The sequence below is a fragment of the Durio zibethinus genome, chromosome 27 (assembly GCF_047325235.1).
Source record: "Durio zibethinus cultivar Kanyao isolate XHJ-2024 chromosome 27, ASM4732523v1, whole genome shotgun sequence".
NCBI lineage: Eukaryota > Viridiplantae > Streptophyta > Magnoliopsida > Malvales > Malvaceae > Durio > Durio zibethinus.
Window position 1 is genome coordinate 2,710,077 of NC_143188.1, and position 144,179 is coordinate 2,854,255.

General features: G+C 30.3%; 6 protein-coding genes and 5 pseudogenes across 14 annotated transcripts in view; 5 read left to right on the top strand and 6 right to left on the bottom strand.

The window, feature by feature from the left end:
• LOC111279334 (putative E3 ubiquitin-protein ligase XBAT35) overlaps positions 1 to 971 on the bottom strand; it is a 2,506-nt gene extending 1,535 nt beyond the window's left edge. The window contains exons 1-3 of one of the 6 annotated variants that reach the window (XR_016334727.1): positions 503 to 699; positions 298 to 399; positions 14 to 53 (exon numbers count right to left, since the gene is read on the bottom strand). Coding sequence is in view for 4 of the 6 variants with exons in the window: in XM_089756475.1 (XP_089612601.1) it covers positions 298 to 352 (55 nt within the window). In the remaining 2 variants the exon portion in view is untranslated. Of the gene's footprint in view, positions 1 to 13; positions 54 to 297; positions 400 to 502; positions 700 to 857 lie in introns of those variants that run through there. The other 5 variants (XM_089756477.1, XM_089756475.1, XM_089756478.1 and 2 more) reach the window with 5 other exon arrangements.
• An 8,529-nt stretch (positions 972 to 9,500) lies between these two features.
• On the top strand, positions 9,501 to 13,154 carry LOC111279335 (uncharacterized; annotated as a pseudogene).
• Positions 13,155 to 16,256: 3,102 nt separating this feature from the next.
• Positions 16,257 to 17,131, top strand: LOC111279336 (uncharacterized; annotated as a pseudogene).
• A 296-nt stretch (positions 17,132 to 17,427) lies between these two features.
• Positions 17,428 to 21,641, bottom strand: LOC111279260 (pre-mRNA-splicing factor SLU7). The gene is made up of 9 exons (XM_022866236.2): positions 21,443 to 21,641; positions 21,053 to 21,329; positions 19,827 to 20,240; positions 19,564 to 19,699; positions 19,162 to 19,461; positions 18,368 to 18,584; positions 17,996 to 18,096; positions 17,841 to 17,909; positions 17,428 to 17,731 (listed from the first exon to the last, which is right to left on the bottom strand). The coding sequence occupies exons 1-9, from the start codon at positions 21,456 to 21,458 to the stop codon at positions 17,654 to 17,656; spliced, it is 1,608 nt and encodes a 535-aa protein (XP_022721971.2). The 5' UTR covers positions 21,459 to 21,641; the 3' UTR covers positions 17,428 to 17,653.
• Positions 21,642 to 22,487: 846 nt separating this feature from the next.
• On the top strand, positions 22,488 to 26,643 carry LOC111279212 (malate dehydrogenase). Its single transcript, XM_022866157.2, has 7 exons — positions 22,488 to 22,624; positions 23,217 to 23,375; positions 23,499 to 23,674; positions 24,206 to 24,483; positions 24,579 to 24,714; positions 24,787 to 24,898; positions 26,257 to 26,643. The coding sequence occupies exons 1-7, from the start codon at positions 22,582 to 22,584 to the stop codon at positions 26,349 to 26,351; spliced, it is 999 nt and encodes a 332-aa protein (XP_022721892.1). The 5' UTR covers positions 22,488 to 22,581; the 3' UTR covers positions 26,352 to 26,643.
• Positions 26,644 to 29,496: 2,853 nt separating this feature from the next.
• On the bottom strand, positions 29,497 to 31,428 carry LOC111279213 (transcription factor MYB15-like). Its single transcript, XM_022866158.2, has 3 exons — positions 31,174 to 31,428; positions 30,876 to 31,005; positions 29,497 to 30,589 (listed from the first exon to the last, which is right to left on the bottom strand). The coding sequence occupies exons 1-3, from the start codon at positions 31,304 to 31,306 to the stop codon at positions 30,010 to 30,012; spliced, it is 843 nt and encodes a 280-aa protein (XP_022721893.2). The 5' UTR covers positions 31,307 to 31,428; the 3' UTR covers positions 29,497 to 30,009.
• A 37,788-nt stretch (positions 31,429 to 69,216) lies between these two features.
• On the top strand, positions 69,217 to 72,274 carry LOC111279178 (actin-depolymerizing factor-like). Its single transcript, XM_022866077.2, has 3 exons — positions 69,217 to 69,459; positions 70,355 to 70,620; positions 71,837 to 72,274. Exons 1-3 carry the CDS (start codon positions 69,445 to 69,447, stop codon positions 71,985 to 71,987), a joined length of 432 nt encoding a protein of 143 aa, XP_022721812.1. The 5' UTR covers positions 69,217 to 69,444; the 3' UTR covers positions 71,988 to 72,274.
• A 151-nt stretch (positions 72,275 to 72,425) lies between these two features.
• On the top strand, positions 72,426 to 77,887 carry LOC111279177 (cryptochrome-1-like). 2 transcript variants are annotated; one of them, XM_089756600.1, is made up of 4 exons: positions 72,426 to 74,814; positions 74,963 to 75,184; positions 75,259 to 75,971; positions 76,489 to 77,887. In XM_089756600.1, the coding sequence occupies exons 1-4, from the start codon at positions 74,505 to 74,507 to the stop codon at positions 76,987 to 76,989; spliced, it is 1,746 nt and encodes a 581-aa protein (XP_089612726.1). In that variant the 5' UTR covers positions 72,426 to 74,504; the 3' UTR covers positions 76,990 to 77,887. The 2 variants fall into 2 exon arrangements, with proteins under 2 accessions (XP_089612726.1, XP_089612727.1); XM_089756601.1 differs by having other exon boundaries at positions 75,265 to 75,971.
• Positions 77,888 to 79,541: 1,654 nt separating this feature from the next.
• On the bottom strand, positions 79,542 to 81,761 carry LOC149510837 (low affinity inorganic phosphate transporter 1 pseudogene; annotated as a pseudogene). The gene is made up of 2 exons (XR_016334810.1): positions 81,611 to 81,761; positions 79,542 to 81,305 (listed from the first exon to the last, which is right to left on the bottom strand). The product of XR_016334810.1 is annotated as a low affinity inorganic phosphate transporter 1 pseudogene (transcript).
• Positions 81,762 to 92,158: 10,397 nt separating this feature from the next.
• LOC111279835 (inorganic phosphate transporter 1-4 pseudogene) lies at positions 92,159 to 95,625 on the bottom strand (annotated as a pseudogene). The gene is made up of 2 exons (XR_016334594.1): positions 95,486 to 95,625; positions 92,159 to 94,025 (listed from the first exon to the last, which is right to left on the bottom strand). The product of XR_016334594.1 is annotated as an inorganic phosphate transporter 1-4 pseudogene (transcript).
• Positions 95,308 to 107,095, bottom strand: LOC111279337 (inorganic phosphate transporter 1-4 pseudogene; annotated as a pseudogene).
• Positions 107,096 to 144,179: the final 37,084 nt, after the last annotated feature.

A 144,179-nucleotide genomic window follows, 5' to 3' on the forward strand; every position in this document is an offset into this window, starting at 1 on the left:
AACAAATACTTACTGGTAGTGTCCAAGCATCAAAGCTAATAACCAGTTTTCACCTAATTATTGGAAATTGGAAAGGCAGTCAAAAGGGGAAGAGAAACCTAGTTAGAAAGACTAAAGTGGAGGCTAGAGTATGGTGAGGCTGCAATTTAGAGTCCCAGTGATTTCCAGAATCAAACAGCTTTAGTTTTATCTTGTTGCATGCAACTTCAGTCAAATTCAGGGTGTCTTTTATATACTTGTAAATATATAACTGATAATTATCATGCTTACACCTAACTATTCCAGGCTTACACCTACCTGTCGGGAGTTGTACATACTTTGTCTCTGCCTCTCGCATCTTGAGACTAAGCATGAAGATAAAATCAATCAAAATATGGAGACTAAGAAATCAATCTGTGTCTTCAAAAAAAAAAAAAAAAGAAAAAAGAAATCAATCTGATTTCAAATTCGAAATCATAGCCAGAAAAGATTGAGAACTAGAAAATTTGGCAAGAGAAATTACTGCTGGAGTTATCAAGAATTGCCACTGAAGGATCAGGCTGGCTAAGCTTTGGCTCCTCCAAATTAGCTTTCCTCAATGCAATAAACCGTACGTGGTTGGGCATCCTGTTAATTAACCAATTACCCAAATAAGTGGTAGAACATCATTTAAGGAGAAGAAAGGTTTAACAATATGAAACAGAAGCAAAATAAAACTACTAAAATGATAAATTATTTCAAAGTATTATTTAATTGTTCACAATTGGGTTGATGTAATATTAGAAACAAGCTAATCCTAGAAAGGTTAAGAATCTATCATACCAAAGCGCCCCCCCCCCCCCCCCCCCCCCCGCAAAGAAATCCTGGTTTGAGCTTACCAACAAATCTCTATAAGATATCCCATTACCAACAACAACAACAACACACTAAGCTTTATATCCCATACTTTGGGGTCGGCTGTATGGAAAACCAAAAGAGAATCAAGTTAGATTATAGTTTGAATCTTATTGCACCACTCATTTCTATCAACAACCACCTTTTTATTTAACTCTTTAACCATCATGTCATTTTTTATTAGTTGTATCCGTATCTTTCGTGATTTATCTCTAGATATTTTGATCTCTCCTAGATCTAAAGACTCAATTCTCTTAACCGATGCACAGTTAAGCTTACGTTTCACATGTCCAAACCATCACAAATGGTCCTCTCTCATTTTCTCTTCAATTTAGACTACTCCTAATTTTTTTCGAATCTCTTCATTTTTTATTTTGTCTCTTTTAGACTTACCACACATCCATCTAAGAATCATCATCTCCGCTACATTCATTTTCTTCTCATGTTGTTTCTTAACAACCCAACACTCAATTCCATATGGTAATGCATGCCTTACAGTTATTTTATACAACTTTGCTTTTAACTTTAAAGACATGTTGCAATCACACAAAACACCTGAAGTACTTCACCACCTCGCTCATCCTACTTGAATCCTATGTGGACATCTACTTCTATCTCACCATCGCTCTGAATAATTGATCCCAAATATTGAAACTGGCTACTCTTTAGTACTCCCTCACTATCCAACTTAAATACACTAGTACCTACTTCCTTGTGACTACTAAACTTGCATTCCATATGTTAAGTTTTAGATCTACTCAATTTAAAACCTTGAGACTCCAATGTACTCCTTCATAATTCTAATTTCGTATTAAGAGCATCACAAGTTTTAGCAACTAAGACTATATCATCAACAAACAACATACACCATGGCACCTTACCTTGGATATGTCTAGTGAGTTTGTCCATAACTAATGTAAAAAAAATTATTAAATTTCATATACAAAATTATAAATTAATATATAACACAATCAAAATATAATATTTAATTTTAATTAATTTTCGTCTAACTTATACAAAAAAATTTATCAAAAATTTTCATCTAAAAATCTCTATATATATCATATTAAATTATTAATCCCTTAATTTTTTTAATTATAAATCTTCAATCCCTCTAATTAGATTTTATCTAAAAAAATTTCAAAAATTAAAAATTTTAAAACTTATATTTTAATAAAATTTTCAAACTTATATTTTTTATTTTTTAGTTTTTAATCTTAATAAGAGTAATAGATCATAAAATGCTAAATTTATTAAGTAACTTAAACTTTTTGATACACTAATTGATATAATTTTTTTATCACAAATAACTTTCAATAATTATATAATAAATACAATCTTCAATAATTACACAAAAATAACAAGAATTAATGTAATAACAAAAGAATTGATAACAGTATAAATATCAAAACAACAAATAAAATATTAAAATTCATATACAAAATTATAAATTAATATATAGCACAATCAAAATATAATATTTAATTTTAATTATTTTTCATCTAATTTATACAAAAAAATTTATCAAAAATTTTCATCTAAAATCTATATATATATATATATATATATATATTATATTAAATTATTAATCTCTTTTTTTCTAATTATAAATTTTCAAAACCTCTAATTAAATTTTATCTAAAAAATTTTCAAAAATTAATTACAAAATTAAATAAAAAATTCAACCCCTACCCCCCAACGCCCCACCACACCTAATCCCTCCCCACGTGCCCCAATATCCCTCAATTTGTTTAATTCTAACATACCTATCTAGAAATGTAGCTTGCTCTCTTCTATTCATCTTTTTTGTGCTTCCAGAGCTTGGCTTTTTAGAATTTTCTTCTTTTCTCTTTTTTTTTTCATCTTTTATTTTCTCTCGCATCTCTTCATCATTATCACTTGCTTAGTACTTACGGAATACCTCGTTCGTCTCTTTCAAACTCTCACAATAGACATCATTTTACAAAAATTTTGTAAAAAAAGAAGAAGGTAATTTAACTTTCTTTTCTTACCTTATTTGATATTGAATATTGATTGAAAACTTGAGGCTGATTTGAATTTGGGTGTCGAAGTGCCGATTGAATAGTTGAAACTTGAAATAATTCGTCTATTTTCTAGCTCATTTTTAGATTAATTTTGATGCTAAATATATGAGATTCTGAATTTTATTTTTTGTTTTTGCTTTTACTTTAACTTTTGCAGGCTTATTTTTTTATTCTGTAGAGTTGAAATTTTGTTTTTTTCTTAAACTATTAGATCCATGAGTAGAAAAATGGAATAACGGCAATAACGGACCGTTATTGCTGCTATTTCCCATTACGCCTTTATTTTACGGTCGTTATGCTCCGTTTTTGCTGTAAATGAATTTTTCAATCGCATTTTGTCCAATAGCGATAGCGGGTGGTGGCGCTACTGTAATTTTACGATTGCTATTCTGCTATTAAATTGCTATTTGAATCCTTGCCTTAGTGAGCATGGAAGCGTAGTTTCTCTAACTTGCATGTATTTGTATGTGCGAGAAAATGTAAGTTTTGTAAGCAAGCTAAGTTAAATAAAATGAAGTTTATCTCCATCATTGTCTTAACATCTACATAATTCAATTCATATTTGGTCGCCACTGCATCTAACATAATTTAAATTACCAAAGGCCGCAGCATGTAGTCATCGATTCATGGGAGAGAGTGGCAAGAAATAAGATCTTAGCGCATTATATCAAAAATGTCATTCAAAAAGTGATTTAGAGCTTAGTTCAAAATAATAATAATAATAATAATAATAATCATAATAATATTCATTAGATCTGATGTGAGGTTGCTTAACTCCATAAAAGATTATTTAAAAACTAATTTAGAGCTTAGCTCAATAAAAATGGCATCTAACAGATACGATGCAACTTCAGTAAAATGTGATTCCAAGCTTAGTTCAGTAAAAAACTATTGGGCCAAAAGCAATAAACACAATAGCGTAAAAGCAATATATCGTAATAAACCCATAGCAATAGATAACGATCAATAATAAAAAAATGTAAAAAAAAATAAAGTACACCAAGATTTACATGAAAATCTAATGTAGAGAAAAAAAATCATGGACCACCAGAAAAATCTCACTATTAAATAATAGATATACAAAATTTTTCTCTAGCTAAAACTAGAGCTAATCAACAACTAGAGAAACAATTTGAGAAACTCACTAAATAGGTGCTTAACAAATATATCCTAGATTTCTTCCTAGAGAGATTCAAACCTGATCTTCACCATTCAGAATGTAGAACTTTGAATCATAAATCTGTTGACAAAGTTTTAGCTTAATCAGACCACGAATTGACATCTGTTAAACCAACTCTCTTTTTTCTTTTTTCTCTCTATTTTTTTTGGCTTTTCTTCTTTCTCTTCTTGGTTTACGACACCACCTTAAAACAATCCCACCTCTTTTTATTAAGTAGTTAGGGCTCTATGTAAAAAGAAAGACCAAGACCCATGGCCTTTGATTGGTCCAAAACTAATTACATGAGGCTGGACCTTATTTTTCTAACAATCTCCCCTTCTAGCCCCATTAGAAAAAGATTCATCACCATAGCAATTTTATTTGGAACTTTTCTTAGCCAAGAAACTCATTCTGATCAAGTTACTATAGAGCTCAAGCTTTTCTATGAGAAATATCTTAGTCAATATATATGTTGCATTCTTATCAGTATAAACTTTCTTAAACAGCATCCGCTATTCCTCAATCATTGAACGTAACCAGTGATATCTAACATCAATGTGCTTCATTTTAGCATGAAACATGACATTCGTACGTAAAGCTAAAGCACTCTGACTATCACAAAATATCACATATTCTTTCTGATTCAACCCTAATTCAAAAAGAAAATATTTCATCCAAAGTATTTCTTTATTTGCTTCGGTTGCTGCAATCTTAACCTTTGTAGTTGATAAAACAACACACTTTTGTAACATAGACTGCTAAGATACATCTCTTCCTGCAAAAGTAAACAAATACCTTAAAGTAGATTTCCTACCTTCAAGATCACCTACCATGTCAGCATCAGTAAACCCTTTTAGAATTGGTTGTGAAACTCCATAACTCAAGCACATTTTTTAGGTTCCCTTCAAATATCTAAAAATCTATTTCACTATTTTCCAACGAACTTTTTCTAGATTAGAAAGAAATCTGCTCATTGCACCAATTGTATGAGCAATGTCAGGCCATGTATAAACCATAAGATACATTAAAAAATCAACTGTAAAAGAATAAAGAATACTAGATATAGCTAGTTGCTCTTCCTTAAACACCAAACAAGATTTCTTACTCAGATGAAAATGGATGGCAAGTGGACTGCTAATTGATTTAGCATGTTGCATATTGAATCTATTAAGTACTCGTTCAACATATTTTTCCTGTGACAACTACAACTTTTTAGCTCTCCTATCCCGAATAATATCTATATTGAGAATCTATTTTGGTGGACCTAAATTTTTTATGTCAAATGACTTAGATAATTGTTCTTTCAGCCCGCAAACCATACCAGCATTTTGTCCCACAATTAATATATTATCAACATATAATAAGAGAATAATGAAGTTACCATCAAAAATTTTTTTTGACATACACACAAGGATTCGCTGCCATTCTTTTATAACTGTGACTCACTATAAAAGAATCAAACTTCTTGTACCACTGTTACGGAGCTTGTTTCAAGCCATACAAATTTTTTCATGTAAATATCCTCTTACAAGTCACCATGCAAGAATGCAATTTTAACATCAAGTTACTCAAGCTCAAGATTTAAACTAGTTGCTAATCTTAACACCACTCGAATGAAACTCATCTTCACAATTGGAGAGAAGATCTCAGCAAAATCAATGTCTAGTTTTTTAAAAAAATATTTCACCACCAATCGAACTTTGTACCTCACTAGCTTATCACCATTTTTTTTCAACTTGAATACCCATTTATTTTTCAATGACTTCTTTCCTTTCGAAAGTTTAACAAGATCATAAGTATCATTTTTTCGTAATGACTCTATCTCTTTTTTCATTACTTTTAACCAGTGCTCTCGATCCAGAGTAGCTTGTACATCTTGAAAGCTCTCTAGCTCCCTTTCACTGGTAACTAAAATAATATTTCACCATCAATCGAGCTTTGTACCTCACTAGCTTATCACCATTTTTTTCAACTTGAATACCCATTTATTTTTCAACGACTTCTTCCATTTCGAAAGTTTAACAAGATCATAAGTATCATTTTTTCGTAATGACTCTATCTCTTCTTTTATTACTTTTAACCAGTGCTCTCGATCCAGAGTAACTTGTACATCTTGAAAGCTCTCTAGCTCCCTCTCACTGGTAACTAAAATAAAATTTGAACTTATATACCTGGTAGATTGTCTGTATTCTCTAATAGATCTCTTAGGCTAAGACATTACATCATTTGATGCTGAAAGTAGCTCTCCCTGCTCAACACTTTCAGGTAGAGAAGATTGCTTCTTTTACTCAAAACTGATTACATCTGGCTCATCACTAATTATGGCTGGCTCATTTATATCCTTAAGTTCTGTTTCTTGCTCATTTTCACCATTTATGGCTTTTTTCTGTGGAACCTTTATCGATATTGAAACATCACATGTAACAGTAACTTGTGTAGTTTTCTTATTTTTCTCAAGGTTTACTACGATTTCTTTTTCATGAAAGATCACATCTTTGCTTTTGATTGTCTTTCTCTTCATTGGATCTCATACCTTGTAACCAAATTTCTCATCACCATATTCTACAAACACAGATTGTGTGGCTTTACTGTCAAGCTTTGACCTCTACTCTTTTAGCACATACATAAATGCTTTACACCTGAAAACTTTCAAATGAGAGTATGAAGTATCTTTCTCTGTCTATATTTTTTTTAGAATGTCAAAGCCCAAAGGAATTGATGGTGATCTATTAAGCAAATAACAAGCTATGTTGACTGCTTCACCTCATAATGACTTTAGTAATTTTGCCATCCTTAACATATATCTGACCTTTTTCATAATGGTGTAGTTCATCCTTTCAGCTGTACCATTATGCTACGGTGTTCTAGGTTTTGTCATCTCATGCCTGATCCCATGCTTTGAACAATATTCTTTAAAGTTTTTGGATGTGTATTCCCCACCATTATCAATCCAAATATACTTCAAGGGCAACCCTATCATCCTTTCAACCATGGCATGAAATTTTTAAAAATACCGTAATACTTAGTTTTTGTATTTCAACATATACACACAAGTCTTACATGAAGCATCATTAATAAAAGTAACAAAATATTTGCTATCACCTAATGACTCAACCTTAACGGGACCACATACATCAGAATAAATCAATTTCATTCTATTTTTTTCTCTGAGAACTCTTATGAAAAGAAACCCTACAATATTTATCAAACAAACAATAATCATATGAATTGAGAGACATACCTTTAGTTAAGAAAATAAAAGACTGCCTTGCTAAAATCTGTAACTCCTTCTTGCTCATGTGTGCCAGCCTTTTGTGTCACAAGTTTGCTAAAGCATCATCCTCAACGGTATTTACGTGGTTGCCATTTAATTGCATCTATGTCTTATACATTGTGCAACATAATTTTTCCCTTATAATTACCATAGATCTTTTAAGAAGTTTTCACTATCCATTCGTTTGTCAACTCTCATATCCTTCCTTATCAAGGACATTAATAGCAAACAAGTTTATTTTCATATCCAGAATATGTCTGACATCCCTTAAAATCAACATGCAACATGTATTAGTTTGTACAATAATATCACTAATCTCAATAATCTGTGACATACTTTTGTTTCTCATCTTGGTGCAATCAAAGTCTCTTACTTTATAAGTTGTAAACAACTCTCTCTTAGGAACACAATGATATGCCGCTCATATGTCAATTATCCACTCAACGCCAAGATCACTAACATGATTATAATTACCATGTGTACAAATTCAAGTAACTGAATCATTATTTGAATTCACTACTGCAACATTGTCATCCTCTGAACTCTTACCTTTCTCATCTTTTAGCTCTTGCTTCAAGATTTTACACTGTCATTTTATATGACCTACCTTACCACAATGAAAACACTTTACTTTATCTTTGTATTTGGATCTATCTTTAAACTTACTATTACCTTTTGAGTTCTAACCTCTGTCGATGTTTTTACTCTTGTTTTCTGTGACCAGAGCTCGATTCCCAAGGTCTACATCTTTTTATCTTACTTCTTCATTAAGCATATTATCCTTTACCATTTCCAATGTCACCTTATAATCAAGAGCTGAATTAAGAACAATCATAACTAGAGTATTCCAGCTATCTGGCAATGAACCCAAAAGAAACAACGCTTTCATTTCATCATCTATCTTAAGCTCCATAATAGTCATCCGATTGAATATATCTTAAAAATTACTCAAGTACTCTATAATTGATCGTCAATCCATGTACTATAAAGTTGCAAGCTTTTTAACAAACATAACTTTATTTATACATATTTTTCTCTCATACAATGCTATCAATTTTTTTCAAATAATGTAGGCATTTGCCTCTTGCGCTTCATGATGGAACACGTTGATATCAACCAATTTTTTTATTATAGCCAGCGTCTTTCTGCCTAACTGCTTTCAGCTTTCATCTTTCATATCTGCTAGTTTAGTTGAATCACTCAATATTGGCTCATACAAATCTTTGTAGTATAAATTATCTTCCATCATAAGCTTGCAAAGTGAATAATTTAATACTATCAATTTTATCATGAAAACTTGTATCACCTTTTATGATCTCAAACAAAATTTACTTTTATCTTGGGCTGCTTCTATATCGTTATCTAAAAAATAATCCTCTTTTTGATACCACTTGTTAGGTGAAAAGTAATAAACACAATAACACAGAAATAATACATCATAATAAATCCACAGCAATAGATAATAATCAATAACAAAAAAACATAGAAAAAATAAAACACACCAAGATTTACGTGAAAAACCCTCCAGTGTAGAGAAAAAAAATCACGAACCACTAGAAAAATCTCCACTATCAAATAATGGATATACAAAGTTTTTCTCTAGTTAAAACTAGAGCTAATCAACAACTAGAGAGACAATTGGAGAAATCTCACAAAATAAGTGACTTAACAAATACACCATGGATTTGTTCCTAGAGAACTTGAAACCCAATATTTACCGTTCAGAATGTAGAACTCTGAATTATAAACCCGTTAACAACGTTTCAGCTCAATCGGACCATAGATTGACTTCCGTTCAACCAACTCTCCCTTCTCCTTCTTCTCTATATTTTTCCTGACTTTTTTTCTTTCTCTTTTTGGTTTGCGACACGACTTAAAACAAACCATCTCTTTTTATTAAGTAGCTAGGGTTATGTGTAAAAAAAAAAGACCAAGGCTCATGGCTTTTGATTGATCCAAAACCAATTACATGGGGCTAAACCCTATTTTGCTAACAAAAACAAACTACTTCACCGAACCATACCATTCGCCACATCCAAACCTTTTTCTCATCTTACTTCCTCTTTAAATAATATCCCCGACACTCCTTTCTTCTAATGATTCAGTCATTGAAATTCATGGCTGCCTCTTCTTTATTCTCTCTTAGCATATGCTTTCTTTTCCTCTTTCATGGATGCTTTCCTCACATAGAGCAAGGCAGCAAGCAGCCTACCAAACTACCAAGCTCGTGAATGCCAAATCAAACACTTACAAGCTCCAGAACCAAAAGACAGGATCAAATGAGAGGCCGGTTTCCTCGAGCCCTGGGACCAAGATGATGAACAATTGCGGTGTCTCGGTGTTGTTGCCCATCGCCATACAATTCATAGCGAAAGCCTTCTGATGCCTTCATTAGCCTCATTAGCCAACGTTCATAAGCTAGTCTATGCGGTTCAAGGCTCGTATATAGTAATCAGACTATTTACATTGGGACCATGCTCAAACTTCTTGGTTTTAAGTTCTAACACGTTAATCGTTTCATTTTGCTTTGAATTGTTATCACTATGCAGGAAAGGCAATTGTTGGAACGATTTTCCCAAGTTGTGCTGATAAGCAGAAAGCTGAATCACAGTCCCAATGTGAGCAGCAAAAGGACCGGCATCATCAGAAGTTTGGAGTCTTTCATCGAGTCCAGGCAGCGGGAGTAGCCGACTGGGATTACAGTGCCGGTGAATCTGATTTCGTTTTAGTCGCAATCGTCGCCTAACCAAAACAAACACTCAAGGTAATAACCGATTAAAACTACAACCATATTCTTGTTGAGATATTGGTAATTAATTTTTGTTAATATTTTTGGGATTCAGAGATTTGGTCTTGCTGACAATCCTTGAGGGCAGGCTAGCCAGCAGGAAAGGCAGAGCAGTGATATATGTTTGCTATGCAATTCAGATGAAGAGATGGTGGCTGCATCTTTTGGCATTGACCCCAAGCTTGCAAAGAAGCTGCAAAATGGAAACGATAGTAGGGGAACCACTGTACGAGTCAAGCATCCGCATGATGTGGACTGGAGGCAGTTTCAAGAAGAAGAGGAAGAACAGGAAACAGAACTAGGAAAGCAAAGGAAACCACATGGCTTGGAGGAAAGTTTCTGCTCGATGAAGCTAAAGCCCCCAACCCATCCTTTGTTTGCTGAAGCTATTCACTGCCATGGTCGATAATTGACCACAACAGCCTCAACCTACCAATTCTCAAGTTATCCTTCTTAGCGCTGTGACAGGAGTCATCAACAAGGTAACAAAAGAAAATTTCAAGATGTTAGCTGTGCAAATTTTCTTCCTCAATTACCATTTTGTATGCAAAATTTACTAATGATACATTTCTTAGCTAATTAACATGTGCAGAAAACAATTCGTGCGTCTGATTTGATCGTCAACGCATCGATCATAGTCAACATCACCAAAGGCAGTGGCAGGCTCCAAATCATGGGAGAGAGTGGAGAGATGGTATTCGACAAACGGGTTGAGAAGGGTCAGATTATAACCATACCAAAGAACTTGTCAGCTGCGAAGAAAGCAGGCAGCCAAGGATTAGAGTTTGTTGGTTTCATCAAAAACGCTAAACCACCTAAAAATATTAGCAGCATTAGCCCTATTGCCAGACATGTCTCAGCTATTCGGACCATACCGGAGATTGCGCTGAGGTATTCATATGAAATCTCTAAGAGGCAAGGAAGTTGACGCATATATATTAGGATTCATATATATGGTATGCTGTTGTGCTTATATCTCGCGCTCCAAAAAAAAAAAACAATTAGGTTGAGTAAAATGCATCAAGACCTTTTGGTGATATTTCAAGATTCATGATCTTTAAAAATATTTTTAATTCATTTATTTTATCAATTATTCATTAAAATTTTAACGAAATAAATCATGTCAATGCCATTCAAACGTTCATGCAGCACAATTTTCAACCCAAAAATCAAATGGACCAATCTTGTTTGAAACATGGACATTCACATTAACAGAAGTGATAAATTCAGTCATATTTGAATGACAATCGAATTTGGAATGTTTTTAAAAAGTTATGGATAAAAAAATTATACAAAAATTATGAATCTATGGTGCAATTTACTCGTATACTCAATTTAATTAATTAATTATAAATAAGAACCTGACCAAGGAACTTTGGATTGTATTCTAATTGGTGATAACTCGGCTTTAGATAGTTCTTTGGCTTGCATTTTTTGAGAGTCGGGGCTTTGTTATAGACTTTGTTATGTATGGACTTTGGAGTTCTGTTCTTTTCGTTAGGAATGGGATTTTATTGTCTTATTTTAGCCAAAGCAAGCACTAATAAAAGATGAGAAAAGGGAAAACCCATTAATACATTCTCCATAAGAAACAAGAAAATTAATTACAATCACAAGAAAATTAGCAGGAGAGGTCAGCGTCAGAGTCAGAGCAGAGATAGAAGCCAAGGCCGAAGCCGCAGAGGCCAGGAACAGGAACAGGAACAGGAAGGAACCAGTGGAAACGGTATCTTAAATGGCTTTGAGAAGCAGCTCCTGGAAGAGGTTGTCGGCATTGACTCCAAGCTAGTAAGGAAGTTGCAGAATCAAAAAGATAACAAGGGAGCCATTGTCAAAGCTCAGCGTGACTTTAAGGTTGTAAGCCCGTAAAGAGAAGAGGAAGAACAGACTCAACAAGAAAGTGAAGAGGAGGAAGAAGAAGAGCAGGAACAAGAACAAGAGAGAGGACAAAGAAACAAGGAAGAAGGGGAAGGAGAGGAGAAAGTTCCAACGGGTTAGAGGAAACATTCTGCACTATGAACCTAAAACACCAGATTGATAATCCATCACTTGCTGATATATTCAACCCAGGAGCGTCGAGCCGGACGCATCACCACCGTCAACAGCTATTACCTCCCTATCCTGCAATTCCTCCAACTAAGTGCTGAGAAAGGAGTCCTTTGCAGGGTAAGAAAAATTATACTATATTGCATACTAAATTCTGGGTTTCCATGCTTTTATAAGATTAATGATTGGTTGTCCAAAATGAATGTACAGAATGCTCTCTACGCTCCTCACTGGAACGTCAATGCACACAGAATTGTTTACATTACTAGAGGCAATGGCCGGATTCAAATTGTCAATTTGTCAGAGAAAATGGGGAGACTGTATTCGATGAGCAGGTTGAAGAGGGCCAGATGATAGTTGTACCCCAAAACTTTGCAGTGTTGAAGAAAGCAGGCAATCAAGGATTGGAATGGATTGCATTCAAGACTAACGCTAACGCCAAGATCAACCAGATTGCTGGTCGTGCATCGGCTATTCGAGCCATGCCACTAGATTTGTTGATGAATTTATGATATCTCCAGGGAGGAAGCAAGGAGATTTTAGGACAGTAGGAAGGAGGTATCTGTTTTTAGCCCCGGTTCTAGGTACCAGATTGCTGGTCGTGTATCGGCTATTCGAGCCATGCCACTAGATGTGTTGATGAATTTATGATATCTCCAGGGAGGAAGCAAGGAGATTTTAGGACAGTAGGAAGGAGGTATCTGTGTTTAGCCCCGGTTCTAGGTCACAGCATCAAAGGGATTAAGCTCCAGGAAGGCTACCCCGCAATTGGATGTTTTTAGGTTTAAAGTTTAAAGTATGGAATAAAATGCCCAAGTGGGCGTGAATTCAACACTGGAACAATTCCATACCTTGTTTTTGTGTGTCGGAAAATAATACTAGTGTTATCCATGACCAAGTCAATAAAACCAAAGAAGCAATTTCAATGACAACATTATTCCAATTTGTTAGTATTTATTAGACTCGTAAATTCATGTATTAATATATTATAAAATATTAATAATTATATATTCATATTATGTTTTATATGATTTTTACAAAAATTTTAATTTATATTATTTTTTATGTTTTTATTTATATTATTATCGTTTTAAATTATCAGATATAATATTTATTATCATTCAAATGTTTTTCTCAAAGCAAAAGATTTTCTATCAAACGACAAAATCAAATACAGTAAAAAAAACTTAATCCACCCATGAGCTGTAGAAGCTAATGCTTATAATTTTCGACTAATTAAATGGATGAAAAGAACAGAAGAATTGAAAAAGGTTTGGTTTATTTGATATTATTTTTATTATCTTTTTCACTTTTAAAAATAAAAAGAAGTAAATGAGGCATATTTTCTTTTTTTTTTTCGCCAAAAAAGGTGCCTCAAGTTACAAAAATATTAGTTTTCTTGATAATTTAGAAACTAAAAGTTTTATTTTCATGAATAACATTCGAATACACAAAATATATGGTTTTACTCTCATATAAAAAATTTTATCAAAATTTGTGTTATATTCAATTAATTTTATTTTTAATGAAATAAAATTTTCTTTTTGGCATTTTCATTTATTTTATAGCAATTTTTAAAGAAACAAATAATAAAAACAATTACTATTTTTCAGAACAAAAAAAATAAATAACAGTCTAAACTCAAATTTGGACCACTACTTAGTCCACTGAATTGCTTCTTGAAACCCAGCCCACATCCGCCCCATGGATTTACAATAGAAAGTACTGAAGGATCACTGGGCTTTGGCCTTGAAAATTTGTGACATTTTTTTTTTCTGATAATATATAATTGCAAGAACATGTTTCTTCAACAACTGTCATATAAGATAAAATTCTACAAAATCATGTTCCAAACCAAACAAACCCTAAATTGTTTTTCCTATTGATAATTAAGAGAGAGAAGAATTAAGTGTCTAATTTTATTTTCTTTTGTGATGGTAAATATTTAAGGTTTTTCTTTATATTTTAGATTAATGTTCAAAATGTCAATTATTATTATTATTTATAAAAAAAATATCACAATTTGAGAAGAAATGAAAGAATTGTAAATATTAAAATTTGAATGTTAATTATTTTTTAAAAAAATAATTGTATAAATTAATTGAATTAATTAAAAAAAACTTGTCCCTCTTAGGTATATTATTAGATTAATTTAAAAAGATAAGAATTTAAAAATGAAGGATCACATAATCTTAAAAGTAATTTTCAAAAAAAAAAAAAAACCAGTTAGTTTTCAATGGAGAGAGGATTAAGAAGAGATATATTTCCAATCCTAGAAGGAAAGGATGGAAATTGAAATCTAGATAGATACTTAAGCTTTAGGAATCTATAACAATTGTAAGATTTTTCTATGAGCTGTAAAGCAAAGCTTGAAAGAGAAAACTATTTGCCATCTTTACTAGTTGGAAAGGCAACTCCAAGCTCCCTTACCATTTAAAAAAAAAAAAAAAAGTTGTGGAAAACCAAAGAGGGCCCCCCAAAAAAAATGAAATTATAACAGCAGACATCACACATGGCTTGGACCAGGAAGGTCTTTATCAATGAAAAGGGGTTGAGCCTCGAACCTCCGAGTGCTCAACTTCTATAATATTGGCTCTTCCTTTAATAAACAGTTGACCTTAGAGGGTTCACCATAGAATTTTGGATGCCATAATTACATATCAGTGGAAAACATATGTTGCTTGAACGCAGGCTGCTTGAGTACAAGCACAAAACTGAACCTAAGAGGAGCTAACCTACAATGTATATTTTGGATTTGGATCAATGGTCATCAAGGAGGGTGCTTATCTAATCCACCAAAATGTCCTAGGAAACTATACGTAAAACTCATGTAGAGAGCTAATACATCGACAAACTTGTTAACAAAGTGTTGAACTTTTATTTTCAGTTATCATGTACTAAATTTAATAGTTTCTAGCATAAAAAATCACGAGCCCAAGCAAAATACCTGGCTTTGTCTTGTCCATTTCCTTGTCTAATTGTGAATTATTGGCTTTGTGCTATTAACAAATAACAAGCTACCACAGCAAGGCATGGCAGTTGGTAGCAGATGGGGGGCTATCTGTTGATTGGATTAATGGCTTACAACAGCATTAGTGGTTGTAAAAAAAAAAAAGAAGAGTGGTTAGTGGTAATAACTTTTTAAATCCTCTGATAAAACAATCTTGCCTTTTTTCTACCATGACTTTAGAAAACGTTTTCCAATAATTATCAAATCAAACAAGGTATCATGTTGCTTCCAGCAGCGGAAAACTTCAGAAATTGGATCAATTAGTAGTTCAACTTTTCTATAACTCTCTGTACATTTCAATAGAACCCAACTTCGAATGATAAAATCGTATCTGATAAACTATCAGCTAGGAAAAAGAATTTCTTTTTAACTATTATTAACATGATAACATCCATATATCCAACTTCATACCTTGATTGTGTAAAATTGCAAGATATTTGTGAATTATGGACAAGGGTTGGGGTAAACAACTCTTTAGGCTTTTTTTTAACATAAAAGAAATCAGGAATAAAGATAAAAGATTGTAAGTATTAAGATTTGAATTTTAAATTTATTGAATGATATCAATAATTATATGAACTAACTGAATTAAATTCAAATTATCTTTCTGGCTTTTAGTTTTGACTACTTATGAATTTCCAATACTTTTTAAACAATCTAGGAGATTCTAATCTCTTACTCTTGTAATTAATCAAACTCTAACCTTGTAATCAATAGCCGGTAATATGCAGTCATGATCCTTTTACTCCAGGGAAACTGAGCCCACAAACCATCATAATTTATGGTGGGATTCCTCTAAACAAGTAAAGAATTAGTGCGATTTTAAAAGATATTGACTTCAACCTACATTCACATAAACTTAGGACCCAAGATTGATCCCCCAAGTCTGGCCTCCAAATTTGCCGAAAGTTAAAAGACTGCTTGACCAAGAAAATACATCCATTTTCTATGCCATTGCAAAGAAACCTATCCCAACTCAATTTCTTTGGCTCCCACATTTGAAAAGTGGTAGTCCAGCAAATATAAAGCAAAAGAAAGGACATTTCATGTCACCTAATTGAGAGAAAAATTATATATAGAAGAAAGGGGAATCAAAGCGTCTTCCATATAACATTGATTGCCTGAGCCAAAGTCTTCATTATAAATCTTCTTCATTTTCAAAAAACTGTGTCAGCATCCGCTATAATTGCTGTACAAAACCTAACAATCGGATGCCTCCCTTGAACCTGGCAAAGAAGCTGAAGCCAGCCAGAAAGGCCTGGAAGAACTTCACAAACAAACTGAAATCAAAACTGCACAACTTCAACGTCTCAAATTTCATCAAAGCAGCAACTCATCGCCTCCTTGAGTTCTGCTCGTTCCGTCTCTTTGAACCCTTCAAGAAACGCTTTCAAAGTATACCTCCAATCGCCCTCACCGGTATAACTACAACAACCTCGACCATTACCAACACTACCAGAGCCAGCTTCACAAGAACCGTAAAGTTATATATATAGACCAGCTCTATCCAGAGCCCATGTCAATGCAAGCAAAGCGTGTCGAACCACAGGCGGAGACAAGCAGACGAAATGAAGGGGATGACCACAAGGTTTTGCAAAGAAAAGGCAAAGAAAAAGTAGAAGAGAGTAGTATTTATAGAATTGAAGATGCATGCAAGGCTATTGTCGCAAAATCACCCCATCTAAGGGGGGTTGATGAAAGAGCAGATGAGTTTATACACAAGTTTCATGAAGACAGGAAGCTTGAGAAGGAAAGAAGTGATCTTGATTTCCAGGAGATGCTGGCCCGAAGTGCTTGATATCCATTTTCACTCCTTTTCAACTTTCAGATTGAAACTTTGCAGGTTTTGGTTACTGATTCTTTCTTTTTTTTTTCCCTCCTTTCATAGAATAAGTTTCTGATTTATCGTAAAGGGCTTTTATCTTTGTATAGATAGGATTCAAATTTTGTGAATATTGTGTTCCTTTTCTTTCCTACATATAAAGTGGATTGTCTGATTTCTTTTTACTCTTTTCACTTTTTGGGATTATACAATGAATATTTTGGTTATGCATTTGCTGATAAATAAATGGAACTTCATCTTTGTTTTTTTTTTCCTTCAGCATTCAGTAACATTTACCTTTAATAAGCTTAAGTTGTGCTTCATTCCCCTCCAAATTGCAAAAATGAAAAAGCAAAAAAGTAATTTATTTATTTATTTTTTGGCTGAAAATAAACTCTCTTTTCTTTCTCCTTCTTTTCTCTTTACATTACATACAAATTCCACGAAAGATCCTGCACGGCCGAAGAACGGAAAATCTAACTATTTGTCATTGAAACCTAATATAATACTTTTTACTGTATTATACAAACAAAACATAACACATGATTGTTATCACAACTCAATAACATAATCATAAAGCTGAAAACATCATCCATATTATTAGTTCTACATTTATAAACATATCTCAGTTGGCTTTCAATTTAAGAAGTCCTTCATGGGGTCATCATGGTGTATCTTTTTCATCCGATATGCCTCCATTTCCTCAGCCGTAACCTACAAAAGACATCATATGATTTAGTAATATGAGAAAATAACCCTACAAATGTTAATTGAAAGAGGCACCAAACATCTAGAGAATTTAGCTTGATAATTAGACCATTACCTCGTCATTCCATTTGACATTATACTTGCGCTTTCTTTCATCTTTCTGCTCTCTCCTCCTCTCATCCTCCTGTCAGACAAAACATGCATAAAAACATGCACAAATTTCTTTTTGGTACACAACGGGAAAGAAATAACATCATACACCATATTTACCTTCTTAAGAGCCTCAGTGAGAAGTTTTTCATCAAGAACCAGGTCCTCAGGAACCTCTGTTCCCCAAGTAGCAAGTTTCTTCTCTGCAGGAGCAGGGACATCTGCAATCAAGTTGGCAATCCAATCAGAATACAGATACAAGGATTAAAAACGAGGAAAGTGATAAACTCAGAGCGAAAATCATGGTACTAAAAACAGCACATTCTTTAAAGTTCAGGGATGCAAAATAGAAGCTAGCGTCACCATCCGGGCTTCTATTGGATGAATTTATGTGAACCAAAATTACTTGCAACAATAATATGAAATTAAAGATCATCACTAGATGAATGAGTCTGACTTGAAGCATCCATGCAAACACTAGGAAGAACCCACCTTCGGAGGACACTTTACGAGCAATATTAGCCTTCATCAAGTCTGTTGCTGCTTCTGCAGCCTCAATCCCGGCTGCACCAGTACAGTAACTATTCCGAATTGTTTGCTTACAACATTTGTAGCCCCATTGGTGATCCTTCCACCATGAACCCCAAACACTTGTGTGGTTATTGATGAAAATATCTTCTTCATACTTGCTTTTTGGAAGGGATGTTTCCTACAGAAAAAGTTCGAAGAGAGAAGAGAAAATATAGAACTGTTAGAAAGCACTATTTAAATAAAGAGCTTATTTAAAATCAAATCATAAATTAGAACTAAAGTATTCTCATATAACTTGATAAACCCAGAAAGAAACACTTAATAGACTTCATTAGAGCTGAGAAGATTATTTCAGACAAGTCAGAAACAAAATTCTATGACTTTAAACAAGGAAAGATGCAAAAACCAGACCAAGAAGACACGTATTTCCAATATTTTCCTGAAATCTCTCACTTTTAAATGTCCTTAACCACTCAATACAGTTTTCATCTGCTGGCCTACATCGTATCATTACCAAGTGCATGATGAAATCATTAAACTTTTAGCAAGAAGTGCAAAAGACCAAAACCATTGACACCAAATGGTTAATGTAGATATTGTGAATTTTTTCCCTGACAGAGTAGAGGAAAGATGAGGCAACCAATGTCTACGTATATGAAGAGATAGAAATGTACAAGAAATACTTACAAATAAAGCAACAGAAGGGGAAAACCAAAAGCTAACTAGAATATGTAGAAAGTTAATTTTTTGCGTACCATTCCCTTTATAACTCTGCCAGCACGATCATATTCCACTTGCCTCTCACTTTGTCCCAAGAGAAGCTCCATTGGTATCTCTTCTTCAGTTGCTGCATTGCCATATTTTTCCATAATGGTATCTTTGGTCTTTGATTTCAACTTCTCTTTGATGACCTTATAATTCCTGAAGAGGAGTTCGGCTTGAGATGGAGCAGCCTGCATATGAATATCTTGACCTTTATCAAATGCTTCCCATGCATGAATATTGAGCTGCTTGAACTCCAAAGCTTGCCCACTCATTCTATATTGATTATCACCCTGTAAAGTAACAAATAAAAAAGTTAGAATTGCATAATTTAATTAACTTTAAGGCATATAAATAAGAAAGAAATTAGGGATAAAATTTTGCAAGACACTTACTTCATAGAACTTTTCATTAGGGTCAGCATCAGGAAGAGGATCTTCACGCATAGATCGAGTTTTGGGATCATAATAAGCAGAATTGACATCAAGGTTCAAAAGATATTTTGCTGTGTCTTCCCGAATACGCAAATTCCTAAAAGATAAAGGCAAATATGAAGTAAGAATTATTTTTTATATTGCAGAGAAGAAACTTTGTTCCTAAAAAACCAACATAAGTTAAAAAAAAAATTTACAGCTAAGGGTTGGTATAATGGATGTACCTGACAGTACCAGTGCTCCCTCCACCAGTGGTACGAACACGCTTCTCAACCTTAGCAAAGTCCATTTGTTTGCTCTCATCAACCTTAGCTTCATCAACCTTCAAAGCATCATCTTCGTCATCCTCCTCACTAACCTCTCCCTCCCCATTGTTTTTACTATTTTTCTCTTCCAACTTTTTCAGCTGCTGTCCTTTCAGATACTTCCTTCTAGCCTCATCCCTTGCCTCATACCTTTCAATGACACGAGCATATGTGGATGCATCATAACCATTCCATCGATCCCGCTTGCCATCATAATCCAGTTCAAAGGTCTCTATCTTTTCATCAGGTGCAATGTGCATGTTTGTCCATTTTGCCCCCTTTTTACGAGGTCTCTCCATGCATGACTTTGCATCATGTGTCATGGCTCCACAGCTACAATAAGCAATAAAAAGAATAAATCAATTATGAATTATGGCATAATCAGAGGTTGAAGTACAAGGGCACACGTAAAATAAACTAGTAAGGTCATCTAAACTACTTTTTTTCCCATATAACAATTATAGAGGGTATAAGCCACAGCGTTAAACTCTGACTTTCAACTTGGTCAATTAATAAGCTTCCTCCAATGATGCATGGCTAAAATTCAACCCTTTGTGTTTGAAAGAAAATATAGAAATTTCTATCTAGTTAAGACAACCCAGCTAGCGCCTGTTGTGGCAGCAAAAAGTCATATCACTGGAGTCTACCCCAATTCAGTTAGCTATAAACATGTCTAAATAAATTTCATCTCAGCAACTCAACAAACTTATTACTAATAAATAGATTCACACATGAGAAATTACATACTAGGAAACTAAAACATGTATTTGAAGGCTTCCAAATCTATAGTTAACGCGAAGCTACTAAATGTGCCAGTTTAAAAACATGAACCTGTTCTAGTAAAGTTAACTGGAAGCTTCAAAGAAACAATAAGAGGCACCACATTAGCAATAAGTCACACTGCACCAGATTTGAACCTATAGTTTTAGGTTCATTAGCCAAGAATCCATCGCTGTTAATCAGAATTACAATTCCTTTTCTACCCCAAATGACTAAAATTGATCAAACTGTAATAAAGAAAGAATTTTCATGTATGCTTCGGTTAAAACCTTAAAACCACATTAACACACAAAACAAGGCATCGATAGATAGGGGAACAAGTATGGAGTATCCATAAAAGAACAAGAAAGAGAAGATTCACTTACTTTTCGCAGGCTCCTTTTCGATATTTATCAGCCTGAAATATCTTTGCACCTCTATCGTACCAAGATTTGGTGTAATTGGGATCCGATTTCCATTTCCTTTGATGCTTTAAACTTGGTCTCTCGGCATTAAGATACCAAGGCGCTGAAGACATATACTGAGGAATGTGAGGGTTAATTTCTTTTCCATCCTCATCGACTTCAGCCGGAGCAAGCCCCGCTTTTCGAGCTTCTTCTAATTCAAGCTGTTTCCGGTGATCCTCCCTTGATTTAAATGCCACTGAAATTCCCAAATAATTATCAGATCAAATTTATAAGTAAAGGTCTCCTTTTTTTTATGGTATCGAAAGAAACAGAAAGGAGAAACTGGGGGAGAGGGAATAAAGAACGTACCTGATGCAGTAGCCATTGTTGAATCAAGAAAATCTTAGCAGAAATTAGGGATTTGGGGATGAAATTACAACAATTCAATCAGGCAAGTGTTGTAGATATGGCACCCACGGAAACCCTAATAGAAAAAAACAAAAAGAAAAAAAAAAAGGTTGTGAATTTGCTGGTTTAGGGGTTTCTCTTTCTGATATAGAAATTTATTATTTTATTGGATGCCCTCATTATTTGTTTATAACTTTTAAATAAACCGACATATGTTGCCAAAAAATAAAAATAAACCTAGGCACGTAAAATTTTTTTTTGAGAAATTAAAAAATATAGAAAATGTTAGAATAGATTAAAAATAAAAAAAAATTTAGTAAATGCAGTTTTACTTGTTTCATTCATCTAACAAATAAATAAAAAATTTTACAAAGATATAAAATTATATATAAATTTTATCAAATAATTTATAAAAATAAGTTAAATTAACTATTATTTATTAACAAATAATAACAGAATTCAGGGGCTTTAATATAGAAGCTTCCAAGCCTTGTTTGGGCCCTGGTATGGCCCATAATTTGATGCCGAATTTTCATACTGGGCTTGGCTATTGAAAAGTAAGCCTGGTTTTTAAGATTGCCTGGCGTTAGTAATTCTAGGAGCAATTGCATCCAAAGCCCTTCAAACTTTATTATTTGTAGTACCATCACCAACATAAAAATCTTCAAAAATATGTGGCCGACAGGCAGAGTATTTGACATTTGTGGCAATAATTTCGTTGGGTCTGTTCTGTTTGTACAATTTGAGCTTCAGTTTAAAAATTAAAAAAAAAAATTGTTTAAATCAGTGAGCTGACCTTCCATCAAACATGACACTCGTCGTCACGTGGCCCACTTCCCTCACGTATCTGGGCTCCACAAGCGCATCTAGACGACATATATTCTTTTAGCTTCAAAACGACGACGTCTGCAATGTCAAAACTTAAAAACGCCCCTTGTCTTATCATCATTTTCCTTCGCAACATCGCTTCCTTGGCCATAAATATCTCCGATTCCTAACATTTGGTGCTCCTTCGTGCTACGACTCGAAGTCTTCAGCTTACTTTCTCTACTGAACTCTTTCCAAACGACATCGTCTCTGTTACTCCTCGATCTCCATCAATGGCAAAAGAACCAGTTCGCGTCCTCGTTACTGGAGCTGCAGGTACTGTTGTAATCCACCAATCAGATCCTTTACTTAACATTTCTTTGCTCGAATCTAACCTCCAGATCTAGTGATTTTTATTGGATGAATCCCATCTCTGTTTTCAGATCTAGTTAATCATGATCTAGACTTCAATTGTTTTATTTCGAATATTTGGATTGGACTGATAGCTGTTTGGATTAGAAATAATTGGTTTAGATTTTGGATTTTGGTGAAAATTTAGTCTGCCATTGATCTAAGCTTTGTAGCCTAACAAGTAATTGTGGAAGTTTATATGATAAATGATGGAGGATGTGCTTTGAAATTTTGAAGATTTTTTAATTTCATACTAGTTTGAAAAATGAATATATTGAGTTGCTAAGATCACAAATAAATAAATAAATAATAAAAGTATATTTGACGTGCTCGTTAATGAAACATTCTTTTTTACTGGTGCGTGAAAATAAAGTAATATGCTATGTTTGGATTGACATTAAAAAGTTTGCACTCGGAAATTGAATTGAATTTGCCAAGAGAGGCTCAGACTTATTATTTTCTTTTTTGTTTTCCAAAATGATTTACTGAAAATTTGTTGTTGTTGTTGTGTTTGCAGGACAAATTGGTTATGCTCTTGTACCCATGATTGCTAGGGGAGTCATGTTGGGTGCTGACCAGCCTGTGATCCTTCATATGCTTGATATCCCACCTGCAGCAGAGGCTTTGAATGGAGTCAAAATGGAGTTGGTGGATGCTGCCTTCCCTCTTCTAAAAGGTATACATGTGCATTATAGCATGGTTTAAGTTTTGAATGATGTTGTGGATTCTACATTTTAAATTTGTTTGAGTATGATGTATGGTTATTGGATCTAACCAGAATTTTTTTTTCTTTTTTCAGGTGTTGTTGCTACAACTGATGTTGTTGAGGCATGCACTGGAGTAAACATTGCAATCATGGTTGGTGGTTTCCCAAGGAAGGAAGGAATGGAAAGGAAAGATGTTATGTCAAAGAATGTGTCAATTTACAAGTCCCAGGCTTCTGCCTTGGAGCAGCATGCATCTCCTAACTGCAAGGTGAGAAAAATATGTTTCAACATGAAAGTTCTGGCATTTTCATCACCTCACCTGTGAAATGAAAATTTTCAATTTTTACTTTTTTTGCTTTTTTTACTTTTCTTGGATGAAATATATGAATATTGTTAAAAAATGCAGTTTTTTTCCCACCAATATAGATGGGAGCAATATGATTTGTTCAAATTCTGAAGCTTTATTTTCTTGTAGCCTTTAAAGCATTAGTATTCTATATTCTGTGAATTGTTATTGATTTGGAATGAGTGGACAATCAAACGTTTTTGTAACATCTTAAAAGTTGTTTTAAATGCAGTAATTTGTATTTTATCCCTTATTCAATGATATTTTTACTGTCATGAGACCTTATAAGTTCCTCAGTGGCCCTCAAAAGTTGCTAAGTATATATATTAAGCTTTCATGTAATATTTGGACCTTATCTGCATTCAGGGTCCGCTCAAGTTATTAAGTTTATAGATTAAGATTTGATGAACCTTTTGACCTTTTCTGCGTACATGTACTTTCTGTTTCATTCAGGTCCTGGTTGTTGCTAACCCTGCCAACACCAATGCATTGATCTTGAAGGAATTTGCACCTTCAATCCCTGCACAGAACATTACCTGTTTGACGAGGCTGGATCATAACAGGGCGTTAGGTCAAATCTCAGAGAGACTAAATGTCCAAGTTTGTGATGTTAAAAATGTGATTATTTGGGGTAATCATTCATCAACTCAGTATCCCGATGTCAATCATGCAACTGTTAAGACTCCATCTGGTGAAAAGCCTGTTCGTGAACTCGTAAAAGATGATGGATGGTAAAGAAAATAGTTGCATAAATGATTATATAATGAAATAGGTTTATTTGAACCGAGATTTGAAGCTTTGTGTTGATATTATTCACTCATTAAAGGTTGAATGGAGAATTCATAACCACCGTCCAACAACGTGGTGCTGCAATTATCAAAGCTAGGAAACTCTCAAGTGCACTATCTGCTGCTAGTGCTGCTTGTGATCATATTCGTGATTGGGTCCTTGGAACTCCAGAGGTTGGCTTCTTCTTTTTAATGATATTTAATATGGTCACAATCTGATTTTGCTTCATTTCAATGCACCTGCAGGGCACATGGGTTTCCATGGGTGTTTACTCTGATGGTTCATACAATGTACCAGCTGGGCTCATTTATTCCTTCCCAGTAACTTGTTGCAATGGAGAATGGACAATTGTCCAAGGTAAGATAGAGTAAAATATGATCCGATTATGTTGTGCAAAGTGTTTGTTGTCTTATGTTAACATGTTTAACCAATAATAGTAACTAGATATTGATGCTTTTAATCATTTTCACAATGTGTGTGTTTGGGAATCTGACTATTTAGATGAAAATTTTTAAAATCAAAGCAGGAGTCGCCACTAGTATTTTTTAGAAGGTGTGATTGGCCACCTAAACTTTATCTTTTTAACAAAACCAAAAACAGATTTATGGATTATCAAAAAGACAATTTTGATTTTTGAAATCAAAGGTGGGTTCAGGAGTTCAATTACACATAAAAAAAAGGCTTAGCACTCTCACAGCTCCTGTTTAAAAATGGTACCTATTAGTTGCATGCTATCCTTATATTTTGAGAGAGATGGTCCTAGCTTTAATATTTTAAAAAACTTTTCTTAAATTTCATCTATTTTTACAAAATCTCGTTTTTTTTGTTTTTTAAAGTGCAACTCATTTTACTTTTGGATTAATAAGGAAACCTTTAGTATCGAAATTTTTTCTTGACTGCCTTATATTTAGGTAGATGTTTTTAAGATTCTACCTAAATATAGGAGAGTTAAGAAAATGTTTCGATACTAAAGGTTTCTATCTTAATCCAAAAATAAAATGAGTTGCATTTTCAAAGAAGAAAAAAAATGAGATTTTGTAAAAATAAATGAAATTCAAGAAATTTTCTTTAAATATTAAAGCTAGGACCATCTCAAAATTCAATGATAGCATGCAACTAATTGGTATGTTTTTAAACGGGCGTTGTGGTGTTGCTAATCTTTGCTCAGGCATAACCAAACTCCTGAATCCACCTTTGATTTCAAAGACCAAAATTGTCTTTTTGATAATCTTTAAATCCATTTTTCGTTTTATTAAAAAATAAACTTTATAGGTGGCTAGGCACACTTAACAAAACAAAAGGTTGGTGGCGACTCTCATTGTTTTTGAGATTTTTAAATTTTTTTGTCAAAGCGGTTGGGTTCTCAAACTCACACATTGCAACAATCATCTAACTCACTTCCTCTGTACCTCCCTTCTAATCCAACACCTTCTGAACCCTAAATGAGAATAAAAAGCTGTTTTCCTTTTCTGAATTTTTTAAAAACATATGTCATCACTACACTTGTTACTGAATTGCTGTCCTTTGTATTTGAAATCTTGTTGTAGTTATATGCATTAATCTCTGCTTCAATTTCCTTAGGAAGTTTGAAGAAGTTTTGGTACCATTGTATATCAGCAGTTTCTCTCTCTTGCTCATTTGCAAGCTTTTTCCTTGAAGATTATTTTGATTACAATATTTTAATTACTCTTTTTTTCTGTTCTTTTATGTCTCAGGGCTGGCAATTGATGAATTCTCTAGGAAGAAGTTGGACCTGACCGGAGCAGAGCTCAGTGAGGAGAAGGAATTGGCATACTCCTGCCTGTCATGAATACATTTACCATTTCTGTAATGTGTTTGAAAGGGGAGTGGTTTGCCTTGTTAGGGGTAGCTGCAGTTTCGAATAAAATCATTGTTAGATGAACTGTTAATGATGGGGAAGCTGCCTCCCTGGTTCTTACATTATTGCACCTGTCACTTGGTATGGGGATTTTGGATTTTTATTACTAGTCCTGGGTTTTAGCGTCAATTTTAAAAGGGATAAGAAAGACTGTTGTGTTCGATATGGAATTTATGTTTTCGTATATGTTTAATGTTCAAATATCTGTCTTTGTGTTTTCGTAGACTGCTGTGAACATTTGGTTTTTCTTTTATAGCAAATGCCAACGAGGGAAAATATGCTTGGATGCGTCTTTTTGAGGGATAAAGACACATTTTGAGGAGAGCTAAGCTTGCTAGTTTTCAACCAGGTGAGTTATGATAAGAACCCTTTTTGTAGTTTTCATAGGTAAGAAAAGTTGCAAGATGCTGAGCTGTGGAACCAAGATTTCATGAGTACCTCTGGCTGAGAAATTAAGGATGAATGAGGGCATAATTAGGCTCTTTGCTGTTATACCAATGATACTTTGGCATTGTTAAAACACATATTTGTTACAAATATTTTATCTCATTGCATAATTGTTTTTAAAAGAATTAGAAACAAATTAATTTCAAGGTATTTATTTTCTTTTTAATAGGTCATGATATATACAACGAAAGACAGTAAAATTTTCCTTCTTTATCTTTTTGCAAATTTTTTTAGGTTCATGGGAGAACATAGCTCTTACAAAAAGGAAAAAAAAGAAGAATATCTAGTTTGAAATTAAGATATTTATATACTTATAAAACTTTTTGGGCCACTAGACCAATAAGTGGGGCGTCTTTTTATCAGTCCACTCGTGTACCAAGACTGACCTCAACTTCTCAATACTTTCTATATATCTTGGCACCACGCAATGTTTCAGAGAAAATAATATTATCCATAACTTTTTATCTTCTGTTTTTATTAATTTTTTTAATTTCAAAAAATATATATGTTTCAATACAAAAACAAACAAAATATTTTAATATTATAAAAATTAAATATATAATATTTTATAAAGATAAACTACATGATTCTATTTTTATATAAACTAATTATGTTATAATTGGTATTTCATTTGAAGGACTATAATTTTTACATTTTAAATCAATTATGACATTATTTTTTAGCTTTTACTTTTGTTTTATAGCATTTTTCATTAAGCAAATAACAAAAAAGCAAGTAGCAAAACATGTACCAAACAAAGCTCTTTAATTTTTCCATTTTCTGTCAAATTCATTGCATAATTCTTTTGACAAAATCAAAGGAAGATATTGTCTTGAGATTGTTTCTTTTCTTTTCTTAATTAATAGATAACACAACAAGAGATAATAATTAATATTCTATTTTTTTTAACTATGTCATCTACATGTATTGTTAAAATGGTTTTATATCTTAAAGTTTGAATTTTTTGTAAGTTTATATTCAAATTTAACCTCACTCATAATCATATTGAATTTTAAATATTATTTTAATTATAATATCATAATATCTAATATTACTATATTAATAAGACTTGACCGTAAGTTCCCAAAACTTTCTCTGTTAGCAATATCGAGAAACTTTAAAAAGGTCCATATATAAAGTTTCAAGAGTTGTACGATCATGCAAACGTCACTTCTATCTTCTCTTTCATTGTGTATGCCATTAAGCATAAGTTAATGCAGATACACGTTTTTGGCAAGTAAGAATCTATGGTTTTTACCAAAGAAGTCAATATGATCATAAAATCACTAAAGCTTTTCCCTATCTCACGTCAATAGCGAGCACTAATTGTGGGAAAATGCATTGATCCTAGCTAGAGTAAGTAAAGACGAAAAAACATTTTTGTACCAAATAGAAAACAATTACTTTTTCCATGAAGATGACAGATGAATTATTGACCAAAAAAAAAAAAAAGAATCAAGCCAAGCATCACCTTCTAATCTTGAGAAAAATCAAACTATGGGTAAAGAATCATTAATTTCGGTAATGACTTCGGTTGAGAAAGTTGCAGATGAACAAATCATGTGTCTAAGTTTTGAGTACTCCAAACGGAATACCACTTATTGACTAGACTTTTCTTTTTTTTTTTTTTTTTATGACTTGAGTGGGCTTGCTACTTCATCACAAAGACTAATAAAATTGATAAAGCATATAATCTTTCATGGTCATTAGAAAGAAAAAAAAAAAGATATAGGGTTTTGCCAATACCTTGAATGCCTGGGGGGCCAAAATAATAAGCCCTACGGTAATGTCTCAAATTTCTACACGATTTTATTGATTGATTAACAGGAAAGGAGGCAGGTGGCAAGATGAAATTTTGAATTTCGATGGTAATATTGGTGCAATCCACTAATTTTGTCATGAACATTTAGCGACAAAATCATCGTTTATCGGTAAATTTTGGTATTTAGTGACAGAATCTTGTCACAAATTTCGTCACTAAAAATATAGTTCTGTTTTAATTAAACCGTTCACAATCCGTCTGTAATACTGACTTTTAACAACGAAAAACTTTAGTCCATAATTTTTCATCTCTGAAAAGCAATTTTCTTGTAGTGTGCCGTAGTTTAACATGGACTCTGGGAGAGGGTGGATTATTCTCAGAAACTCCTCTTCTTCTTTGAAAGGCAAAATGCTTCCAGTGTCTTATCCAAATCACTTTTCTTTTTAAAGGCCTTATCCGAATCACATTTCTTTTGATTGTGTTTGTTCCCTTCTTTGTTTCTTGAATTCATCCACATCCATCCCGACAACTAGTTCCTGGTTATGGACATGGAAACAGCTACCTAATGGGAATTAAGGTATCAACATTTCAATATTGAGTAGAAAATTTTTTTTCTAATCATATTTTTTGAACAAAAGATATGCTCCAATCATTGCATAAATGCTTGTGGAGGAGAAAGTTTTAAACCCCTTAGAAGTAAAAGAACCCAAAATTTTAAGTTAACGAGTTTTTGAATATTCAATGTGTATGTATATTAATTGAAGTGGGATGAATTTTCACATGTAAACTTCAATAACATATTTGTGTGATTCACATTGGAGCAGCTGAAAGTTAGAACTTTGTTTATCTTTTATAGATTACTTGTGAAAATCAAACATGCATGTGTGGACCATTCCGGTTACTTTGACCAAATTGAATAATGTCAAATATTCATTATACAATCAATAAAAGATCAACATTATTATAAGCACATAAATTTAGATTTGTAAATACAGGAACAGATCATTTACTATATAACTAAATTAGAAGTTTTCGACATCATCATCAGTCTAATTTCATCATTTCAATGAGCCTCAACTAGTTAATATTTGAAGCATCTACTTCAACAACATCCCAAAGTCTTGCTTTGAATTCCTAAACAGAACTGTTAATTTTTGTGCCAATCTTTTCTCTTCATCTTTTATTCTCCTATTTGGCCCTTCACCACCAAGTCTCCAAGGGGATAAGATAATTTTCCTTTTTGAATGACACTCTTTCTTGGTCACTGAGGCGATTCTAACTTTTGGACTGGGGACAGGTTTTTGTCCATACCTTGGATAAGTACTGCCCGCCTTTTAGTCAAAAAAGGAAAAAGTAAATACTACTCTAATTAAAGAATCATTAGAATTCTGTAATTAATTCTTGTTCACCTCCGGCTTTAATGAACAGGTTGTACCAGAACTCCATCGCATCATCAAGATTTTGACTATATCCATAGTCAGGCTCCATGACATGATCCATTGAACTTGAAGGGACTTGAGATTGAAATTCTTCGGAGACTCCTCCAAAATTTACTGGTGCACTAGAATTATCCGAAGACAGTGCATCTGACCAGAAACTTTCATCAATTTCAGGAAAATATTCCCAGGAGTACTCCATGTTTTCAGCCTTCATAGCCGTGTTGTTCACTTCCCGATCAGTTGTAGCTGTGGTGACATCTGTAATGGAAGAAACTTTACTTGATGATGGCTGAGGCCACATCGGGGTCTGCCCTGGAATGGAACTTGAGTTTCCAGGTTCTGATTGGATTGTGCTGATATTATCGGACGACTCACATTTGATTTTGGGTTTGGACTTGGGGTTTTGTTTGGTGACTGGTTTAATCTGGTATTGTTTAAGTCTCTTCTTCAAGTGAGTATGCCACACATTTTTTAGCTCATTGTCTGTCCTTCCGGGTAATTTTGCTGCAATTGCGGACCACCTGAAAGTTTACAAGAAAATATAAGGATACTATTTTCCCATACTTTCCTTTAAAACAAGCAATTAATCAGAAAAAAGATACTTTTATTGTTTTCGGCCCACTTGTAGTCCTTAGTACTCAAAACCAACCCACAGAAAGAGACAACAACTTGTCCCCACAAATGACCAATTTATTTCATATACTTTTTTTGTTCTCTTAAGCAGGTCTGATCCAAATTCCATCCTTTTTCCAATGGACAGAGTACAACTTCCTTTCCAAAATATATATTAATGGTTTTGATTTATACCTATTCCCTAACATTTCATGCAGCTTGATGATAGTTTCCTCTTCTTCCAAAGTAAAGTTTCCTCTCTTGATATCAGGCCTTAAGTAGTTTACCCATCGCAGTCTGCAACTCTTCCCGCATCTTAGAAGACCTAAACGGAAAACAAGTTGAAGAAAAAAAAAATTATCAGACAAAACCATGATAATGCACAGTCACCAAAACATTCCACGAAAACCAGTTTTTGGCAATCTATTTTGATCTTTATGGCCTAAACATGTAATGGAAAAGAAACCCCAAAGATTAGATGTTTGGAAATTACCAGCTTTCTTCGGTAACGCACGCCAATTTGCATGGCCATATTTTTGAATGTAGGAGATTAAAATCTGATCTTCTTCAAGAGTCCATGGACCCTTTTTCAATCCTATCTCATCACAACAAGGAGCTCTCACCATTTTTTTTCTTTCTGTGTTAATTGAATAAACACAGGGTTTTACAATCTGTACTTTGAAGATCAATTGCCGGACACCCAATTTTCTCTTTCTCTTTCCAATGAAGCCTTCAGCTTAAGGTATTGTTGGCCTCCTGGTGGGCTATTTATATTCACAAATTGCTTGAAAAAGTCCAAGACATGGAAAGCAAAGCATCTATATTCAAAAGCTAGAGGGCAATTTCCAGGAAAAAGGATTTTCCTATCTGTCTTTCTCTCTCACACAGCCACAATCCAAAAGTAATTTTTTTATCAGCAAAATTTTGAACAGTTACTGCATAGATTTCTCAATTTGTCGTGTAACGGATAATAAGTAAAAAAATTGGAAGAACAGAACTGACACAAATGTATTAATCAGTCAAAAATTTATGCATTAATCCAATTAAATATGAGTAATTTTAATTATATAATAATTAAGCACCGTGAGCTAATGACGTTTTTACAAGAAATTGAAGCAGACAAAGTTAAACAGAGCTACGACGTTGACATTTCCTTCTTGTTTTTCTCATATATTAAAAAAAAAATATTAGAACTATGAGTTGCACATGGACAGCTTTTTTTAATTAATTTTTTTGGTCAAATTTATCAAACTAAAAAATTTGCCCAGAAAAAATACGACAAACCGCCTTTAAAAACGTGTGTTTGATTAGTCTAAAATAAGGATTTCGATTGATAATGAATGTTATCCTTTATTTATATGAACCAAAACTCGTAAAGACTTAATTCAATATCATAGTTACGGTTGGAAAAACAATTAAATTGAAAAAAAAAAATTGTTTAAAAGTATGATAAAATTATGATATAAGAATTTTAAATGTTTGACATTGTTATGAAAATGTATTATAGTTAATTGAAATATAAAAAATACATAAAATAATAAAAGTTTAAATAAATAAAGATAATAAAATCATTTTATTCACAAAAATTACGATTGAATCGCAAAACACTTTTTATTTGTTGTTCAACATTTAAATTGTGTCAAAAACACTTTTATTACAAAAATTATTTTCAATCTCAAAACTAAATTAATCTTAAAACATTTACTAAAAAACATTTAGATTGTTGAAGAAAGAAAAAAATTTCACATGAAAGATACTTTTGTTCAAATAAAATGACATATTTGAGTATGTACTGAAAATGGGGATATAATGAAATTGAAATCCACGAGTTTATTGTAATATTTTTGGCATTAATGTACCATTTTGAACAATTTCAAACATTAAATTGAGTGAAATTGTTATTAATTTATGTAAAAACTCAATTTTATCCGAGTTAATTCAAACTTATTCAATTTTTACACTTAATTTGTATGTTTTTATTTAAACTAGTTTAAGCATTAACTTGAATTGTATTTGTTCGAACTTGTTTCGAATTAGTTATTTTTAATTAATTATATTATTATTATTTATCATTTAAAATTAATTAAATTAATTAAAAATTTACAAAAGAAAATTAATTAATTAAAAAATTAAGTAAAATTAAATTACAAAAAAAAGGGTAGAAAAATAGAAAACAACAAAAATCAAGGGCTAGCAATTCAGGCCATGTGAGGCAAAAACTTTTAGGCCCTACATAGTGCACCAACCACTACCCGGCACATTACATAGCCACCACCTTGCACACTGCCTAGCAACCACCATGTGTCACGGGTCGAGATTCAAGCTCTGAACCCACGCGACTCCAGAACTCGGACATCCACTCATCCGACGTCCCAGATCAGCCTACTTGTCACGGTTCACACCCTTATGAGGTATTGTCCGTTTTGGCCCCTCTGACCTCACGATTTTGTCCTACAAAAAGTGCCTCACAAGGAAGAGGTGGTATGAACCCTTTTATACCCCAATGACCTTTCTATTATGTTCGATGTGGGATTCAGAACTCCTCCTTAGGTCCGTGACATTCTCCTCCACCCAACCTTGTGACACCCTCATCACAAAAGCTGGCCACCCTGCCTACCTCCCTCGAGATGCTTGGAATGGATCGAACGGTTTAGGGCTGGCTCTGATACCACTTGTCACGGGTCGAGACTCAAGCTCCGAACCCGCACAGCTCCGGGACCTGGGCATCCACTCATCCGACATCCCAGATCAGCCTACCTATCACGGTTCACACCCTTGTGAGGTATTGTCCGCTCTGGCTCCCTGACCTCACGATTTTGTCCTACAAAAGGTGCATCACAAGGAAGAGGTGGCGTGAACCCTTTTATATCCCAGTGACCCTCCTATTATGTTCGATGTGAGATTCAGGACTCCTCTTTAGGTCCGTGACATCTGCACCATCCTATAATTTTTGTCCATTATGAAAATTTACAGATAAAATTCACAAACACTGACGATAGCCCCTCTTTTTCAAAAAACATCTAAGCACTATCCTCAAAACCAACCCTTGTATAGCCTCTGAGTCCCTAGCCAAGACCTAAGCTCCAGTGAAGGATACCTTTTTCCTAACCCGAATCGGTGACTTGGCCCGTGACTTAAGGAGAGTTCAACTTATGTGAGTCTATTGTCATAATATATAGATCTGAAAATCTATAGCTAAATTTAATAAAAAGAGTCGTCACCAATCTATTATTAAGGTGTAATTGGTCATTTAATGAATTTATCCTTTTAAAAAGCTTCTAAGCTTAACTAAAGGTCTCCAAAAAAATTGGTTTTGATCTATTAATCAGAATAAAGTTCAAAAGTTCGATTACAGATGAAGAAGGTTATAGCTACCCATCCAAAGTATGGTACGATTTTATTTTAAATTATCCTAAGCTTTTGATTCTAATAGTCTTAAATTTTAATATTGAAAATAATCCTTAAGATTTCTTCATCAATCTAGTAGAATTCTTAAAAATACTTTCTCACCTCAAGAGTATTCAAGAATCCCATTTGTTTTCTTGAAAAAGTCCAATCGTCAAAAAAAAGGTTTAATCATTTTCTTACTTTGGTTTTTTATTGATAATATATCTTATTATTCCACCATTTGGGCCAAAATAGAAATATTTTTTCACCTAAAAATTTCTTAGATAATCATCCACTTGTGATTACTAAGAATTTCATCATCAAAATTTATTTTTTTTATTTTACAAGTTTAATTTCTAAATTTTTCATCATTTGGGTCAATTTAGAATTTTTTACAAGTTTTATTTCTAAATTTTTCACCATTTAGGTTTATTTAGAAAAAAAAAAAACATTTGTTAATTTCCTAATCTTTAGAAAGAAAATAGTATGACAATTATTTTTAAAAGTTTCATTTAAATTCTTTCACCATTTGAGATAAATGTAAAGAAATTTTTCATCTAAAAATTTTTTTAAGAAATTTACCATTTGAATTTTTTTAAAATCTCATAATTGAAAAATTGTCAAATATTTTTCAATCAATTTTTTTAAGTTACATTTTTTTATTTGGAAAAGAATATACTTTTATTAAAATTTAATCTAAATTATTCCACAATTTTGGACAAATTTAGAGAAATTTCTCACATTGAGATTTCTTAAGAAATTTGCAATTGCAATTTGAAATTTCTAATAATCTCATCATTGGGTAATTAGTATTTAATTTCAAAATTTTTATTAAAATTTTTTATTTTTTATTTTTTAAAATTGAAAATAAATATTAATTATTATTATTATTATTGAAATTTTATCTAAATTATTCCACAATTTGGGTTAAATTTAAAAAATTTATCACCTAAGAATTTTATAGAAATTAACCTTTTGCAATTTTTAAAAATTTCATTATTGGATAATTAATCTTTATTCTCAAAAGATTTATTAATATTTTATTTTGTTTTATTTTATTTTATTTTATTTTTTGTAATTTTTTCTTAAATTCAATCCTACAAAAAATACTATAAATAAACAAATAAAATAAAATAAAATAATAAAAAAACCAAAGCAGGGACAAGCTCAGCTCAATTCAGGCATGTGGTTTAAGCTACGGGAATGGAAAAAGTTAGAATTACTCAGTTTACGGCTCAACTCGACTGGGGCCAAGGACTAGGATGCGGGTTAAAAAACAAGTCAGCACTCGAGTCAGATCAACCCAAAGGAAAACACGTGGATCTTGAACTGAATTAAATGCCAAAACAACGTTGTTTTGATGGCGGTATAAAGGGGTAAAAATCATCTTTTTCCTCAAATATCTTCTTTTCCCTTTCTTTCCTCTTTTTTTCTTTATTCTCTCTATAAAACTCAGATAAACTCCAATTGAAATTTTATTAAATTCTGAAAATTCTCACCAGAATCTAGGTTGATTCGTAGAAAGTTCATCGATTTTCTTGGAATCTGATGCAAGAAACTAGGAATCTCACAAGAATCTTCAAAGATCACCAAAAAATTTCACCGGATACTGAAATTTCTAAAAAAATTTCCAAAACAAAAATTCTTTTTAAACCAAAAAAATCTCTCAAAAAATTTTGTACATTATGGCTGCCTTTGTGTAGTTTTTTTGCCTCAATAATTTGTGTTTTGTTGCTTAGTGTGGATATGTATTTATAGAGTTTAAATCTAGAGTATCCTAAACCAAAAAGGGTTTTAATTTCCTTTAAATTTTAACTTCAAATTCTAAGTCCAATTCAAACTCTTCAGTCCAACTTAAACACTTTAATCCAAACAAACAAGTTTCACACCAACCCAACTTCTTAATTTTCCTTTTTTGTTTTTTTTTTTGTTTTTTTATTAACAAAAACAATTAGAACCTGAGACAGATTGGGGTGTTTACACTTATTTTAGGCTGTTGGTGTGGAGTCCAGTGTTCAAATTGTTCTGGGCCTAAATTCAAAGGTTTAAATTGGGTATGTTTACTTATTGGGCTATTATCTTTATATTTATTTGTTTCAATGTTTGCTAATATGAGTTAGTAACTTAAAAATGTATACATGAACAAATGAAAAATATACATTTTTAAGAAATAAATTTATTTATGAGAAATTATATTAATGTAAAATTTTATTGTAAAATATTAGTAAGTAAATGAAAATATTTCTAATGATGAGATTAAAGAATTTCGAGTAGTGATTCTTTAAAAATTTTTAGATTAGAATATTTTTTCTAAACTGCTACCAAAGTATTGTAGTGTTTTGAAATATATTCAATAAAAAATTTTCATTTACTCATTTTTAATTAAAAATATATAAAAACAATAATAAGAAAATTTTTAAAAATAATGATAAATAATAATAAAAATGAAAATATCTGATAATGGGACTCCATGAAGTCTGAGTATTGATTCATAAGAATTCTCTAAGTGTAAAAGTTTTTTAAAAAATTATCATAGTATTGAAATATTTAAAAATTGCTTTCAATGCAAAGATTTTTATTTTTCTTTAATTTTAAAAAATAAAAATAAAAATGTTTATAAAAGTATGCATTTTTTAGGAAATAAATTTATTTATAGATAATTATATCATTACATAACTTTTAAATATTAATAATTATTATAAAAGGTAAACAAAAAATTTTTAAGAACGAGATTCTAAAGAAGTTCGAGTAATAATTCTTTAAGAATTTTAGATAAAAAAATTTATCTAAAATACCACAAATGTATTAGAACATTTAAAATAATTTTTAATAAAGATTTATAATCTATTTTAATAAATAAAATAAGAAATAAATTTTTTTAAATATTATTGAGGTTAAATTATAGTTATCGTATTTTATTACATATATTATAAATATTAATTCTGAAGATAAATACAAACCATCAAGGAAGAAAACTTTGAGAATTTTGAGTAGTGATTCTTAATAAATCTTTAAGTGAAAAAGTTCCTCTTAATATTGCCAAAGTATTGGAATATTTTTAAGGAATTTTCAATATGCAAGGTTCTTTTTTTTTTTTTTAATCAAACAATAAAAAATAGATAAAATATGTTTTTTTACAATAAAAAATTTAAGAAAATTAAATTTTAAACAGTAAAATTAAGATCTTTTTAGTCAAAATTAAAGGATAATACATAATTAATTGGTATCATTTTTTAACGGACGCTGTAGGGTTGTTAATCATTCTCCATGCATAATCGACTCCCAAACCAAACTGTTTCGCAGACCCAAAAATTATTTTTTAATAAAGTTTTAATTAATTTTAAAATCTTATTAAAATGAAAAGTTTTAATAGGTGACCAATCGCACCTAGCGAAAAAAAATGATGACGACTCCTTTTTTGTTTTCAAATTCGTTTAGCAAATCTCAAAACCATTATGATAGCTTAACGACTCCGCTAAAGATATCATTTTTTTATAGAGTCAAGTCAGAAAATTAATTATGTGTTATCCTCAACTATGATTTAATAGTCTTAATTGGTATTTAACATTAATTTTCTTGATTTTGATTGTTTGTAAATAACAATAATAATAAAAAATTTACATGCATTTCATTTTAATTACTTCATTGTTCATTATTTATTTTATGTATATGTTATTCTCAATAAATTGTGGGGCGTATAGGATAGAAATTAAGATATTATTTTCTTTCATACACATGGTAACATATTTCATATCATGCATGAGCTCTATACCTGGGCTTTATCCCTTTTAGGAGGGAGTACAGTACATATGCTCTCGTGAAGTGATAACCTCTACAATGACAAGTGAAATACTTTCACTTAAATTAAATTTTTTTCGTTCGTAGCCTATAATGGATGAGAATTTTGCCTATATAGACGTTAGCGAAGAACAATTTGAGAACCTTTAGATGTATAAATCCTCACTTAGCATATGGTGAACTTTAAGGACCAATCTTTAATAGAATGATGCCGACTTTTTTGTAGAATAACCCAAATATGCATTAAATTTTTTAAAAGAAAAAGAAATAGATAATAAAAGAAAAGCATTTTCTTGAAAAAAAAATTTTGACATGTATTTCATTTATTTGGTGGTTATCTAAAATTTGCATTTTCATAAAATATTTTAGAACAAAATGAAGAAATTTTTTAGCATTATCCAACAAACATAAAATAAAATAAAATAAAATATCTCAAAAATTAAAGGTTTTTTTAAAATTCTTTCTTTATTGGCCAAATAAAAATTAATGAAAAAGAGAAAAAAAATCTTCAAATCCTAGTTATTTTGTGTAATAAAAAAATGTGCGTTCTTGAAAATTTCCTTTTCCTAAAAAAGAAAAAAAAGAAAAATAGAGAATTTTAAGTTTGAATGTTGTTTCAGCTTTCGTATTTTCATTTAATCTTCTTGCAAACATTTTTATCATTTTTAAAAAAAATAAAAATAATAAGATAATACATATATCACATCTTATGCACATCATAATAAGATAAAAAATGCATTACATCTTATCCACATTTGTAGATAATACATGCATTTCATTTCATGTATATTTTGATAAATGATACATGCATCCTATGCACATCTTAATAAGTAGTGTGTGCATTCTACCTCATTACATATATTAAGACAATGTCAATGTCATTAGGCCAACATAACATAAACATTGCATTCCATGTAAACATATCTCATACACATCATACGTCACTACATTTCATAAAGTATGTTGCATTAGTCATAGGTATACATCTCATCATCCATTTAAGCATGTCATTGCATTCCATACATGTGAATCCATGAATAGTAAGGTTTTATAAAACATGCATTGCATTTCACACGAACATACCTCACTATCTTTGCAACAGAATATTACATTCCTTGTATACACATTCATGGATAATGGAATTGTTATCATTTAAGGCCTGGTACATATGAAAATCCATTATCTTAGGCATATTTGCATTTCATGACATTTTTTTACATCATCATCATATTCATAAACATGTTCTATATGCCATATAAGTTAGAATTTGTTTTGTAACATTCATTCAATAAAGGTAACAATATAGAATTTTTTATTTAAGTCCCAAAATAAAATGTCTATCTTGCTAAAAATCATAATGATGAAAATAAGAGATCAATTGAAAGTAAAGATTAGTGAATTGGAGTTGAATCAAAAATAATTTTGGCTCGAATTTTGAGAGATGAAACAATAGATTGTTCAATAGATAAAAATGGTTAAAGGTAGTGGTATGGTTAAATTTGTTATTTACTCTCTAAGGGTCGTTATCACTTTTGATTCCATCAAATCAAGATCAATTGCTCATGTTAGTTTCAACACTTTTTCTAAGCATACTAGGGCATTGAGTGATTTGAACAATGATCAAAGTTTGGGTGAGCTCAAGAAAGGAATCGATGAATTAGCCATATAAATGTCTGAACTCAAAATTTGATTTCCAAGATTAAGTCATCATGTTTCAAACAACCTTCACCAACTATCCTAAGTCCAAACCCGCACTTAAATTTTTCTCATGACTACTTTTGATCTTTTTTTTAAGCACCTAGGATTAGGCCCCCAAATTTCATGCGACCTCCAAGAATTCTACACCTAAATTCATGTTCACCACCTCATATTTCACAACCAATTATTTAGCCTACTATCCCATCACCACCTTCTTAACCTAATTTTCAACCCAAAGTTTCCTAATTCACACCAACACCAACTATACCACTATTTTTCCAACAAAGCAACCCAACGATAGAATGGAAAAACTCTTACAGCACCAACACCAAACAAAAACCCTTATTGACCCAATACTCATATCTTACACAAATTTATACTTATTGCTCAAGGAGAACTACCTCATTGCCTCTATCCCTATTGAATCCTTTAAACTATCTTATCCCAAATAGTATGACCTCAATGCCCAATATGAATACCATTTTTGCATTATGGGCCATTTTCTATAAGACTGCACGTCTTTGAAATAAATGGTACAATGATTGATAAAAGCTGGATATTTGAGTTTTGATGCCGAAATGAAGCCAATTGTCTATAAGAGTCCTTCATTAATCCATGCCGAGATAGTAAGCAGTGCTATAGGTAATAGTAAAGTTGGCTAAGATATCGAATAAAAGTATAAGCTTTAAAGCAAAGGGTTATCTCCACCAGTAATCATAGTCAATTTTTTTTGGATTTCTTAGACAAGGTAAGGAGAAGTATGAATGAATCCGGTACTTTATGACGCTAATCCTATGATGGTTCTGATGTTTAAACTTGAAACTTTTAGGAATAAATGAAAACTTCTCTTGACTTGAATTTTCTATGAATAAATGTCTTTATTTACATTTCATTTTTTAAATAATGGTACGCACAAAGGAGCTCGTGAAAAAAATGATGGTTGTAAATATACTTTTACCAAACTTTTAAAGCAAAAAGAATGTATTTAAATAAGCTGACCTGAATATAAGATGGAACTTAAGCTCCTGCTCAATAATAAAAAAAAAAATTAACTTGTATATCATCTATTATTTGTTTGAATTTATTGTTTTGCATGCTAGCTAAGGACAAGGAATGGTGATTGTGAATATATTTTTATTAAACCTTTAAAGTAAAAAGATATTTTTGAAAGTTTTAATAATAGGATTCATGTCATGCATTTTTAAGTATTGGTAATTAATAAAAGGTTCAAGGATAGCGCATCCTAGAAAACAAGATCAGTTACATTTGTGCCCTTACAACACTTGAGCCTAATACAAGTTAGATGGAAAAAATGGAAAAGGCCCAAGGAGAGATTAGGAAAACTGTTATGGGAATACTACAAAATATATACAAATAGTTGGCAAAATTAAAATAGATGTTAGTAGGTTTGACAAAAGAAAAAGAGATTATTGAAACACATAGGGCAATAGAGGAAACAATTATTGAGGAGCCATTATATCCACCTAGCTTTATATATTTATATGTTCAAGACCCTCATATGCCACGAGCACCTTTAATAACTCATCAATCTTATATTGACACTTTACCGAGTTACCCCTAATTTAGATGAATGTCAATCCCAGGCCTATCCCATATGATTCCATTGTAATATCCAACCTAGATGATCTCAAAAAATGAGAGAAGTTAAAAGGGATACATGAGGTAATTGAGAAAACCAATGTAAAAGATAAGTATAAGTTACTGGAAGATAGACTCAAGGTAGTGGAAGAAAGTGATGTCTTTGAAAATATTGAAGCTAATAAGCCTAGCCTAGTGTCTAATTTATTATCCCTACAAAATTTAAAGCTTCAGATATTGAGAAGTATGATGGAATGAAATACCCCTCAACACACATCACCATGTATTATCAAAAGGTGACAGCCACACTCATGATGTAAGTTGTTGATCTATTACTTTTCAAGATAGTCTTATCGAGTCTGCATCAATGTGGTATGCTGAGTTGGACTGAAGAAAGATTTGTTCTTAAAACGATTTGGCTAGAGCATTCCTAGTATAATACAAACATGTTGAAGATATGGTACCGATAGGCTATCCTTATAGAATATAGAGAAAATGTTAACTAAAATTTTTAAAGAATATGCACACAAATGAAGAGACATGACAGCTTAAGTACAACCACCCTTATTAAAGAAAAAAAACCACTGTTATATTTGTCAATTCTCTGAACACTCATAATTATGAAAGAATAATCGAAAATATCTCTAAAAAAGTTTACTGACATGGTGATTGCCGGAGAAATGATAAAAAATACAATCAAGAATAGCAAGATTAAGCTGAAAGATGTAACTGATGTTGAAAAGAGAAATACATCAAAAAAGAATGAAAGAGAGGAGTAAGCAGTCACGCTTAAGGGGCATCTACCCAAAAATTTTGTCCATGCAATCCTTATCCTCTTCATCAAGCCCATTTTTCAGTTATAAGCAATATCTCTCAAAGCTCATATCTTTGTCAATCAAGCCAGCATTTGGGTTTTTCAGCAAATTCTCATCTTCAAATGACAATTCATGATTTTGTCCCTACACTTGAACTTGTCATTCCACCGACAAAGAATCAAAGAAAACTAAGAAATGACCAAGAGAAACTTCAAATCCTTATTTCTCACATTTTGCCTTTGTTAATAGAAGGCCAGTATTTCATTCCTATGCCTCCAAAAAAAGTAACAAATCTATCGACAGTAAGTTAAGTCCTAATGGCAAGTGTGATTATCATATGGAGGCAATTGGTTACTCCACTAAAAATTACAAATAGTTAAAGAAAAATGGTGAAAATCTCATCAAGAATGATATTTTGACTTCAAAACTGATGGAACAATGGAAGTTAACTCTATCCAATTGTAAAATGTGAGGAGTTGAAATGTGAAAAAAGGTTTCAAGTATTGAAAGATCAAGATAGGATGATTTTTTTTTATCTTTGACCTTTCATGTATGACATATGTATAGTGTCCCTAGACGTTATTTAAATTAATCTTATTAATCTTTATTTTGGAAGAAATGAATGCTTTTGATTTTTTTATGAAACTTTGTTTTTATGCAATTGTTTGAATAATAGCTCAAATAATTAATTTTCAAAATCATAAAATGAAAAGTGCTTTGCAAAAAAAAAAAAAAATGATTTACAATTATTTGAGAATAAAGTCCCATATAAGTAGTTTTTAAGATCATCAATTTTTTTTTGAAAAAAATAGGGCTTTTTAGAGGGAAATATATGTTTTTTAAATGGTGAAAATCTCTAAGTAATTAGTGATTACTATTAAAAATAAACTTATCCACTATCTTCATACCTTTCCTTGACCGTTTCTATATTTCAATCATTTTGAATAACTTCACTTACCAATCATAATCCTTTAAGGGGCATGAATTTCAACTTGCAAACCTTGTCATTATTTGATATATTGAGATAATAATCTTTTCTTAGGCAATAAACAAAATAGGCCAATTTTGAAAATTCATTTTGAATTTTGAAAACCAAGCAAGATACTTTTTCAAATTTTTAATTGGTAATTTAATGTGTCAAATTTTGCCAATATGATTGAACCATCAAAATTCTTTCAAGAACTATAGACACAAAAAATGCATGAACTTTCTTTCTTAAGTAGCCATTATTTCACATTTTAAGGCACATTGACAAAAAGAAGTAAAATTTCTTCTTGCTTAAGACAATTTGTTTCATGCATTAATATATTTTCCCCTCATTTTACCAAAAATGCCAAATAATTTGGAACCAAAATAAGCCTTTTATGAATTATGTCATCAAATTTGGGACATCATATACAACATGATTTTCAACATCATAAGAACCTTGAGTGGAAAACAAGATGGGACATTAATCACGTAAAAATGATTGATAGTTATAACACAAAAATAAAGAAAAAAAGCATTTTATCTTTTTCTCCAAATAAGTTGCTCTTTTAACTAAGTGATCTGTTTGAAATAATGAATGGTCATCTTTTTTTATCCTTGTATAAAGAAAAATTATTTACTTGCTATCGATTTGAGCCTATTAAATTTCTCGTTCCAAAATGAACCCCGGTCAAGGATCGCCTTTTACATTATGAGGTAAAGATATCTTCAAGAGACCAACTTTAAGAAAAGTGTTAGATATTGAGAGTGTCTAACATGCACCTCTGAGATGAAAGATCAGGGCAAAAAGTGAATGAGGTTTCAGTTAAATCCTAAAAAGTCAAGAAAATGGTTTGCTAATAATTAAGTCAAATGTTTAAAAAGAAAAAGTAAAAAAAAGCAAAAAAATAAAAACATGCATTTCGAAAATGAGAGTCTGAGACAAAAAGTGAATAAAGTTATGGTTGGAATCCAAAGAATTCAAGAAAGTAAATTGCTAAAGTTGAAGTCAAATGTACTTCAGAGATGAAGATCTAGGGAAAAAGTGAATAAAACTTCAATTAGAATCTCAAATGAAAAGAAAATAAAATTCAAGAAAGTAGACTGCTAAAGTTGATGTCAAATATTTCCAAAAAAAAAGAAAAGCAAAGAAAAGAAGACATGTACCTTAAAGATAAAAGCTTGAGGCAAAAAGTGAATGAAGCATCAATTAAAATCTCAAGGAAAAAAATTCAAGAAAGTAAAATACTAAAGTTGAAGTCAAATGTTTTCAAAACAAATAGCAAAGAAAGAAAGACACATGACTTTTCATTCAGAGAATACTCCGCAAGATCTTTAGCCTAATTACATTGAATAACATATTTGAGCCTATTTATCCATTCTTTCAAAACCTCGAACCTTGGCTTATATTATATTACTTAAAAAGTCTATTTTGATCAAATGTGGACACTTGAATTGAAAAGCTATATACCTATTATTATTTGGCAAGATTTTACCAAGTTCTTTATTGTTAGAAAATATAGCTCTAAGGTGAAAACTTAAAAAATACAGTTTAGAGCTAGAGCCATTCTTGAGGTCCCAAAAGAATTTTAGAGTTTCAAAGTTCTATCTAGAATATAAAGTCGTGATACAGAACTTTTAAAGACTTCACATTTCACCAAAGAGTGAAAATAAAAAATAGTCTTTTTCTTTTCTCAAATCTTTTTCAAAAAATCATATTTAGTCTTGATGCACATTGAAGTATCATGTTTTCAATAAAAAAATATTTTAAAAAAATTATCTCTTTTATGAGCCCAAGAGTAATCCTTGCAACTCTCGTCGGGCCTTCATTAAGATATGCCCACCAGTGAAAAGAATTGAATTGTCAGTTATCCCCATCTACAAGATTTCAAATAGTAATCATCAATTTTTAAGAGATTCGAAAGTCATGAGTTTTTAACTTTTCTCATTGATTACGAAGATACTTTATGTGAGGCAATTTTGTGATCATTTTGAAAAGTTTGGGGATTTTTTTAGCATTTTATACAAAATATTGAGATTTTTTTATGAAAAATAAACGTTGAAAGTTTGAACAGAGATCTTTTAAAAAACAAAACAAAAAAGACATTTACATTTGCATTACTTACATTTGCACTAACATGTGCATCTTGAGAAAGACATTTAATCTGCATGCTATAAAAACAAAAAAAAAAACATTCGCATTTGTATCACTTGTATTCGCACAGACATGTGCATCATGAAAAAGATATTTGATCTGCATACTGTAAAAATAAAAAAGACATTCGTATTTGCATCATAATCAAGGCAGTCGCATTTACCTCATAAGAAAGACACTTGCATTTGCATAATGGCATCTCCATCATAAAAAAAGTATTTATAGAGGTATTTACATGAAAGAAACATTAGCATTTGTATTATGAAAAAAGTCACCTGTATTTATTTTAAGGGACAAAAAGAGATAAAAAAAAGTCTATTATGAAAAGATAAGAAAAAAATAGTTTGACAATAGATGAAAATGTCAAAAAGGTTTAAAAAGTTGAAAGAAAAATGATTTACAAAAAGCGAAAGGGTTGTTGAAAAAATGAATGAAAAAATATGAAATATGATACGAAATAAGATTTAAGCCCAGTCAAGCTAACACTCAGATCAAACTAAACCTAGTTAAGTTGACACCTAGATCAAACAAAGACCAGTCAAGCTGGCACCTAGATCAAACTAAGCCTAGTCAAGCTGTAACTCAATCAAACTAAGCTTAATCAAGTTAGCACCCAGATCAAACCAAGCCTAGTCTAGCTAGCATCTAGATCAAACAAAACCCAATCAAGCTGGCACTTAGATTAAACTAAGCTTAGTCAAGGTAACACCCAAATCTCTAAGACATCAAAGCATAATCTCTAAGACTTCCAGGGTAAAACATTTTAAAGTTTCAAGACCTCTGATCATAGGAGCTTTCAAATATGTCAAGATCTCTAAGATCTCTGGGCATAATCTCTAATACCTAATCTAGGCAAAACATTTTAAAGTTTCAAGGCCTCTAATCAAAGGAGCTTTCAAAGATATCAAGATTTGTAAAATCTTTGGGCATAATCTCTAAGACCTCCGAACGTAATCTCTAAATCCTCTTAATAAGATTTATAAGTTTTTCGAGCTAAATCTATTTTAGTTTTGATATTTGTATGACATTCGAGCATAATCTTTTGTTTTATTTTTAAAAATTGTTAAGTTCTTGCTTAAAAGAGTTCTCAAATTTATTTTTAAATGGTCAAATTTATTAATTAAAAAAAATCAATCAAATCAAAAAAATAAAAAAAAATAAAAATCAAGAAAAATAAAAAATAAAAACCTTTGAAAAACTTTGCCTGTTAACCCCAGATAAAATTATTATCTATGCCTTTACCTTATTCTTGATTATCAGTAATTGGCAAAAAGGGGTAATTGTAGACACTTAATTTTATCTGAGTCAATTCAAAGTTATTCGATTTTTATACTTAATTCACATGTTCTTATTTGAGCTAATTTAAGTATTAAATTGAGTTGGATTAATTCGAGCTTGTTTCATATTAGTCATTTTTAATTTAATTTTATTGTTATTATTATTATTTTTTATCAACTAGAATTAATTAAATTAATTACAAAATTACAAAAAAAATTACGAAAGAAAATTAATTAAAATTAAATTCCAAAAAAGGCAAAAAAACAGAAAACAACAAAAATCAATGGCTTGTAATTCAGGCCATGTAAGGTTAAAATTTTCAGGCTTTGCACAAATGCACCAACCACTACCTTGCACATTGCCCAGTCACTACCCCGCACACCACCCTACACCACCAACCTATGCCACGTTACAATTTTTGTCCATTATGAAAATTTATAGATAAAATTTACAAACACTAACAATATCCCCTCTCTTTCAAAAAACACCTAAGTGCCATCCTTAGAACTGGCCTTTGCATAGCCTCTGAGTCCCCACCAAAACCTAAGCACCAGCCATACCCAACTCAACACCAATACCAAGCCTCTTCAAATAACCCCAGCTCTAGTCCCTAGCCTCGCCACTAAACCCAGTCAAATTCCTGCACACACCAGCCTCAATCGACCTCCTTGCACATACTAGCCCCAGTTAACCCTCTTGCACCACTAACCCTAGTCAACTTTTTGCATGCACCAACCTAGGCTGACCCCTTTTTTATGCATCTGCCACAGTCAACCCCTTGCATGCACCAACCCCAGTCGACTCTTTGCATGCACTAACATCAATTTCCACCCTCTAAGCATCATCAATAACCTCTCCTAACACAGCCTAACATCTAGTCTACACCCATACCCAACCCTTATAGACACCATTCCAAGAGCTTTGCTAGTCCCTCATTGCATGATTTTATGCCCTCAATCAATCACCACCCATCACTAAACCCTAGCCCTTGCAGCAAGTTCCCTAAGCTCTTTCGCCCATAGCCCAAACTCTCAACCTTCACCCACAGATCCCAAACCCAATACCACTATTGAGCATAACTTTTCCTAGTCTTTGGCCCATTGCCTAAACACCCAACCTTTGTCTGCAAACACTTTGTTTACTTCTTTGTATGCTTCTACCACTATAAGTCCTTATAACCCAACCCCAAAAATCTCAACCAATGCTTCTGAACTAGACAACATCCATTTAGCTATAAAGAAAATAAAAAAAACCATTCGACCAATGGCCCAATTACCCTTTTTTTCAAACCCAAAACCATAAAAAAATCACCATAAAAAAGGTATAAATAACACTACCATAAAAAAAAGGCCACATGCAACTTGTCAAAACTCACAAAAAAAGAATAAAAAAAAAACCAAAAAAAGTCCTCCCTAAGGAAAGGAACCTCAGTGTCAAAGCAAAATAGGAAAAATAATAAAGCACAAAAAAAGGAAGAAGGTAGCCAAAAACCACCAACACTGACGGCATGGATAAGTGGTAGCTCGTGACAGCATATTTTTTTGGATGATTAGAACCGGTGATAATGAAGATTGAAGAGAAAGGAGTAACATATTAAAACTATAAAAGATTCAATGACGAAAAAAAAAAGAGATTTAAAGGTTTGAAGTTTCATGCTAAATCTTTAGATCTAGATTATTATAAAGTGATTTACGAAAAACAAAGCCTGGATCTAAGAAGAGGATAAAAAGGAAAGTTCTCGATAAAATTTAAAAGCCAACCGACATTAATCCATGTGTGGTAGCGGCACATGTGTGGTAGTGGTGACAGCACACCAACATTGAAAACTGGGTAAAAATGGGGCTTTTGGTTTTTTTGAAGAATGAAGGTTTTTTTTTTTTTGTAAAAAAGGAAGATAAAATGAATTTAAAAAAAAAACTTAAGGTTTTATAGCTTAAAACAAAAAAAGGTACCCAGTCGGTCGACTCGACCTAACCCATGACCAAGATCCAGCCTACGACTTGATCTAACCCAAAAATGAAGCACTTACCCGAATGCACTTTTCCTAATCCAATCTGGTGACCCGAACCACAACCCAAGGAGAGTTCAACTCGTGTAGGCCCATTTTAGGTTGTTGGTGTGGAGTATAGTGTTCAAATTGTTCTGGGCCTAAATTCAAAGGTTTAAATTGGGAATGTTTACTTATTGGGCTATATATTAATATTTATTAGTTTCAATGTTTGTTAATATGAGTTAATAACTTAAAAATGTATACATGAACAAATGAAAAATATATATTTTTAAGAAATAAATTTATTTATGAGAAATTGTATTAATGTAAAATTTTATAGTAAAATATTAATAAGTAAATGAAAATATTTTCAATGATGAAATTAAAAAATTTTGAATAGTGATTCTTCAAAAATCTTTAGGTCAAAATATTTTTTCCAAAATCCTACTAAAGTATTGGAGTGTTTAGAAATATATTCAATAAAAAAAGAATTTCATTTACTTATTTCTAATTAAAAAATATATAAAAATAATAATAATAAATTTTTAAAAATAATGATAAATAATAATAAAAATGAAAACATTTGACGATTGAACTCCGAGAAGTCCAAGTAGTGATTCTTGAAAATTTCTTAGGTGAGAAAAGATTTATAAAAATTATCAAAGTATTGGAATATTTAGAAACTTTTTTCAATATTAAGATTTTTATTTTTCCTTAATTTGATTTTTTAAGAAATAAAAGTATAAAATGTTTATAAAAAGTATGCATTATTTAGGAAAAAAAATTATTTATAAATAATTATATCATTACGTAACTTTTAAATATTAATAGTTATTGTAAAAGCAAATGAAAAATCTTCAAAGATGAGATCTTAAAAAAGTTTTAATAGTGATTATTGAGGAATCTCTAAATAAAAATTTTTTATCTAAAATATCACCAATGTATTGAAGTATTTAAAATAATTTTTTATAAAGATTTCTTGTCTATTTTAATAAATAGAATAAGAAATAATTTTTTTAAAATGTTATCAAAATTAAATTATAATTATCATATTTAATTACATGCATTATAAATATTGATTTTGAAGATAAATATGAACCGTCGATAATGAGATTTTGGATAATTTCAAGTAGTGATTCTTAAGAAATTTTTAGGTGAAAAAGTTCCTCTTAATATTGTCAAAATATTAGAATATTTTTAAGGATTTTTCGATATATAAGGTTCTTATTTGTTTTTTCAAGCAAACAATAAAACATAAATAAAAATATGTTTTTTTACAATAAAAATAAGAAAATTAAATTTTAAATATCAAAATTAAGACCTTTTAGTTAAAATTAAAGGATAATATATAATTAATTGGTATCATTTTTTAACGAGCACTGTGGGAGTATTAATCATTCTCCATACGTAACCAACTCTCAAACTCAAACTGTTTCGTAAACCTAAAAAATTATCTTTCTAATAAAATTTTAATTAATTTTAAAATTTTATTAAAAAGATAAGTTTTAATATGTAATTAATCACACTTAACCAAAAAAGATCAGTGACTACTCCATTTTTATTTTCAGCTCATCTAGTGAACTTCAAAACCGTTTTGACAATTTATATCATAGAGTTTAAATTGTTTAATGCATACACAAAACATTCTAAAATTGAATGAAAAATTATCTTATTTATTATTCATATAAATTTCACTATGATTAAAAGAGTGACACATATTTTTAAAATATTAAAAATAAAAAATTAATATAATAAAAATATATTTGTTAGTCTTTAACTTGACTTGTGTAATTTAAAAACTTCACATATGATTTATAAAAAACAAACTCAAAATTGGAATTCTTTTTAAAGTCAATAAACTTAAATAATATTTTAGGTTTGATTTTCTTTTCTTGCATTAATGCTGTCATATTAGGTGCTCCCTGTACAAAGAAAAGTCCTATTTGATGTGCTGCTTTGTTAGTTTGGTCTAACATTTTGATATGGGGAAATTAGTGTTGATCATTGAAGAAGGGAGGATTTGAGTAATTTCTTTAACAAACAAAACTAAGATATTTTTTCAGCTAGGATAAATTTTTAAGAATTAAGGGGAAATTTGACGTCGTGTTATGATTCAATATTAAATTTTATCAATGTTGTCGTAACGTCTAGATCCGGAGATCTATCGCTAGACATTGACTTTAGGGAGTCGCCACCAATCTTTTTTGTCTAGGTGCGATTGGCCACCTATAGAATCTGTCCTTTCAGGAAACACCTAGAATTAAGGGTCCCTAAAAGAATAGGTTCAGGTCTGCTAACCAGAACAGGGTTCGAGAGTTCGGTTACGTGTGAGGAAGGTTAGAGCACCCTCACAACGCCCATCAAAAGATGGTACCAGCTTAAATTTGTGTTATCCAAAAGCCTTAAAATTTTACTAAGTAATTAATTATTGGAAATTATTCTCAATTGACTCTAATACTTTTAGCAGAAAACTGAGAAAATTCCCTCACCTCAAGAGTATGCAAGAAAAACTACTGTTTCACTCGCAGAGGCTCCGTCGTCGGATTATTTAAAGAAAAAAAAAACAAAATCAAAATTAAGATAGAAAGGAAGGAAAGAATGAATTTTTTTGTAGGGAAAATTGATACTTTCAACTTTTCCCCAAAAATATTTTTTTTGAAAATTTGATTTTCAAGGAAAATTGATACTTTCAACTTTTCCCTAAAAATATTTTTTTTTGAAATTTTGATTTTCAAGGAAAATTGATACTTTCAACTTTTCCCCAAAAATATTTTTTTTGGAAATTTATTTTTCTTTTAAGGAAAATTGATACTTTCAACTTTTCCCTAAAAATTATTTTTGGAAATTTATTCTTAAGTAAAATTGATACTTTCAACTTTTCCCTAAAAATATTTTTTTTTTTAAATTTATTTCTGAGGAAAATTGATACTTTCAACTTTTCCCTAAAAATATTTTTTTTGAAATTTATTTCTGAGGAAAATTGATACTTTCAACTTTTCCCCAAAAATATTTTTTGAAAATTTATTTCTAAGGAAAATTGATACTTTCAACTTTTCCCTAAAAATATATTTTTTGGGAATTTTTTATTTTTATTTAAAGAAAATAAAATAATAAAAAATAAATAAAAAGAATATTACATAAACCTAATCTAATAAATAAAAAATAAAATAAACAAATAAACAAAGAAATAAAAAAAAAAAAAAAAAAAACTTGAAGCGGCTCGGATCGCGGCTCGGCTCGGCTCAAGGAAGAGAAAACGGCTCGGGGGGAGCGGCTTGGCGGCTCGGCTCGGAGGGGGGCTGGCACGCGTGGGTCAGAAAGCGGGTCGACGCCCGGGTCGGGTCGGGTTTGGCAAAACGCACGGATTCTCTGGGTTACTGAAGGCCAAAACGACGTCGTTTTGAGAGGGTATAAAAGGCGATCCCCTTCGTTTTTTCGGCAGAACGCTCCTCCCTCTCTCTCTCTTCTTCCCTTTTTCTCTCCCTTCTCTCTAAAAACCGAAGAACACCGGTGCTGGATTCTGGAAAATGTCACCGGAATCTGGAAATTTCGCCGGAAGTTGGCCGGAAGATCGTCGGTTTCTGGGATTCTTCGCCGGAAACTGGGTAGGTCACTGGAAACTTCAATGTTCGCCGGAATTCTTGCCGGAAAATTCAAATTTCGTCGGAATTTTAGCCGAATTCTGGAAATTTTTCAGAAATTTCCAGAAAAATTTTTCGCCAAAAATTTCTAAAAATTTTTTCTCACTCCCAGACCACTCCTAAACTTTTTCTAGCTTCCTATACGCCTCATTTTCTCTCAAATTAGTAGCTTTGCTTACTGTTTTCTGTGTGTCTTGCATTCTGTTCCAGAGTCCCTTTTATAGGGATTGATCAGGAGTTCCTGATCAATCCCAATTCCTCCTTGGACGGGAATTCAATCTTTGAATCCCACTGGACTCTTCTGATTGAATTTCCATTTTCAATGGGATTCTTCAGCCTTCAATCTCAGTCCTCCAAAATCAAAATCAAATAAAATAAAAAACTAGATAATTAGAGAAGATAAATCAGTAGATATTATAGGATAAATAATAATAAAAAAATATATCAGATATATAATTAGATAAGTAAAATACAAAAATGAATAAAATAAAAAAGATCAAAATATATATATACATAAATAATAAAATACACATAAATATTAACAAAAAAAAAAAATAAATATATACATATATTAATACATAATAATAATAATAAATAATACAATACATAAAATACAAAAGAAGAAGAAAAGAAAAAAAAATACAAGATAAAATTGAATTGGGCTTACCCATTTGGGCCAGGCCCAATTGATCTGGGCCGGACCCAATTGGATGTCTACAGCTGCCCCTCTTTGCACATTTTCTGTGAAACAGAAATTGCGTAAAGACGTAGACACCCAATCAAGACTCAACTCAACATTTTTTGGTTTTTTTTGTTTTTTTTTTTGTTTTTTTGTTTTTTTTTGTTTTTTTGTTTTTTGTTTTTTTTTGTTTTTTGTTTTTTTTTTGTTTTTTTTTGTTTTTTTTTTTTTACCAAAGCTCCTCTAAACAGAGGCACCACGACTTTTGAAAAGTAAATTGCTCCTCTAAACAGAGGCAACGAACTTGGAAAAGTAAATTGCTCCTCTAAACAGAGGCACCACGACTTTGAAAAAGTAAATTGCTCCTCTAAACAGAGGCAACGAAACTTTGAAAGTAAATTGCTCCTCTAAACAGAGGCACCACGACTTTGAAAAGTAAATTGCTCCTCTAAACAGAGGTACCACGACTTTGGAAAGTAAATTGCTCCTCTAAACAGAGGCAATGAACTTTGAAAAGTAAATTGCTCCTCTAAACAGAGGTACCACGACTTTGGAAAAGTAAATTGCTCCTCTAAACAGAGGCAACGAACTTTGAAAAGTAAATTGCTCCTCTAAACAGAGGTACCACGACTTTGAAAAGTAAATTGCTCCTCTAAACAGAGGCACCACGACTTTGAAAAATAAATTGCTCCTCTAAACAGAGGCAACGAACTTTGAAAAGTAAATTGCTCCTCTAAACAGAGGTACCACGACTTTGGGAAAAATAAATTGCTCCTCTAAACAGAGTCAACGAACTTTGAAAAGTAAATTGCTCCTCTAAACAGAGGCAACGAACTTTGAAAAAGTAAATACTCATAGACAATCATGTTCGAAGGAGTTGAAAGTTGTGTTTGAAGGGATTTTAGGAGATTATGCCCAAAGGTCTTATAAATCAACCCTGATACCAAGAGACATCCTATTTCAAGGATTAGGAACTTACCTGACAAGTTTCTTCTCAAACTTGCAAAGTCTTTTCATACCTGTCTTTTTCATGTGGGATGTTGGAACACCCCTGCTTCTTGAATTTGTACACTATACTTTCCTGAAAGTAGTGTATGCTATGCAATGTGCATGATTTTCAATGCATGCTATGCAAATGTTGGCCAATTAATTCCTGTTCAATGTATGGTACTCAAGTTTCTCAAGCTCTTTTTTTCTTTCTTAGGCGTCAAGCCCTTTGATTCCTTAAGGATCCAATTGCACTGCTCTTCTAGGATCGAACCAATGTAGCTCTCAATTTGTCTTTTCCACTCACATTCTTCCTTGTTCAGTTTCTCAATACTTTGGAATAAGCTTCATCGATCGATCATCACTTGACCATCATTCAATGAATTTCTCAGCACTAACAAATTTCAAAACAAGTTTCATCCACCATCACTGGGTCATTACTCATAGGTGTCTCAGCATTAACCTTTCCAAAACAGATTTTGTCTTCATCATTCAATCACAACTTGCAAGTCATATTGACCAATTCATCCTCGTACTCATCACTTGATTGTATCACTGCCCCATTTCTTCATTTGATCACATCATATATCCTTCTAAATCATCTCTTCTAGGTTTCTACCATTTCTTCATTTTATCTCCACCATCATCTTAGATTTCTTTTCAAATGAATGCAAGACTCTTTTAAGCACATATTCATTCATTTATTATCATTTTAATTTTTGACAAATACAATGCAACCAAGCATTTTCTCAATTCATTCTAGGGGTGAAACAATAAGAGAAGGCAAGGTGAATTATGGTAAAGATAATCAATGAAGATCTGTTTTGGTACAAAGCAAATGGGAAAGGAAGTGAATTGGATACATGTCATTGGGATGGATGGTATGTCCAAATGATGAATATTCAGACAATTCTCAACATTAATCTAGGATTCTTTTTCAAAAACTCATTCCATTTACAGTTAAAGTCATCTTGAGCTTGGCGAACTCTGCCCTAATCTTTGAGGGATCTTCAGATGTCTTGGATCTTTCATTCATGTGAGCCATTTGACCTGGATCTTTTTTTTTTGGTACCAAAATCACCCTTTCAGGTTTTCAATTTGGATCTCTTTTTTTATTTTTTCATTTTCTCATTTTTTCTCTTTTTTTTTTCTTTTTTTTTTCTCTTTTCTCATTTTTCATCCAGTGTTGATATCTTTCATGTAGCATGATTCCATTGCTTCATCATGAGCATATCTTTGCTCAACATATGACCATTCAAGTTGGGTATTCACACTTGATCCAAATGGACTTTTCAAGGTTGTAATGTAGGCCAAGGTGAAGGGTCATAAAAAAATGGATATAATAGGCTCAAAACATATATTAAAAAGGTTCAAGACCAAAGGATCATTTGATGCAGCTTGGCATTTTGCCCCCACATCGTTTCACTATTTTTTCTTTCCTCACACAAAAGATTCTCATTACTTTGTCCCAAGTCATGTGTGGCTTTTATTTTTCTTTTGCTTTTCTTTCTCTTTCCATTTTTGAGACCTTTTGTGGTGTTTTTTTTCAAAAATTGCCCCCCAGTGTAGAGGGTGATCCTTGGTTAGGGTTCTTCAAAAAAAAAAATCATAACAGGCTCAAAGGGGTAGCAATAAATGGTTTTTCAAATGGTAAAAGAAAGATGGTCATTTTTCATCTCAATTGTGAATACCTTTCTTGAACATCATCTATTGAACAAAGCTCATGAACTTGTATAAAAGATTGCACACCTTCAAGACATATCTATTTCACCTCCAGTAATGGCTTACCCTCTTTATTTTTACTCAAATCATCTCCTCTGTGAATGAGTTCTCAAAATTAAATCCCAGAATTATTGTTATCATTGTCTAAATATTCATCATCTAAAATTTAAGAATGGGAATGTGAAGTTATGGAAGGTAACAAAGCATGGAGTAATGATCAGGTGAAAGAGAAAAATGTAATGAAATGCATTGACTTGCCTTTATTAAAATGATAACAAGTGAAGTCATATTGCAAAAAAAAATCTAACATTGTTTGAAAAGAAATCCCAAAATGACAGAAGAAAACTTTCAACCAGCCTTATCTCCATTGACATCTTGCCCCTCAATTCATTGTGAATCTCCGGATCCTTTCTGTTCTTGACTTTCATTTAGTACACTAACATTAGGTGCTGTTGCTTTTCCTTAATCAAAACTTACCATTCCATCATTGATCAACCATTGCACCTTATACTTTAAAGCAGTGCAATTTTCAGTAGAATGGCCAGTAATTCCATAATGATAGTCACAACGAGCTGTAGGATCGTACCACTTTGGATAGGGTGGTTTAAGTGGTTCCACATGGCTGGAGGCAATCAAGTGGCTATTATAGAGTTCTCGATATAACTCTGTATAAGTCATAGGGATTGGATCAAATACAGGTTTTTCTCGAGTAGTCCGTTGTTCTCGTGAGCCACTTGCTGGGTTAGTAGGACGAATTTGGGTTCTTACAGGAGCTTGAATGTTAAGGCAGTAAGTGGATGAATAAGATGGTTGTGGGGCTAGCTGGTATGGGTAAGATGAGGCGTTATTCATAGCAGGATAGTATGGAGAGTAACCTTGAGATGGATAGGGTTGATAACCCCCGAATTGTTGTCTATCAAAGTTCACGGCTTGAGCTTGAGCTTCTTTCTTTTCTGATGTCTTCTTGGTTTCTCCTCCTCTCAACTTGCCATTTTTTATGGCACTTTCAATAATTTCTCCAGAGATTACCATGTCAGCAAAATTCTTTGTTGCATTTCCTATCATCTTTTCATAATATGGAGGCTTTAAAGTGCTAACAAACAGCACTGTGGTCTCTTTCTCTGTCAGTGGAGGTTGTACCTGTGAAGCTATATCCCTCCATCTCTGGGCGTATTCTTTAAAAGACTCATTTGACTTTTTCTTCAGATTTTGCAAAGATAAACGATCAGGGGCCAAATCGATGATGTGTCGATATTGGCTGATGATGTCATGAGCCATATCGCTCCAGGAGCGAATGTGGGTTCTATCCAACTGAACATACCACCTGGCAGCAGAACCAGTAAGACTATCTTGGAAGACGTGCATTAAGAGTTTTTCATCATGTGCATGAGCTGCCATCTTCCTGCAATACATGGTGATGTGGGTTTTAGGACACTTTGTACCGTCATATTTTTCAAATTTCGGTACTTTGAATTTATAAGGGATAACCACATCAGGAACTAGGCAGAGCCCAGCAGCATCAACTGACCCATAAAAACTAAATCCTTCTATAGCCCGTAGCCTCTGCTCTAGCATGCTAATTTTAGAGCTTTCTTCAGCTTCCACCCTTATCTTTTTCTTCTCTTTCTCTTCTAGATCAGGAATTGGTTCTGCTACCTTTTCAGTGAAGACAGGATTTATATAGCTATTATACTGCCCTGAGTTAAAAGTTGATGGCATTCCAGGATATGTTGGATATGCAAAATGTTGTGGTGGGACCTCTTGGGCAGACTGGGCTTGAGGTGGGCCGAAACCTGGAGGGTACAAAGGGTCAGCCACTTCTTGTTGGCTTGTACTTCTTTCAATTCCCTTTCCTTTATTCATGTTATTAAGAGCTTTCAGAATCTTGCTTAGCTCACTTTCAATCTTCTCCTATGCTTTTTCTATCCTTTCAAATCTCTGAGAATTTTTTTGCTCCATTTGCCTTGCTCTAGATCTTGTGTTAAATCGATGGGCAGGATTTTCGCTAGATGGAGCTATCCTGAAGCCTTGAGTACCATACTCATGATTAGAAATGTTATGCTTTATGTATGATGCTTTGATACACAAATGAAATGTATATTTTTCTGAATGAAATCTAGTATGAAATGAATGCAAATGATTGTGTTAAAACATGATCATGAAAATAATACAGATGCATACAATCAGACAAACAACATAGTTAGTTCCGTGGATGAAACGTAAGTGATGTTGATGCATAATGTTACATATGGTAATGAAAATGATACACAAAGTTAAACAATCAAAATGATTAGATAAACATATTTTTTGTGTCTTAACTTCAAGGTATATCTATCATTGGGTAGAAAGGGTTCTATCCTAGGTTTAGGCACTCTTAAGGTTCATTATATGCGATTTTAGGGTCAAAGTCTAAAGGTCTTCAAATTGTTTCTTACATCTTTGTCCATCACAGACTAGTAAGGTACCCTAATCCTCACCCATTACAGGCTACAAGTGGAAAAGGTTCAATTTGAGCGGGAGTATTTCGCTAGCCACTGCAGAGGTATTAGACCTCACGAAAGCAATATGTACTTTACTCCTTTCTAGAGGGACGGAGCTCGGGTGTAGAGCTCATGTTATGCACATGCACATGAATGACATAATTAACAAGGTAACTAAAACATGAATGAATAACAACACATATATAAAACAAGGTTCAATTTCATTTGGCTTTTGGATAACACAAATTATTTGCTGGCCTGACTCTCAAGGTCCCCAGTGGAGTCGCCAAGCTGTCGTAACGTCTAGATCCGGGGATCTATCGCTAGACATTGACTTTAGGGAGTCGTCACCAATCTTTTTTGTCTAGGTGCGATTGGCCACCTATAGAATCTGTCCTTTCAGGGAACACCTAGAATTAAGGGTCCCTAAAAGAATAGGTTCAGGTCTGCTAACCAGAACAGGGTTCGGGAGTTCGGTTACGTGTGAGGAAGGTTAGAGCACCCTCACAACGCCCATCAAAAGATGGTACCAGCTTAAATTTGTGTTATCCAAAAGCCTTAAAATTTTACCAAGTAATTAATTATTGGAAATTATTCTCAATTGACTCTAATACTTTTAGCAGAAAACTGAAAAAATTCCCTCACCTCAAGAGTATGCAAGAAAAACTACTGTTTCACTCGCAGAGGCTCCGTCGTCGGATTATTTAAAGAAAAAAAAACAAAATCAAAATTAAGATAGAAAGGAAGGAAAGAATGAATTTTTTTATAGGAAAAATTGATACTTTCAACTTTTCCCCAAAAATATTTTTTTTGAAATTTTGATTTTCAAGGAAAATTGATACTTTCAACTTTTCCCTAAAAATATTTTTTTTTGAAATTTTGATTTTCAAGGAAAATTGATACTTTCAACTTTTCCCTAAAAATTATTTTTGAAAATTTATTCTTAAGTAAAATTGATACTTTCAACTTTTCCCTAAAAATATTTTTTTTTTGAAATTTATTTCTGAGGAAAATTGATACTTTCAACTTTTCCCTAAAAATATTTTTTTTGAAATTTATTTCTGAGGAAAATTGATACTTTCAACTTTTCCCCAAAAATATTTTTTGAAAATTTATTTCTAAGGAAAATTGATACTTTCAACTTTTCCCTAAAAATATATTTTTTGGGAATTTTTTATTTTTATTTAAAGAAAATAAAATAATAAAAAATAAATAAAAAGAATATTACATAAACCTAATCTAATAAATAAAAAATAAAATAAACAAATAAACAAAGAAATAAAAAAAATTCAAACAAAAAAAAAAAAAAACTTGGAGCGGCTCGGATCGCGGCTCGGCTCGGCTCAAGGAAGAGAAAATGGCTCGGGGGGAGCGGCTTGGCGGCTCGGCTTGACTCGGCTCGGCTCGGAGGGGGGCTGGCACGCGCGGGTCAGAAAGCGGGTCGGCGCCCGGGTCGGCGCCCGGGTCGGGTCGGGTTTGGCAAAACGCGCGAATCCTCTGGGTTACTGAAGGCCAAAACGACGTCGTTTTGGGAGGTATAAAAGGCAATCCCCTTCGTTTTTTCGGCAGAACGCTCCTCCCTCTCTCTCTCTTCTTCTTTTTTTCTCTCCCTTCTCTCTAAAAACCGAAGAACACCGGTGCTGGATTCTGGAAAATGTCGTAAAAATCTGGAAATTTCGCCGGAAATTGGCCGGAAGATCGCCGGTTTCTGGGATTCTTCGTCGGAAACTGGGTAGGTCACCGGAAACTTCAATGTTCGTCGGAATTGTTGCTGAAAAATTCAAATTTCGCCGGAATTTTCGTAGGATTCTGGAAATTTCCCAGAAATTTCCAGAAAAATTTTTCGTCAAAAATTTCTAAAAATTTTTTCTCATTCCCAGACCACTCCTAAACTTTTCCTAGCTTCCTATACGCCTCCTTTTCTCTCAAATCAGTAGCTTTGCTTACTGTTTTCTGTGTGTCTTGCATTCTGTTCCAGAGTCCCTTTTATAGGGATTGATCAGGAGTTCCTGATCAATCCCAATTCCTCCTTGGACGGGAATTCAATCTTTGAATCCCACTGGACTCTTCTGATTGAATTCCCATTTCCAATGGGATTCTTCAGCCTTCAATCTCAGCCCTCCAAAATCAAAATCAAATAAAATAAAAAACTAGATAATTAGAGAAGATAAATCAGCAGATATTATAGGATAAATAATAATAAAAAAATATATCAGATATATAATTAGATAAGTAAAATACAAAAATGAATAAAATAAAAAAGATAAAAATATATATATATATATACATAAATAATAAAATACACATAAATATTAACAAAAAATAAATAAATAAATATATACATATATTAATACATAATAATAATAATAAATAATACAATACATAAAATACAAAAAAAAGAAAAAAAAATACAAGATAAAATTGAATTGGGCTTACCCATTTGGGCCAGGCCCAATTGATCTGGGCCAGACCCAATTGGGTGTCTACAATTGTAATTTAATTTTATTGAATTTTACCAGTCAACTATCTATTTTGTTGATTTTTAGATAAAAATAATAGAATTTAGTTTGAATATTTCACAAAATATTTTGTCAATACAAATTACAAATTTTGTTACAATATTTTTTATTTCATTAATTTTTTTTAACAAAAATAACGAAATTAAAATATTTTATCTAATGTTTTGTTAGTACAAGTGGAAAGTTTTTATTGCAGACATTTCAATACCTTGATCCAGCTAGTTGATGATCTATGACATATGGGATTGTCAATATGAATTTTGAACAATCAAAACTAATCTGGCGGTGCAACTTGGTTGACTTATGATAAATGCATTTATAGTTCCATTTTTTCTTTCAGGTTTTATTTTGATTCTTAGTTTTTAAATTATTTTACTATTCTTTTAAATCTTTTTACAAGGGACGTTTCCAAAATGATATCAATATTATTATTGTTAATTTCATTTCGATATCAATCATATTGGTTGATATGTTCTCGTTATGTCAAAATATAATATAATTAAGAATAGTTTTTTGTAATGGACTTGGAACTAAATAATATCAATTATTTTTATTATTTTTGATTAATTTTAATAAATTTTAATAGAATATTTTTTCGGTCAGTATGTGAATATGAAATATGTTTTATAATTTTTAATTTGTTTTTTGTTGTTTAACTATTTTAACCTAATAAAAATAAAACTAATGAGCAAAAGAATCTTTGAAAATTGGGTTTCTCTTTTTTTTTATTTTATTGTAACTTGTTTTCTTTTACACTTTATTTTTTCAAACCAAAGTTTATAAGAATTTTGATCTCTTTTAGCAAAGCAATTGTGCTTCTTCTGTAAAGTTTAAAAATCCTAAAACTAAAATTAATTTCTTTTTATCTCTTTGTTTTTTTAATATATTTTTACATGAAAAAGAAAAGTTTTTATTTAAATACCATATGATTAGATTAAGTATTTAAAAATATCATAATAAATTGATGATATTATTTGTTATACTTTTAAGCTTATTTATTTAATTTTTGAAGATATTGTATATTTATTTTGCATATTATTAGTAGTTTTATTATATATAAATCCATATATATTTAAAAATATATTTATATTAAATCAAAAATTTTGAAATAATATGTTAAAACAACTAGTACCGGCATATACAATTTTTATCTTAATAATAGGAAATTAAAAATTAAGGTAATAGATTCAAAATTATTACTCTTTACAATCATACAAAAATGTATCTATTAAAAGGGAAATAAAATTTATAAAATTTTTTAGAAGGAAATGAAAGTATAAAATTTTCCTTAATTTTAAAAATTCAACTTTAAATTAAGGGTAAAATGATACTGTAGTTTCCTTTACAATAATTAAAATTTATTATTTTTTTAATAAATACAATTTAATATGATAGCAAAAAGTAATAATTTAGGATCCATTATCCTGATTTTATTTCTGCATTTTATTTTATAAAATTTTATTTTCCCAGTATTTACAAATTTTAATAAAATATAAAGTTAAATCCTATTAAAAATTAATCTAGAAATTAGTTTTAATAAAAAAAAAAAAGGAAATAAAGCATACCAAAATAATTTAAATACATTTATTGGTTAAAAATAAGTTTTATAAAATTTTTTAGGAGGAAATAAAAGTATCATTTTTTTCTTGCTTTTAAAAATTAAACTTAAAATCAGAGGCAAAAATGATAACTTATTATCCTTCGTAATAATTATAAAAATTTTATTTTTTTAATAAATACATGACAATAATAAGTAATAATTCTAGATCTATTATCCTAATTTTTATTTCTTTTATATTTTATTTTATTAAATTTTATTTCTGCAATATTTATAAATTTTGATAAAAATATAAAATTATATCCTATTAAAAACAAAGTTAAAAATTATTTTTAACAAGAAAAAAAATAAAACAAATCCATATAATTTTGACTCTCAATTGGTTGATATTTGTTTTGTCAAAAAAAAAAAATTATATATAATAAAGGACTTAATTAATAATATTTATATAAAAAAAAGTTTTTTTTGTCAATTTGGGTTTAGTTTTGTAAGAAATATCTTTAAAATAAAATTTTAAATTCAATATGTCGTACTGATGCGAGAAAATACAATTTTAAAATTGACTGAAAAATAAAAAGTCTCAAACAAAGCTAGAAAAAATATATATATAAAAAAAAGGATGAAAGTGATTGAAGTTCACATTTGTTGACTTATAAAAGGATGGGAAGAGAGCTCTAAGTCAAGAAAAGAGGCACTTTTTGCATAAATGATTAGTGGGGTCATATTTAATTATCCAAAATAAATATTATAAAAATCAAAATATAAATATATTTGATTTAATTAGCTTTGTCAACGTCATTGCGTGTAAGCGCAAGTGGATGGCTGCACTAGTCAAACCCCACGAGACTTTGACCTTCCTCCTTTCCTCGTTGGATTTTATGAAAATTATATTTTTTTAGTTTTTAAATTTTCCTCATTATATATATTTTATAATAAAAAATTAATATTATGAATAGTTTTTCAATTATATTAAAATATTTAATTTAATATTTAAATATTAAAAATATTTAATATGATATTATATATATATATATATATATATATATAGATATTTATAACGTTTAGTGGCAGCTACATGGGTCAAATTCTATTGATTCAATATTATATTTTTCAAAAAGAAGAATATGAGTCCAGACGAAAAGAACAAGTTAGAGAAGTTGAAGTTAATTTTTCAACAAAAAGAAAATTGAAATTAATTAATTAATTATTGGAGTAATTCTTTTTTTTTTTCTCATTGAGGAAAGGGGATCATTGCCATTTTCAAGCTCTGATTAATTTTTTAATTTTTTCTTGTTATTTTTCGGATAAAATTTTATTTCTGATTGATTTATTTATTGCTATAAATTATTATTATTATTATTATAAAAATTAAAATTTTTATTATCATCCAAATCGGAAAAAATGCGACCATGAAAGATTTGAATCCACATTTGGAAAAGAAAAGATTCATAATTAATTGAGAAAATCACAAAATCAATCACAATAATTTTTTTTTTTTTAAATTATAGCCAGCAGGCCGACTTTCCAAAGAATAAAATGATTGTGATTTGAGATGTTGAACCATTTGATCCTTTAGTCAATTGCTTTAATTTTTTTTTTCTTAAATTGGAGTGCAAACAAAACATAGTCAAAATATTAGGGCTAAACTATACTTTATGTCAATTTTTTTTTAATTAAAAAGAATACGAAATAAAAAATTTGGGATATACATTCCACTTCATACACTAAAAAAATGAAGTTTTTTGCTATATTTTTTTGTGGTTTAACAATGTTTATATACGATTAATAAAAACCATTAATATTCACAAAATCAAACACACATATATATAAACCTATCAAAATTCAAGACCTTGTTTCCAAGCTGACAATTATATTCTTCTCTTTTGTTTGTTTCCTTGTTGAATTAAAACAAAAATGTTGTTAGTTATGGAAGACATGTAAGATTATTTCAAGGAACAGAACACACAAATTCAAGCATGTTTGGTGATTCTGTATTCAACTTGGATGTACCTAAACATTGTTTGTTACGAAACAAAGAGATTAGTTTAATAGTGGGAAACTTAAATTTAAGCATGATTAATTCATGATTAATTATAATTTTAATTAATAATATATTTAAAAATATTAATATTTTAATATATATTTTTAAATTTTAATCTTTTAAGTCCAACGGACTGAATCGATTTTTGGACCAAACTTTTAAAAATTGATTGAGTCCGACTTATCGAACCCGTGAATAAATTTAATACATAGATACATCATATAATAAACTTTGTTTTTAATCATCTTCTTAACTTTGACTAATCCATGTACAATTAGTCAACCAATGCGTGCTTAACCTTGCCTTAGTCTTCCCTTGTAACACTGTTTTTACAAGTAACTTCATTTTAAAATTCATTAATAGTGATGGATTCACCATTCATGATTGCTTAAAAAGATATAAATACTAACATGATTTCCTCTTTTTCAAGTTACCTAATAGAGTTGGATAACAAAGGTAAACCCAATGGATAAAGGAAGAAAAAGATAGTTTTGCTTTTATATTTTTTTATGAATATTTTATGTCTACCTTTTAAACTACTGTACACAAGCAAGAACAAACACAATTACTTCCCCTCTATTTTTGTCGTTGCCTCTGTGCTGATAGTTCAATGTTTATTTTTTTTATTTTTTTATTTTTTAACTTTAAAATTTTTCTCTCTTTTTTTTGTAATTATAAAATAACAAAAAAGAACTTGAAATTTTCGTTTCGTATCATTTAGTATTAGCCCAAGGTTGATTCACGGGACACTTTGCAATCTAATTTTTATAATTTTTTTTATCTTTCGTCAGAACTTAAACATACTTAAAACTTTGATTCATGTTGATATTAATTAAGGACTGTTTTATATTTCGTTTAATAACTCCACCTTGAAGTGATTTAGTATTTGGTTTACCATATTTTTGTATAAATATTCGAATAAAAAATAGGGAAAACAGTCAAAATACGTTTCTTTTTTATTTCAAATTCTCCTTCTTTCTTTGTTTTGCATGATGCTAGGGCTGGAAATTGTAATGCAGGCTTGTAGCCTTTCATGGACCTTTTCGTTTCCCCTTTCTTTTGTTTAAGTCTTAATTTATATAAGCTTGGCAAAGGCAAAGTTTTAGTTACGTCTGTCAAGGTTGTATTTGGTGCAAAGAATTCTAATTAAAAAAAGAGTAAGATAAGTTCAACAAATAAATTATCTTCTTTCTAGCTTATTTTTGATGTATCTATAACTAATATGTTCGTGCCCTTGTTATTAGGAGTGTAAATGATACATTAGTACTCGTAAATTACTCGAATTCGATTCGAAGAAAACTCGAATTCGGTTCGAAGAAAACTCGAATTCGGTTCGATTATTATCGAGTCGAGCTCGAGCTCGAGTAGCTCGACTTATCGATCGAGCGAAATTCGAGTATTCTTATATCCGACTCGAGTAACTCGCGAGCCTAATCGAGCTTTTATATTTAAATATATTTTTATTATTTTAATTAATAAAATATTTCGAGTCCGAGTTCGAGTTCGAGTATGAATAATCGAACTCTTGTCGAGTATACAAATCGAGCATATTTTTACATATTAATCGAGCTTAATCGAGCGAGCTCGAATAGCTCGAATTCGATCATGAATCGAGCTCGAGCTTGAAAAATAAAACTCGATCGAACTTGAGCCAAGTATCAAGCTCCGAATTGTGAGTCGAGCTCGAGCTTCTCACTATTCGGCTCGACTCGACTCGATTACACCCCTACTTATTACACCATAAATTTCATATGAGATTATAGAAGTAGTAGAAAAATAAGATAATCAAATATATATATATATATATTTATCAATTAGGGTTCAATCCTTGTAAGAAATACTTTAAAAGTAAAACTTTAAAGTCATGTTTGATAAAATATGATAAAATGATATTATGAATAAGATTAGATTAAATAATATCATGTTATTTTATATTTGATACGTATAAAGATTAAGATTGGATAATTTATTTATTGATCAAAATTATTGATTTAATTTTTAAGGGTATAATAAAACTTGTAAGTTTAATCCTATGTATTAAAAATAATTTTCGTTACTTTAAAAGGATTGAATCGTTTTATATTAAGAGGATGATAATACTTTTTATAATCTTGTTTCTTTCAATTAAATACAAATCAAACATAATATAAAATAATTATAATATTATTTTATATATTATCTTATATACCAAACATGATCTAAATATACTAAATCAGTATGAAAAATGCAACTTTGAAATCGTTTAAAGAAAAATTAAATTCAAACAAAATAAAACTTTAGAAATCCTAGTATTATAAAGAAATGAAGATAATGGCCCAGCCAATCCAGTAGTTTAGTTTTAACACAAAAAGTAGATAGTGGGCTGGCCAAGAAACTGACCAAGGTCCAAAGTCCAAACCCAACTTTTGTCCTGAACCTTGGATTTGAGTTGCTAGGTCAATTCCTGCTAGTGTGCTTTGATTTTTGCTTTATGTTCCCGCTGCCAAAAAAGCTACCAAGTAGTCTGCAATGCATGTCTGATAATTCATCAGGGGAAGGGGAAACAGGGAAGAGCTAACAAGTACTACAGGGAAGAGTTTTAAAATGACCATACTTCACAGTTCACAGCTTGAAGAACTTATTTTCGTTTTACTTAAAAAGAAAGTATGAATGAGAATGTAATCATTCAGGGGAAGAGGAAACAGATTCAATAGAGAAAATGAACTAGTCTTTCACTTGATCCTGCACAAATTGCAATTTGCCATCAGCTTAAACCAACCTTAACCAGCCAAGCCTCCTAAAATTCCAATATCTTCAAGGCCTACCAGATAATGTGTATAAAAACGCGACGAACTAATTTGTACTTGGATGTTACAATTGGAGCTAAACTAGTTTTTCTTTCCAAATTTCACATAATTCAGACAATGTCAATAAAAAGAACATGACACAATCAAAAGGTGGCTTCATATTCGAATTCCAACACTTGTAATTTCTTATCTTATCCTCAATCTGTGACTTCCTTTCTGCCGAAAAAAGAATATAGTACAGTAAAAACAATCAAGATGCAGAAAGGGGCCGTGGAAATTATACAATACACTATACATGACTTCTCTACATTTTCTACAGTCTTCACATGCAATACAGCCATCCTGAAGGCTACTTTTGGCATCACCTAAATTATTGTTAGACTACCTAGACTAAATATTAAGAATGCCCCTCAATTGTTATAGAATACAGGGTCTTATAACTTATCTCAAGCACATATCAGCGACATCTACATCATCAAAATCTTGTTCACTTGATGGTCTCTTTCTTTTTCCATCTCTTGACGATGAGGCAGTTCTTCCTTTCTTTGGTTTCCCTCTAAAAGTTAAACAAATAAAAAGGTTTATGTTATGAATATGTAAAAGTTTCACTCCAGTGAAATGTTAAATTGAAATAATTGAACTTTAAAAATCATTAATATAGTATTTGAATTATGAATCTATCATTCATGTAGTACTTAAAAAATTATTTGTCAATTATATATTATTATTTAAAATTAACTAAATTAGGATAAGTCATATCATTTAACAGTTTCTTAATTAGTATAAGTATTGCGTTAGAGAGTTTTAAAAAAATATGTATAATATTAAACATTTAATTATATTTCAAGAGTTAATATTAGTGATATTAATCCAACTCAAAAGGTAAAGATGAATGAGCACAATCATTGGCCATAATTGGCTACTAAGGCTCCATCCTTAGACTAACCTGGACAAAATCAAACCTTCGATCTGCAACACAAAGGATGGCAAATCAAAGGAATTCAAAAATAGCTTTTAAGGAAGGGGGGGTAAACATTAGTAAATTAATGAACATGGTTTACCATCCTGTCGAACTCCAGGTTCTTCAGCCTGAACATAAAGAAGAAAAGTGAACAAACGAGTGTTGATAAATCTGAATAACTATCTCAGCTACATGAACTTTTGAGACACAGCCTTGTCATGACCATTTTTGCACAACTGATTTCTGCTAAAACAAACGGAAAGTGCAGCGCAACTGCACAAACCAGATAAATAAACAATAACAATTCCATTCACCAACTGATCATGTAAATAATGGTTGATTTTGAGACAGCATGCAACCAAAATTCTCTAGAGAAAGATGAGTATCACTAGCACTGACTCTACATTATGTCAGTTAAATCAGCTCATGTTAAAGTATGTTCATAGATTCCTAAAACCAGATAAATAAAGCATCTCATGTTTCTTTCAAACAAAATGTTGACTTATTTCATATTGGTATTACTTATTATTGAAGAAAATGAATTTGAAAAGAAGTGTTACCTACTAATGCTTGTTTACAATGTCTATTAGATTATAGATAAAAAGGATTACGGGGTTAAAAACAAATTAAGATTTTCAAAAAAAAAATTGTTGGATTAAAATAAAAAATCAATTATTTTGTATTATTAGTCAACTTGATAAAAGATTACATTAAAAATATTTTAATCAAGAATATATAAAAGTCAAAAATAAAAAATCTAATTGTAGGGTGAATTGTTACATAAACAAAATTGGTGTTCCACCAAGAAAACGATGGAGAAAATTCTCTCTTACACCCAGAAGAATATTTGCTGTGACTCCTATCCTTAATGAAAACACGAATATAGAAATATAGATGTGTTTTATATTTCTTTGAGGGTCACTTTAAAAAAAAAACTCCATCTAATAAAGAAATTAAGGGTAATAATTATTTGGATCGAATTTAATTTTATTTTTTGAATATTAGATAATATTATAAATTTCTAAAATTTAATTTATGATATTTAAATTTAAATTTTTTATATTATTTTAATATAAAATTTAATATATTTAAATAAATTTTGATATAAAATTATTATCTTTATTTTATAAAAATTTAAATATATATAAAAATTAATAAAAATATTTAATTTGATTTAATTTAATTTAATTTTTAATTTTTTAATTTAAAATTAAATAAAATTTTAATATATATTAAAATTAATTGAAATCAAATAAAAAAATTAATTCAATTTAAATCCAATATTATAATTTTAAATCCATTTTCAATTTTTTCAATTTTTTTACTTTTTCTCAACCTAAAACAAATTATGCTAAAAAATTCAATTTTACAATGTAGAAAATAAACCACTGAGAAATAGCCACGTGAGCAAGAAGGATGATGATGGCGGTAATTGTCAGAAAAGAATCGAACACGACACGCCTCTTTCCTTTCCTCTCAAAACACGAATCTTTTTCTCTCTTTTTTTCCAATTTTAATCCAAAAAATCAGAAAAAGTTGAGAACTTTTTTTATTAAATTTTCAAAATTGTTTCGAAATTTCCTATTTCTTTTTCTTCTTCTATCTGGTGGCTTCTTTGTTTTCCTTATTTTCTCTGCATAATAACTCTCTCTTTGTCCCATTCTCTCCAAAGCTTCCCATTTTCTTTCTTCATTTGAAGCAGCTATGTCTTTTAGAGGAGTAAGTCTCTCTTTCTTTGGATTATTTTAGATCTGATCCAGTTTCGTTTCTTTTTATTCTCTTTGTTTTAGCTTAATAAGAGTTGAATTTTTTTCCATGCTGAAACTTGAACAAAGTTGAGGTTTTTGTTATATGGGTAGCTTCTATTTTTGTTTTAATTTATTGGGTTTTTTTTTTCTTTGTGTAAGATTGAATCTTCCATGTCTAGTTAGATCTTAGCTTTTAGTTTTACTTGTTGAATTTTTTTTTCCTTTTTGGGTTTATGAAATAATTGATTATTAGATTAGATTTGTTCTGCAGTTTTATTAATTAAAATCTGATGGGAATGTTAAGCAAGTCAAGCTATGTACTTCACTGCAATCCCATTGAGCTTAGTTGAAGTAAAGTTATATCAAGAACACAGCTTTAGGAAAAGAAGGATTTTGATTTTGTACTCAAAATAATGTCTTTGTAGGTCTATCTGAGCTAAGTTGAGGTAAATTGTCTTTTTTGGTCTCCTTTTTGTGCACCTTCCTCTCCAATTGTAATGCTAGCACTGCATCTCGTTGTAAATAAATGGGCCTTTAGATTTGAACCCGGATTAGGCTATTGAATTATGTTAGGTTGGTTTGTTTACTGATGGACTTGAAATTTTATGTGCACTGCTCTGCTTCAATTCTCATATGACATTCATGGCGCTTGTGATATTGGTGGAGTTAGAAATTAAGTATCCTATTGGAAAATATTTTTTTCTGTCCGTTTTCAAATTTACCATTTTTAAATTTGGTGAAAAGCATTGAAAAAAGTTTGTTCTGCTTTGCAGGAAATGTAATAGGTTTTTAGTATAAAAAGTCAATACTAGTTAATTTATGTTGGAGTAAGCATTGAATGTTTAGCATTTGTTTCTGGTTTTCAGGGAAATGCATCATCTGGCATGGGAGTGGCTGAACACTGCAAAAGCACGTACCTAGAACTGCAAAGGAAGAAGTTGTTCCGATACGTGATCTTTAAGATTGATGAGAAGAAAAAGGAGGTTGTAGTTGAAAAGACTGGAGGTCAAGCTGAGAGCTATGATGATTTCACTGCCTCATTGCCTGAGAATGATTGCAGATATGCAGTTTATGACTTTGATTTTGTTACTTCTGAGAACTGCCAGAAGAGCAAGATCTTTTTTATTGCATGGTTAGTTTCTCTTTCAATTGCAAAATAATTCCTTTCTGTTAAAATTTTTGCTGCATTTTCATTATAACTCAGTGAGTCTGATCTAATTGTAACACATCTCATTCTTTCTTTCCTCTTTCTCTCTGTTGGGCTTCTGAAACTTCAACACCATTTTCTTGTCTGAAGTATATATGGTTGGAACAATTATTTAATCCATTTCCCATATATCTCCATTGCTTTGTTGTTTGCAGATGATCTTTTGGTTGAGAATTTGATTATTTATGCTTTCTTAATACCAGGAGTCGAAGGTTTTAAATTCTCTTGGTTTTCTGAGGACATTCTTGGAACTATTTTCTTCACTCAAGTTATTGTAGATTGTCTTGGGTTTGCTAGAAATACAAATGATTATGATGTATGGACTAAGTGCAAAGAGATGGAGATAGAACGAATACCAATGGTAATTGAATCCATGGATGTCATGCTTGCAAATGCAATGCTATTTTTGTGTTTGCATGTGAATTTAAAAGTACTTCTTCTGTGATGACTTTTTGTCCTCAGGTTCCATCCAAAATCAAATCATCTTCTTCAAATTGGAAATAAGTTTTTTGCTTTCAAGTCATATTTCCTTCTATGCAGTTTCTGTTCTCAAAATTTGCGTAGTACATCTGGATTTGATTCTTCATGATCTTTTACATTACTAAAAGACAGGGATGTTTTCATTTTTTTACTATCTACTGGTTTGGCACAAATTTGCCTTTATGATCTGGAAGACAAACTGATCTGGCAGCTTGATATATATATTTTTTCCCATACCTTCTGGCATTGAGAAAGAGGGAATTTATATTCGTGAAAGGTATAAGATTTTTAGCTAAAATTAAACTTTGGAGCTGAGTTGGTTTTGTGGTGGCTTTTACACTAGGGTAAAAAAAGAATGTTGTGTGTGATTACAAGGTGCTTCATCAGTGGTCCTGTGTTCTGGTGTATTCCTTCCTTATCTAATGTAATATTACACCAAGTATATCTGCTTTGCTTTCTCTGTAAGGTTCATAAACTCAAGTTGTTTGAGTGTGCAAAGCAATGGTGGGATAATCATGAAATTAGGTTTTATTTCTTGCCATTAACCAGTTGAAGTTTTTGTTGAATTGTTAAGAGAAAACAAGATTGAAAATTAACTGGTGCACATTTTCCTCTGTCTCCTCTGTTTTCTGTATTCAAGTCTTGCTCTGTTCTTCTGTAGGTCTCCTTCTGTTTCTAGGATCCGTGCCAAGATGCTCTATGCAACATCCAAGGACAGGTTCAGAAGGGAATTGGAGGGCATTCATTATGAAATCCAGGCAACTGACCCAACCGAGATGGATCTTGAGGTGATTAAGGAGCGAGCACATTAAGCATTCACTGCATCTATGGCTTTCGCATGCTTAGGAAACTCCCTAGAGTTGCTTTTAGGATCGTTTCCTGGTTCAATTAGTTGCTGAATTAAGTGCAGTTATCTGCCTCTGACAGTACATATATTGTGATTGTTAAATAACAACTGCGAAGTCTGATTAGGAGCTCAACGGTTCAAACATCTGAGGTGTTTTGGGTCGTTGGGCTCCTCGTTGCCATGATGCTTCGCAAGTGAGATGGGTGTGATTATGGATATTGGACCCCTATTAATAGAATGGTATTTCAATCACTTGTCCTGCTGTTCATCTCGGATAATAGGGGCTGTTGAAATATAAATAATTTCAACAGTCACGGTCACTGAATCAAATATATTAGTAATCCTGTGGCATTTGACATTTGTTTTCTACTGCTTTTGTTTTATTTGGAGTATTGATAGTTGAAAAGAACCAGTCTACCAAACAAAAGAAAGGTTATAGGCGACTGTTCTAATAATAATGGTGCCTTTAAAATCCACAAGGATGGCCCGAAAGTCGTTAGGTTAAAGTGGAAAAGTAATCCTCTGTAACCCTCGTGATAAAAAAAGTTGGAAACTTAGTTCTAGGATGATGAATTTGGATACCTTTGAGCTTTGACTTCTCAACAGTACCACAATGGGTATGATAATCTTATCACATTTAGGGCCAAATCCAAGGCCATTTCGAGGGGCCAACTACGTCGGGAGTGCGGTTGAATATCACCTTGTGGTGCAGTTGTACTTGTTACTTTCTTCCTAGGGAGACTGGACCTTAGGACAGTCAAATTTTTTAGTGTAAAAATGAAAAATTTTACTGTCACAATGGATATCATTTTAATCTGTCTCTCTAAATCCAAATGGATCGTTAGACAATAATTGCAACTGTTATAGTCAATTAGGCATGCTGAATAAGCAAATTTAATTGTATGATCAAGGTCATGGTACCAATGGTTAAATTTAGGTAGGGGTTTTAGATTTCAGCTATTGTCTTTTCTTGTATGATAATGATCATGGCAGCTAATGGGAAAAGTCTGATTCCAGCAAGGTGATAGATCAGTGAAAGTATATCTTCTTTTTATGGTATATATCTTTTGGATTTAGTCGGAGAAAATAGGAAATGGAACCAGATGCTTAACAAAAAAACTTACCCAAATTCATGTGCTTGAACGAGCTTGGTATTTAAGCTCCTCTTCTTTCATTTTCATTCTATACAAATTGAGGTCCACACTCTCTGGTCCTCTTCAACAAAAAGCTGTTTTGCCAAAGCAAGACGGAAGCAAATTGCAGAACTTGTTAAAAAGGCAAAAAATCTTTCTAAATAAAGTAAATGAAATAAAATAACCTGAAATGTCAGTTAAAATTTACAAAAATTGGGAATTTAGCTGTTCTCAATGCATTTGTGCTCCAGTTAAACAGTTTTAATGAATGAGTCTTGTGACCATGAAAAGGAAAAAAAAACTGTTATTTGATCAAAGAATCACACTTAACAGTTAAACAGTCTTGAAAGAGAGAGATAGAGGGTGTGAATTGAATGAGACAGATAGAGAAAAGACCCATATCTTGGGAACTTTACAGTGGATCCACAGAGCAGACAAGATACGTCTCCCACCACTATCATCAAATATTATATGAGCCCACGTGATCTTGACACATACAAGGATCCACAAGCCACTCCCTTTGCGTAAAGACATTGCCAGTTCCATTTGTTCAAGGGAATGTCACTGTTTAATGTACTGTAAGTAATGAAGAAATGCCATCAATTTTGTTTACCAAACGCTTCAAATCTTTTTTGTCTGTTTTTGCTGAGTTTCTAGCTTCTAGCTACATGGGGTAAAAATGGTGTGGTCATCTTCTTTTAGTTTGGTTGTCTGAAAAGATACACAACGTATTTGTGGATAAAATTCTTTAATGTGAATTATTTTCTGGTGTCTCGGATCTATATTCTTAAATCGTAGAAAATCTGATCTTCCATTGTATATATTGCAAAGTTCATGAACAGTGCTTTAATTTGCCAACAAGGGTATTGCTTCTTCTTGTGGCTTTTGCTTGTCTATGCTACTAGTTTTGGTAGAGAGGTCTGCATCAAGGTCTTGGAGCAGGAGATATTTTGTATGCTTCTAATGTTTGATTGGTGGAATTGGGGATCAATAAGACAGGTAGGGAAGGCCAAATTGAAGTTTGATTTGGTTGGATATCCTGGATACATAAGAGCAGCATAGAAGTTGCAAACAACCGAATAGTTTGCTTCTTTTGGCTATGACATCAACAGGTCATTTTAACTGTAATAGGGCTAATTAATATTTCTCAGTTTATAGTTCAAGGGTCTTTTGTTGCAATTGAGATATTTTCCAAGTGTTCGGCAAATCTGAGTATGTTTCAAGTTTGAGTTGCTTGGATGAGTTTATGTGATTTACAGCTTTGTTGATGTTCATGTTCTGGAGAGATTATTCATATGTTTATGAATTCAAACACTTCAGTCTTATCTGAAAGATCTTGTTAGTTCAAAATGAGTAGCAGTAACACAATAGTCTGGCTTAGGAGGGACCTCAGGATTGATGACAATCCTGCTTTAGCTGCTGCTGCAAGGGATGGTAGTGTCTTTCCTGTTTATATATGGTGCCCTAAAGAGCAGGGCAAGTTCTGCCCAGGTCGAGTATCACGATGGTGGCTAAAGCAATCTCTTGCTCATTTGGAACAGTCCTTGAAATCTCTTGGGGCTGAGCTTGTGCTGATAAAGACTCAAAGTACTCTTTCAGCTCTTTTAGATTGCATCAACGCTACTGGTGCAACTAAAGTAGTATTCAACCATCTTTATGGTATAGTGATTCCTCGGATTAATGCTGCTTTTTTTAACCGATATTAATTTTAATTTGCTTGTAAGTTTTCTGTCTGATTTTGTTCTTATTACAATCCTTTTTCTTGAGAAGTCTTGTAAGATGTGTCATGTTTCCTGTCCTTTTTCAGATCCTGTTTCGCTGGTTCGTGATCATAGTGTCAAAGAGAAACTGGCTGAAGTTGGCATTTCTGTGCAGAGTTATAGTGGAGATTTGTTGTTTGAACCATGGGAGATATATGACGAGAAGGGGCAAGCTTTTACGACCTTTGATGCGTATTGGGACAAGTGCATGAACATGCAGACGGAACCCATTTCACTTCTTCCCCCAAGGAGATTGGTGCCAGCTTCAGGTAAAATTAAACAGAATATCACGTAATTCAGTGAACATTGCAAAATAAGTAACTAGTTGCTGTATCCTTATTAGTGACAGGGACAGTAGAAAGGTGCTCTATTGAAGGTTTGGGCCTTGAAAATGAATCAGAAAAATCTAGCAATGCCTTGTTAGGAAGAGGATGGTCTCCAGGTTGGAGCAATGCTGATAAGGCTCTAACTGAGTTTGTTGAACAGAATCTATTTGACTATTCAAAGATTAGGCTTAAAGTTGGGGACAACTCCACATCACTTTTGTCCCCATATCTGCAATTTGGAGAGCTAAGCGTGAGGAAAGTTTTCTGGTGTGCACGGATGAAACAGATTCTATGGAGAAGAGAACAGAACTCTCAAGGGGAAGAGAGTGTAACACTTTTTCTGAAGGCCATTGGACTTAGAGAATACTCCCGTTATCTTTGTTTCAACTTTCCATTCACTCATGAGAGATCACTGTTGAGCAACTTGAAGTATTTTCCTTGGCATGCTGATGAAAACCATTTTAAGGCTTGGAGACAAGGGCGGACTGGATATCCGTTGGTGGATGCAGGAATGAGGGAGCTTTGGGCAACTGGTTGGATACACAACAGAATAAGAGTGATTGTTTCAAGTTTTGCAGTGAAGTTTCTTCTTCTTCCATGGAAATGGGGAATGAAGTATTTCTGGGACACGCTTCTGGATGCAGATTTGGAATGTGATATTATTGGTTGGCAGTACATTTCTGGGAGCTTACCAGATGGTCATGAGCTAGAACGATTAGACAGCCCACAGGTGCGTTCAGTTCCCTAATTAATTTATTAACTGCTAGCAATCCAATGCAGATTACAACAAATATCTCCAATGCCTTCCATTTTGAGGCCTTGTGTTCTATATTCATAGTAACTTGTGATTTACAGTCTTTTGCATCTGATTAGTGCTGTGTATGTTAGTGGAGTATCTTCATCAAGTTTCAGCTTTTAAAAATATAGGTTGTGGGCTGGTATTTTGGACTGCTGATGTGGTATTGCGAATGGAACACATCTTTCTTCCTACACAGTTTAAAAGTGCAAACTCAACTTTACTATGAATAAAATAATTGGACTATAGATATCTCATTGAACTCATCCTTAGCATATTTTCTGGTCTGCAAAAGCAAATGATACTGGTCAATGGCGGGTGAATTTTGTAATTGCAGAAAAAGGCTTGTGTTAATTAGCAGTGCTACAAATAGAGATAGATCTTGTCAATTGAAACTGTAAGTTATTTTTCTGATATTTGGACCTCATTTTGTGTTGATTTATGGAGTCAGATTCAAGGATCCAAATTTGACCCAGAAGGTGAATATGTAAGGCAATGGCTACCAGAGCTAGCAAGGATGCCAACCGAGTGGATCCATCATCCTTGGGATGCACCTCTTACTGTGCTCAAAGCTGCTGGTGTAGAGTTGGGCTTAAACTATCCAAAACCCGTAAAAGATATAGATACAGCTAGGGAACATCTGACAGAAGCTATATTTAAAATGTGGGAAATGGAAGCAGCTGCAAAGGCGGCCACCTCAGATGGGATGAATGAAGAAGTTTTTGATAATTCTGATGGTATTGAAAATTCTATGGTCCCAAAAGTTATCCTAAAGGAAAAATCTTCTTGTCCAACATATTCATCTAATGATCAGAGGGTGCCATCATTTAAAAATTGCAATAATGGTTCATTGCATAGGAAGAGAGCAAAATATGTGGAAGAAGAAGGGTTGCATGCAGATAAACTGAATAATCTCAATAAAGAAGCAGGGACATCTGGAGGAGAAGACTGATGCTCGACAGCTGAATCTTCAGCATCTAAGAGGCAGAGTACTGGCAGAATGTCATTCTCTGTTCCCCAATCTTGCTCTTCATCCGATGGCAAGCCTTTGCAGGAGCATGAATCTTCCGATCTGAAGCGATCATGGCAAGGAACCATTGACTTGGAACAGACTTCAAGCAAAAATGGTAAGTAACTGCAGTTACTTTATAGTTAGGCTATTTAAGAAGCTGCAGAGTTTGCATCCATTTCTAGTTCTTTTGATTATCTGTCTAATACATGAGATTAATCCAACCTGCGAACTTAAAATCAGTTTAGATATTAGTGAAATTTGTCTGCTTTCATTTACGTGACCATTACAATGGTATTAAGCCATGACCTTCAACAATATTGTAATTTCCTGTAATAAACTACTCTTCATCTGGCCAAAAAAAAACTCCTGTTCAAGGAAAATGGCCAAGTTGGTTTGGTAAGTAATGTGCATGGGGAATTTCAAACTTCATGATATTTATTTGGGGCTATTCAGAATACTTCCTTTTATCATTCAACATTTTGAGCAGAGGACAACTTGGTTGGTTTTGGGCATTATTGCTTCTGTGTTTCTATTGGAAAAGCATACTAGCATGCCGAACTTTTATTTTGCTGTCTGTGTTTTATTTTCCCGTCACCGCCTCTTTGTTTTATACTTTCTAGAGACAAATAATGCACAGGAATAGAGCTAATAGCAGGAAAATATGATGGTGCAACAAACCATGTCCTTTTACAAAGATACACTGAGATTAGAGTTTCTTTAATGCTTTGCTATGGAAAGTTGGAAAGATTGAATATGAAGGGGAGAAAAGTACTAAAGAGGGAATAAGAAGAAGGAAAGACATGTTATCAAAATTCCACTAACAAAACTGTTCTTAAAACTGATCCAGATTTTCCAAGACAACAAGAACAACCCCAGTTTCAAACCATTTAAAAGAGTAAAGTGTATGCAGTATTTGTGCTATGGAATTTTATGAAGTCTGAGCTTTGATTTCAAAAGCGAAAGATTTTGTCGCAGAATAGCTTTTGCATGGGAAAAAAGAAAGAGAAAAATGGAGGACGTTGATCATTTTAACTCCTAATGCATCTTTTGAAACTTTATACTCTTAAACTTTGCAGGAGCTATGAGATATTAGCGCCGGTATCTCTCTCATATTCCCAGGCAATGTCCTGCCGATCAAGAAAATAAAAACTCAGTTCATGAATTATGAATGCTGCAGCTTTATACCACTTCATTTATAGGCTCGACCCTAACTTAATGTTTTCTATCAAATGCTTGTGTCTGTATATCCTTCCCTTTTAGCTATTGCTCCATAGAATAATCTACCAAACTTCTGGGGCTTTGGCTTATGTTTAGTTGTTCATGGTTATACATCATCCTGCAAATGAGTTTGTACTTATCAAGGTTACATCTTGTAGCAAATAAATAAAGCGGCCCATCTGTTATCTACCCTTTATACCTTGATGACTGTAATCCAGGTTTCAATGTAGTCTTCTTGGAAGCTGTTTTACATTTGATGACCGATATTAATGCTGTTGTCGTGATGATCAAATCTAGTATTTTTGTGCCTCTGGGATCTGACATCCATGTTTATTAGGAGTGTTCTATGTTTAACTTTGGAAACTTTTTGTTTAGTTGCATACACAGTTACTAGAATTACAGAGACAGGCAAAACATGCTGCATGCAAAAATGCATTCTGATACAAATTGAGAGTTGAAGATTATGCCCTAACCATCTGTTTTGTTGAGTTTGGATAGTATTGCATCGGTTTCTATTGACTGCATTTTAATTGAAAACTCTCCTTATGCTGATTAAACCATATTTATCAGGAATGAAAATTGACCAGTCTTTCAACCACATTCTTCTTCACTACCTTCTTTTTTTTATTCACAACTTCTTCATTACTTTTAATTATTTATAAATTATTTTCATACAAAAATTCATGTTTCCATTTGAGGAAAACTCAATCTAGGAAATTTACTAACACAACTCTTTAAGCAGAAGAATACAGCCTTAGTGAGAATTTGTAGGTTCAGTTTCAAACTAAAAGCAGTCTCAATGGAAAACAATGAGATATCTAAATTTGCAAAAATCAATTGGCTCCAAAATAAAATTTACAAAAGTACAAGAAAAAAAGAATCAGAAAGGCAAAATTAAGGGCTAAAAAAGATTTTAATTAATTTGAAATGATAATTGTTATTGAGAGGTGGATTTATACCTGCTGATATAACAATTCATGTGTATTATTGGGTCTTTAATGTTTTTTTTTTTTTAGCGTAAATGAAATCATAATCTGAAAATAAAAAGAAAGGGTTATAAGTGCTGATATTTAAAGTCCAGACATAGCAATCTTTTAAGAGCAGTTATATGAATTAATTTAGCTAAGCTTCGGGTTCTATCGGGTTTATAATTGACATGGTAAAAAAATTATCCAAATAGGAAAAAGAAACAAAGAGAAGGAAAACAGTTTAAACTTTTATTCACTTCTATGTGATGAAGATCCCATGCAAGATTAACCAAAGAAGAGAATATATTACTAAAAATTCCCTTTTATTTCTGACTGTAATATGAACAACTAAAAGAGAACGTAACATTAACTTAAAAGAAAAACTAGAAATTAAGCAACAACTGCAAGCAACATCCAAAGATCCAATGTTGCAAGGCTTAATCAAACTTGTACAGATCTGATATCATTACATGATTGCTGCCCAGATTGTGTTTCAATTCCATTTTCAAGCTCAGCTTCCCCAGATATTTCTTCTAGTGACTTTCCTTTCGACTCAGGCACCAAAAATGTGAACAACATACCTAAGAAATCGATGACACCCAAAATTATAAGTGTTTTCTTCAGTCCAATGCCATCTGCAGCATACAAAAACCCAAATGCACCCACAATTGCTCCTGCCTTACCAAATGCAGCTGATATTCCGTGGCATGTTGATCTTAACCTTGCCGGGAAAATTTCAGCAGGGACTACAAATGTGGTGGCGTTTGGACCGAAGTTTGCAAAGAAGAAGGTGAGAGAGTACATAATAATGAATCCGATTCTGTTGTCTGGTAGTGTCCAATGATGGTATGGTATTGCCAAGGCAAACATGAACACTGTCATGAAGAAAAAGCCCGTCAATTGGATTGTGAATCTTCCCATCTTATCAATCAATGCAACAGTGAACCAATATCCGGGAACAGTGCTGCATACTGCAATGAGAGTTTGGGTTCTGGCGATTCTATAAATTTCTTCAAGAGCATTCATGGTTTTTGCCTCTGGAATCCAACCAATGGCACTAAAGATGTCCTTTTGAAACAGATTCTGACTGTAGAAGGCAATGTCAAACAAGAACCAAGTACTCGTGGTTCCAAGCAAGTGATATCCATGGCGACGAAGAAATTGTGAAGAGAACAAGCCAAAATCACGCCCTTTGTTCTGTTCTAGTTTCTCCTCTTCTGCTTCCAAATCAACCTGAAGAACTTTTGACATATCTGCTGCAGCCTGTTTTGCATTCTTGGCGACCAAGGCAGTGTAACGAGCAGTTTCAGGCATCTTCATGCGCCAGTAATAAGTAAGTAAAGCTGGGAGTGCTCCAAACATCAAAATCATCCTCCAAACATAATCAGCTTCTGGCACGGTTGATCCATTTTCATCCATTTCATAAGTTGGTGTGGGGTATTTGGCCTTAAAAGCTGCAGAAACTATAATAGCAACCGTCCCTCCAGCCAAAATCCCAAAACCTTGCATTGCAAAAACAGCAGCAATGAAAGCACCACGAGTTTTTTTGTTAGCGTATTCGGACATAATGGTAGCAGAAAGAGGATAGTCACCACCAATACCGAAACCAAGCCAGAAACGAAAGAAGCAAAGGGTAGCCATAACTGATTTAGGGTCACTGCCAAAGGAAAGGCCAGAGGCAACCGAACAAATGACCATGAGCAAAAGAGTGATGCCGTACACACTTTTTCGTCCCATTTTGTCACCGAGCCAACCAAAAAAAAGCTGGCCTGTAAGTGTACCACAAAGTGCTACACCATTGACAGCAGCTAATACATTAGAAGGAAGAGTGCCAGGGGTAGTAGCACCTTCCTTGTGGTAATATATGCGACCAAGCAATTTGGTCACCAAGGAAATGCAAAAAATGTCATATGCATCAGTGAAGAATCCCATGCCAGCAATGATAATTGCTGTGAAATGATACCATTGTGTTTTGGCTACATCAAGTGCGTTAAGCACTTGCAATTGATCATTTGCCATGACAATCCCTCCTCAGAAGTCTTTCCAGTGGCTATATCTGTTTGTTTTTCCCTGAAAATATTGCAACAAGTAAAAAAGCATCAATTTATCTGGAAACAAATAAAAGAAGAAAAAAGAAAACATAAAGCCTCAAATCCTAGGACCCTGTATTTCGTTTGTGTATCTCAAAAAAGAAAGCAACTCAAAAAAAAAAAAAAAAACATATGGGAAAGTAATAAATAACTAAACAAACACAGCCTTAAATAAAGAATTGAAGTAAAGATTTTGATTTGACTCAGAGGAGATGAACAAACGAACAAAAACTCCACGATCAATTATCACCCAAAAATCAACCAAAAACTCGTTACTATTCAGACCTTAACAGCAAGGATGCTTTATGTTTAATATGCAAATTCCAAACAACGAGAGAAATAAAGAGAAAAGAAGAAGAGATGAGTTTGGGATGGAGGGAAATTTTGAGGGAGAGTTGGTTCCATATTTAAATGCAACTAGAAAAAATGCCCGCATGATGTGGCCGGTAAAATTTTGTTGTTTTGTTATCTTTACTCATTGTATTTTTTTTATTAAATTGATTTAATTAAAAAAATAAAAAATAGAAAAAAAGTAAACAGGATTGACATGTGGATATTTTAATTGATTTCATTTATTTATAAATTTATCCAATAAAAAAATAAATATCAAAAACAAAAAACGAAAAAAGAGAAATCAAAAAATGAAAAATAAAAAATGAAAAATGAAAAAAACTTATAGAGTGTATCATTTGACACTTTATATTAAGTTTAAAATATTAATTTATTAAATTAAGATAAAAATAACTTTCTTTATATAATACATATATGTATAAAATTAAATAAATAATAAAATATAAAATTTTATATATACCTTGAAATAATTTAAGAAAACAACCTCCTAAATATGTTTCCAACCTGAGTGTTTCTCTTTAAAAAACTTAACTAATCTCAAAGTATATTATTTGAAAAAAAAAATGACAAATCACCTATTCGACCCGTCTTAAGATAAAATATTATAAAAATATATAAATATTTAAAAAGAAAAAAAGTTAATAAAAAAGTGATTTAAAAAAAGAAAAAAAAAGATTAAATGAAAGAAAATAACTTAACACATGGCATACTCTTGGTATTTGTGAGATAAAATAGTATTTAAAATTTTAAAAAATATTTATTAAATATAAAAAATAAAAAAAGGTAAATGTGCGACATACCTTAAGTATCAAATAAATTACATAAAAAATAATATTAAAATCTTGAAAAATAGTAAAAAAGAAAGAAAAAATAAAAAAAAGTTTTGCATAAAGTGAATCTCATTTTTAAAAATAAAATTTATAAAAAATTATTTTTCAATATTAAAAAATTTGAAAAAATAGACAAAAATTAAAAAAAAAAGAAAAAAAAAAGATGAAATGTGGTTTCAATTTTGGTCATGTACTATTTATTTATACATGACCAAAATTTAAGTAATGGATGTGAGCTATCTTTTCTTTTTCATTTACCTTTGATGGGTTTTTAAGAGTAAAAAGGAAAAAAATTATGAGAATCCTTTTTTGTTTTTCAATGTGGAAAATTCTCTATAATTGCTCCATAGTTTTCTACATTTGATTAATTTTTTGGGACTGGATTTAGTAAGTCCAAACTATTTTTGTTGCAATTTGATTTGGGTTTTAGATTGCTTAATTTGATTTGTCAAAAAAGATATGATTATGGATTTTCTTTTTTTTTTTTTTTTTTAATTTGAATTATTCTCTAAGTTTGTGTTTGGTTTACAATGAATAATAACTTAATTTTTCTAATTCGATTTTGATGCATTGACATTGTATAATTTTTTAATTTTATAAATGAGATTAAAAAACTTCACAATTCACATGTCTTGATGTCCCATTTTTTATATTTTTTTCATTTTTTAAAAATCAGATAGTTTAAGATTATTGATGATTTCAAAAATGTCAAAGTAAATTGAAATGATAAAAAGAAAAAGAATAAATAGTTACCTCCAACTGAAATAATTCAATCAATGCATCCAAATTAGCTAATTTGACCCCAAAAAAAAAAAAAATCTTGGAAGTAAATTAATTATACATAAAATTCTACGTTGAAGTAAACAGATTGATTTCCTTTTTTCTTAATTATCTTTTTCCCGATTTATTTTTTCTTGACTAAAATATTAAAAAAATTATTAAATTATTTTTTCTTCTTAAATGAGCTTTTATACTTTTATTATATTTGAATAAACTCTTATATTTTTTATTTGTATTCAAATAAATTTTTATTTTAAATTTATTTCAAATAAAATAATAATTTATGTCAATGGTTTATTTAGATATAAATTAAAAGCTTAAAGATTTATTCTGACACAAAATTAAAAGTTAAGGACTTAATGAGGTGTAAATTAAAAATTAAAAATTAAAAACTTATTTGAATAAAATAAAAATATAAGAATTTATTTAAATTAAGTTATAAAATTTATAGAATTTTTTTATTATTTTAATCTTTTTTCTCTTTATCTTTTTTGCTAATATAAGTATCAACCCGCAAACTAGACAATTATTGAGTTATGTGGGCTATGAACCCCAATAATTCATTTTCGAGTGATACACGAATCTGATTAAGGTTACATTAGCTCCAACGTAAAAAGAGGTTGACCGAAGCTGCAGTGCAATCCTGCATGGTTCATACAAACATAACCTAAATGACTTAATTTTAAGTCACAAAAGTAAAATTTATAAAATATGAAGAAAAAAGCACCTTAACCTAATTTAATTGAGTTAGAAGAGTCGAAAATTTAATCTAATTGATTTATACAATCACGTTTAAAAAATAATTTGTAATAAGTTTGGAGTTTAAATATTAGTGTTGATAATCTAATGACGGATTCAAAATTTTTTAAAGTGTTCACATATAATATATACATATATATATATAATTGTCGATAAATTTATTAATTTTATCGACGGAAAAAGTTTTTTTTTATTTTTTTTAATTTCTAATTTTTGGAGATGTAACCCTACTTCATACTTTGGATATGCATGGGTGATAATCTTTTTTTCTTCTCCTAGATTACATTCTCTTTTTTTACCTAAAAAAACCTATTAATTGAGTTAGGAACCGATGATCATTGCGAAGTTGACTCATTTCCCTAAAGCCTAACCAAACTACGTAATGAGTATGGTAGTCAATTAATCCATTTTCTAGGGCCGTAAGTAAGTTGAGATACCAATTTTCTTTGCAACCTTTTCTCTCCATACACTTTGCACTTATTCTTCACCAAGGCCGTAGCCCTAACTTCCTTAAACTACGAAAGAATGACACCAAATCCAATTTAACATGTCATACACTCTAATTTGTCCCACCCTCCACTTATATTGCGTTTAGAATTGCACAATTGGCTGCTTCAACGTTTTTACATCCAGCTTTGCCTTAACCTTCTTTCCCACCAATAACGCCATTGTCAAAACATTATTGTTCCATTCACAAACCATTTTAGAAGTACTACTACCGATATTGGATCTTGATAGTTGATATTGAGAGAGTCAACCGATATTATATAAAATCTATTTTTTTTTTTTTATAGAATGTATCTTATTACATTATTAATACATACATATATATATATATATGCAAGGAATATACTAACCGAATATATATGTTTTCAAAATTATAAGTTATATTGATTTATAAACCAATGTGTAAAGAAACATAACACATTAAATAAATAACTTTATTTAAAATTATGAATCTTTTTTATAATTGTGAGTGATTATCTTTTTAAAAAGTATAAGTAAATTAATTGTTAATATATTTTTTATGAAAATAAGAAAAATAAACTATATAATTAAAAGAATAAAGTTTGAAACTTTAAGATTAGAAGTTAGGATTTTTTTTTTAACTTTATAAATAAAGTGGTTTCAATTTGACTTTTGTGTTAAAAAAAATTACATGATAGAGAAAAAAAAATCTAATATTGAATTAAAAGTGAAGAATTATAGGAAAAAGTGGAATTGTAATCAATTAAAAAGTATAAAAAAATATGTTTAATACTTGATTGGAGATCTTTAATTTTATTTGAGAAATTAAAAAGTTAATTTAACTTTTATTAAATTTATATTACTGTGATTTAACCATTGTAACAAATTTTTTGTAGTTTTAAAAATTTCTAGATAATGATTTGTTGATAAAAAACTAAACAAATAATAATATAATTTTAATATATCTGAATTTCAATAAAAAAACTAAATTATGAAATCACATAAAAATAAATAAAATTAATAATTTTAATTTGAAAGAGGATTTAATTTTATCATAATATAGATATTACAAGAATTTAAAAATTTTGGGGGCCTCAAGCCATTACTACAGTCGCCTCTGACTACTACCATTTTAATTACATATGGAATAATACTGATGATTTGCTTTAGAACTATACTTGTCCTTCCTTAAGTCTGCTGGTGCTGTTTCTTTATCATCCCTTTCCAGTTTTCCTTATTTATTTTTAAGTTTTCAAAACGATAAAATATATTAAATTAAAAATTATATATATTTTTATTTAAAAATTATATATATATTAAAATTTTAAATTATTTAATATTTATAAAATTAATAAATTATTTTTATGTAAAACAATAATTTTGTTAATAAATAATTCAAATTAATAAAATAGTAGTAATATATCAAAAAACTATTATTTTTATTATTTATGTAATTATTTATTTTTAATTAATTCATGTTAATTATATAATAATAAAATTTATATATTATAATTAACAAAGTTGTTTCAAAATTTTTAAATAAAAGAGGATCCAATCGTACAAAAAAGGTAATGCGATTGAATCCAAATGCAAAAGTGAGAAAAGACAAACGATAAGAGCTAAAAAGTCTAAAGGGACCAAATCGTTGAGTACACAACGATTACAAACCAAGATTTGGCTTAGTTACGTTTGGTTGTTTTCATGTTGTGATCTTCAACAAGAATCTTTCTGACTTTTCCATCCCTTCTTTTGTGTAGTTAGTCAACCATGAACGTGAACTTCCATGCTTTTTTGAAAAGTTTTGTGGTTTCACTTTCATAAAACGACATAAACAGATACATTGTTTTTTGTTATTACCACAAAAGTTGTTATCGCTGCTGTGATAAACTGATAACAATGCTTCTCACATACGGTAATTTGTTATTCATGTTATATAAAATATTAATAATTTATATATTTATATTATATTTTATATCAATATAAAAATATAAAATATATATTTTTATTAAATTTATTTATAATTTTTATTAAAATTTTATATTATTTTTATATCATATTATTATATTATATTTGAAATTGTTCGGTTTACGACTCACGGATATACTGTTAAAATAACAGTGCATTTCCTATTTTGCCCCTCTGTACAACTCCCACTAGAATTTTTGTCCTTCTTGTTTTTGTTTTCTTCTTTCTTTGAGCAGCGTAGGCTTAAAAGGGTTTTTTTTTTTTTTTTTTTTTTTTTTTTCAGATTATTGACTTTTTTATTTTTCTTAACTTGTACTTAATTCTTTTTTCATACTATTTTTATTTGCATAATCTACTATTCTATCAACGAATTATTATGAAGAAATTAATATTAATGATAACAATACATTTATAATTCAATTGATCTAATACTTCTATAACGATTACTCCCTTTATCCCATGTTCTTTATATATGATATTCCAAAATTATGTTATATAACTTTACTCCCTCTATCCCATTTTTTATATTTTAAAATTATATTTTATGATTTTTTTATTTTTTAACATTAAAATTATAAACCTTTAATTTTATAAAAAATTTTAATTTAATATTAAATATATTGAAGTCAATTTTTTTTTTTTTAAATTCAGTAAGAATCTATATAAGACAAACAAATTGAGATGGAAGAAGTAGATTTTATTTAACTTATTACTTTGTTTGTAACTTTATTTTGGTACTATGTTATTTCACTAAGATTTTTTTACAATTAATTTATGTTATAAAATTTTTATATTATGGATTATATTGATAAATTAATGAGTTCTAGCCAACAATGGTGCTTTTCAATTTTTTTTTTTTTCAAAAAACCAGTAACCACCTTAACTTTTTTCATCATAAATAATAAATCTCTTTGTTCTTTTTTTTTTTTTAAACTTCATATAAAGTTTTAATATTGCATTTATTATTAGTGTTGAATTTTTAATTTCAGTGATTAGAATTTAATTTTTATAATCTCAAATATAAAAAAGTCATATATATATATTTTATTATATTATTTAATTATTATAATTATTTTCATTAGCATTATGAATTAGGACTTATTGATCAAACATGTGTCACTATAACATGATTGGATTTTCAGTTTATTTGCTTTGTTTCTATCTTATAGATAATTAATATCAAAATCAATAAAATAAATAATTAAATCTAGAATTTAAGTCTATAATATTTGTTAGCTAACTTCTCCATTCAATTTTTCTAACTAAATAAGAATCTAAAATAAATTAAACTTAGTTGTACGTTACATATAAAAAATTCACTTTTTTTTTTTGGTAAGATGCTCAAATAAATCTTTGAATTTTAATAAAAATAAAAATGAACTTTCAATCATTTAATTTTTCATAAAATTAAAATTTATAAAACCTTATTTCATTATAATTACAATCAATAAATTTTTTTTGGCAAGTTGCTCGAATAAATCTTTGAATTTTAATAAAAGTAAAAATGAAATTTCAATTATTTATTTTTCATAAAATTAAAATTGTTTTTAGAAGGTGGAGATAGCTGTCAAAAACAAGCATTTTTTTAAAATAATTTTTTCCAAACAAATAGAATCTTAAAAGTGATTTTGTTTGCAAACTCTGCATAAATCGATATCTGCCTTTGTCTCCGTCTTCTTGCCCCAATTCTGGTGGTCTACGATTCTACTAGTAGTGAAAGTCTTCTTCAACTCGGTTTGTCTTTTGTTAGAAAGTGAAATCAATGAAGGGGACATGGGGTGTCACTTGGTGAACAAACCTAACCATTTTTATGTGGATAACTTTAAATTCTAAGCTATCCAAGTCGTCGGTCAACTCTGAGTTGCTCATGCCCCTAACGCAATAAGCCACAGATAAAATCCAACTTCTCCTTTTATATAAAATAAATTTGACAATTTTAAATATAATGATATGATAAGAGAAAAAAATAATTAAATTTAAAAATTTAATAAAAATGTATATGAATTTGAAAAATAAAAAATATATATTTTATATTTGACTATGAATATGAAATATGACATGATAATTTTTATGTTTTATATGTTTTATGCACAAAATAAATAAATACAAATACATAAATTATCATATATAATAAAAAAATTAATTTAATGATTGAATTATGAAAATAACATGTACAATTATAACTTCAATTATTAGATTAAAAAAATTTATTTTCTTCTTTTTTTTATCCTTCTTGTTACATTGTTAAATGATTTTGAGTAAATTTACACCGATTTGGTTATTCAAAACAATTAAATAATTTATATAATTAATTATCTGATTAAGTTTCTCACATCAAATTATGATTTTTTTAATATTGGAAAATTATGAATTATTTTTTTCTCAACATAAACATAGCATTATATTAACACACCTAAATTAACATGCTAGAGGGGTTTTTCTTTTTTTTTTTTTTTTTTTCTTTTTCCCTTGGTATGCTTTGAATGGTTGAAAGGATAGAATGATGGAAATTAAGAAGAGTGGGCACATTCCTTAAACAAGATTGTGGTATTATTCTATTCATGGGGATTAGAAAACTATTCATATTCTATATTCCTTTATGCTAGGGCATGTAAAAATTTCTGTAATTATGAAATTCTTGTAGAATTTCATTACAAAATCAAGCACCCCAATCGAATCCAAATAGTTGACTTTTCTTAAAGCCATTTATTTTTTTGGCACATAAAACTACAATAAAAAAAACCAAAATAGAGAGAGAAACAAAATTTTTTTTCTAAATATTATGGTAAAATCCATAAAAAATAAAAAACACTTTTATATTGTCAAAAGCATTTGTTTAATATAATCAAAATATTACTTCTTTATATACCCAAAAAATATATTTCTTTTTTTAAAATATAATTGTTATTATTAACTTTAATATATTTTCCTTTTTGCTATAAATTAGCTTATCATTTTTTTTTTTTTTAAAGAGAGCAGAGCCTTACAACAAGAGAAAAGAGGGAGGTTGAGGTCGAACTTCAATCTGGATGTCTTCTTAAAACTTTTTTGATCACTAGATCAAGAAACTGAAGATGATTAATTGATTAAATTCAAAGTTTATATATAAGCAATTTGTGAAGCATATGGGTGGTTCTAGGGTAAGGTCTCCTTTAGAGAGCTTTTCAAAAGCTTCCGACTGGTTAATTACCTTCATTATTTATATAACAAAAATGATAATATTTTTTATAAATAGATGTAAACAAAATAATATTAAGTGATAATACAATTTTTTATTTTCTATTAATAAATTGTGTAATTATAACTAGTCTATGTAAAAATTAACAATAAGTTGTAATATGATTTTTATTATTTAGAATAAAATTAAGTAATTTGATAAAAAAATATAAATAAAATGTAAGAATAATAAAATGCATTAATACTTCTTTTTATTAAAAAGAGTGAGAAATTAAGTAATTTGAGAACTAATAAATGAAGAATAACAAAATAATAGCAATTTGATAAAAAACGATATTACATTTATGAAAAAAAAAATTAAGTAATCTGATAATTAATAAATCTAAGGATAATAAAACACAATAATATTATTTTTTATTAAAGATAAAAAATTAAGTGATTTGATAATATATAATTATAAATATAACAAAAAATAATAATTATTCTATCCTTGAATTAAAAAAATTGAAATTCTTTAACAAAATTAGCAGGTAGATAACAAAATTAGTTAAAAGAAAATTTGTGATTTGGCCCAATCTCCAGTGGTCTAAAAAATCCAATGAAATATCAAATAAAGTGTGTCATAATTTTTGGGGGAACCATTTCGACGGAGAATACTTTAGAAATTATTTAGTTTGGTCCCATGCCAAGAAAGTCAAAAGTTGCGGCCTGTCGTTATGCTTGAGAGAAGAACAAGAGTTGAATAGTCTTTGGACACTGAGTTTGGGTTTTTTTTTTTTTCCTAAAAAAATTCAAATTCAAATTCAAAATAATAAAATACTTTAATAAGTTAATAAAAATTAATGTTATTAATATGTCATGAATTATAGAAAAATATTTAACATAATATTTAATTTTTAAAAAATTTTAATAAAATATTTAAATTATAAATCTATTAATTAATATAATATTTAAAAAATTATTTATATAATATATATTATTATTTAAAATTAGTTATATTAAAATTAGTATCACATTCAAGCAAAATCACATTAAGATTAATCATATTAAAAATTAATATCAAATTAATTAATAAATTTATAAGTTAAATATCATATTAAAAAATTTTAAATTTAAATATTATATTAAATAGTTTATTATAATTAAAAGTAAATTATTTTATCAATTTTAGATAAAAAAATGGATGCGGCAAAACGAAAGTGCAATTTTGTGTTGATCAGTGGGGGTCTTCAAGTTGGAAGTTATGATGATAAAAAAAATCAAGTTGAAAGTACAGTAATCATGATCAAATAGAAAAGAAATAATTGCTTTGATTGAACTTTAATCAATTCATTTTTTTCGTTTTTTAACTTCACTTTTTCAATCTTAAATATTACTATCGACAACTATCGAAATAAATTTTTATTCATTTGATCTGATTTTATAATTAAAAAATTTAAATTTGATCTGATTCAAATTTTTTTATTTTTTATATTCATACTCGATTTGATATTATATAAATTATATCTTATTTGATTCGACTCGAAATTAATAAATTATTATTTTTTAAATATAAAATATATAAATATATAATTATATAAATATATATAAATAAAATTAAAAAATATAATTTTTATATAATATTAAATTGGATCAAATTAACTCGAATTCGATTTGACTCAAAATTTGATTTAAAAAAAAAATTATCTCATGATGCTAAGTCAAATTAAAATTGATTGGATCATATTGATCTGTCAACTTTAATCTTAATTTATCTTTCAATTCATACACGTAATATTTTATTAATGAGGATTTATTTATTTATTTATTTTAGTACGATTAAAGATATTTTTATATTTATTTGAATTTAATTTTTTTTCATAGATTTTAAAAATTTATTTCTCAACATGGATAAGATTGTTTTATCTTATTAACCGAGTTAATCACTTATGAGGTATAAATAATTATTTAAATTATACAAAAAATAAAAATTTGAATGTACTGATTCGTTATATAGAAATAGATAAAATTTTAAATGCACCATAAGGAAGTGCGCATTTAAGATAACTGAAGAGAAAATTAAATCTAAACAAAATTTGATATGTAAAAAAAAAAAAAAAAATAAACTTAAAATTTTTAAGTTATAAAATTAATAGATTCTATTTTGAACAATGACTAAAAGATAATAAAAATTAGCTTTAAAAAAATAGTAAAAATTACAGTTTAAGTATATAGGCTTTACAGGAATAAAAGAAAGAAAGAATTTATAGACAGAGGGTCTTCTCGTATGTGATAAGGCTCACCTTTTCTAGATGTTTCTGTCTTTCATTTGTTTTGGGGGTTCAATGATATAGTATTACTTTGTCTCTGATAGGAAAAACTTAATGTTGGTTAATAAAAGAAATAGGGAATTAAAAGAAGTGTTTTTGCATGTTCAGTTGCATAATGCTCACTCAGGACTGTGCTTTATGAATACAATAAAATGAAAGTGGCTCTTGAATTTGGATGCAGATTGAGCTATTAGTAATCGCCAAACAAGGACATATATTTATTTGAAAATACAGTAGGACAGATAAACAAAATATAGTACAAAATGAAAAAAAATTTAATACCAAGTATACATATAGATTATAGCATCTTTCTCAAACAGTAAATTCGTAAAACCAACAAGAAGTTAAAAGTCACTATGAAACTCCATATAACTTGATAAGAACTTCTGCGATTAGTGTAAAAATCACACAGGAACAGTTCTAGCAGGACCAGTTTGTAGTTCTGTGTCACCACCTTCATCCTCATTCTCACCTGTTAACTCTTCAAGTGATTTACCCTTTGATTCAGGCACCAAGAGAGTAAATAGCATTCCAAAGAAATTGATGACCCCAAGCATAATAAGCGAGTATCTGACTCCAATGCCTGGTGGGTAGCCTGCATCTGTCTTCTTTGGATCTCTGTTTTGAGCAGCATATAAGAACCCAAATGCACCCACAATTGCACCAGCTTTCCCAGCTGCAGCTGATATACCATGACAGGTTGACCTTAGTCTTGCGGGAAAGATCTCAGCTGGCACAACAAATGTTGTAGCATTGGGTCCAAAATTGGCAAAGAAGAAGGTTAGGGAGTACATTATTACAAAACCAATTCTGTTGGGTTTCAAGGTCCAGTGATGGTATGGTATGGCAAGAGCAAACATGAAAACTGTCATGAAGAAGAAACCCATCAATTGAATAGCAAATCTTCCGATGACATCAATGAAAGCCACCGTGAACCAATACCCTGGAACCGTACTGCATAGGGCTATTAATGTTTGTGCTCTTGCAATCTTGTAGACCTCATGCATCGCATTCATTTTTTCGGCTGGGGGAATCCATCCAATTGCACTGAAGATGTCCTTTTGGAATAGATTTTGGCTGTAAAATGCAATGTCCAACAAGAACCAAGTGGAAGTAGTTCCAAGCAAATGAAGTCCATGGCGCTTCAAGAATTCCCTAGAGAACAAGCCAAAGGAATTTGATTGACTTACTACCAACTTTATAACCTTATCTTCTTCTGCTTGAAGATCCACATTCAATACTTTTGACATGTCTGCTGCAGCCTGTTTTGCGTTCTTGGCAATAAGGGCTGTGTATCGAGCAGTTTCCGGCATCTTCATTCGCCAATAGTAAGTAAGAGCAGCAGGGAATGCACCAAACATCAAAATTATACGCCAAACATAGTCAGCTTGAGGCACTGTTGAGGCTGCTGCATTGGCTGAGTAGGCAGGCGCCTTGAATACATGATCAAAGGAAGAAGAGACAATAAGAGCCACAATTCCACCACCCAAAATCCCAAACCCTTGCATTGCAAAAACTGCAGCGATAAATGCTCCACGAGTCTTTTTGTTAGCATATTCAGACATAATTGTGGCTGAAAGAGGATAGTCACCACCAATACCAAAACCAAGCCAGAACCTGAAGAAACAAAGGGTAGCCATAACACCCTTTGGACTGCTTCCAAATGACAGCCCTGAGGCAATAGAGCACACAACCATGAGCAGCAAAGTTATACCATAGACCTTTTTCCGGCCCAATTTGTCACCAAGCCACCCAAAAAACAGTTGGCCAGATAAAGTGCCAACAAAAGCGACACCATTGACAGCAGCTGCTACTCCTGGAGGTAATGTGCCTGGCTTTGGTGCATGATCACGATGGTAGTATATACGGCCTAGTAATTTGGTGACTAAGGAGATGCAAAACAGATCGTAAGCATCAGTGAAAAACCCCATCCCTGCAATAACAATTGCAGTGAAATGATACCATTGTGTCTTGGCTGCATCGAGGGCATTAAGCACTCCTAACTGTTCTCTAGCCATGGCTGGATATTCCAAATTACAGTATCAAACTCCCTCCACAATACTGCAAGAAGAACAATTGGGATATTAACTGAAATTGATAATGGATGGAAATCATAAATTATATCTAAAATCGATTCTCCATGAAAAAAAACAGAATCCAATTGACAGAGAATCTTTTTGGATCTCCTTTTAAAATGTGCTGATTCCATGGGCAATCATTCAATTCACCCCACAGCCTATTGTACCTAGTTATAGCCCATTACAGGAGAAAACATGTTGGAATTCCTGTTTTTACTTCTGCTATGCAGAGTTTTACAAGTTTCACAAATTTTATCTCGATAACTAAAACATTTTTACTGTACCAAAGGAGAAATTACATGGTAGTACTATATTATTTCAGATCACCAAACCCATGGAATTTTTTTTGGCCAATAAACTCATGGAATTTATTGTTTAAAAACCTTACTTGTTTATTTTTGACTTGATTAATACATGGGAAGAAGGGTGGGTGAACTAAACCCCACATCGGTGCTAAAAAACTAGTATTACCCAATAATAATAATCTTCTAACCAAAAATTTTTAGTCAACGAGTCTTCAAATATCACTATCTATTCCAGGCCAAGACAGCTTGATGAAAAAAATTGCTATTAGGACTAACTCCGAAAATGACTAAATGAATAACAAATTTGAGAAGAGAATGATGAAATCATGACTCATGAGGTCTTATTGGGCCGCTTTGCAATTCCAGAAGATCAATGAATTTGGGGTAAAAAATTTTGAAATCTTAAGACCCAGTTCCCAATTTTCTTCTCATGTGTGTACTGTTGCATGCTCATGAACTGAACCACTATGCAAAACCAGACAGCCTCACCCACCCCCACCCACCCCCACCGACCTTCACCCAAACCACATAAGAAGAAACAAAAATGGGAAACCCTCCTTTTCCTTGAACTTCTTACCAGGGAAAAATAAGCAAATTCAACCATAGTAATAAGAAGGGCCTTCGCAACCAGAGCTTAATTACCAGGAAATCCTCGAATTCTTGTATTAATCTCAATGCCATAAAAATCAAAGAAAAAAAAGTAGTTGCAGAAAGCCAGAAACAAAATTTTCTTTTCTCCTTGTGCTATACCATCTATTTGGAGTTTTGGACACAAAACAACAGTAGAGATGGAAAAGAGTTAAACATAAAAGCGTAAATCAAACTCAAGAAAAGGCTCCTACTAAGTTAAAAGTGTAAATCATAATAATAATAACAAAAGGGAAAATGGAGGCAGCAAGTTAAAGTGAGGGAGTTCTGTGTTAGTATGTTGCCTTTTCTGGAATTCCTGCCCTACCACCATCAGTTCGTGCTAATTCCAGTTCCTAAAGTGGTCCTGGAATATGTCGAACAGAAACTAGCACAAGCTGAGCAAGTTCCAAAAACCCAGGAACTGGGAGCTCTTTTTCATGTCAGAATCAATTTTATTATTATTAAAATTAAGAAAAAGTTTCCAGCTTCATGACCAGACATGACTAACCTGTTTCTTCAACGGTAATGCTCTGGAGGAAGAGAAGCTGTGAGATGAAGAGAAGCTGTGAGATGAAGAAGTAAATTTGGTGAATGAATAAAACTAGGAACTGGCCAGTTTTATGAATGTGAAAGAATTCACATGTAAGGAATCCAATGGGATATACTCTATATATATATTTTTTTCAAGTCAACTCGTTTGCAAGTCTTCCTTCTTTTCCGTTGTCGTTGTCAACATTAACTCTCTCCTTCACTTTTTTTGCTTGGATATTTCCTCTCCATTATTGATCAACCATCTCTAATGAAAGATGCCAATTTATTACAGACGGTGATGCCATGTACATGGGGTTGGATTGATTTCTGCAATTATCTTTTAAAATATAAATTTAAATATTTATAATTTTTTTAATCTTTGTACTATGATTTCTTTAATAAAAAAATTATTTGTCATATATCTATAATCCACCATATATCAATCAGAACATGGAATTAGGAATTTATATTGCATGATTAATATTTGGTAATAGGACATGTCCCCATGGATGAAGCATATAGACATCTCTTTTGGAGAAAGTAAAAACCCACAATTACTGATTACAAACTAACATTTCTATACATAAAGTGAATGCCATATGTGGTGCAAATTAATTTACAATATTATCTCAATATTTTTTTTTTTGGATTATTACATGAACTCAATTATAATTGTTCGCTTGGATAAAGGCTGTGGTCCCGAATCCCAACCTTTTCTACAATGAAGTTTAAAAATAGTGTTACGTATGCATACAAAAAAGTGAGAAAATAATTAAGAAATTACTGTCTCTCAATACCAATTATTCATTTGCTTCCTTATTTTATCCTATTTTTAGAATATGGAGTCGTTGAGAAATAAGAAATTACCGTCTCTCAGTGTCAATTGTTCTCTGGCATCCTTATTTTATCCTATTTTGGGAATATGGAGCAGTTGAGAACACTTCTGGATGATTAATAGTACACTAAATGTACAAGCTATCGTTGCTACTTACTATTTTAATAATGGGATCGAAGATTATGTAGAAGAATCGAAAATCGGTTCGATAGGGTCAGACATTATAATCTACTAGTCCCATAAAAGGAGTGATTTTATTATTGAGAATTCAATTTGATATTAAATACGTATCGAAATCATGTGCTTAGCTTGATACTAAATTAATAAATGTTTAAGAGACCAATAGTTATAATTTCAATACTTATAAATAATTTTTTTGAAAGATTTAACATTAAAGTAAATAATATATACTTTTAAGAATATATGTAATTGTAAACGAGAGAATGACTTTCCTATTGAGATTTATGTGTAATTTATTTTTATAATTCAAAGCTTTCATAATGCTTTCTTTTTATTTTTGCATGTTATAGAACTGATGGGTGATGAAAAGAATCATGTTCTTGGTCGTGCTGTTGGCATATAAATAAAAGTGTGATTAATTAAAGGCAAACGGATCCATTTTTATTTTTTGAAGGCAAAGAAAAGTAAACTGATTGCCATTTTCTTGAATCAATATCACACCAAAAAAGAAATTAAGAGTCACTTGCATATATGTGAAACAACCCCTTCTGTTTTTCTCCAGGAAAAGACTTGAGGCTACATTCCATTCCCACTACAACTGGATCCTTGCCAAACATGAAAATCAACCAAACAATGTTATTTTAAGTCTTAATTTGACGACACCCGAACATTTAACATAGTTGATTAACGTATGGTTTCTTATTCAAAGAGTAGCCACAATATATTAGACATCTCCTTAGCCTTTTATTTTACAAACAAATCATATTAGATATTAAAAGTTAAATATTTTACAAACAAATCATATGAGTGTTAGCAGATACATAAAAAGCTTATTTTATATATATATATATATATATATATGAACATAATTTTATAAAAAATCCATAAAGGTGCTCCTTTGTTTTATATTTTTAATTATTAATAAAAATAATTTTAATTTTTAATAATTACCATCAAAAAGAAAATGTCAAAATGGAGGTATCAAATTAATGAATTAATCAATTAATAATTTGGCACCAAAAATTGACGAGTGAGAACGTACGGAATATTTACTGCATTGGGCATTTTCGAAGATATGTAAAGAATATAAATCATAAATTCCTTAACCATTTATATTTATATATAATAATTTTTTGTAAGGTAATACACGACATTGTCAATATGATCCTAGTAAAATCCAAAAGCAAAATTGATGGTTTTTTTTTTTTTTAATTATGGCCAATCTTTGGGGAAAGGATAATGCTACTTTTTACAAAACAATTATAGCTTGTGTCACTCTTATCCTAATTGTATTCATATACGATTTAAACGTACACGTTTTCATTCAATTTTGTTTGGAAAATAACAATGCTTAAAATGAGTTTTATTGGTTTGTCTTTTTTATTTAAAATTTTGCCAAACAATATCTAATTTATTATTAATTAAATTTTCAATGAGAATTTGGTTGAATGTCAAGAAAGAGATTTTAAAATTTTAAGGTCTTAGGTTTAAATCTTATTTAATTGTTAAATTATGTTATAATTTGTTAATTGATTATTTAGTAATCATAATTTGATTATAATGTAATAATTTATTATTCAATTTATTATAATTATAATTATAATATAAAAAAATTAATTAAATTTACCCATGACATGTTAATTCAATAATAATAGAAACGATTTTAGAATTGAAAATTTTATATTCAAAATTTAATTATTATAACTTAAAGTATAAGAAAATTAATTAAATTCGGCTGATTTCACTTTTTATGTTTACCCCATTAGTCCCAATCCCACTCAAATCATGAATGTTGTGACAAGAAATAGATACAGTTGTCATTCTTCCATACCAATTTCTTGGAAACTCACTTGGAAAATAATTTCATAATCAATATTTCCTAATTATTAATATTTATTTTATATTATGTATTCCGATATTTGTATTTTTATTTTGAAATAAAGACAGCTACACTTGTCTTTCCATTAAGAAACAAAAATTTTAAACCAAGTTGTCACCAAGTCTAGATGACAATTAAGCGTGTATTAGGATGCTGCCCAGTCGCGTTAAGACAAAAGGGTTCAACGTCTCAACGAAGAGTCTTGTACAGTGGACAACCCGTGTGAATTACTGTCTCACTTGCAAGAAAAAAAATGAAAAATAAAGGGTAAGATCCTGATGTATAGCTGATGTACTTGGAATGGTAGATCACGTTTATGATTATTTTTAAATTGAGTGTAATTTTTTCACTTTATGTTTTTAATTTTATTAAAATATTATGTAAAAAAATTTAAAATTACGATTTAACATACTTTTTTTTATTTTTTATATAACCGACTTTAAATTTATAAAATATAAAATTTAATTTATTAATTTTGTTTATTAAAATATTATGCAAAATATTTAGCGGTACAACTATATGGACAACTATTTCAAGTAAATTTCTACACGGATGAAATTATTTGTTTGGTTCGTGAGTCAAGTTTGACTCGATGGAGTATTAGGTAAGAATTTTTTAGTTTAGAATTCGAAATATTAAATTATTAAAAAATATTTTGTTAATTTAATTTGATTTAAAAATTATAATATTAATATTTTCATAGTTTTTTAAATTTTAATATATTTTTAAAAAATTAAGGATTGTGTCCAATAGACCGGATTGATTCTAGTCTATGAACGCCTCTAATTCTACGTACGCGTAAAGGCGTCATATTCCATTTGTCCTCTCATTGAAAAAAAAAAAAGAAAACCAAATCAAAGACAGGGAAATGTCATGCAGTCAAGGTAGAACCTACATGGAAATTTCTTTAATTCCTTATGAAAAGAACTTTGTTAAAGAAATATGGAAAATTTTTTTTTTTTTTCTAAATGGGAACAAATCTTCTCACGTTCATTTATTTCATGCATGGCCCATTCCGAAAACAAATGTAATTGTGTAGTTTCTTTTGTCTATTAATTTATTATCCCGTCCAACCTGATTTTGCAGGAGTTGGAAAATTTCAACACGCATTACTAACTCTATAGTCAACCGATGTAAATCCTTTATATAAATGCCGTAGATATAAGGATGAACAGAGCTTTGCTTATAGCGTGCCATGTACCGCAATTTTATTGGCTTTTTTTGCATTTTTGTATTTTTATTTTTTAATTAATAATTTTTTTTAAAAATTATTATAATATTTTTTTTATCGTAATTATAAAAATATCATCTTAGTATAATTATAAAAATACTTTTCATATTATAATTGGTTATAATTAGTATAATATAATTTATAACAATGTACAGATCTGTGAATTAGATTACAAGATGTAAAAATTTAAAAATTGAAAAAAACAAAGAGTTATCATTAATATTTTTGTTAGATATGATTAGTCATTTAAAATGATTATCTTTTTAATAAAATAAAAATTGAATTTAAAGTTTATCAAAAATATATTTGGTTTTTAAAAATAGAGTTGGATTTAAGAGTATAGTTATGCGTAAAAAAAGATTAATACTCTCATAACATCTATTTAAAAATGATATTAATTAATCATGTGTTATTTTTTGGTTACTACAAGAAAATGAAAGATTAGTGACGGTTTTATAACGATTTTGTAGTGGTGTTTGACTTAAAAATACTGCTAACTTTTGTGTTTTTATAAAACTTAAGGTTACTTTTTTTTTTTAAAAATGCCACTAAATATTCAAATGGTGATGTTTGTATTTATAAACACTATTAAAGACAAATTAACGGCGTTTATCGACTAAAACACCTTGAATAATCTTTTTTAAAAAATTGGAATGATTATTGAAGGTGTCTTTTTGCAGAAAACGCCTTAAATAATTCCTTCATAAAAAATAGATAAGGAATTATTGAAGGCTTTTCAGGCAAAAAACGCCTTAAATAATCTGCTCATAAAAAATAAAAGTGATTATTGAATGTGTTTTCTGTCAGAAACGCCTTCAATAATTCCCTTACAAAATTGTAGAGGATTATTGAAGGTATTTTTTGTCAAAAACGCCTTTAATAAATCTCCTTATCAATAAATCTACCAAAAATAGAGTAGTACTGACGGTTAGAGCATATGATCTTTAATCATAAGGTTGTAGGTTTGATCCCTCCCTTCAGCATTTTTTAAATTTTTCAAGGGATTATTGAAGGCATTATGATTAACAATCGTATACTTTAACCAACAACGCTACTCTATTTTTGGCAAAGTTATTGACAAGAAAATTTATTGAAGGCGTTTTTGACAAAAAACGCCTTTAATAAATCATTTACAATTTTTTAGTGAAATTATTTAAGGCGTTTCTAGTAAAAAATGCTGCTACTATATTTTATGAGCAAATTATTCAAGGTGTTTTTTGCTTGAAATGCCTTCAATAATCCCTTATAAAAAATTAAAGGGAATTTGAAGGCGTTTTTTTTTTTTTTGTAGAAAACGCCTTCAATAATCTCTTTTAAAAAATTAGAGGGGATTATTGAAGGTATTTTTGATCAAAAATACCTTTAATAATCTCCTTATCAAAATTGAAATGATTATTGAATGCGTTTTTTGCTAAAAACACCTTCAATAATCCCTTGTAAAAAATTTAAGAGGATTATTAAAGGCGTTTTTTGCCTGAAACACCTTTAATAATCCTTTTTGCAAATAGTGACATTTTTTTAAAGTAAACACCGCTATCGTAATAAAATAGTGTGGCTAAAATTTTTCTTCAAAATTGAAACCCCTTCTTTCTTCTCTATAATTTTCTTTTTTTCTCTAGCTTTTTTCTTGTAAGAGAGTGATGAGAAAGAAAATTCAATTCAAGAAGATTGACAACATAGCAACGAGATGGGTGACTTTCTCAAAAAGAAGATGAGGACTTTTTAAGAAAGCTCATGAGCTTTCCACTATTTGTGGTGTTGAGATAGCTCTTATAATCTTTTCAGCTGCTAGAAAGCTCTTTGAGTACTCCAGTACATGGTTGCTCTCACTTATCTCATATCTATATGTGAATGCGTTGCCTTGATTCTTGTTTTATCTCTACTGGTTTGATATAGAAATCTTTGCCTGTTGTTTGATTTAATGTGTTAAATGTGCTTGGGTGAGTGTGAGAGGAAGTGGGAAACGTAATTGTTTTGAAAGAAGATATTTCGAATCAAGAGAATTGTATAAAAGTATAAATTCATGATAATGTACTTGAATCTTGTATTCTATTACAAAAAGAACTTCTTTTAATAATTTGTCAGAAGTTGAGAGGTTTTGGAGTGGGAGGCCATGGTTTCACATGAATGTCTGTATGATATTTGTTTATGCTTGTTCGTATTTTCCTAAACCTTGTTTAAGCCATATTTTATACTAATCAGCTGTCTTATAAAAAGTTTATGCTTTCCATATATCTTTGCTGGTGCAACTTAGAGCATAACACTGATATTTTACCTTTCATTTTTTTTGTCAGAACTTGATCTGCTATCATTTTCATTTTCTTTCCAACTAAATAGCTTTTAATTTCAGTTTTCTTAATTGAATCTTGTTATAATTTTAGGTTTCCTACACTCTTTTTGGATGTTCTTTAAGGTTTTCATAATGAAATTTACAAATTCTCATGATTTTCTTTTCAAATTTTGTAAAATTCATGTTGAACTCAAATCTGATTTCAAAACTGTACACCTGACCTATCTTTAGTCTTTTGATCAAAACTCAGTGAATTCTAGCTTGATTTACTTCAAAAATTTTTCCTAGATTCCTAGTTCATAAGGCTATAATCCAATAAAAATTCAGCCTCAAATTCCATCTATAAAAGTACAATTAATTCTTCAAAGTTAAGGGTGAATCCAGAAGGCAAAAATAATCCATGTATGAGAACTTGATGAATGATGATCCTTTCTCCTTCTAGGTGTTCGATTTGATTCTTTCATACCTTACATTCTTAGTTTTACATGTTTACTTGTTATTTTTTAATTTATTGCATTTATTTTCATGAATTCATTTGGTGTTTGGATAGATTTAATTGTTAATGCTCTGTTTTTCTCTATTTTGAGTATCACTCGAATTGCTAGTTCATTAAGCTGATTTTTCTCTATTTTGCTACAATTTTTTATTGTATTTTGTAGCAAACTTGATTGATGAATTGTTTCTTAGCTCATTTCAAGTTCATTTTCATTGTAAGCTTTTAGACCTAATTTTTTCTTTGATTAACTCAGTGAGTTTTGGTTGAATTTCACTTTATATTTTAGTTGTTTCTAGTTAATTCTTGTATTTTCTTGCACTTTTTGTTCTTCAAATCAGTTTTCCTTTTGGTTCCTTAATTGATCTTTTTAATTCCAGTTTATGATCACTTATTTTAGCATCAATTAGATGTAGATAAATTAATTCATGTTTGGTTACAAGTTAGTTGTTAGTTGCAGTTTTGTGTTCTTTCATTACATTGTGCGATTTTTCTTCAACTTTTTCTTTTCAAATTGATTTCTCATGATTTTTTTTATAGATATTTGAAATTTCAGCTTGTTTTGAAGAAAATTTAAAGGAACAAAAATGAAAATTCAGATTTAATATACTGGTTTTGAGATGTATTCCGTTTCAATTATATGTGTGTGTTTAGGATTGGAGTTGCATTTGTTTTGAACTAATTACTTTAAAGTTTGGGCTACTACACTTGCAATGTTAATAACTTATCTGTAGAAGAATTTCTTTTATTTAATGTATCCTAAAGTTGATATGTGTTAAGATACTCTTACTTATTTATTTGAATAAAGATCTAAATGTGGCAAAAGGGTTATTTTATCCCAAAAGTCAAGGAATTTGGGCTTTTTCCATAAATTGGTATGATTGAAAAAGGTAAAAAAAGGATGTTCTAGCTTCAAGCTTTTAATGTCAAAACAAGAAATTAAGTTAATTGTTTTAGTATGACCTATTATAAAAAATTTAGTTTCAAGATTCAATCTAATTATTTTGTCACACCTATAGATCACAGTCATCTTGCTATTAACTATTGAGTTTGGGAGTTATGTGCAACATGCCTTTTGTGTTTATATCTCTTTTAATTAGAAACTTTATTGTTGATGTCATCCCTTTGAATCTTATTCTTTTTCTGCTTTTGTATCATAAAATAGCATGGCTAGCAATATTCTACATGTGTATGCCAATTGGATATGCAGTCGGATGTGTTTATGGTGCAATAGTAAGTTTTTTTTTCTAGCTTTTTTATAGGTATTTGTTAAAATGATCTCCTTAATTCTTTCATAGTTTAAGAATAAAAGAACCATCATTATTTCAAATATGTCAAGTTTTGATACTGTCCATATTTTCGATGCTCTATGCTCTGCCCATACGTTAATCTGAGATAAGTAGCTAATAGGTTGGCAGTCATTTAAATTAGCATTTTGTATTTTGGGTGGACACCATTGTGATGCTTTACTTTGGGAGGCTTTACTTTTTTATTGGATAAAAATTAATAAATTCAATGATGGAGCCTCTTTAGAGTAGGACACTAGTCTCCATGAATACTCGTGAGGTGAGAAAATTATCTTAAATTGCTACCAAACTATTGAGTCAATTTTAAGATTAATTTTCAATATTAAATTATTTGATAAATCATAAAAATGATAAAGGCTTGGATAATTTGAAATCAAACTAGTATCATTCTTTGGATGAGTATTGTGGGGGTGCTACAACCTTCTCATGCATAACTGATTCCCGAACTTAACATCTATTTTCGTAGATTAGAATACATTTTAGGTAGCCAATCACACCTAAACAAAAAATATTTGTAGTAACTACTCTAATCTATATCTAGCGATAGGTCCACGAATCTATACGTTATAATAGAATCGATAGCTTAATAGTAAATATATGATAATATAATAGTAAATCAATAATAATTTAATTATCAATCATTGATAATTTTTTATATTTGAAGTTGTCAGAGATTGAACTTTGGTTACAAGTAGAAATGAGACTAGCACTTTCATCTTGGGAGATTAGGATAAACTTACAGTAAGCCTATTCAATAAAAAAATTTAATAAAACATTTCTAAATTTGAATGAAGCAATAATGTTATTATATAAAAAGTATATATTTTATACTAAAATGGAACCTACACTATGCCGTAGGAATAAATTATTAGATATATGATGGCAAAAATTTTATCAATGATTACTAAAATTATATGAAAAGTTATCAAAATTATATCAAGGGATTACCAAAATTTAATAAAAAATTATCAAATATGTATCAATGGTTAAAAAAATATATTATAAGTTACCAAACTAATAATTAAGATTATCAAAATTATATTAAAAGTTACCAAAATGTTATCAAAGGTTATGAAATTTTTAACTGAGGTTACCAAAATATAAAAAAAAATTGTTAAAATCAAAATTATTTAAATAATTAGCAATAATAATAATAATTATTATTATAGTATAAAAAATTATTTATAAAATTAAATTTTTAAAAATAAAAATCACACATGCATCATGCATATATCAAAAACTAGTATTTTTAAAAGGGCCTTAACCACTTAACCAAAGAATTGAGGATAAGTAAAAAACTTTGTATATTACGCAAATGCACCTAAATCGTGCTGCAAATATTTATAGGTAAGTTTGCTAGATAATTATAAGCTTACATGTATGTGAATTTTTTTTGTGAAATCAGTAAATCAATTTTGATATAACTTTAAATTAATGTTCAATGATATTCAATTGGCTATTATGATCTTAGCAATACAAAAAAAAAGTTTTTTTTGAATGACAAAACAACAATAACAATAGTCAACATTAACCTGATACCTTTTAAGAGATTACGTCCATTAACTATGAAATTCAAATTTTATCGTATGCAACTCATTCTTCTACTCATCTCCTATGTAAAAGAAAAAAAAAAATTAGAATGACGTCTGACAGGGTTAACGGCAAAGACAGACATTGATCGAGCAGAACTAGCTTGTTGTTCCGTCTCATTACCGAATTCTTTATTCTCACCGGTTAACTCGTCTAGTGATCTTCTCTTGGATTAGGGCAACCTGTTAGGCAGTATCTTTAGGAGCGAGAAAGTGCAAGCAAATGACATTCCAAGCAAATTGATAAACGCCAAGATAATGAGCGAATTCCTGACGCTTCTATGATCAGAGCGTTGGACAGCATAAAAGAATCCAAATGCACCCACTATGGCACCAGCTTTTCCTGCTGCAGCTGATATACCATGGCAGGTTGACCCTAGCCTTGCAGGGATAATCTCTGCTGGCAAAACAAATGATGTAACACTGGGTCCAAAATTTGCAAAGAAAAAGATTAGGCAGTAAAGTATTATGAAACCCTCTTTGCTCGAATTTTCGGCCCAATGATGGTAAGGTATAGCAAGAACAAACATGAAGACAGTCATGAAGAAGGAACCGATTAATTGAATCCAAATCCTCACTAAATTATCAATGAATTTCAGACTGAATAATAGCCCAGGAATAGTACCGCTAAAGTTATATATATTTGTTCCTTGGCAATCTTGTTGACTTCCTCAATTGCATTCATTCTTGCAGCTAAGGGGAACCATTCCATTGAAGTGAGGATATCATTCTGGAATAAATGTTGGCTGTAGAAGGCAATATCCAACAAGAACCAAGTGGAACTAGTTGCAAACAAGTGAAGTCCATGGCACTTCAAGAATTCCTTGGAAAACAAGCCGAATGAACCTTTTCGATTTTCTGCTAGTTTTTTAACCTTCTCTTCTTCCCACTCAATAACTAAATCAAGAGCTTTGACATGTCTGCTGCAGCCTGTTTTGCATCCCGGTCGACAAGGACAGTGTAACGAGCAGTTTCAGGGACCTTCATTCTCCAAAAGTAAAAGCAGCAGGTAAGGCCCCAAACATCAAAATTATGCGCCAAACACAGTCGGCTTGAGGCACTGTTGAATGTTTTGGATCAACAAAGTACGAGGGTGCCTTGAATGCTTGATCAAAGGCACTTGCCACAATAAGCCCCACAACTCCAGCAACCAAAAACACAACTCCTTGCATTGCAAACACAGCAGCAATAAATTTGCCACGAGTTCTTCTATTGGCATATTCAGACATAATTGTGGCTGAAAGGGTATAGACACCACCAACAGCAAAACCAAGCCAGAACCTGAAGAAACAGGGGTTGCCATAACACCCTTTGAACTGCTCCCGAAGGACAGCCCTGAAGCTAGAGAGAATACAACATGAGGATCAGAGTTATACCATAGGCCTTTTTGCGACCCAACTTATCACCAAGCCACCCAAAAATGATTTGACCAAAAAAAGTACCGCAGTTTGCGGCAGTCAAGACAGCAGTTGACACATTTCGAGGTAAGATGCCAGGCCTTCCTCCTCGTTCAACCTGGTAGTATATACGACCTGGAAGTTTGGTGACAAAGGAGATGCAGAAAAGATCATATTTCGCAGTGAACAATCCCAACCCAGTAAGCAAGAACACGTTGAAATGGTACCATTGGATCCTGGCTACATCAATTTCATTAAGCACTTTCAACTGTTGTCTAGCCATGTGGTTTGATATTGCAAATTCTGCTATTAAACTTCCTCAATTTGTCCTACATAACAACAAGCAATCACTTTGAGATATATGAATTCAGGTTATCATAATGATTAGCAGAGATTAATATTGTATTTGAAAATTTGAACAATTTTTCATTAATGAACCAAGAGAGCCCGCATATATAATCGGAGAACAAACATCGGAGAACAAACATGACGAAATCATGTTTCCCGGCTTCTGTCAATTTCTCAATTTCTGATAAAAAAGAAGCGACATGATCAAGTTCATTAGCGTAAAATTAAAAAGTTTTATGTTTTTTTTCAATCATTAATTTCGATAAATTTAAGGATAAGATTAGATTATTTTTTTCTCATTTTGACTTGTTTCTTTTATCCCTTATTAGAAAAAAGTGTGTAACTTGATCCTTTTGGCCGATAACCATGTAACCTATTAGTAGAGTATTAAGCTCTTAATTTCAATAGTTAGAATTCAAATCTTGACAACATTAAATACAAAAAAGGAAAAAATGATCCCTTCTCAAAAAAAAAAAAAAACATATTATAGCCCATTTAATTACCAATTAAGGCCATGGAATTGATCTTTCAGAAATCTTAATCTCGATTGATCATGAAAATTAATCTTTCTATTTATTCTAAAAAAGAAAAGGAAGGAAAGGGAGGAAAAGGGATAGTTAGGGGGTCGCTGAATATATGTATGTGCGTGGTGTGCGCATTGGAATTATAAACTTAAGACTTTCTCAATGTATAATAACTGAAAAGGTAGAAAATGAGAGAATAACCGGCCTGCTTGTTCTGCCACCGCTTTAGGACAATGGGAAGAGAAGAGATGGAAAGCTATGCTGGTCTAAGAGCTTAAATGATATCAATGGTTTCTATTGAATCTGGCCCCTTTTTAAGTCGATTATGGATCGAGGCTTTCAAGTAGTATTTATAATAACAAATATAATTATCACTTTTTTTTTTTTTTTTCTGTTCAGTTGTTGCTTGTCTTCTTCCCTTTGGGAATAGATACCGGGAACAATAAGCTTAGGTCTTTTTTTTTTTATTTCTTTTTTAATGTGAAGAACATTGGTAAAATCCACATGGAACATCTTTAGCATGAAAACTCACAAGGAGCTTATGTTGTATACCATAAATGCAAAATTATTGAATTTAGATATGGCTATGAAAAAACTATTTTTTGTGTATTTCAAGGAAAAGATAAATCAACAAATAGCTATTCTAGGATTAGTCAAATTGGAAATTAATGTTAAAGCTATGGTCATTCAATAACTTTCACTCGTTTAATAGATAATTTACATCTTTCCGCATTTAATATGTAATTTACTTCGAAAGTAAAATTCAAAATGCACTATATTGATTTTGAAGGATGCGTCTTTAATATTATTCTAAAAAATAAATTTATATAAAATCTGATACTACTAACCATTTATAAAAAATAATTAATTAAATAAATAAAAATTTATATTTAATTTATTATCAGTATATATAATTTATATATTATCAATAAATCAAATAATGATATGTTATTAATTAACAAATATCGACCCATAAAATATATATACAAAAAATTAATATTTTTTTAAAAAACTTATAAAAGATGATATTATTTGATTTATTTTATTAAAAAAATGACATAATCCAAAGGAGTATTAAACCTAACAAAAATTTCCAAAATACATGCTACTGTTTCCAAAAATAAACAGTTGCCCTTGTAGTTATTTTCCAAATATTCCCTAAAAGAAAAATTTGATAATATCACAAATTTATACAAGAGATACAAGCAAAGTACCCGAAAATAAAATAAGTGGTAATATTTTATATAATTTTAACTTTTAAAAACAATAAAAAAGGTAGTAAAGCTCTTTCTTCTACCTAATTAATTCTCTCTTTTTAATTTTTATTGTATTGTCTCTTACAACATATTTTGTGCCTAAGTAACGTAAATGTATATATAATACGTTTTTTTTTCCTCATTCTTGAATTTTGATCTAACAATTTAACGTTTGTCTAAATTATAAAACTAAGGAAAATATAAGAAAATTGGTCTGGAAAAGTTAACCTGCGTACTCATCATACCAAGATAATTGTCAATATTCGCTGGAGCCAGCAAGTTTCCAAGAGACTTATTTTTAAAGAAATCAAGACTACAAACATAATTATCAAAACGGCAATGCAAGTTCCAATCAGCTGCCCAAAGTCAACCTACCTAGTCGTTATTAGAAATAATGACTTAAATCTCATAGAAAATTTGTTTGAGATTTGTTTGATATTTTTTTAAGATTGGTCAGATATTACTTGATAGAGAAAAAAACTTGTAAAAGAAGAATTCTAAGAAAAAGATGATTTTTAATAGGCAAGTTTAACTTGCAGGAGAATAATTCTAAGATGAAAAAGATTCTTAATAAGTAAGTTTGCATGATTATAAATAGATGAAGTCTTTATGGGATTAGATATGAGAAAAATATGTAATAGAGTTGTAGGGTTTTATAGGTAGACACCTCATAAGACTACTAAAGATTTACGTCTTATGGGTGTGTACGTTTGTTTATGAGTAGACTAGAGGAGATTAAGAGGGTCCACATAGGTATGATATATGGGTGGATATGGGTATATGTTCGGTTATATTGAAAGGGTGCATGTTGGTATGTGTTTATTTATGTTGAGAATACTCCATAGGACTAGAGGAGATTAAGAGGGTGTATGAGTATTGATTGTTAAGTGGTTGATATGTTTTAATATATATTTGTAATTCTTTACAATTAGTAGATCTTGTTTCTCATCTATGGATGTAAGTCAGTTGGACCGAACCACGTTAAATTGTTATTTTTGTTTGATTTATTATTTGATTTTACTTTCGCTGGTGTGATTAGATTTGAGCTTGTTTGCCCAATAGTCATCTTACCATTGCAATTGTCAATATTCTCTCCAACCAACTGAATTTCCAAGAAACTCACTTGAAAAATTAAACAATGATGATTACTTCATTTTTTAAAAAAAGTTTCAGTTTGACAACTGCACCAAGTAGACGTAAAGAGTCATATTATGTTTGTTCTCTCATTCAAAAGAAAAATAAAAAAAAATAGACATAAAACTAAATTACAGATGGGGAAAGCTCATGGAGTCAAGGTAGCACCTACATAGAAATTTCTCTTATGCTTTTCAATTCCTTAGGAAAAATACTATTAAAAAAAACATGGAAAAGAAGGTTTTTTTTTTTCTTCTAAATAGAAACAAATCTTCTCAAGATTTCATCGTACATTACAAAGATAAATTTAGTTGTCTAATTTCACATTTGTCTATTAGTTTGTTATCCTTAATTTTCTCAGTCCAACCTAACTCTCTATGGGTTGGAAAATTTCAACATGCTTAGTAACACACTTTACTAACCATACAATCAATTGAAGTGAATCAAAATTCATTTTAGTAGAAACCTATCATATATTCACTCCCAAAAGAAAAGTCCTAATTATAGACACCCAATTTATCTGAGGTTCTATTTCTTTCTGTTAATTAAAATAAATAAATAAATAAAATAAAAAATAAAACGAAAAAAGAAAATCAATAATTGAGTTTGTACGAAACTATGTGTTTAGATTGGAAATGTTGAGTTAGACTTAAAATCTTAAGGAAAGGTTTAAAGAGAATCAAAATCCTTTTTGTATTAAGGTTCTTTGGATTATAACCCTATAAATACATACCCTAATTAAGTCTCAAAACACACACAGAAAAGCAAAAAAATACACATAAGTCAAGGAAAAAGCACGCAAAAGAAGCTAGAGAGTACAAAAATTTTTGGAGATTTTTTAGGTTAAAAATGAGATTTTTTTCTAAAACTTTTTCGAAAAATTTTTAGTTTTCGGTTGAATTTTTCGACAATCTTTGAAGATTATGATGATTTTTCAACAACTTTTCTAGTTTTCAAGTTCAATTTTTCAAAAACTGGAGAACTTACAGTGAACATTCAGCAAACTAACCCAAATTCCAATAAGATTTTCAAAATCCGATAAAAATTCAACTTGTGTTCATTAATTTTTTAGAAAGAGAAGGAGAGAAAAAAGAAGAAGAGAGTAAAAGGGGAAGAAGAATTTTAAGGAAAAAATAAAGTTTTGGCCTATTTATACCCAATCAAAATGATGTCGTTTTGGCGTTTAAACAACCTTAGGATCCACATGTTTCTATTTTGGCCAACCTAACTCGAAGCATTGACCCGTTTTTTGACCCATTCCAACCTTTGTCCCAAGTCGAGCCGGGCCACTTTTTGAGCTATTCAGCTTTTCTTCCTACAGTCAAGCGGAGTCGAGCCAAGTTAAGCCATACCTGTTTTGGTTTTCTTCTTAATTTTTTCTTAATTTATTTATTTTATTCGTTTGATTATTTTCAAAGTATTTTTGCATGATCAAATTTTAGGAAAAAATTACACAAAAATATAAAATATAAAACAAAAAATAAAATATTTTTTAGAATAAATAATAATTATCTAATGATGAAATTTTGATAAATTTAAATGGTAAATTTTTATAAAATTTTTAGGTGAGAAATTTTTTCTAAATTTATCCCAAATTGTGCAATAATTTAGAGAAAGTTTTAATAATAATAATTAGTATTTATTTTCAATTTAAAAAATAATTTAATAAAAATTTTAGGATTAAATATTAATTATCTAATGATGAGATTCTTAAACATTTTAAATAATAAATTTTTTAAAAAATCTCTACGTAAAAATTTCTCTAAATTTATCCCAAATGATGAAATAATTTAGATAAAATTTCAATAAAAGTAATTATATTTTTTTCAGATAAAAAATAATTGTCATATTATTTTTTCCAAAGAATAAATAAAGAATTTTTAAATAGACCCAAATGATAGAAAATTTAGAAAAAAAAATTCTAAATTGACCAAATGGTGAAAAATTTAGAAATAGAAATAAAATTAAAAATAAAAATAAATTCTAAAGATTAAATTCTTAGTAATTACAAGTGGATAATTATCTAAGAAATTTCTAGGAGAAAAGATATTTATAATTTAGCCTAAATGGTGGAATAGTTAGATGTTTTAAAAAAATCTAAAATAAAAAAAATGATTAAACCTTTTTCCAATGACGGAGCTTCTTCAAGAAAATAAATGAGATTCTTGAATACTTTTCAGGTGAGAAAATATTTTTAAAAATTCTACCAGATTGTTGAAAAAATCTTAAAAGTTATTTTCAATATTTAAACATTAAAATTTAAGACCATTAGAATCAAGAACTTAGGATAATTTAAAATAAAATGATACCATCCTTTACATAGGCTTGTGAGGGTGCTATAACATTCCCTATATGTAATTGAACTCTCGAATCCTATTCTGATTAGTAGACTAGAATCTATTCTTTTAAGGACCTTAGTCAAGCTTAGGAGCTCTTTAAAAAAATAGATTCATTAGGTGACCAATCACACTTAGAAAAAAGATTAGTAGCGACTTCTCTTGTTAAGTCTAGTTATAAACTTATGGATTTATATGTTATGATAGTTTGACGACTCCACTGGGGACAATCATAGAGAGTCAAGCCATAAAATTTTAAATTTATCCTATCTTTTGATCTAATAGTTGTAAAATGTAATAATTATGTTATTTGTTTACTAATGTTTCTCCTTTTTTTTATTTTGATTTATGGGGGGTTGAAAATTTTATGTTCCTTCACACACACTATCACATACATTTGCATTACATGAGCTTTATACTCGAGCTCTGTCCCTCTTAGGAAGGAGTAAAGTACCTACACTCTTATGGGATGATAATCTCTGCAATGCCTAGCGAAATACTCCTACTTAAATTGAATTCTTTTTGTTGGTAGCCTGTAATAGGTAAAGATTGAAATGCCTTACTAGTTTGTAATAGACAATGATGTAAGAGGTATTTGAGAATAAATATAGAGATATAGCTTCACTACTCCAAGTAGATGTGGGCAATAAATTGATCAAAGTAATCTTTTAGTTTTGAAATCCTTTTTATAGGTGTTTTTTCTTCAATGAAATAGAAAGAATACGTGGTCCTATTTCACTTTGATTTGCCAAACTTAGACAAGATTTATTGGTTAAATAAAGTGGGTTATTGTAAGAAACTTATCCAAACAATGGGACTTAGCTTGCCTCAAGTTGATGCATGTGTCAAGATAAAAAGTAAAAGTAAGGCTATTCCATCATATTTTTTACGAGACTTCATCCAGGGGTATTTGGATGATGATCAGGGGTTAGTGGCAATGGTTATAGCTTTATATGGATTGGTAATCTTTCCAAAAGTCATTAGATATGTTGATGTCACAATAATAAACTTTGTCAATCAATTAGCGTACAAAGTCAATGCAACACCATCCATTTTAGTAAAAACCAATCATTTTTTGAATTTTTGTTGCAAAAATGGTAAAAGTGGATGAAAAGTCATATTAAGTGTGAAGGAAGCTAGTTTCACAAACTATACATTCGTTTCAATATTCCAATCAAGAAATTTTATTGTAGCACATGGCTTAAAGGAAAGTCGAGAGAAGAATGGGTTTCATATTTTTGTGCATTTGATAGCCAAAGGATAATTTGAAGAGCACCTTAGATGCATCATGATATAATGTTATATAGTTATGGGAATCAACCTTGGGTTTTCTTATTGGGCCTATAGGGTGCTGTTAGTTATACCCCAACTTTGGTAAGAAGACAATCTAGATGCAAGTGGTTTATTCTAGAAACCTATAAACTTAACTAGTGAAAATTTTCTTTCACTGAAAAAAGGGTATATAGAATGATTAAAATGATAAAAAAGGCATGGATATAAACTATTAAGGTTAACCAAGGGAGGCCTACTTATGATGTCACTTCAGAATATATTGTGTGGCATATAAGGAGGGGCAAAGACATTGTGCTTCCTCGAGAATGAATAGTTAACCATTCCTCAAAATTCATTTCTTAAGATCCCTTACATAAAATGGAAAAGGCTAAAAAAAACTCTAAACTAAGAAAGATAAGCTAATACAAGAAAATAAATGATTGAAGGTAGAAATGAGAGAAAGTTTGAAGCTGCAAAAATAGAAAATCCAAAGCCTTAATGAGTAAAAGGATTAATGGAAAGCTTTATTCAATGATATAGATAAGACACATTCATCAGTCACAGCCAAACTTGCTTGTCTCTTAAAAGAAAAGGAATTATTGAAAGCAAAGGTGGAAGAAGGACAAAAGGTCACTGCTAGGGTTTACAAACATAGCCAAAAACTACAAGGGATAATGGATCAGCGCACAGCACAAGTAAAAGCTTTGACTAATGAATGTAAGAAACATGCTAAATAGAGTGAGCTATAGAAGGGCATGTGCATGCAAAAACAAAAACATCTAAGGCATCTGTTCGACCAACTATGTACTATTGCAAACAAAGCATCAAAAATGAAAGAAGAAGTGGAAGAATTAGAGGTCATGGTCAACCAGTTGGAGCTCATGGGTAGCGATTGCTTGACTTTCTGGACGGGGCACAAGATCATTACCAGCAAGCTAAAAATTTATAAGGAGGCATTAGAGTAATGTTTAGGAAATATTACATTGATGTTTAGGACTTTAGAATATTGTTTTGGCTTTGTTAGGATGTAGTTTTAAAATTTTATTAAATAAAGTTTTGAATTGAAATTTTTTTTATCAATGATAGTTACGTGACAAATATTAGTACATTCCATTCATACATTAAAATACCAAACATAATGCATAGCATTTTTAATAATAACATAATTGTGGTATTTAAAATTCAAGGATAGCTCTATCAAGCAAGAACACCATATGATCAACTCACCAATACAATATAAGAGCTCGAGCCAAACAAATAGAATAAGAAAATTTTAATCGTATTGAGAAGATTGAGAGAGCTCAAAAGAAGCTTGAAGAGGAGTTAAATAAGATTTTGGATGTTTTGAACAAATTGAACAAAGGAAAAAATGTAGAAAAAAATACTAGTTAACAAGATCATCTATCACAAGAGGTGATTGACCCTTTATACCCTTTTGGTTTTGGTCCATATCAAACCCAATCTATATAAGATGTACCACCACAACATTTAACATTCCCTACATACCTGAAATGCCATCAACTTCAAATCCAAGGCATTACTAGAGATATATAAATCTTGTCTTTACTGAGAAGGCAGTAGAACTAATCCAGGTCCCTGATCTGGATGATCTAAAAGAAAAAAAATTAAAACAAAAAAAAAACAAGTCGTTGAGGGACTCAATAGCTAGCAGAAAGATACATGCTTGAGGAAAGGTTGTAAGTAGTAGAAAGGATAAGTTTTTATGATCCTATAGATGCTGTTGGGCTTTGTTTAGTCCTAGATGTTATTATTCCTTCAAAGTTCAAGGTACCTGAGTTTAAGAAATATGATGGTACAAAGTGCCCAAAGACCCATATTATTATGTATTGTAGGAAAATAGTTGCGCATGCTAACAATGAGAAGCTATTAATGCACGTGTTTTAAGATAACCTACTAGCTCTACTACTAGGTGGTATGTCCAGTTGAATAGGATCAAAATTCAGTCCTAGAGTGATATGGCTTGTGACTTCATTAGTCAATATCGACATATCATAGATCAAGCCCTTGATCATCTGTCTTTGTAGAATATGAAAAAAAAAGCAACTGAATCATTCAATAAGTATGCCTAAAAGAGGAGGGACATAGCTATTCAAGTGAAGCCTTCTCTAACTAAGAAATAGGTCATAGTATTGTTTGTCATAACTTTAAAATCTCTCTATTATGAAAAAATGATAGGACATGCAATAAAAATTTTCATCAATATGGTGATCTCAGGCGAAATCATTGAGAATGTCATTAAAAATGACAAGTTGAAAAGAGGGGAAACCAAGAAAGCCCCAAAGAAAAAAGAGACTGAAGCTCAAGCTGTGAGCTTTGATAGACAATAGTTTAGGGGTTATAAACTTTATCCATCATAAGGTTATTCTTCATACTACCCTATAATGAATAATACCTCACTTTACCCACTAACGAATCAGCTTACTTTTAGACCCCAAGCTGCTATGTATAGTTCTAACACTCAATCTCTCACAAAACTTCAGATTTGTCCTGTTAGCTCAAGTGGTTTGCGAGAGCTATGAACTACTCGAGAAAAACCCATATTTGACCCAATCTATAATAACCACTTGATTGTCCCCAACCATCTGAAGCCATTCAGGCTACCTTATCCCTAGTGGTATGATCTTATAATCTATTGTGATTACCACTATGGAATTGCTAGTCATTTTATAGAGAATTGCACTGCCTTAATGCATAAAGTACAATGATTAATCAATGATGAAATGATAAACTTTGATACAAAAAGGATAACAACACCCAATAGTAGTGGCAGCCCATTACCCAATCACAATGTTAATACTCTGAGTGAGGAACAAGAACGAGTGTGATCCAGAAAAGTTTAGTGAGCTTCAATCAATTAAGAGGGCTATATGTCAATGAAAGCCTTTTACTTGATCATATAGGGGCATAATTTTGAAAAAGACAAAGATGTTAAGGCTAATTGAAAGTTGCCTATCATTTTGAGATTTCTTTCAGAGTAATGTTAGGTTTTTTTTTTATGTAGTAAGATTTTTTTATCATTTTAATAAAAAGCACTTTGATGCACTTCATTATATTTTCTCTTTCATTCAAACCATTATTCTAGGCTTTATTATATCTTTTTATTCCCATTTTTAAATTTTAAATAATAAATGTTTAGACAATGATAACAATAATTTTGGGATTTAATTTTGGAAACTTATTCACATTGATTAAGTTTAATTTATGGAGACTATTTGAGCAAAAGAAACAATCTGTGACTAGATATGAAATAGATATATCTTAAATATACGTAGTCTTTTATAAAGATCCATGAGTTTGTTTTTATTCAATAGATAATTTTCAAAGAAAGCATTCATGTTTAAGATGAAAAATGATCATTTTTCTTTTACCATTCGTAAAACCATCCATTGCTACCCATTTTGAACCTATTAGGATTTTTTTTTTCTAAAAAACCCAAACCAAGGATCACCCTCAATACCGAAGGGCAAATTTTTAAAAAAAACATACTTGAAAAAGGAAAAAGACAAAATATCATGAAAAATCTCAAAAATAGAGAGTAAAAAAAAGGGTAAAAAAAAACCTCTTTACAAAAAAAAAAGACAAAAGAAGAAAAAAAGAAAAATGAATGCCAAGTAATGAGAATCTTTTTGTGAGTAATAAGATGAATGGAAAAAGAAAAAGTAATGAAATGATGTGAATTAAGGCAAAATTCCAAGTTGCATTAAATGATAAAAAATGACCCTTTGGTTTTAAAACATCTAAACATATGTTTTGAGCCTATTTTATCTATTTCTTCCATGATCCCTTACCATAGCCTATATTACAACCTTTAAAAGTCCATTTTGATCAAATATGAATTCTTGAATTGAATGATCATATGTTGGGCTAAGGCATGCTTGTGATGGAACAATGAAATCATGTTATGTTGTTTTAGAGATTGATGTGGGGGAAATATCAATAATGGGTGAAAAAATGAAAATTAAAAAAATGAAAAAAATATAAAAAATAAAAAATATAAAAAATATAAAAAATATAAAAAATGTAAAAAGAGAGAAAAAGGAATACTTAAATTGAAAACCTAAAAGGGTGACTTAAGTAAAAAAAAAATATGAGCTAAAAATTAGATGGATAGTTCTAATATATGAAAGATAAAAAAATCTGAAGATCTCTTAAAGTCAGGACAAAGTTCAATGAGTTCAAAATGATTTCAAAATGGAATGAGTTTTTTTTTTAAAAATTCTAGATTAATGTTAAGAATTGTCTAAGTATTCATTGTTTAGACATTGTGGAACCATTCAATACCATCCCTAATGATATGCTTTGAATTTGTTCCTTTGCCCATTTATTTTTGTACTTAACTTATTCTTTTTTTGATTATGTTTCTCTTAATTTACCTTATACTCTCTTATTTTTGCATCCCTAGAATCACTAGAATCAATCAAGAGAATGTTTGATTGCATTATATTTGTCAAGAATTAAAATGAATGATGAATGAATTGCATTATATTCTTGCATTCCTTTGAAAAGAAATAAAAAATGATGGGGGTAAAAAAATGAAGAGATGGTAAAAACCTGAAAAAGATTATTTGAAAGGACACATGGTGTGACCAAGTGATAAATATAGTAATGGATTGGTCGACATAACTTATGAGTTGTGATCAGATGATGAAAATAATGCGGATTAATTGATAAAATTTATTTTGAAATGGCTAGGGCTAAGCAGCTAAAAAAAGAAATAAGAGATGGTGGAGTTTTGAGAACCATATTACCATAATTAGTTAGAATTTTATGACATTAATGTTAGTGACATCTGTATTACATATATTACATTTGCATTATAGGTTGAACAATACATGTATGTAATTTGGTTTTAGCTATGTACTTGCATCATGCAGTAAACATTTGAATCATGATATAATATTGTGGTATTGTGAGAATCTAGACTCTTGACATTTGCATAGCATGCATTACATTTTTTAATGTTTAGCGTATAGCATGCATTGCATTTAAGAATGTTTAGTGTATGAATTTAAGAAGTAAAGATGTTTCAAGATCCCACATAGAGAAGATAAATATAAAGACTTTCTAGTAAAAGATTTTCAAATTCTTGTTTGAAAAAAGAAGACCTTTGAAATAAGATTCTGATCTTTGAAAATAGATGTTTCAAGAAAAACAGTTATAAAAGTTGTGAAGCCTTTGCTCAAAGGAGTATTCTTTTAGAAATGATTTATAAGACCTATGGGCATAATCTCTCATGATTTCTTCTGATTATCCATGATACCTCTAGACATGATTATTGAAGAGCTTTATTTATTTTTCAAAGCCGTAAACCTCATTTAGAAGGGCCTTATTTATTTTTCAAAGTCATGAGCCTTTGTTTAAAGCAACTTTATTTATTTTTCAAAGTCGTTGAACCTCTATTTAGAGGAGCTTTATTTATTTTTTAAAAGTTATTGAGCCTTTATTTAAAGAAGCTTTATTTATTTTTCAAAAATTGTTGAGCCTCTGTTTAGAAGCCTTTATTTATTTTCTAAAGTTATTGAACCTCTACTTAGAAAAGATTTATTTATTTCTCAAAAGTTGTGGAGTCTCTATTTGGAGGAATTTTATATTGTTTAAAAAGTCTGAGTATGCTTTAAAAAAAGGGAAAATATGCCATATTGATTCCTGATGGGGTTGTTTATGTCTTTACATAATTCTTATATGCAAAAAATGGTAGTTGTAGACACCTTAATTTGTGTAGGGTTTTACTTGTTCCTGTTAAATAAAAAATAAATAAATAAACAAATAAAATCAGTGGTTGAGTTTGTATAAAACTATGTATGGATTGAAAAGGTTGAGTTGGACTTAAAATCTGAAGGAAAGGTTTAATAGGAATCAAAGTCTTTTCTAGATTAGGGTTCTTTGGATCAAAATCCTATAAATACAAACCCTAATCAAGCTTTAAAACACACACAGAAAAGCAAAAAAATACACACAATTCAAGAAAAAAAGCATGCAAATGAAGCAAAAGAGTATGAAAATTTTTGGAGATTTCTTGTGGAAATTTTTAAAAAAATTTTAGTTTTTTGTTGAATTTTTCAACGATATTTGAAGATTCCAACAAATTTTTGGTGACTTTTCTAGTTTTCAATGAGTTTCTAGTTTATGACGTCAATTTTTCAGAAATCGATGAACTTCTAATGAACGTCCAATGAACCAACTAAAATTTTAATGGGATTTCTAGAATTTGATAAAGATTCAACTGGTATTCATCAATTTTTAGAGAGAGAAAGATAGAAAAAAGAAGATGAGAGAGAAAAAAGAAGAAGAATTCTAAGGAAAAAAGAAAATTTTGACCTATTTATACCAAATCGAAATGACGTTATTTTGGCGTCTAAATAGTCTCAAGATTCATGTGTTTCTATTCAAGCCAACCCGACTCAAAACGTTGATCCATTTTTTGACTCCTTCAAACTATGTCTCATTTCAAATTGAGTCAAGCCATTTTTTAAGTCGTTCTAACTTTTCTTCCTATAGCCGAGCCAAGCTCGCCAGTCGAGCCAAGCTAAGCCATTCCTATTTTAGTATTGTTTAAAATTTTATTTTAATTATTTTATTTTATTTGTTTGATTATTTTCAAAGTATTTATGCATGATTAAATTTTAAAAAAATTACAAAAAAATAAAAAATATAAAACAAAAATAAAATATTTTTTGAGAATAAATAATAATTATCCAATGATGAAATTTTGAGAAATTTCAAATGATAAATTTTTATAAAATTTCTAGGTGAGAAATTTTTTCTAAATTTATCTCATATGGTGAGATAATTTAGAGAAAGTTTCAATAATAATAATTAGTATTTATTTTCAATTTTAAAAAATAATTTAATAAAAATTTTAGAATTAAATATGAATTATCTAATAATGAAATTCTTAGAAAATTCAAACGGTAAATTTTTTAAGAAATCTCTAGGTGAAAAATTTCTTTAAATTTATCCCAAATGGTGGAATAATCTAGAAGAAATTTCAATAAATGTAATTATATTTTTTTCAAATAAAAAATAATTGTCATATTATTTTTTCCAAAGAATAAAAAAAAAATTATAAATAGACCCAAATGGTGAAAAATTTAGAAAAAAAAATCTAAATTGACCCAAATTATGGAAAATTTAGAAATAGAAATAAAATTAAAAGATAAAAATAAATTTCAAAGATGAAATTCTTAGTAATCACAAGTGGATTATTATCTAAGAAATTTCTATGAGAGAAGATATTTCTAATTTGGCCTAAATGGTGGAATAATTAAATATATTTTGAAAAAAACCAAAATAAAAATAATGATTAAACTTTTTTCCGACGATGAAGCCTCTTCAAGAAATAAATAGGATTCTTGAATACTCTTGAGGTGAGAAAATATTTTTAAGAATTCTACTAGATTGAAGGAGAAATCTTAAAACTTATTTCCAATATTTAAACATTAAAATTTAGGACCATTAGAATCAAGAGCTTAGGAAAATTTAAAATTAAATGTTAGTATCCTTTGGATGGGCATATAGGGCTACTATAACTTTTTTCATATGTAACCGAACTCTCGAACCCTATTCTAATTAGTAGTTTATAATTTATTCTTTTAAGGACCCTTAGTCAAGCTTAGGAGCTCCTTAAAATGATAGATTAATTAGGTGACCAATCACACCTAGAAAAAAGATTAGTGGCGACTCCGCTTGTTAAATTTAGCTATAGATTTATATATCTATACATTATGACACAAATCTAAGGCAATATTGGAGAATTGCATGTCTTAGGGAAAGACTTAAATTGAGATTCCTTACAGTTTTTCATCATGCTAGGAAAAATAATGTGATTCTATGTTAGAAAATTTAAGAAGACAAAAAAAATAAGAAAAAAGAAATATGGCTTTGAGACATGAATAATACTATCTTAAAGGTAATTATGCCTGTAAGATACAACAAAATCTTAAAAAACTCTCTAAATCAAAAGTAGTAAAATTGATTAGGTAGAAAGATTTATTTAAAATAAATGAACAGTCACTAATTAAGCTAATTCAAAAGTTCACAACGTTCTGTATAGTCATATTTTTATGTTTAAATAAACTTTATTTAAATAGTTATGTTTTCCTATTCAGATATATTTATTTAGAATAAAAATAAATTTTAGTAATCTTCTGAAATAAAAAATAAAAAATTTAAAAATTAAATCTATTTACTAAACAAGCCCAAGTGCCTAAGTGCCTATCTTTGATTTTTAAAATTGTTTGACCCACTAGAAAAACTCCTAGCAAGCCTAAATAACTTAGGCCACTTCAACACTTAGCTCAATTACTTAAATAACATAAGTAATCTCTTTTAAACTATATATAAATGATCTTTTTGCTCAAGGTGGGATAAATCACATTCTAAACTACCAACAATCCCCTACTAATTTGGAATATTGGTGCTTAATCTTTAACCTTTCACATAAATAAATATTATGAATACAAGAATGTATCTTTCAATTTAAACCTTCAATTAGTGTATATACCTTAGAATTCTAACAAAGTTAATGGTGTTCGTAAATTAAATCTGAACTCCTAGAGTTAAAATTGAAGATATAACATACATAATTAATATTCTATCAGAGGTTTATAATCACTTTAGCACTATTACGGCCATGTGCTTATCTTTATTCATAAACATTTATAAGAAAATTTCCAATTTTCTTGTTGAAGCAGCACCACTTCTTTGTTTATTTTGGGTGAAGTTTATTATTTATGTCACCATTGCTATAGACATTTAATTATAGACTTCATTAAGAGTTCAATCTCATCCTCCATTTATGCAATGGTTTACACTAGTATTCCAAAAATTTAGAATAGGTTGACTAGTGTTTATAGAAACATAACAATAACTTGTTGTTACCTATTAAACTTTGTAATTAAAGGTTACTAATTCAAAGTTAGGTTCCCATTATTGGTGTTTAAAAGGAATTTTAAACCTATTCCACTTGTGGTGCTTTTTACCAAATTTCTAAATAGCACCTTGGTTAGGGGATCTACTAAGTTGTTAGCAGATTTAATATATATTATGGTAATTAACCACTTTTTATCAATTTTCTGATATAATCCTTTTAAAAATAATATATCTAGATTTTCCATTATAAACTTCACTATAAGCTCTAAACATAGTAGCTTCACTACCACAGTACAAGGAAATGGTTGTCATTGATTGTGGCCATAACTCTATATCCATTCATAAATTTTTTAGCCATTCATCTTTCTTGCCTGCTACAGCTAAAGCTATAAATTTGGATTCCATAGTTGAATGTGAAATATAAATTTGTTTCTTGGATGCCCAACTAATTACACCACTTCCAAGAGTAAACATTAATCCTAAAATGGATTTATTGTCACTTATACTAATGATCCAACTTGTATTTGAATATCCTTCCAAAATAGCTGGATATCTGAAATAAAATAAGTCAAAATCTTTAGTTCTTTTAAGATAACCTAGAACTCTTCCTATGGCTTTCTAATGACTTATACTAGGTTTACTTGTATATCTTGATAACTTGCAAATAGCAAAGCTATATCTAGCCTAGTACAATGCATAGCATACATAAACTTCCAATAGCACTAGCATATTCAAGTTGTGCAATTACATAAACTTGATTTTTCGTTAATTTTATACTTGTATCATATGGAATATTGGCTTCTTTTATATTAAGATACTTAAACTTATTAAGCAATTTCTCAATATAATGACTTTGATTAAGTACAAAACTTTTGTTATATCTCTTAACTTTAATTCTCAAAATGGTATCAACTTTCTTTAAATCTTTCATTTTGAAATTAGAAATAAGATACCTTCTAGTTTCATTTATGCCAATCATATTAGTACTAAAAATTAGTGTATCATCCACATAAAGACATATTATAACTCTATATTTTTTAGTAGATTTTGAGTAAATGCATTTATCCACTCCTTTATATTTAAAACCATTGGCTACAATGGTTGAATCAAACTTTTCATGCCATTGTTTAGGACCTTGCTTTAGCTTATAAAGTGACTAAATTAATTTACAAACTTTATTCTCATTACCTGGAAAAATAAAACATTCTAGTTGTTCCATGTATACTTCTTCCTTTAAGTCACCATTTACAAAGGCCATCTTAACATCCATTTGATGCACATGTAATTCATAAATGAAAGCTAAAGCTATAAGAACTCTAGTGGATGTTATTCTTGTTGTTGGAGCATATGTATCAAAATAATCTATACCTTCTGTCATAACATATAGATCTATAAATCTATAGCTAGACTTAACAAATGGAGTTGCCACCAATCTTTTTTACTAGGTGTGATTGGCCATCTAAGGAATCTATCCTTTTAAAGAGGTCCTAAGCTTGACTAAAGGGTCATTAAAAGAATAAGTCCAGGTCTGCTAAGCAGAACATGATTCAAAAGTTTAGTTACATATGGAAAAGGTTATAGCACCTCCCACATGCCCTTCCAAAGGAAGGTACCTTTTTATTTTAAATTTATCCTAAGGTCTTGATTCTAATGGTTTTAAAATTTAATGTTCAAATATTGGAAATAATTCTTAAGACTCTCCATCAATCTGGTAGAACTCTTAAAACTAGTTCCTCACCTTAAAAATATTAAAAAATCTCATTTGTTTTCTTGAAGAGGCTCCGTTGTCAGAAAAAGGTTTAATTATTTTTTTTTGAAAATATATCTAATTATTCCACCATTTGGGCCAAATTAAAAATATTTTCTCTTTTTGAATTTCTAAATTTTTCACCATTTGGGTCTATATAGAAATTCTTTTTATTTCTTTCTTTTTTTTTTGGAAAGAAAATAATATGACAATTATTTTTCTTGAAATTTTATTTAAAGTCTCCTACCATTTGGCACAAATTTAAAGAAATTTCTCACCTAGAGATTTCTTAGAGAATTTACTATTTGAAATTTCTAAGAATCTCATCCTTAGATAATTATCAAATATTTTCAACCAACTTTGGAAAAGAATATATTTACTTTTATTGAAATTTCATCTAAATTATTTCATCATTTGTGACAAATTTAGTAAAATTTCTCACCTAGAGATTTCTTAAGAAATTTACCATTTGAAATTTCTAAGAAGCTCATCCTTGGGTAATTTGTATTTAATTCCAAAATTTTTATTAATATTATTTTTTTTCGTTTGAAAATAAATATTAATTATTGTTATTGAAATTTTATCTAAATTATTCCACCATTTGGGACAAATTTAGAGAAAATTTCTCACCTAGGAATTTTATAGAAATTTATCATTTGAAATTTCTAAAAATTTCATCATTGAATAATTAATATTTATTCTCAAAACTATATTTTTTAATTTTTTTAATTTTCAAATTTAATCATGCAAAAATACTTTAAAAAAATAAACAAACACGTAAATAAATAAATACATACCAATAAAATGAAATGGCTTGGCTGTAGGCACAGAAAATGGCTCGAAGACACAGTTCAGAGGCTCGACTTGACTCGATTGTAGGAATCGACTGGAACGCGGGTCGATAGAAGCGAGTTGCGTTTGGGTCAGTTTACCCAAATGAAAAACGTGCGGATCTTGAGGGGTTTTTTAACTCTAAAACAACATTGTTTTGATGGAGTATAAATAGCTAGAATTCGATCTTTCTTTCTCATATTTCTTGTTCCCTCTATCTCTTCTCTTATTTCCTCTCTTTCACTCTCTAGAACCAAAAGAACTTCAATTAAATCTTTGCCAAATTCCAAAAAATCACATCAGAATCTAGGTTGGTTCGTTGGAAGTTTGTTGAAAAATTCAAACTTTGTCAAAATCTTCAATCGAATTTTGGAAAACCTGTTAAAAAATTTAACTGACGTCAAAAAATTCACCAAAAACTAGAAAAAGTCATTGGAATCGGGAATTTTTCAAAAAAAAAAAATCTTTTTTTCTTTTTTTTCGTAATAAAAAAATCTTCCAAATTCTTTTTTTATTACTTTTTTTTTACTTTTCTATGCAATTTGTATGTGTTCTATGTGATTTGGGTTTATATTTATAAGGTTTTGATCCAAAGAACCCTACTTCAAATAGGAATCCCAATTTCTTTTAAACTTCAACCTTAAACCCAACTAAAACCAATTCAGACAATTTCACACAAACTAAATCACCTATTTTTCTATTTTTTTCATTTTTTTTATTTTGTATTTTTTATTAGCAAAATCCAAATCTAGTAAACCCCCAAACAGATTGAGGTATCTACAGCTACCCTTCTTTGTACATTTTTTATGAAATAGGAATTGTGTTAAGACGTAGACAACCCAACCAAAATCAACTTGAGATACCTTTTTTTTTTTGTTTTTTAAGCATACTCACACTTCCTAAAAACTCTTCTAAAAAAAGGCTCCACGACTTTTAAAAAATAAATAAAGTTCCTATAAACATATGCTCAACAACTTTGGAAAATAAATAAGGCTCCTCTAAGCAAAAGCTTAATGACTTTTGAAAAAATAAATAAGGCACCTCTAAATAGAGGCTTAACGACTTTAAAAATAAATAAGGCTCCTCTAATCAGAAGCTCTACAACTTTGGAAAACAAATCCAAATAAATAAGGCTCTTCTAATCAAAGGCTCAACAACTTTGAAAAATAAATAAAGCTCATCTAATAAGATGCTCTACAACTTTGGAAAATAAATAAAGCCCCTCTAAACAAAGGCTCAAAAACTTTAAAAAATAAATAAGACTCTTCTAAACATAGGCTCAACGACTTTAAAAATAAATAATGCTTATCTAATTAAAGACTCTACGACTTTGAAAAATAAAAAAAGCTCATCGAGAACATGTCCAAAGGATTCATAGATCATGTCATAAGAAATTTTAGGAGATTATACCTGAAGGTCTTACAAATCGTTCATAATATTGAGAAATATCCTTTTCCAAGGATCAAAACCTTACCTCAAAAGTATTCTTTTCCAAATGAGAAGTTGAAATTCTTTCATTGGAAAGTTTTCATCTTTATCTTCTCTATGGGGGAATATTGAAATATCCTTACTTCATGCACTGGACATTCTTAAATGCAATGCATGCTATGCACTAAACATATGCTTTCCTCTAAAAATTCAAAATTTCTTGTCATGAAAATTCACAATCTTTCATCCAAGTCAAAACTTTGTCGTGATAATGATGCAAATGCTTTCTTAATGATACAAATGCAACAGTCTAGATTCTCACAATACTACGAACATCATATTATAAATCATGATTCATATGTTTATTACCTGATGCAAATGCATAGCCAAACTAAAGTTTTAAATATTCTCCAAACAATAATGCAAATGCAATGCATGTAATGCAGATGTTAATGTCATGAAATTCCAATTAAATGTGGTAACATGGTTCTCAAGACCTCACCATCTCACATTTTCCCATTTTTAAATCATCAACACTAGCAATTTCAAAAAAAGTTTCATCCATTTATCCATATTATTTCCACTATAACTTACAGGCTTTCAAGAACTAGCCATTTTAGAACAAATTTCATCCACATTATTTTCATTATTTGATCATAATTCACAGGCTTTTAAACACTGGCTATTCCAAAATAAATTCTATCAACTGATTTATATTATGTTCATCACTTGATCACCATTCATAGGCTTCTCAGTACTAGCATTCAAGAACAAATTTCATCCATTAATCCACATTATTTTCCATCATTCGATCACAACTCACAAGTTATATTGACCAATCCATCACCATATTCATCACTTGGTCGCACCATGCATCCTTTCAAATTATCTTTTTCGATTTCTACCATTTTTTCATTTTTTTTACCCTCTATCATCTTGGATTTCTTTTCAAAGGAATACAAGAATCTTCTATGCACATTATCATTCATTTATTATTATTTCAAATCATGACAAACATAATGCAATCACACGTTTTCTTGATTCATTCTAGGGATGTAAGAATAAAAGAGCAAAAAGGGAATTGAGAGAAAGATAATCAATGAAAAGTGAGTCTGGTATAAAAACAAATGGACAAAGGAATGAATTTAAAGCATATCAATAGAGATGGTATTGAATGGTGTGAAAATGTCCAAACAATAAATACTTAGATAATTCTTAACATTAATCTAAAATTCTTTCTCAAAAACATATTCCATTGACTTTTGAAGTCATTTTGAGCTTGTTGAACTTTGCCCTAGCTTTAAGAGATCTCCAGATGTCTTTGACCTTTCATCCATATGAACTGTTTACCTAACCTTCAACTCAAAGATTTTTTTACCAAAATTGTTCTTTTGGATTTTCAATTTGAGTCTTCATTTTCTCTCTTTTTCATTCTTTCGTTTTCTTTTTTTTTCTTTTTTATTTATCTTTTTTTTTCATTTTTTTCATTTTTTTATTTTTTTTTGTTTTTTCATCCATTAGCGATAGCTCTCACACATCAATCTCTAAAACAACGTAGCATGATTCCATTATTCTATACAAGCATGCTTTCTGTCAATAAAAAAAGTTTTTTTTTTCTGCTGATAATGATTTGAGTGTATCTATTGTCTGTTCATCCTCTGTTTCTATCAATAAAAAAAGTTTTTTTTTTGTTGATAATGATTTGAGTGTATCTATTATCTATTCAAATTCGTAATAATCAGTAACAAGAAGTATAACATGAATCTTATTTATCCAAAACGAATCCATGTTTTTTTTTTCACTTAAAGGTGAAAACAATTTTTTGATTCTTCCGCGATAGGGTCCCTGCAAGAAAGGATCATATATTTTAGGCAAGTATTTTATTTTAGTTTCATTATTTCTTTTAGTTTCATTATTTCTTTTAATTTTATCATTTCTTTTAGTTTCATTATTTCTTTTAATTTCATTATTTCTTTTACTTTCATTATTAATTTCATTATTAGTTTCATTATTAGAGAATCGAGTCCTTTTTTCAAGTATGCCCAGATCAAAAGATTCCTTAGCCTAACACATGATCATTCATTTCGAGCACTCACATTTGATCCAAATAGACTTTTAAAGGTTGCAATGTAGGCTATGATAAGGGATCATGAAAGAAATGGATAAAATAAGCTCAAAACATGTGTTTAAATGGTTCAAAACCAAAGGATCATTTCTCATCATCTAATACAACTTTGCATTTTGCCCCATTCTACATCATTTCACTATTTTTTTCCTTTTTCATTTACCTTATTCCTCACAAAAGGACTTTTATTACTTTGCCCTAACTCATTTGTAGCATTCATTTTTCTTTTCTCTCTTTTTTTTGTTTTGCTTTTTATCTTTGAGACCTTTTTCTTTTCTAAAAAATTATTTTCTCAGTGTGAAGGGTGATCCTTGGTCGAGATTCTTTAGAAAAATAAATCATAATAGGCTCAAAAAGGGTAGCAATGGATGATTTTTCAAATGATAAAAGAAATATGGCCATTTTTCATCTCAAATATGAATGCATTCCTTAAAAATCATCTATTGAACAAAAACATGTTCAGGGACCTTTATAAAGGACTATAAATCTTCAAAACATATTTATTTCACATCTACCAATAGCTTACTTTTTTTGCTCAAATAGTCTCCTCAAATCAATATGAATGAGTTCTCAAAATTAAATCTCAGATTTATTGTTATCATTATCTAAACATTCATCATTGAGAATGAAAAAAAAAACATGGAATAATGGTTGGGATGAAAGAGAAAATGTAATAAAATGCACTATCATTGCTTTTTTTTAAAATGATAACAAATAAAATCCTATTGCATAAAAAAAAATCCTAATCATTATTCTAAAATAAATCTCAATTAGCCTTAACATCCTTCTCAAAATTATGCTCCTATGCAATCAAGTGAAGGATTTTTCTTTACATCTGGTCCCTTGATTCATTGTAGCTCTCCAAGCTTTTTTGGATTATACTCACTTTTAATCTTCACTCGAAGCATTGAAATTATGATTAAGCAATGGATTACTACTAACATTGGGTGTTGTTACCCCTAATTGATCAAAGTTTATCATTCCATCCTTGATCAAACATTGCACTTTATGCTTTAGAGTAATGTAATTTTTAGTGGAATGATCAACAATTCCATAATGATAGTCACAATGAATTATGAGATCATGCCACTTAAGATAGGGTGGCTTAAGTGGCTTTAGACTGTTAGGAGTAATCAAGTGGTTGTTATAGAGCTCTTGATATAATTTTATATAAGTCATGAAGATTGGGTCAAATATAGATTTTTCTCAAATAGTTCATTACTCTCATGAACAACTTATTGGGTTAGCAGGAATAATTTGGGGTCTTGTGGGAGGTTGAATGTTGAGGCTATATATGAGAGCTTGGAGGTTGAAAATAGGCTAGTATATTTATGGATAAGATGGCAATAGGGTTGGTTGGTATGAGTAGGATGAGGTATTGTTTATAGTAGGATAATATGAGGAATAACTTTATGATGGATAAGGTTGATATCCCCTAAACTATTTGTCAAAGCTCACAGCTTGAGCTTTAGTCTCTTTTTTCTTTAGTGCCTTCTTGATTTTTCCTCCTTCCAACTTGTCATTTTTAATGGTATTATCAATGATTTCACCTGAGATCACCATGTTAGCAAAATTTTTTGTGGCATTCCCTATCATCTTTTCATAATAGAGAGATTTTAAAATGCTAACAAACACCACTATGGTCTCTTTCTTAGTAAAAAAAAGCTACACCTGAATAGCTATGTCCCTTCACCTCTGGGTATACTCTTTAAATGATTCAATCACCTTTTTTTTTTTCATATTCTACAAAAACAGGCAATCAAAGACTAAGTCTATAATATGTCAATACTAACTAATGAAGTCATGGACCATATCACTCAAGAACAAATACAGGTCCTATTTAGTTGAACATACCATCTGATAGTAGAGCCCATAAGGCTATCTTGAAAAACATACATTAATAGTTTTTTATTATTAGCATAGGTAGCCATTTTTCAACAGTATATAGCAATGTGGGTCTTCGAACATTTTGTATTATCATAATTTTCAAACTCTGAAACCTTGAAATTTAGAGGAATAATAACATCTTAGACTAAATAGAGCCCAACAGCATCTATAAAATCATAAAAATTGATTCCCTTTATGGCTCGCAACCTTTCCTCTAATAAGTTCATCTTCTATTCAACTTTTAAAACTTCTAAATCTCTTTTGCCTTGTGTCTCGATTTCTCTTTCTCTTTCAAATCATCCAAGTTGGGGATTAGTACTGGCTCTACTGCCTTCTTAGTAAAGACAAGATTTACATAACTCTGGTACTATCATAGTTTTGAAGCTGATGGCATTTTAGGGTATGTATACCCTATTGGATATGTGAACTATTGTGGTGGTGGATTTTGCATGGATTAGTCTTAATGTGACCTAAAACTAGAAGGATATATAGGGTCAATCACTTCTTGTAACGGATGATCCTGTTAGCTAGTATTTTCTTCGACATTTTTCCCTTTATTCAACTTATTCAAAGCCTCTAAAATCCTATTCAACTCCTCTTCTAGCTTTTTTTGAGGTTTCTTTATCCTCTCGAGATGATTAAAATTTTCTTATTCCATTTGTCTAGCTCAAGCTCTTGTATTGTATTGGTGAGTAGGTTGTGTGGGGTTCTTGCTTGATGGAGTTATCCTTGAACCTTAAGCACCACAATTATGTTATTAGAAATGCTATGCTTTTTATGCATGATATGTGTAGGGTTCTTGCTTGGTGGAGTTCTTTTCTTTTATTTCCAATCGTAGAAATCATTTCAATTTATTTTTCCATATCAATTTTAGTATCACATATAAACTTATTTTTAAAAAATTCTACATGAATAGATTGAACAATAACATTAGTATTTAAATCAAGAAGTCTATATACTTTTGAATTCTGTGCATAACCAACAAAAATACTTTTAATATCTCTTGGTCCTAATTTTGATTTATGAGAATTAAGTATTTTATAAAAGGCAATGCACCCTCATAATTTAAAATAATCCAAATTTGGTTTTCTGTCATGATTCCAAAGTTCATATGATGTCTTCAAGAATTTCTTTGAAAGAATTCTATTGGCATGCTATTAAAAGTGCTTCTTCTTCAAAGATTTAGAGGTAATTTAGCATTTAACAATATATTATTTACCATTTTTCCTTTCTATTAAACCATTTTATTGAGGTATATAAAGGGTCATCTTTTGATGAATAATTCCATTATCTTTACAAAAAAGAGAAAACGAATCTAGAAAATATTTGCCACCCCTATCAGTTCAAAGAATTTTGATTCTCTTCTCCTTTTGATTTTCAATAACTTATTGATATTCTTTGAATTTATCAAAAGCTTCATATTTTATTCTCATTAGATACACAAAAGTATAATGAAAACTATCATCTATAAATATTATAAAAAACCTTTTTCCTCCCTTTGTTAATAAACCATTTAACTCTAATAAATAATTTCTTTTGTTCATTTTTTTATTAACTTAAATGATGTAGATTTTTATTATCTTTTTTTTTTAAGTTTGTTTATTCAAGTTTAGGTGATATAAGATTTTGTTATGTGCCTTCCATATTGGAAATTGATGCTTTCTCTAAACCTTTACACTAAGAACTAAGAAGTCACCAACTTAACTTTCTCTCATTCTCATGCCCATGTTTAGTTTATTTGATTTTTCATTTTTTATTTTTAATGATAATATTTAGATAGCTACAAGCAAAATATGTTCACCTTTAAGTTAAATTTGATTTCTTTGTAGACTTATTGATTTCACGCTTAATGTTTATAAAAGAGTTCATGTATTAATAATACCAGAAGCTATGTTTTCAATTTTTTCCATGATTGATACTTACAATTTTTACATTTTATTTTGTTAGAATGTTGTAATTTTCTAATTGAGTTATCTAAAAAAATTTTGCATTATTTTAATTATTCGCATGATTTGCAATATATCATAAGTTATAAGTGTTACTATTAGTTAGAATGAGTTAATATGATGTGGAATTTGCTTTAGCTACTTGAATAAGGTTTATTACATGCTATTTAGGTAAAAGAACATCTTTAAGCATTATATATATATGTATATTTTAGGTTTGTGAAGAAGCAACTTTGACTACCAAAATATATACTAAATCAAAGTTTTGTTTGTACAAGAAAAAGTTGGCAGCCAACATGCTTTTATATTTGATCCTTTAGACAAGATTTTCCAAGTGAGAATGTACTTTTATTGTGGGCCATAACAAAACATTACTAAGTTTGTAATCATGTCTTACAACTCATTTTCTTTGACTACTCACTTTCTTTGATTAGGGCATTAGTTGTGGTGATGTGGTTGAAATTTGCATGAAAGCATTATTCGATTGTAAAGAATAAGAGCTTTGATGTGGGTAACATTGATCAGTACAAAATTAAATTTCAAGAATACAGAACTAACATAAACTTGATTATGTGCAAGTATGTGATGAATATATAACTAACCAAGGGAAGGAACTTTATAAGCTGCTAAGAACCAATTAAAATTTTACTAATATTCAAAATTGAGAAGTAGTAGCTTCTAATTGCTTAGTAATGAACAATAACTTGAACTAAACTAGAACATATTTTTTCTTTTTATAAGTTGTCCATTTGGCTAACATAACAAATAATTATTTAACTATAGCTTTGTTTATTTTGAAGAAAAATATTTGATGATCATTTGAGGATAACATGTTATCATTCTTTGAGGACCAATATAGCATAAAGTTACAACTACATCTAAAAAAGAAAAACCCTTTAATTTGATATTTAAAATTTTTTTAACCTATAGCAATCTAATCTTACAAGCATATTATTGATAATTGAATATTTTGAACTTGGATGTTTGCATTAGTCTGAATAAGATGATTCAAGAATTTTGTTCATACATACACTCATTAGTAGATGCCCCTCATCTCATATGTTATTGACATGAAAGGTTAATGCATTCTATGTTCATTGTTGCATTTTTTTATACATATGGAGATGAAAGTAAAATCCAAATTTAATTCAAAGGCATTTTACTTTTTTATACTTTCTTTTCTTTTCTATGTTGTTTGACATATCAACTTATATTAATAACTGAAATAATGTCATATATTGTTTAAAAGATTTTCACTTACCATGTGATAAATGAAATAGTATTATATTAATAGTAAACTATGAAGTTTATTGAAAGTAAATGGGTGTGTTTTGGTTGGCAAGAAGTATGCATACAAATAACTAATTGTTTTGAATATTCTTTTAGTCTTATATTATATCTTACATTAAAATCCTTAACTGGTATGATTGTTTGACTTTATTATTTTTATCTTTAATATTATAAAAGTAGATTGACATAAACTTAGAATATTGAAGATTTTGATATTTTTATTTTTACTATTCCCAAAGTATACTATCTTAGACTTAAAATATTGGTGTCTTGTTTTTTGTTCTATTTTATTTGTTAATTCTATTTGCAATTTCTTTTTTGTTATGAAGTTTATACACTTTTTAGTTATAATTCCATTATGACAAATAAAATTAAGTTGAGTTAAATACTATGAACTATTTTATATTTTGAAGTTTTTAAAAGCAATAATACTGTGTGGTTGAAATCACATTAGTATTACAGAATTAAAGTAGGTTGTCTTTATTTGATCACTTATAAATTTTTAAATAAGCATACTTTAAACTCCTTTTCATGAAATTAAACCTACTTGCATTTATTTTTTACTAAATTCCAATATGTTTTTATATGATTAAGAATGAAGATGTTTTGAGATAATTTAAACTTGGTAAATTTTTTGAAAGATTATGCATTAATCTATCAACTCAATTTTGTTCTTAATTTTCCTGTCCATGATTTAATCTAATGAAAATTAACTTTGCTTGATTTATAGTTTGGTTTTTAATTTATCTATTTGTAATATTTAGACAAATAAATGTTCCATGACTTCATATTTTGAATAAACACTACCTGATTCCAATGACAAATTTTTCAAGTGCTAAAAGTTCAAATGTCTTAATGAAATCGAATGCAGTGTTAACGAGGATTCTTGCTGGCTTTAAGTTAGAAATTGTTAGCAAATTATATTCTTGCACCTCAATCACCAATAGTCACTCAATTGGTAAATCGTTAAATTTTTTTTCTATATTAATACCTTAAATTATTTGTTGCATGAAATTTGTATTAATGAAATCCAAAATTTTCTCTAGAAATGTTTGAAATAGTTTTAATATAATTATATTTACTAATATTTTTTATACTTTTTCAGTTATTATAAGTCATTGAAAATGCTTTTTCACACCATCTATTATCAAACATGTATCTATTTTCATATGCAAGTTCCTTTTTTTGGTTAACACATATTCTTCAAAATACTCTATAAAAGTTAATGATCGGTATTTCTTCTTTGTTTTTAATATTTAAGTTATTTTACATATATAAATTCACTTACATATACATATTTAAACTATTATTAATTAATGTTTTATTTTTTTAAGTTACATCAATCTAATTATTAAGTAACATTAATCAATTAATTTTTTGTGACTCCATATATTTCGTGTTTTATTACATTTAATTTTTCAATCTAAATTTATATTTACTATCATAATGTCTAGATCTGGAGATCCATCCCTAGACATTGCGTTAAAAGTCGCCACCAATCTTTTTTATCTAGGTGCGATTGACCACCTAAGGAATCTATCCTTTTAGGGAACACCTAAGTTTAAGGGTCCCTAAAAGAATAGGTTCGGGTTTACTAACCAGAACAGGGTTCAGGAGTTTGGTTACATGTGAGGAAGGTTATAGCACCCTTACAACGCCCATCAAAAGATGGTACTAGCTTAATTTTGAGTTATCCATAAGCCTTAAAAATTTATCAAGTAATTAATTATTGAAAATTATTCTTAATTGACTCTAATACTTTTAATAGAAAATTGAAAACATTTCTTCACCTCAAGAGTATGCAAGAAAACTATTATTTCACTTGCAGAGACACCATCATCGGATTATTTAACATTAAATAAAATTCAAGAAAATAAAAAAAAATGATTGCTTTTGTATAGGAAAAATTGATACTTTCAACTTTTTCCCAAAAATATTTTTTTTTAGAAAGCTTATTTCCAAGAAAAATTGATACTTTCAACTTTTTCTCAAAAATATTTTTTTTTAATTTTATTTAAAGAAAAAAAAATAATAAAATAAAATGAAATAAAAATGAAAATAAAAATAAAAACAAAGAAAAATAAAAATAAAAATAAAAATAGAAATAAAAAATATTAAACAATCCTAATAATAAGAATAATAATAAAATAAAAACCTAGGAACGGCTCGGCTTAGCAGCTCGGCTTGAGGAAGAAAAATGGTTCAGGGCGTCGGTTCGGCTCGAGAAATGACTCAGAGATGCGGGTTGCACGCGAGTCAAAAGCGGGTTGGCGCTCGGGTCGGGTCAGATCTTGGCAAAACGTGTGGATCCTCTAGGCATAGTAACGTTAAAACGACGTCATTTTCAGCGGGTATAAAAGGCTATCCCTTTTGTTTTTTAAGTAGATCAATCATTCCCTCTCTCTTCCCTTCCTTTCCCCTCCCTTCTCTCTAAACCATGAAGAACTCCGATTGAATTCTCATCGGATTCTGAAAATTTTCATCGGAATCTGGGTTTTTCATCAGAAGTTCATCGAAAAATTGATCGATTTCTGGAAATAGTCATCGAAAACTGAGAAGTTGGCCGAAAATTTTAAACTTGGCCGAAAAAGTCACCAAAAAATTCAAACTTCACCGAAATATTTAATCAAAATATAAAAATTTTCCAGAAATTTCCAGAAAAAATTTGTAAAAAAATTCTTCAAAAATTCTCACTGATTCCTAGAGCTGTTCTAATGCACTAAAACCCTTTTTAGCTTCTGTTTCTCCTCTGTGTATTCTCTCTTAGCCAGTGTCTACCTTTTTTTTTTTGTATGTTCATTGTTGATATATAGATCCATGCTGATAGAGTTTCAATTCAATTCTAATTAGCATCCAAATCAAAAGATTAACACCAATCCTAATCTCATTTTTTCAGCTTTTCTTTTTTTAAAAAAAAATTAATCAGATAATGGAAAAAGAAAAAGAAATTAAACAATAGATAGACCATAAAAAAATAAAAATGATAAATACAAAAATAAAAAAAATCTAAAATAAAAATGAATAAAAGTCCCTACACCCGAGCTTAGATTAGTCTCGATTGACAAAGAATCCCGGATAAAATAGAGTGTCTACAGCTACCCCTCTTTACACATTTTCTATGAAATATGAATTGTGCAAAGACGTAAACACCCATTTAAAACTCAACTTGACATTTTTTTTTTTTTGCTTTTGCATTTTTTTTTGTTAGAATTTTGATCAAAGCTCTTCTAAGTAAAGGCTCAACGACAGAGACTCAACAACTTTGAAAAAATAAACAAAGGCTCCTCGAAACAGAGGCTCAATGACTTTGAAAAAAATAAATAAAGGCTCCTCTAAGCAGAGGCTCAACAACTTTAAAAAAATAAATAAAGGCTCCTCTAAGCAGAGGCTCACGACTTTGGAAAAATAAATAAATTCTCTAAGCAGAAGCACCATGACTTCAAAAATAAATGCTCTTCTAAACAGAGGCACCGCAACTTTGAAAAGTAAATTGCTTTTCTAAATAGAGGCAACCACGACTTTGGAAAAATAAATTGCTCCTCTAAACAGAGGCACCACGACTTTGAAAAGTAAATCATTCATCTAAACAGAGGCAACAAAACTTTGAAAAAAAATAAATTACTCCTTAACCATCATGTCCAAAGGAGTTATAGATCGTGACTGAAGGAATTTTATAATGGGAACTCAAGGATTCACAATTTGAGTTCAATATTTAGAGGTTCAGATTCGCAAGAATCTTTCAACTTCATAAGAATTTACTGAAATTTGATTCTCAAAATTTCAGTTTCATTCAAATTTGTAATATCTCGAGATTTGCATTTGCAACTTGCAAGACTTGCATCCAACATTTAAAGATCCTTATTTGAATTTTGGAGATTCACATCTAAAAGTTCAAGGCTTTTCAAAGGTTCTCATTTGGCAAACTTGGAATTCATATCCAAAAATCTAAAGCTTTTCATTTGAATTTTGGAGATTCACATCCAAAATTTTAAAGCTTCTCATTTGAGTTCAAAGGCTCACATGCAATAAAACTTAGAGTTTCGCATCTAAGTTCAAAGGTTCTCATTTAAAACATTAGAAATTCATATCCAAAAAGTTGAAGCTTTGTATTTTGGAGATTCATATCCAAAAGTTCAAAACTTTTAATTTGTTTGAAGATTAACATTCGACGAACTTTAAGGTTTCACTCCTCAAAGATTCTCATTTTGAAACTCAAAGATTCTCATTTAAGTTCTCAAAAATTCTCATCAAAATATTCACAATTTTGTTTTTCAAGTGACTCAAAAATTTGCATGAATGAATGTTATGACCAAAGATGCAAATGCCTTCGTAATGATGCAAATGTGGCAACCTATATTATCATAGTGCCATGCATGTCCAAACAAAGTTTAATTCATCAAATTATGTGCATGTACTATTCAACTGACGATGCCACCATATGCATGTAATGCAGACGTCTATGTAACAAAATTCTAAATAATTGTGGTAATATGACTCTCAAAACTCTACTATTTCGCATTTTTTCCTTGTTCAATTTCTCAATATTATGATACAAGTTTCATCAATTGATCATCATTTGACCACCATTCATGAACTTCTCAGCACTAACAAATTTCAGAACAAGTCTCATCCACCATCACTGAGTCATTACACATAGGTGTCTCAGCATTAACCATTCCAAATCAAATTTTATCCACTGATTATTTTCATCATTCAATCATAACTCGCAAGTCATGTCGACCAATTTATCCTTGTATTCATCACTTAGTCATAGCATCTTTTTAAGTTTTTGCATTCTCTTCATTTGTTGATCAACCCAACACCATTTTCATCATTTGATCACACTTCGTGTTATCTTAAATCATCATTCTCAAGTTTTTATGATCTCTTCATTTTTCTTTATCATCTTGGATTTTTTTTTCAAATGAATGCAAGACTCCTTTAAACACATATTCATTCATTCATTATCATTTCAATTCTTGACAAACACAATGCAATCAAACATTTCCTTGATTCACTTTAGGGGTGTGAGAACAAAAGAGCAAATAGTGCATTGAGAGAAAAACAATCAATGAGAAGTGAGTCTTAGTGCAAAAGAAAATGGGGAAAGAAATAAGTTGGTTGTATGTCATTATGACAAATGAATATTCAGACAATTTTGAACATTAATTCAAGATTTTTTTTCAAAAACTCATTCCATTGATTGTCAAAATCATTTTGAGTTCATCAAACTTTACCCAAGCTTTGGAGGATCTTTAGATGCCTTGATCTTCTATATATTTGAACTATTCATCCAACTTTCAACTCAGAGATTTGGTCTACCCAAATTGTCCTTTCAGGTTTTCAATTTGAGTATTCCTTTTTTCTTCTTTCATGTATTTTTTATTTTCTCTTTTTTTTTTCTTTCATCATTTTTTTTTCTTTTTTTTTTCTCATCTTTCATCCATTGTTAATATCTCTCACACATTAATCTTTAAGGCAATAATATGATTTCATAATTAGCATGCTTTTGCCCAACATATGATTATTCAATTCGAGCATTCACACTTGATCCAAATAGACTTTTCAAGGTTGTAATGTAGGCCATGGTGTGGGATCATGAAAGAAATGGATAAAATAAGCTCAATATATATGTTTAAAGGGTTTAAAACCAAAGGATCATCATTTGATGCAACTTAGCATTTTGCCCAACTCTACATCATTTTACTACTTTTCTTTTCTATCTCATTCTCTACACAAAATATTCTTATTGCTTTGTCCCAATTTGCTTGTGGTATTTTTCTTTTCTCTATTTCTTTCATTTTGCTCTACTTTCTCTCTTTGAGACCTTTTACGATCTTTTTTCTTTTTTTCTTTTTTCAAAAATGCCTCAAATCTGGAGGATGATCTTTGGTCAGGATTCTTTTAAAAAAAAAATAATAGTTTCAAGGGGTAGCAATGAATGGTTTTTTAAATGGTAAAAGAAAGATGGCCATTTTTCATCTCAATTGTAAATATTTTTCTTGAACATCATCTATTGAAAAAATAAGCTCATGGATATGTATAAAAGATTGCACATCTTCAAGACATATCTATTTCACCTTTAGCAACATCTTACTTTTTTTTCTTATTCAAACCATCTCTTCATATTAGTGTGAATGAGTTCTCAAAATTAAATCCCAAAATTATTGTTATCATTGTCTAAATATTCATCATCTAAAATTTGAGAACGAGAATGAAAAGTTATGAAATGTGACAAAGCATGGAACAATGGTTGAATGAAAAAAAAAATGTAATGAAATGCATTAAATTACCTTTTATTGAAATGATAACAAACGAAATCCTACTGCCTAAAAGAAACCTAACATTACTCTAAAAGAAATCCTAAAATGACAAAAAAAACTTTTCAACCAGCCTTATCTCCATTCTCCAAAATTGTCCCCTTATGCGATCAGGTGAAGAATCTTTATTGACATCTTGCCCATCAATTCATTGTGACTCTTCGGACCTTTTCTGACCAATGTGTTCTTGATTTTCACTCAGAACATTAACATTGTGATTTGGTAGTGGATCGCCACTAACATTAGGTGTTGTTGCTTTTCCTTGATCAAAACTTACCATTCCATCTTTGATTAATTGTTGCACCTTATGCTTTAAAGCAGTGCAATTTTTAGTAGAATGGCCAGCAATTCCATAGTGGTAGTCACAGCGGGCTGTAAGATCATACCACTTAGGATAGGGTGGCTTAAGTGGCTCCATATGGCTGGGGGCAATCAAATAGCTATTATAGAGTTCTTGATATAACTTCGTATAAGTCATGGGAATTAGATCAAATACAAGTTTTTTTCGAGTAATCCGTTGCTCTTGTGAACCACTTGTTGGGTTAGTAGGGCGAATTTGGGCTCTTGCAGGAGTTTGAATGTTAAGGCTATATGTAAGATCTTGAGGGCTAAAAATTGATCGGTATGTAGATGAATAAGGTGGTTATGGAGCTAGCTGGTATGGGTAAGATGAGGTATTATTCACAGTAGGATAGTATGGAGAGTAACCTTGGGGTGGATAGGGTTGATAACCCCTGAATTGTTGTCTATCAAAGCTCACAGCTTGAGCATCAGTTTCTTTCTTTTTCGATGCCTTATTGGTTTCTCTTTCTTTCAACTTGTCATTTTTTATGGCACTTTCAATAATTTCTCCAGAGATCACCATGTCGACAAAATTCTTTGTTGCAATCCTTATCATCTTTTCATAATAGGGAGATTTCAAAGTGCTGACAAACAACACTGAAGTTTTTTTTTCAGTTAGAGGAGGTTGTACTTGAGAAGTAATATCCCTCCACCTCTGGGCATACTCTTTAAAAGTCTCATTGGCCTTTTTCTCCAGGTTTTGTAAAGACAAACGATCAGGGGCCAAATCCATAATATGTCGATATTGATTGATAAAATCATGGGCCATGTCACTCCAAGAACGGATGTGAGTTCTATCTAACTGGATATACCACCTAGTAGCAGAACCAGTAAGATTATCTTAGAAAACATGCATTAGTAGCTTTTCATCATGAGCATGGGCTATCATCTTTCAACAATACATGGTAATATGAGTTTTTGGGCACTTTGTGCCATCATATTTTTCAAATTCTGATACTTTGAACTTAGGAGGAATGACCACATCAAGGACTAAGCAAAGCCCAGCAGCATCAACTGAACCATATAAACCAATTCCTTCAACAGCCCATAGCCTTTGTTCTAGCATACTAATTTTGGAGTTTTCCTGAGTTTTCACTTTTATTTTTTCCTTGTCTTTTCCTTTTAGTTCATCCAGATCAGGGATTTGAATTGGTTCAACTACCTTTTCAATAAAGATAGGATTCACATAGCTATGGTAATGCCTTGGATTAGAGGCTGATGGTATTCCAGGATATGTAGGATATGTGAAGTGTTGTGGTGGAACTTCTTGTGTAGACTGGGCTTAAGGTGGACCAAAACCAGGTGGATATAGGGGGTCAGTCACTTATTACGATGCAGGGCCTTGTTGGCTTGTGTTCTCTTCTACTCCTTTTCCCTTATTTAATTTGTTGAGAGCATCCAAAATTTTACTTAACTCATTCTCAATCTTTTCCTGTGTTTTTTCTAGCTTTTCAAATCTGTGAGAGTTTTTCTGCTCCATTTGTCTGACTCTAGATCTTGTGTTGTATCGATGGACAGGGTTCTCGCTAGATGGAGTTATCCTTGAACTTTTAGCACCATAATTATGATTAGAAATGTTATGCTATGCTTCATGTATGGTACGTTGATGCATGAATGAAATGTACATTTTCATGGATGAAATTTAATATGAAATGGATGCAAATGATTGTGTTAAAACATGATCATAAAAATAATGCAGATGCATAAAATCAGACAAACAACATAGTTAGTTTCATAGATGAAATGAAAGTGATGCCGATGCATAATGTTACATATGATAATGAAAATGATACACAAAGCTAGACAATCAAAATGATTAGATAAACATTATTCTTGTATCCTAGTTTCAGGGTATACCTATAATTAGGTAGAAAGGGCTCTATCTTAGTTTAAGCACTTCTAAGGTTCACTATATGTAGTTCAAGGTTAAAGTCTAAAGGTTTTCAAATTACTCCTTACATCATTGTCCATCACAGACTAGTAAGGTACCCTAATCCTCACCCATTACAGGCTACAAGCGAAAAAGGTTCAATTTGAATGGGAGTATTTCGCTAGTCATTGCGGAGGCATTAAACCTCATGAAAGCAATAGGTACTTTACTCCCTTCTTGAGGGACGGAGCTCGGGTATAGAGCTCATGTTATGCATATGCATATGAATGACATAATTAATAAAGTAAATAAACATGAATAAATAAAAAATCTATACAAAAGGTTCAATTTTATTAGGCTTTTGGATAATGTAAATTTATTTGCTGGCCTGACTCTCGGACGTCCCTAGCGGAGTCGCCAAGCTGTCATAACGTCTAGATCCGGGGATCCATCGCTAGACATTGCCTTAAGGAGTCGCCACCAATCTTTTTTATCTAAGTGCGATTGGCCACCTAAAGAATCTATCCTTTCAGGGAACACCTAAGTTTAAGGGTCCCTAAAAGAATAGGTTCGGGTCTACTAACTAGAATAGGGTTCGAAAGTTTGGTTACATATGAGGAAAGTTATAGCATCCTCACAACGTCCATCAAAAAATGGTACCAGCTTAATTTTGAATTATCCAATAAGCCTTAAAAATTTATCAAGTAATTAATTATTGAAAATTATTCTCAATTGACTTTAATACTTTTAGCAAAAAATTAAAAAAAATTCCCTCACCTCAAGAGTATGCAAGAAAACTATTCTTTCACTTGCAAAGGCTTCATCATCGGATTATTTAACATTAAAAAAATTCAAGAAAATAAAAAAAGAAAAAACATGATTGCTTTTGTATAAGAAAAATTGATACTTTCAACTTTTTCTCAAAATATCTTTTAGAAACTTTAATTTTGAGGAAAATTGATACTTTCAACTTTTCCTCAAAAATCCATTTTTTTTGAAAACTTATTTTTAAAGAAAATTGATACTTTCAACTTTTCCCCAAAAATATTTTTTTTTTAGAAAGCTTATTTCCAAGGAAAATTGATACTTTCAACTTTTTCTCAAAAATATTTTTTTTAGAAAGCTTATTTTCAAGAAAAATTGATACTTTAACTTTTCCTCAAAAATATTTTTTTTGAATTTTATTTAAAGAAAATAAAATAATTAAATTAAATTAAATTAAAATGAAAATAAAAATAAAAATAAATAAAATAAATTAAAAATAACTTAAAAATAAAAATAAAAAATATTAAACAATCCTAATCTAATTAATAATAATAATAATAGTAATAATAATAATAATAATAATAAATAATAATAATAAAAAAATTAAAAAAAAACCTAGGAACGGCTTGGCTTAGCAGCTTGGCTCGGCTCGGCTTGAGGAAGAAAAACGGCTCGGGGACGTGACTTGGGGCGTCGGCTCGGCTCAGGAAACGCCTCGGAGACGCGGGTTAAAAGCGGGTTGGCGCTCGGGTCAGGTCAGATCTTGGCAAAACGTGCGGATCTTCTAGGCACAGTAACGCCAAAACGACGTCGTTTTCAGCGGGTATAAAAGGCTACCCCTTCTGCTTTTTCAGCAGACTGATCCTTCCCTCCTTCTCTCTTCTCTTCCTTTCCTATCCCTTCTCTCTAAACCACGAAGAACTTCGGTTGAATTCTCGTCGGATTCTGAAAATTTTCGTCGAAATTTGAGTTTTTCGTCAGAAGTTTGTCAAAACACTGATCAATTTCTGGAAATAGTCGCCGAAAATTGGGAAGTTGGCCAAAAAATTCAAACTTGACCAGAAAAGTCCTCGAAAAATTCAAACTTCGCTGAAAAATTCAACCGAAATCTAAAAATTTTTCAGAAATTTCCAAAAAAAATTCACAAAAAAATTCTC

What these genes read in the sequence shown, in the direction of transcription:
- LOC111279177 (XM_089756600.1), top strand. Translation starts at nt 74,505, where the DNA reads ATGAGTAGCAGTAACACAATAGTCTGGCTTAGGAGGGACCTCAGGATT. An exon ending in AGTATTCAACCATCTTTATG is followed by an intron (nt 74,815 to 74,962) that starts GTATAGTGATTC and finishes GTCCTTTTTCAG; the next exon opens with ATCCTGTTTCGCTGGTTCGT. An exon ending in GAGATTGGTGCCAGCTTCAG is followed by an intron (nt 75,185 to 75,258) that starts GTAAAATTAAAC and finishes TATCCTTATTAG; the next exon opens with TGACAGGGACAGTAGAAAGG.
- LOC111279178 (XM_022866077.2), top strand. An exon ending in AAGATCTTTTTTATTGCATG is followed by an intron (nt 70,621 to 71,836) that starts GTTAGTTTCTCT and finishes GTTCTTCTGTAG; the next exon opens with GTCTCCTTCTGTTTCTAGGA.
- LOC111279213 (XM_022866158.2), bottom strand. Translation starts at nt 31,306, where the DNA reads ATGGTGAGAGCTCCTTGTTGTGATGAGATAGGATTGAAAAAGGGTCCA. An exon ending in TGCGTTACCGAAGAAAGCTG is followed by an intron (nt 31,006 to 31,173) that starts GTAATTTCCAAA and finishes TTTTCCGTTTAG; the next exon opens with GTCTTCTAAGATGCGGGAAG. An exon ending in CATGAAATGTTAGGGAATAG is followed by an intron (nt 30,590 to 30,875) that starts GTATAAATCAAA and finishes GTAAACTTTCAG; the next exon opens with GTGGTCCGCAATTGCAGCAA.
- LOC111279212 (XM_022866157.2), top strand. Translation starts at nt 22,582, where the DNA reads ATGGCAAAAGAACCAGTTCGCGTCCTCGTTACTGGAGCTGCAG. An exon ending in TGCCTTCCCTCTTCTAAAAG is followed by an intron (nt 23,376 to 23,498) that starts GTATACATGTGC and finishes TTCTTTTTTCAG; the next exon opens with GTGTTGTTGCTACAACTGAT. An exon ending in GGGTCCTTGGAACTCCAGAG is followed by an intron (nt 24,715 to 24,786) that starts GTTGGCTTCTTC and finishes ATGCACCTGCAG; the next exon opens with GGCACATGGGTTTCCATGGG.
- LOC111279260 (XM_022866236.2), bottom strand. An exon ending in CGAAAAGGAGCCTGCGAAAA is followed by an intron (nt 20,241 to 21,052) that starts GTAAGTGAATCT and finishes TGCTTATTGTAG; the next exon opens with CTGTGGAGCCATGACACATG. An exon ending in TCGTAAAGTGTCCTCCGAAG is followed by an intron (nt 18,097 to 18,367) that starts GTGGGTTCTTCC and finishes ACTTGATTGCAG; the next exon opens with ATGTCCCTGCTCCTGCAGAG.